General features: G+C 43.2%; 2 protein-coding genes and 95 non-coding genes across 97 annotated transcripts in view; 48 read left to right on the forward strand and 49 right to left on the reverse strand.

Moving 5' to 3' along the window:
- zgc:113307 (uncharacterized protein LOC553753 homolog) overlaps window positions 1-3159 on the forward strand; it is a 7451-nt gene extending 4292 nt beyond the window's left edge. The window contains exon 6 of the mRNA XM_055899633.1: window positions 2395-3159. Coding sequence (XP_055755608.1) covers window positions 2395-2546 — 152 coding nt within the window. The 3' untranslated portion in view covers window positions 2547-3159. The remainder of the gene's footprint in view (window positions 1-2394) is intronic.
- A 27957-nt stretch (window positions 3160-31116) lies between these two features.
- Window positions 31117-36967, forward strand: LOC129843472 (prolargin-like). Its single transcript, XM_055912209.1, has 7 exons — window positions 31117-31259; window positions 34326-34761; window positions 34877-35062; window positions 35230-35387; window positions 35649-35845; window positions 36122-36200; window positions 36357-36967. Exons 2-7 carry the CDS (start codon window positions 34330-34332, stop codon window positions 36445-36447), a joined length of 1143 nt encoding a protein of 380 aa, XP_055768184.1. The 5' UTR covers window positions 31117-31259; window positions 34326-34329; the 3' UTR covers window positions 36448-36967.
- Window positions 36968-47453: 10486 nt separating this feature from the next.
- Window positions 47454-47525, reverse strand: trnac-aca (transfer RNA cysteine (anticodon ACA)). The gene has a single exon. It is a non-coding gene; the product is annotated as a tRNA-Cys (tRNA).
- A 148-nt stretch (window positions 47526-47673) lies between these two features.
- On the forward strand, window positions 47674-47746 carry trnak-uuu (transfer RNA lysine (anticodon UUU)). Its single transcript has one exon. It is a non-coding gene; the product is annotated as a tRNA-Lys (tRNA).
- A 598-nt stretch (window positions 47747-48344) lies between these two features.
- On the forward strand, window positions 48345-48417 carry trnak-uuu (transfer RNA lysine (anticodon UUU)). The gene has a single exon. It is a non-coding gene; the product is annotated as a tRNA-Lys (tRNA).
- A 380-nt stretch (window positions 48418-48797) lies between these two features.
- On the reverse strand, window positions 48798-48869 carry trnaw-cca (transfer RNA tryptophan (anticodon CCA)). Its single transcript has one exon. It is a non-coding gene; the product is annotated as a tRNA-Trp (tRNA).
- Window positions 48870-49017: 148 nt separating this feature from the next.
- Window positions 49018-49090, forward strand: trnak-uuu (transfer RNA lysine (anticodon UUU)). The gene has a single exon. It is a non-coding gene; the product is annotated as a tRNA-Lys (tRNA).
- A 380-nt stretch (window positions 49091-49470) lies between these two features.
- On the reverse strand, window positions 49471-49542 carry trnaw-cca (transfer RNA tryptophan (anticodon CCA)). Its single transcript has one exon. It is a non-coding gene; the product is annotated as a tRNA-Trp (tRNA).
- An 820-nt stretch (window positions 49543-50362) lies between these two features.
- trnak-uuu (transfer RNA lysine (anticodon UUU)) lies at window positions 50363-50435 on the forward strand. The gene has a single exon. It is a non-coding gene; the product is annotated as a tRNA-Lys (tRNA).
- A 600-nt stretch (window positions 50436-51035) lies between these two features.
- Window positions 51036-51108, forward strand: trnak-uuu (transfer RNA lysine (anticodon UUU)). The gene has a single exon. It is a non-coding gene; the product is annotated as a tRNA-Lys (tRNA).
- Window positions 51109-51706: 598 nt separating this feature from the next.
- Window positions 51707-51779, forward strand: trnak-uuu (transfer RNA lysine (anticodon UUU)). Its single transcript has one exon. It is a non-coding gene; the product is annotated as a tRNA-Lys (tRNA).
- Window positions 51780-52377: 598 nt separating this feature from the next.
- trnak-uuu (transfer RNA lysine (anticodon UUU)) lies at window positions 52378-52450 on the forward strand. The gene has a single exon. It is a non-coding gene; the product is annotated as a tRNA-Lys (tRNA).
- Window positions 52451-53048: 598 nt separating this feature from the next.
- On the forward strand, window positions 53049-53121 carry trnak-uuu (transfer RNA lysine (anticodon UUU)). The gene has a single exon. It is a non-coding gene; the product is annotated as a tRNA-Lys (tRNA).
- Window positions 53122-53501: 380 nt separating this feature from the next.
- Window positions 53502-53573, reverse strand: trnaw-cca (transfer RNA tryptophan (anticodon CCA)). Its single transcript has one exon. It is a non-coding gene; the product is annotated as a tRNA-Trp (tRNA).
- A 601-nt stretch (window positions 53574-54174) lies between these two features.
- Window positions 54175-54246, reverse strand: trnaw-cca (transfer RNA tryptophan (anticodon CCA)). Its single transcript has one exon. It is a non-coding gene; the product is annotated as a tRNA-Trp (tRNA).
- Window positions 54247-54394: 148 nt separating this feature from the next.
- Window positions 54395-54467, forward strand: trnak-uuu (transfer RNA lysine (anticodon UUU)). Its single transcript has one exon. It is a non-coding gene; the product is annotated as a tRNA-Lys (tRNA).
- Window positions 54468-54845: 378 nt separating this feature from the next.
- trnaw-cca (transfer RNA tryptophan (anticodon CCA)) lies at window positions 54846-54917 on the reverse strand. The gene has a single exon. It is a non-coding gene; the product is annotated as a tRNA-Trp (tRNA).
- A 148-nt stretch (window positions 54918-55065) lies between these two features.
- On the forward strand, window positions 55066-55138 carry trnak-uuu (transfer RNA lysine (anticodon UUU)). The gene has a single exon. It is a non-coding gene; the product is annotated as a tRNA-Lys (tRNA).
- Window positions 55139-55518: 380 nt separating this feature from the next.
- Window positions 55519-55590, reverse strand: trnaw-cca (transfer RNA tryptophan (anticodon CCA)). Its single transcript has one exon. It is a non-coding gene; the product is annotated as a tRNA-Trp (tRNA).
- Window positions 55591-56191: 601 nt separating this feature from the next.
- trnaw-cca (transfer RNA tryptophan (anticodon CCA)) lies at window positions 56192-56263 on the reverse strand. Its single transcript has one exon. It is a non-coding gene; the product is annotated as a tRNA-Trp (tRNA).
- Window positions 56264-56411: 148 nt separating this feature from the next.
- On the forward strand, window positions 56412-56484 carry trnak-uuu (transfer RNA lysine (anticodon UUU)). The gene has a single exon. It is a non-coding gene; the product is annotated as a tRNA-Lys (tRNA).
- A 380-nt stretch (window positions 56485-56864) lies between these two features.
- On the reverse strand, window positions 56865-56936 carry trnaw-cca (transfer RNA tryptophan (anticodon CCA)). Its single transcript has one exon. It is a non-coding gene; the product is annotated as a tRNA-Trp (tRNA).
- A 601-nt stretch (window positions 56937-57537) lies between these two features.
- trnaw-cca (transfer RNA tryptophan (anticodon CCA)) lies at window positions 57538-57609 on the reverse strand. Its single transcript has one exon. It is a non-coding gene; the product is annotated as a tRNA-Trp (tRNA).
- Window positions 57610-58210: 601 nt separating this feature from the next.
- On the reverse strand, window positions 58211-58282 carry trnaw-cca (transfer RNA tryptophan (anticodon CCA)). The gene has a single exon. It is a non-coding gene; the product is annotated as a tRNA-Trp (tRNA).
- A 148-nt stretch (window positions 58283-58430) lies between these two features.
- Window positions 58431-58503, forward strand: trnak-uuu (transfer RNA lysine (anticodon UUU)). Its single transcript has one exon. It is a non-coding gene; the product is annotated as a tRNA-Lys (tRNA).
- Window positions 58504-58881: 378 nt separating this feature from the next.
- Window positions 58882-58953, reverse strand: trnaw-cca (transfer RNA tryptophan (anticodon CCA)). The gene has a single exon. It is a non-coding gene; the product is annotated as a tRNA-Trp (tRNA).
- Window positions 58954-59101: 148 nt separating this feature from the next.
- On the forward strand, window positions 59102-59174 carry trnak-uuu (transfer RNA lysine (anticodon UUU)). Its single transcript has one exon. It is a non-coding gene; the product is annotated as a tRNA-Lys (tRNA).
- Window positions 59175-60227: 1053 nt separating this feature from the next.
- trnaw-cca (transfer RNA tryptophan (anticodon CCA)) lies at window positions 60228-60299 on the reverse strand. Its single transcript has one exon. It is a non-coding gene; the product is annotated as a tRNA-Trp (tRNA).
- A 148-nt stretch (window positions 60300-60447) lies between these two features.
- Window positions 60448-60520, forward strand: trnak-uuu (transfer RNA lysine (anticodon UUU)). Its single transcript has one exon. It is a non-coding gene; the product is annotated as a tRNA-Lys (tRNA).
- A 380-nt stretch (window positions 60521-60900) lies between these two features.
- On the reverse strand, window positions 60901-60972 carry trnaw-cca (transfer RNA tryptophan (anticodon CCA)). The gene has a single exon. It is a non-coding gene; the product is annotated as a tRNA-Trp (tRNA).
- A 601-nt stretch (window positions 60973-61573) lies between these two features.
- Window positions 61574-61645, reverse strand: trnaw-cca (transfer RNA tryptophan (anticodon CCA)). Its single transcript has one exon. It is a non-coding gene; the product is annotated as a tRNA-Trp (tRNA).
- A 148-nt stretch (window positions 61646-61793) lies between these two features.
- Window positions 61794-61866, forward strand: trnak-uuu (transfer RNA lysine (anticodon UUU)). The gene has a single exon. It is a non-coding gene; the product is annotated as a tRNA-Lys (tRNA).
- A 380-nt stretch (window positions 61867-62246) lies between these two features.
- trnaw-cca (transfer RNA tryptophan (anticodon CCA)) lies at window positions 62247-62318 on the reverse strand. Its single transcript has one exon. It is a non-coding gene; the product is annotated as a tRNA-Trp (tRNA).
- A 1275-nt stretch (window positions 62319-63593) lies between these two features.
- On the reverse strand, window positions 63594-63665 carry trnaw-cca (transfer RNA tryptophan (anticodon CCA)). Its single transcript has one exon. It is a non-coding gene; the product is annotated as a tRNA-Trp (tRNA).
- Window positions 63666-63813: 148 nt separating this feature from the next.
- On the forward strand, window positions 63814-63886 carry trnak-uuu (transfer RNA lysine (anticodon UUU)). Its single transcript has one exon. It is a non-coding gene; the product is annotated as a tRNA-Lys (tRNA).
- Window positions 63887-64245: 359 nt separating this feature from the next.
- trnaw-cca (transfer RNA tryptophan (anticodon CCA)) lies at window positions 64246-64317 on the reverse strand. The gene has a single exon. It is a non-coding gene; the product is annotated as a tRNA-Trp (tRNA).
- A 148-nt stretch (window positions 64318-64465) lies between these two features.
- trnak-uuu (transfer RNA lysine (anticodon UUU)) lies at window positions 64466-64538 on the forward strand. The gene has a single exon. It is a non-coding gene; the product is annotated as a tRNA-Lys (tRNA).
- Window positions 64539-65287: 749 nt separating this feature from the next.
- Window positions 65288-65359, reverse strand: trnaw-cca (transfer RNA tryptophan (anticodon CCA)). Its single transcript has one exon. It is a non-coding gene; the product is annotated as a tRNA-Trp (tRNA).
- A 580-nt stretch (window positions 65360-65939) lies between these two features.
- On the reverse strand, window positions 65940-66011 carry trnaw-cca (transfer RNA tryptophan (anticodon CCA)). The gene has a single exon. It is a non-coding gene; the product is annotated as a tRNA-Trp (tRNA).
- Window positions 66012-66159: 148 nt separating this feature from the next.
- trnak-uuu (transfer RNA lysine (anticodon UUU)) lies at window positions 66160-66232 on the forward strand. Its single transcript has one exon. It is a non-coding gene; the product is annotated as a tRNA-Lys (tRNA).
- Window positions 66233-66981: 749 nt separating this feature from the next.
- trnaw-cca (transfer RNA tryptophan (anticodon CCA)) lies at window positions 66982-67053 on the reverse strand. Its single transcript has one exon. It is a non-coding gene; the product is annotated as a tRNA-Trp (tRNA).
- A 148-nt stretch (window positions 67054-67201) lies between these two features.
- trnak-uuu (transfer RNA lysine (anticodon UUU)) lies at window positions 67202-67274 on the forward strand. Its single transcript has one exon. It is a non-coding gene; the product is annotated as a tRNA-Lys (tRNA).
- A 378-nt stretch (window positions 67275-67652) lies between these two features.
- On the reverse strand, window positions 67653-67724 carry trnaw-cca (transfer RNA tryptophan (anticodon CCA)). Its single transcript has one exon. It is a non-coding gene; the product is annotated as a tRNA-Trp (tRNA).
- A 148-nt stretch (window positions 67725-67872) lies between these two features.
- On the forward strand, window positions 67873-67945 carry trnak-uuu (transfer RNA lysine (anticodon UUU)). Its single transcript has one exon. It is a non-coding gene; the product is annotated as a tRNA-Lys (tRNA).
- Window positions 67946-68323: 378 nt separating this feature from the next.
- On the reverse strand, window positions 68324-68395 carry trnaw-cca (transfer RNA tryptophan (anticodon CCA)). Its single transcript has one exon. It is a non-coding gene; the product is annotated as a tRNA-Trp (tRNA).
- Window positions 68396-68543: 148 nt separating this feature from the next.
- trnak-uuu (transfer RNA lysine (anticodon UUU)) lies at window positions 68544-68616 on the forward strand. Its single transcript has one exon. It is a non-coding gene; the product is annotated as a tRNA-Lys (tRNA).
- A 378-nt stretch (window positions 68617-68994) lies between these two features.
- Window positions 68995-69066, reverse strand: trnaw-cca (transfer RNA tryptophan (anticodon CCA)). Its single transcript has one exon. It is a non-coding gene; the product is annotated as a tRNA-Trp (tRNA).
- Window positions 69067-69214: 148 nt separating this feature from the next.
- Window positions 69215-69287, forward strand: trnak-uuu (transfer RNA lysine (anticodon UUU)). The gene has a single exon. It is a non-coding gene; the product is annotated as a tRNA-Lys (tRNA).
- A 378-nt stretch (window positions 69288-69665) lies between these two features.
- On the reverse strand, window positions 69666-69737 carry trnaw-cca (transfer RNA tryptophan (anticodon CCA)). The gene has a single exon. It is a non-coding gene; the product is annotated as a tRNA-Trp (tRNA).
- Window positions 69738-69885: 148 nt separating this feature from the next.
- trnak-uuu (transfer RNA lysine (anticodon UUU)) lies at window positions 69886-69958 on the forward strand. The gene has a single exon. It is a non-coding gene; the product is annotated as a tRNA-Lys (tRNA).
- A 1051-nt stretch (window positions 69959-71009) lies between these two features.
- On the reverse strand, window positions 71010-71081 carry trnaw-cca (transfer RNA tryptophan (anticodon CCA)). Its single transcript has one exon. It is a non-coding gene; the product is annotated as a tRNA-Trp (tRNA).
- A 148-nt stretch (window positions 71082-71229) lies between these two features.
- On the forward strand, window positions 71230-71302 carry trnak-uuu (transfer RNA lysine (anticodon UUU)). Its single transcript has one exon. It is a non-coding gene; the product is annotated as a tRNA-Lys (tRNA).
- A 378-nt stretch (window positions 71303-71680) lies between these two features.
- Window positions 71681-71752, reverse strand: trnaw-cca (transfer RNA tryptophan (anticodon CCA)). The gene has a single exon. It is a non-coding gene; the product is annotated as a tRNA-Trp (tRNA).
- A 148-nt stretch (window positions 71753-71900) lies between these two features.
- On the forward strand, window positions 71901-71973 carry trnak-uuu (transfer RNA lysine (anticodon UUU)). Its single transcript has one exon. It is a non-coding gene; the product is annotated as a tRNA-Lys (tRNA).
- A 378-nt stretch (window positions 71974-72351) lies between these two features.
- On the reverse strand, window positions 72352-72423 carry trnaw-cca (transfer RNA tryptophan (anticodon CCA)). Its single transcript has one exon. It is a non-coding gene; the product is annotated as a tRNA-Trp (tRNA).
- Window positions 72424-72571: 148 nt separating this feature from the next.
- On the forward strand, window positions 72572-72644 carry trnak-uuu (transfer RNA lysine (anticodon UUU)). Its single transcript has one exon. It is a non-coding gene; the product is annotated as a tRNA-Lys (tRNA).
- A 378-nt stretch (window positions 72645-73022) lies between these two features.
- Window positions 73023-73094, reverse strand: trnaw-cca (transfer RNA tryptophan (anticodon CCA)). Its single transcript has one exon. It is a non-coding gene; the product is annotated as a tRNA-Trp (tRNA).
- A 148-nt stretch (window positions 73095-73242) lies between these two features.
- On the forward strand, window positions 73243-73315 carry trnak-uuu (transfer RNA lysine (anticodon UUU)). The gene has a single exon. It is a non-coding gene; the product is annotated as a tRNA-Lys (tRNA).
- Window positions 73316-74368: 1053 nt separating this feature from the next.
- On the reverse strand, window positions 74369-74440 carry trnaw-cca (transfer RNA tryptophan (anticodon CCA)). The gene has a single exon. It is a non-coding gene; the product is annotated as a tRNA-Trp (tRNA).
- Window positions 74441-74588: 148 nt separating this feature from the next.
- On the forward strand, window positions 74589-74661 carry trnak-uuu (transfer RNA lysine (anticodon UUU)). Its single transcript has one exon. It is a non-coding gene; the product is annotated as a tRNA-Lys (tRNA).
- Window positions 74662-75039: 378 nt separating this feature from the next.
- On the reverse strand, window positions 75040-75111 carry trnaw-cca (transfer RNA tryptophan (anticodon CCA)). The gene has a single exon. It is a non-coding gene; the product is annotated as a tRNA-Trp (tRNA).
- A 148-nt stretch (window positions 75112-75259) lies between these two features.
- Window positions 75260-75332, forward strand: trnak-uuu (transfer RNA lysine (anticodon UUU)). The gene has a single exon. It is a non-coding gene; the product is annotated as a tRNA-Lys (tRNA).
- Window positions 75333-75710: 378 nt separating this feature from the next.
- Window positions 75711-75782, reverse strand: trnaw-cca (transfer RNA tryptophan (anticodon CCA)). The gene has a single exon. It is a non-coding gene; the product is annotated as a tRNA-Trp (tRNA).
- Window positions 75783-75930: 148 nt separating this feature from the next.
- trnak-uuu (transfer RNA lysine (anticodon UUU)) lies at window positions 75931-76003 on the forward strand. The gene has a single exon. It is a non-coding gene; the product is annotated as a tRNA-Lys (tRNA).
- A 378-nt stretch (window positions 76004-76381) lies between these two features.
- trnaw-cca (transfer RNA tryptophan (anticodon CCA)) lies at window positions 76382-76453 on the reverse strand. Its single transcript has one exon. It is a non-coding gene; the product is annotated as a tRNA-Trp (tRNA).
- Window positions 76454-76601: 148 nt separating this feature from the next.
- On the forward strand, window positions 76602-76674 carry trnak-uuu (transfer RNA lysine (anticodon UUU)). The gene has a single exon. It is a non-coding gene; the product is annotated as a tRNA-Lys (tRNA).
- A 378-nt stretch (window positions 76675-77052) lies between these two features.
- Window positions 77053-77124, reverse strand: trnaw-cca (transfer RNA tryptophan (anticodon CCA)). The gene has a single exon. It is a non-coding gene; the product is annotated as a tRNA-Trp (tRNA).
- Window positions 77125-77272: 148 nt separating this feature from the next.
- Window positions 77273-77345, forward strand: trnak-uuu (transfer RNA lysine (anticodon UUU)). Its single transcript has one exon. It is a non-coding gene; the product is annotated as a tRNA-Lys (tRNA).
- A 1053-nt stretch (window positions 77346-78398) lies between these two features.
- Window positions 78399-78470, reverse strand: trnaw-cca (transfer RNA tryptophan (anticodon CCA)). Its single transcript has one exon. It is a non-coding gene; the product is annotated as a tRNA-Trp (tRNA).
- Window positions 78471-78618: 148 nt separating this feature from the next.
- Window positions 78619-78691, forward strand: trnak-uuu (transfer RNA lysine (anticodon UUU)). The gene has a single exon. It is a non-coding gene; the product is annotated as a tRNA-Lys (tRNA).
- Window positions 78692-79069: 378 nt separating this feature from the next.
- trnaw-cca (transfer RNA tryptophan (anticodon CCA)) lies at window positions 79070-79141 on the reverse strand. The gene has a single exon. It is a non-coding gene; the product is annotated as a tRNA-Trp (tRNA).
- A 148-nt stretch (window positions 79142-79289) lies between these two features.
- Window positions 79290-79362, forward strand: trnak-uuu (transfer RNA lysine (anticodon UUU)). Its single transcript has one exon. It is a non-coding gene; the product is annotated as a tRNA-Lys (tRNA).
- A 378-nt stretch (window positions 79363-79740) lies between these two features.
- On the reverse strand, window positions 79741-79812 carry trnaw-cca (transfer RNA tryptophan (anticodon CCA)). The gene has a single exon. It is a non-coding gene; the product is annotated as a tRNA-Trp (tRNA).
- A 148-nt stretch (window positions 79813-79960) lies between these two features.
- On the forward strand, window positions 79961-80033 carry trnak-uuu (transfer RNA lysine (anticodon UUU)). Its single transcript has one exon. It is a non-coding gene; the product is annotated as a tRNA-Lys (tRNA).
- Window positions 80034-81305: 1272 nt separating this feature from the next.
- Window positions 81306-81379, forward strand: trnak-uuu (transfer RNA lysine (anticodon UUU)). Its single transcript has one exon. It is a non-coding gene; the product is annotated as a tRNA-Lys (tRNA).
- Window positions 81380-82652: 1273 nt separating this feature from the next.
- Window positions 82653-82725, forward strand: trnak-uuu (transfer RNA lysine (anticodon UUU)). The gene has a single exon. It is a non-coding gene; the product is annotated as a tRNA-Lys (tRNA).
- Window positions 82726-83778: 1053 nt separating this feature from the next.
- On the reverse strand, window positions 83779-83850 carry trnaw-cca (transfer RNA tryptophan (anticodon CCA)). The gene has a single exon. It is a non-coding gene; the product is annotated as a tRNA-Trp (tRNA).
- Window positions 83851-83998: 148 nt separating this feature from the next.
- Window positions 83999-84071, forward strand: trnak-uuu (transfer RNA lysine (anticodon UUU)). Its single transcript has one exon. It is a non-coding gene; the product is annotated as a tRNA-Lys (tRNA).
- A 2384-nt stretch (window positions 84072-86455) lies between these two features.
- Window positions 86456-86528, forward strand: trnak-uuu (transfer RNA lysine (anticodon UUU)). Its single transcript has one exon. It is a non-coding gene; the product is annotated as a tRNA-Lys (tRNA).
- Window positions 86529-87128: 600 nt separating this feature from the next.
- trnak-uuu (transfer RNA lysine (anticodon UUU)) lies at window positions 87129-87201 on the forward strand. The gene has a single exon. It is a non-coding gene; the product is annotated as a tRNA-Lys (tRNA).
- A 1271-nt stretch (window positions 87202-88472) lies between these two features.
- On the forward strand, window positions 88473-88545 carry trnak-uuu (transfer RNA lysine (anticodon UUU)). Its single transcript has one exon. It is a non-coding gene; the product is annotated as a tRNA-Lys (tRNA).
- Window positions 88546-90339: 1794 nt separating this feature from the next.
- Window positions 90340-90411, reverse strand: trnaw-cca (transfer RNA tryptophan (anticodon CCA)). The gene has a single exon. It is a non-coding gene; the product is annotated as a tRNA-Trp (tRNA).
- A 596-nt stretch (window positions 90412-91007) lies between these two features.
- Window positions 91008-91079, reverse strand: trnaw-cca (transfer RNA tryptophan (anticodon CCA)). Its single transcript has one exon. It is a non-coding gene; the product is annotated as a tRNA-Trp (tRNA).
- Window positions 91080-92051: 972 nt separating this feature from the next.
- trnaw-cca (transfer RNA tryptophan (anticodon CCA)) lies at window positions 92052-92123 on the reverse strand. Its single transcript has one exon. It is a non-coding gene; the product is annotated as a tRNA-Trp (tRNA).
- Window positions 92124-92939: 816 nt separating this feature from the next.
- Window positions 92940-93012, forward strand: trnak-uuu (transfer RNA lysine (anticodon UUU)). Its single transcript has one exon. It is a non-coding gene; the product is annotated as a tRNA-Lys (tRNA).
- Window positions 93013-93762: 750 nt separating this feature from the next.
- On the reverse strand, window positions 93763-93834 carry trnaw-cca (transfer RNA tryptophan (anticodon CCA)). Its single transcript has one exon. It is a non-coding gene; the product is annotated as a tRNA-Trp (tRNA).
- Window positions 93835-94650: 816 nt separating this feature from the next.
- Window positions 94651-94723, forward strand: trnak-uuu (transfer RNA lysine (anticodon UUU)). Its single transcript has one exon. It is a non-coding gene; the product is annotated as a tRNA-Lys (tRNA).
- A 1642-nt stretch (window positions 94724-96365) lies between these two features.
- On the forward strand, window positions 96366-96438 carry trnak-uuu (transfer RNA lysine (anticodon UUU)). The gene has a single exon. It is a non-coding gene; the product is annotated as a tRNA-Lys (tRNA).
- Window positions 96439-97490: 1052 nt separating this feature from the next.
- Window positions 97491-97562, reverse strand: trnaw-cca (transfer RNA tryptophan (anticodon CCA)). The gene has a single exon. It is a non-coding gene; the product is annotated as a tRNA-Trp (tRNA).
- Window positions 97563-98836: 1274 nt separating this feature from the next.
- Window positions 98837-98908, reverse strand: trnaw-cca (transfer RNA tryptophan (anticodon CCA)). The gene has a single exon. It is a non-coding gene; the product is annotated as a tRNA-Trp (tRNA).
- A 148-nt stretch (window positions 98909-99056) lies between these two features.
- Window positions 99057-99129, forward strand: trnak-uuu (transfer RNA lysine (anticodon UUU)). Its single transcript has one exon. It is a non-coding gene; the product is annotated as a tRNA-Lys (tRNA).
- Window positions 99130-100181: 1052 nt separating this feature from the next.
- trnaw-cca (transfer RNA tryptophan (anticodon CCA)) lies at window positions 100182-100253 on the reverse strand. The gene has a single exon. It is a non-coding gene; the product is annotated as a tRNA-Trp (tRNA).
- A 1274-nt stretch (window positions 100254-101527) lies between these two features.
- Window positions 101528-101599, reverse strand: trnaw-cca (transfer RNA tryptophan (anticodon CCA)). Its single transcript has one exon. It is a non-coding gene; the product is annotated as a tRNA-Trp (tRNA).
- Window positions 101600-102200: 601 nt separating this feature from the next.
- On the reverse strand, window positions 102201-102272 carry trnaw-cca (transfer RNA tryptophan (anticodon CCA)). The gene has a single exon. It is a non-coding gene; the product is annotated as a tRNA-Trp (tRNA).
- A 148-nt stretch (window positions 102273-102420) lies between these two features.
- Window positions 102421-102493, forward strand: trnak-uuu (transfer RNA lysine (anticodon UUU)). The gene has a single exon. It is a non-coding gene; the product is annotated as a tRNA-Lys (tRNA).
- A 380-nt stretch (window positions 102494-102873) lies between these two features.
- trnaw-cca (transfer RNA tryptophan (anticodon CCA)) lies at window positions 102874-102945 on the reverse strand. Its single transcript has one exon. It is a non-coding gene; the product is annotated as a tRNA-Trp (tRNA).
- A 598-nt stretch (window positions 102946-103543) lies between these two features.
- trnaw-cca (transfer RNA tryptophan (anticodon CCA)) lies at window positions 103544-103615 on the reverse strand. Its single transcript has one exon. It is a non-coding gene; the product is annotated as a tRNA-Trp (tRNA).
- Between the last annotated feature and the right edge of the window lie 30756 nt (window positions 103616-134371).

The raw sequence follows: 134371 nt of genomic DNA on the forward strand, positions 1-134371 counted from the left end.
AGAAAACTGAGGATAGATCAACAACATTGTATTTACACCACCACACTAATCTAAATGACAGTGAAAAGAAGGAATGCTTGTCATTGGCAAGGACTAGGGAATAGAGCTAAGCACAGGCAAAGTTCTAGAGGAAAACCTGGTTCAGTATGATTTCCAAAAGACACTGGGTGTAACGGTTTTTGTCGTCTGAAGAAGAGGAATCGGACCAAAGCGCAGCGTGGTAAGTGTTCATGGTTTTTTTATTGAAAACTGAACACTATAACAATAACAAAAAATAATAAATGAAACCGAAACAGTCCTGTAAGGTGCAAAACACTAAACAGAAAATAACTACCCACAAAAACCATTTGGGAAAAGCTACCTAAGTATGGTTCTCAATCAGAGACAACTATAGACAGCTGCCTCTGATTGAGAACCACACCCGGCCAAACACAAAGAAATACAAAACATAGAAAATGAACATATAATGCCCACCCAAATCACACCCTGACCAAACCAAAATAGACACTCTCTACGGTCAGGGCGTGACACTGGGAGACAAAGACACCTTTCAGCAGGACAAAACTATACACTGGAGTTACTTACCAAGATGATATTGAATGTTCCCGAGTGGCCTAGTTACAGTTTTGACTTAAATCGGCTTGAAAATCTATGTCAAGACTTGGAAATGTATGTCTAGCAAAGATCAACAACCAACTTGACAGAGCTTGAAGATTTTTTTAAAGATTGTGTGATCCAGGTTTGCAAAGCTCTTAGAGACTTACACAGAACCCAAACCGGCTGCTCGCGTGCGCCATCGTGCATAAATGTATTTTGTCCCAACCACACTAAACACGATCACAACATGCAGGTTAAAATATGAACCAATTACATTAATTTGGGGAAAGGTCAAAAAGCATTAAACATTTATGGCGATTTATCTAGCTAGCTTGCACTTGCTATATAATTTGTCCTATTTAGCTTGCTTGCTGTTGCTATCTAATTTGTAATGGGACATAAACATTGAGTTGTTATTCTACCTGAAATGCACAAGGTCATCTACACCGACAATTAATCCACACATAAAACGGTCAACCGAATCGTTTCTAGTCATCTCTCCTCCTTTCCGGCTTTTTCTTCTCTTGATTTTATATTGATTTTATATTGATTGGCAACTTTCATAAATTAGGTGCATTACTGCCACCGACCTCATTCGTCTTTCAGTCACCCATGTGGGTATAACCAATGAGGAGATGGCACGTGGGTACCTGCTTCTATTAACCAATGAGGATATGTGAGAGGCAGGACTTGTAGCGCGATCTGCATCACAATTAGAACTGACTTCTATTTTAGCCCTTGGCAACGTAGACACTCGTTGGCGCGCATAAGCAGTATGGGTGCAATAATTGAATAATATACATTTCTACATTTATTTTGCAATGCTCTCGCACGCGATGCGGGCGGTGTAGTCAGGGTATTACCCAGAAAGACAGCTTCCAAAGGTGATTCAAACATGTATTCACTCAAGAGGTCGAATACTTCTCTAATTAAGATACTTCAGTGTTTCATTTTCCATTAACAACATTTAAAAAAATGTCTTCAACTTTGACATTACAGAGTATTTTTTTGTCAATCATTGACAAAAAATTGCACTTTGTAACACAACAAAATGTGGAAAAAGTCGACGGGTGTGAATACGTTCTGTAGGCTCTGTAGATGAACAGACAGAGAGGCGGGGTTAGAGACACAGAAATAAAAAGAGAGCGAGAAAGCAAGAAAAATAAAAATGGAGTGCGAGCTTGTTTTCCGCAAGGCTCTCCAGCAGACATGAGTCAGCACTATAACCTGGTATGTGTGTCTGGTCTGGTCTGACAGAGAGCTAAACACAAGCCATTCACTGAGAGAAAAATACTCACCTCACTGTCTAGCATCCTGACAGCTAGCTACTGCTGTCTACCCTCTGCCAAACGTACCCTTCTGCCAATAGCTCTAGGCAGGAACAGGAGGTAGGAGATTATGTTTTCTCTCCTCCTCTTTTTTAAGATAGCTGTAGCCGCTTTTTGGATTGGCATCAACTACTGTAGCATGTTGTGGTTTCTGCTCCTAATAGAATAGGATACTGAAGCTGTATCCAGCTTCTGATCAGGCAAATCCTTCTCATACAGTCTGCTATTTCAGGAACAATGATGGCAGTACACTCAAAATACTGTGACAACACTCAATTGGAGAAACTGGGTTTAAGTTATGTTCACATATGGTGAAAATATACTTTGTGAAGTAAGAGCATATGAGTGGGAATGTCATTGCTGGGTATAGGGCTAGAGTGCATGTAAAAACCATACTGTCCTCTGTTTTCTTTGTCCTCTCTATCCTTTCTATCCTCTCTGTCATTGCTCTGCTCTTTGTCCTCTGCAGAGTTTAACATCTCTAGTTTCTGTCGGGAGGTGGGTCCTCTGTCGTACTCCAGGATGAGGATCCTTCGTCTGGACGGCAACAAGATGTCCTATCATCTACTACCACCTGAATGGGTCTACTGCCTCCGAGTCCTGCACCACATATACATCTAACCCTGACCTCGGACCTCTAACCCCCTGACCCAGCCACAACCCTGCTTTGAAGCTTACCTGGAAAGATTCTGTCAAGATTCCACAGGTCCGAACATTCAGAAATTAACACACACACACATGCACACAAGTACGTCATTCAAACGCACATCCTTCAAACACACCTCACTCATGCCCACTCGGACGCACGTTTGGACACACACAAACGCAAGCAAATGCTTACATGGTCTCAGAACAGGACTCAATACAAGACTCAATACATTTAATTTTTTAAGTCATTTTTTATCCTCCAGGAGTAGAGCTGAGGCTCATTTAACATTGTTTTGCTAGTCTCACTGTAACCACTTCATACTGTGACACATAGTCTGATCAGTGTATGAAGCACGTATTCATTAAAATCATCCACAAACATCACCCACCAAGGCTTGTTAATACATCACAGTACTGTAGTCAGCTTGGAGTTGAAATGATCCAACACAAATGTATAAATGGGCACATTGTATGTGTTTTGTTATTGTAAAGTTTTAGAATATTCTCTATGTTTTGCTAAGGTCAAATGATGTGCTTTATTGGATGTATGACTGTAATGCATCGTTTTTGCATATGAACAGAACAATAAAATATACACCACTATGAATTGTTTTTACTGTCGTTCTTTCTCAACTAATGTTTTAGAATAGACACTAGTGATGTAGACATGAAATAATCTCTGTTTCATATAACACAAAACCTTTGTCAATCCAGAGCATTAGTCTCTATAAGCCTAGATTAGTCTCATTAGTCTAGATCCTGGTCCTGTTGCTCTACGGGTAGCTAGCTCTCTGTATGAGAGACACAAAAACATACCTTCACTATGAACACAGCCCATAATGGCCTGCTGTTATATTCATGGAAACACACGGTTTGTCATTCCTGAATATCAGTTTCATGGACCTAGAAATCACACATAATATAACCCTGTCCCTAGACACACATTAATAATCAAATCAAATTTCAAATCAAATGTATTTATATAGCCCTTCTTACATCAGCTGATATCTCAAAGTGCTGTACAGAAACCCAGCCTAAAACCCCAAACAGCAAGCAATGCAGGTGTAGAAGCACGGTGGCTAGGAAAAACTCCCTAGAAAGGCCAAAACCTAGGAAGAAACCTAGAGAGGAACCAGGCTTTGATGGGTGGCCAGCCCTCTTCTGGCTGTTCCGGGTGGAGATTATAACAGAACATGGCCAAGATGTTCAAATGTTCATAAATGACCAGCATGGTCAAATAATAATAATCACAGTAGTTGTCGAGGGTGCAGCAAGTCAGCACCTCAGGAGTAAATGTCAGTTGGCTTTTCATAGTCGATCATTAAGAGTATCTCTACCGCTCCTGCTGTCTCTAGAGAGTTGAAAACAGCAGGTCTGGGACAGGTAGCACGTACGGTGAACAGGTCAGGGTTCCATAGCCGCAGGCAGAACAGTTGAAACTGGAGCAGCAGCACGGCCAGGTGGACTGGGGACAGCAAGGAGTCAGTGTAACGCTCGTCTTCCTCCTCGTCTGAGGAGGAGCAAGGATCGGACCAAAGCGCAGCGTGGTTTGAATACATATTTTAATTAAAGCAACGAAGACAAAAAACACTAGACAAAAATACAAAACAATAAACGATGTGAACAAACGAATGAAAACAGTACCGTGTGGCAAACAAACACAAACACGGCAACAATCACCCACAAACAAACATTGAAAACAGCCTAACTTAATATGGTTCCCAATCAGAGACAATGACAAACACCTGCCTCTGATTGAGAACCATATTAGGCCAAACGAACAAACCTAAACATAGAAACAAATAACATAGACTGCCCACCCCAACTCATGCCCTGACCATACTAAATAAAGACAAAACAAGGGAAATAAGGTCAGGAACGTGACAGTCAGGTAGTCCTGAGGCATGGTCCTAGGGCTCAGGTCCTCCGAGAGAGAGAAAGAAAGAGAGAAAGAGAGAATTAGAGAGAGCATGCTTAAATTCACACAGGACACCGGATAAGACAGGAGAAGTACTCCAGATATAACAAACTGACCCTAGCCCCCCGACACATAAACTACTGCAGCATAAATACTGGAGGCTGAGACAAGAGGGGTCAGGAGACACTGTGGCCCCATCCGATGATACCCCCGGACAGGGCCAAACAGGAAGGATATAACCCCACCCACTTTGCCAAAGCACAGCCCCCACAGCACTAGAGGGATATCTTCAACCACCAACTTACCATCCTGAGACAAGGCCGAGTATAGCCCACAAAGATCTCCACCACGGCACAACCCAAGGGGGGGGGGGGGGGGCGCCAACCCAGACAGGAAGATCACGTCAGTGACTCAACCAACTCAAGTGACGCACCCCTCCTAGGGACGGCATGAAAGAGCACCAGTAAGCCAGTGACTCAGCCCCTGTAATAGGGTTAGAGGCAGTGAATCCCAGTGGAGAGAGGGGTACCGGCCAGGCAGAGACAGCAAGGGCGGTTCGTTGCTCCAGAGCCTTTCCATTCACCGTTCCGTTCACTCCTGGGCCAGACTACAATCAATCATATGACTCACTGAAGAGATGAGTCTTCAGTAAAGACTTAAAAGTTGAGACCGAGTCTGCGTCTCTCACATGGGTAGGCAGACCATTCCATAAAAATTGAGATCTATAGGAGAAAGCCCAGCCTCCAGCTGTTTGCTTAGAAATTCTAGGGAAAATTAGGAGGCCTGCGTCTTGTGACCAATGACCAATGACTTTTCCATACCTCTAAACCTTTTGGGGAAAGTGTGTGTGCGTGTGCATGTGCACGTGTGTGTACATATGTCAATACTTACATTTTACCGGTGACATTGCACATTGTAGACCCAGCCGTTCAGGGGGTACTAAATCTCGACCAACAGCATACATGCAATGGAAACTGTGGCTGAATGTGTGTCTGTGTGACTGTGTGTGTATGTCTGTGTCTCTAAGTGTGTTTATGGAAAACCTGTGATAAATGGCTAGATTGATTTTTTAGGGCAGATGCCAATACCAATTTTTGAGGTTACATTTTCAGATCAAACAATACATTTGACTTTGTTTTTACCAATCTAACTACATACCAAAATAATAGTAATACTTGTATTTGAATGGTAAATATCTTAATAAACTGGGTAAATCAAGATGGCATAGGCCTACTCACAATACAGGTGAATGCATATTCAATAGGAGTGTGTGCATGCATTGAGTTCTTGAGCATTTCTCCTGGTCAGTGGAGTCTATGGTGCTACAGATGACAAGCAATCAGTTGCCCTTCCATTTGGGACTTATATTAGCCTACTGATCAACAACATTTGCATAGCAGGATCTATCATGGTCCACACACCAATGCAATCATGAAGAGGACACGACATCCCCTCTTCCCCCTCAGGAGAATGAAAAGATTTGTCATGGGCCCTCAGATCCTCAAAAGGTTCTACGGCTGCATCATTGAGAGCATCTTGACTGGCTGCATCATTGCTTGGTATGGCTACTGCTTGGCATCCGACCGCAAGGCGCTACAAAGTGTAGTGTTTACAGCCCAGTACATCACTGGGGCCAAGCTGCCTGCCTTCCAGGACCTCTGTATCAGGCCATGTCAGAGTAAGGCCGTAAAAATGGTTAAAGACTCCAGCCACCCAAGTCACAGACTGTTCTCTCAGCTACCGCATGGCCATGAACAGCTTCTACACCCAAGCCATAAGACTGCTAAATAGTTAGTTAAATAGTTAACCAAATAGCTAGCCGGACTATCTGCATTGACCATTTTGCACTAACGTTTTTGTCTCATCACATACACTGCTGCTACGCTTTATTATCTGTCACTTTATTCCTAGTTATATGTATATATCTACCTCAATTACCTCGTACCCTTGTACATCGACTCGGTACTGGTACCCAAGTTATTGCTGCTATTGTGTATTTATTACTACGTGTTTAACTTTTCTATTATCTCTCTATTTTCTTTCTCTCGGCATTGTTGGGGAAGGGCCATCAGTAAGCATTTCACTGTTAGTCTACACCTGTCCTTTACGAAGTACAGTATATCATGAATACAAATATATTTTATTTGAAGCAACCTAATATGTTCTTTCATAAAAAAATGTGCGCTGTCTCTTTAACACTTTAATAATGGTGCAGATCCGGACACTCCTCTATCACATACAACAGTTCGACAAGAAAGAGAAAGTCATTTAACACATTGAACATTTTGGGAGAAAATCAGCTTGCTTTGGGTTATGGTTTGCATATTATAACAAATAAAGTTTTAGGGTAGTAAACTGACATTAGCTTTAGCTGTAAGCTAGCTAGCTAGCTAGCAAAGTTAGCTTTCTGTGACTGAATGTAACATATTTTGCTAGCTAACTAGCAAGCTACCAGTATATTGTTTTGTAAAATGGTGTAACCTGTATAAGGACATTGTTTTGCCAAACAGTAAATGAATGAACATTTTCAATATGTCTACATGCCGTGTGTCATTATACAAGTGTGCTTATTAAACTAAATAACAGTGCCTTCAGAAAGTATTCATACCCCTTGACTTATTCCACATTTTGCCGTGTTACAGCCTGAATTCAAAATGGATTAAATAGATTATTTTTCACCCATCTACACACTTTACCCCATAATGACAAAGTGAAAACATGTTTTAAGAAATATTTAGAGTTGTATTGAAAATGAAATACAGAAATATCTATTTTACATAAGTATTCAACCCCATGAGTCAATACATGTTAGAATCACCTTTGGCAGAGCTTACAACTGTGTTTTTGTTATAGTCTCTAAGAGCTTTCCACACCTAAATTGTGCAACATTTGCCCATTACTCTTTTTTTAAATTATTCAAGATCTGTCAAATTGGTTGTTTATCATTGCTAGACAACCATTTTCAGGTCTTGCCATAGATTATCAAGTAGATTTAAGTCAAAATTGTAACTCGGCCATTCAGAAACATTCATTGTCTTCTTGGTAAGCAACTCCAGTGTAGATTTTGCCTTGTGTTTTACGTTATTGTCCTACTGAAAGGTGAATTCATCTCCCAGTGTCAGGTGGAAAGCAGACTGATCCAGGTTTTCCTCTAGGATTTTGCCTGTGCTTAGCTTCATTCCACTTGTTTTTTATTCTAAAAAACTCTCCAGTCCTTAACAATTACAAGCATACCCAAAACATGATGAAGCCACCACTATGCTTGAACACATGGAGAGTGGTACTCAAGACCAAAAAGTTAATTGCTTTGTCAGATTTTTGCAGTATTACTTTAGGGCCTTGTTGCAAACAGTTTTGGAATATTTTTATTCAGTAGAAGCTTCCTTCTTTTCACTCTGTCAATTAGGTTAGTTTTGTGGAGTAACTACAACGTTGATCCGTCCTCAGTTTTCTCCTGTCACAGCCACTACACTGTAACTGTTTTAAACTCACCATTGGCCTCAGGGTGAAATCCTTGAGCTGTTTACTTCCTCACCAGCAACTGAGTTAGAAAAGACGCCTGTATATTAGTAGTAACTGGGTGTATTGATACACCATCCAAAGTGTAATTAATAACTTCACCATACAGAGAGGGATATTCAATGTCTGCTTTTGTTTTTTTTACCCATCTACCAATAGGTGCCCTTCTTTGCAAAGCATTGGAAACCCTCCCTGGTCTTTGGGGTTGAATCTGTGTTTGAAAATGACTACTCGACAGATGGACCTTACAGAGCATTTAATGTGTGGGGTACAGAGATGAGGTAGTCAAAAATTCAAAAATCATATTGAACACTATTAATGCACACAGAGTCCATGCAATTTACTCCTGAACTTATTTAAGCTTGCCATAAGAAAGGGGTTGAATACTTTTTGACTCAAGACATTCAACACATCACACAAGCCACCGGCCATAAAAGCCTGTGGCTCCATCCCAAATGCCATGCAGTTTTCTACATAGATCACCACTTTTGAGCAGAGCCCTATAAAATGTCGTGCCAGCGGTGACTGCACTCTAGCAGGGATTAAGTCATGGTGAGGAGGGAGGAAGGCTGTGTAAGGAAACTCTCTGATTCCATCATGGTCCTGGACACATTTTTGTACACACTCCCTAAAACACAACATCACCACAGTTACATTACACTGACTTTCCACATCTCAACTCTCCTGTTGTTCGCGTCAGGACGCAGGCATATTTCCATCAAGTTTATGACCTGGTGATGTTGGAGTGTATTGAGGCCTTGCTTTGCTGTCCTATGTGTTGTAGAGTTACTTAATGTTAAGATACTGGCCGTGTCTGAAATCTGGCTTGCCTACTACTTACATAAACTGCATACTGTGTATTAATGGTACTACAAACTATTTAGAACGTACTGTTTAGTAAAAATGAGCAACAAATCACAGCATTTCATCCTACTGAGAATACGTCATATCATTGCGCAATTGTATGGATTTCCTGCCATTCTTTTGTTTTGGTACAGCACGTCCCCTCAACTGATTATCAACTGTTGTCAGACACACGGGTGCAGCGAACTCTACTAGATGAAAAGCTGAAATCAGTATGACAATCTGGCATTGAAAGGATACTGATTTTTTTAAAATTTACAACGCACGTACGGGTATTCGAACACTGGACCTATACCAGGGACCGGTTTGCAGCCTCCTCTGTTTTCTGGTTCAGAGCGGAGGTATATTCCACACAGCCTGTATCTGCATTCCCTGGCCCTGTAGTGTTAGAGTGTTCAGAGCCCTGGCTTATATTTAGCTGTTCTCTGGGTTGCAGTTAGTGAATGGTAAGCCCCTGTCTCCCTGGCCTGGAACCATCTCTGTCTGTTCTTCTATTTGCAGCGCTACTCCCTCCCTCTGTTGTGTGAGTCAGTTTATGGCTCTGGCCTGTAGTGTTGGTCTATTTAGTATCCTGTGTTAGCTGTTCTCTCTGTTGTACTGTTGGTGTATAAGCCCCAGCAGCTCACTCTCTACCGCCGCTTTGCTCACCTCCCCACCTTCCTTACCCCAGACACCTGAGCCCTCCCTCACCCCAATCCCACTTTTTTCCCTTCTCCAAGCCCTCCCTTCATCCTCTCACCCCGTCCCTCCATCCTCCTAGCCTTGCCTGGCCTCTGCATTTCCCATCCTCTGAGCCCTTAAGGCAGCAGGGCGGATCCCTTGTGGACACTTAAGACAGGGGAAGGAGTGTACCAATAGGAAATTAATGAACCAGGGGGAGGGGGGATGGACAAAGCACATGACTTTAGAATCAATTACAGTTATGCTGTTACTCTTCAGAACCAAACACAGCTCTACCATTCCCAAATTCAGCTTTGGAAAACTTAGACACTCAGCTCTGACTTGCCTCTCAATAAACCAGCTCCCCAGTGTTGAACATTTTCGAAAAGTGAACACGGGGATGTAGTGGAGAGCCAACACGCATAAACGTTAGCATTTATGCCACTTGCCACATGTAATTTTCGACCAGTGTTCAATGCTGACCTGCTTTATTTTACCACTGCTTGTAACACACTGTACCTGTTAACAACCTGCTTTACACTGGGCGGGAAGTGAGCTTTATTTGCCACTTAATGAGCTCTTAATGATACTGTCTGCTCGTGTTTCAGGCCTCCCTGCTAGACACTGCTGTGTGTGTGTATACAGATTTATAGGCTTGTTTACAAGGCTGGGATCTCATCTCATTTGTAAGACAGAGGAATGCTGACTCGGATCGCAGGGTTCCTTTAATGTGTGCTTTTGATGATTATATGAGCATTATTTGGGTTTACAGCACCCCAAACATCTGCTTCCTTTGATTGACTTGATGGACTTTCGTTGTTACTTCACAGCACGGACAACATACTAGTTAATCAGATTGTCCTCAACACCACACAATACTTCATGACGCCGGAAGTGTTTATATCATAACACTATCATAAAGTCTGAGTGGTAAGGGAAAACATTCTGGCTGTCAACGCAAGAACAGGGATATCTATCAAAATTTTGCTAGTTCAACAAAAACAATGTTGTGTAATTGAAAACCCACACCATCTGGAGAATTATGTCAACATAAAATATATTAACCTCGATCGTACCCTTTTTTTTTTTTAAATGATCACCTAAAATGACACCCAAATTTAATTGCCTGTAGCTCAGATGCTGAAGCCAGGATATGCACTTTCTTTGTACCACTTGAAAGGAAACACTTTGAAGTTTAGGGAAATGTAAAAGGAAATTTGGCGAAAATAACACATTAGATCTGATCTTTTTTTGTATTTTTTGTGTACCATCACCTTCGAAATGCAAGAGAAAGGCCATAATGTATTATTCCAGCCTAGGTGGAATTTAGATACGGTCCAATAGATGGCAGCAATATATGTTCAAAGTTTTAGTCTGATCCATAGACCCATTGCATTTCTGGTCAAAATGTAGTATCAAGACTGCCCAAGTGTGCCTAATTTGTTTATTAATAACTTTTCATGTATAAAACTGTGCACTCTCCTCAAACAATAGCATGGTATTATTTCACTGTAATAGCTGCTATAAATTCGACAGTGCAGTTGGATTAACAAGAATTTAATCTTTCTGCCAATGTCAGATATGTCTATGTCCTGGTAAATTTTGTTGTTACTTACAACCTCATGCTAATCGCATTAGCCTACGTTAGCTCAACCGTCCCACAGGGGACCCTTGGCCAATGCAGCTATTTTTATTTCAATATCAAATCATTTCTGGGTAACAATTAAGTACCTTACTGTGATTGTTTTGAATTAAAATGGCCAATAAGATACAAAAATAGCTTCTTAGCAAAAGAAGCTTAGCAATATCTCAAGCAAGATTTTTGCTAGGACTGTCTGGGAGTGGTCTGAGTGGGGAGGGGACAACTGAAAATTAGCTGTTATTGGCAGAGAGCTTTGGAACTCTCGTTCCTATTGGTCAATTAACTAATTTATCACATGGTGATGTCATCATGGAAGGCCAGTATACCTGCACATTGTAAATATGGTATTGGAGCTGACCCGGAATATACTGTAGCTGACTTACTTTCTCGTGTTCTTATTTCGTATTTGTATATCCCATTTGTTTTTGTTCTACCTCATGTTTTATAGGACTACATTGATATTGGTTACTGCATTGTTGGGTTTAAGAGCTTGCAAGAAAGGTATTTCACTGTACTTGTGCACGTGACATTAAAACTTGAAACAGGCTGAGATTTCAGGCAGTCTACAATCAGCTCTTACACTAAAAGGGCATTAGCATAATGTTTTTGACAGCACTTGGCCTTTAATAGTTATAATATAAAATAATATTGTATTTATAATATATCATAATTATATCAACATAAAACTAGTCTAATATATTAAACAAAAAGTCAATTAAATTTATTCACAACATTGGTATACTACATTGGGAGTGATGCATAAGAGGAAGGAAAATAGATTTAAATCACTAGTTTCAGCTGGAGCCTCAGAGGAGTCTCTCTGCCTGAGAATAAACACTCAAATCATCTTGGATTCATTATCAACTGATCTTCTCATTTTCCTTTCCTTCCTCGCCCTACTGGAGTCACAAAGGCTTTCTTTGTTTCTCTGTTTCTGCTGAGCTCTCTGTGTCCTGCGCAACTTCATTTGTTTGTGTGTTTCGTTTTTTCTTTCTCTCTTTTCTCAATGTATTGCTGGTCTAAAATGATCTCATCTTCCCACACAATCTCATACGTTGACCACATGTGGCTTACAGTAACACACCCACGCGTGCATACTCACACTCACACTTACACACAGAAGAAGACAGTTCATGCTGCGCAAGAGACAGGTCAGCACACAACTACCTTCCAATGCGTCCATGCATGTATGTTTTTGTGTCGACCACGCGTCTGTGCATCTAAAATAAAGGTTAAATAAAATACAAAAATCTGTGTAACAACTCTAGGGAGTGAGAAGATTTGTGTAATGTTCCCCTAATGTTGTCCAGTTTTCCCTCAGTTAGGGGAACATTCTTAGGGAACATGCCCTCAGAACATGAACTAATTTCTACATTTTGTTGTGCTAAATTAATTAAATCCAGAGTTTGTGTCACTGGCCTACACACAATTCCACATAATGTTAAAGTGGAACTATGTTTTCAGAATTGTTGTCAAATGAATACAAAATGAAAAGCTGAAATGTCTTGAGTCAATAAGTATTCAACCCATTTGTAATGGCAAGCCTAAATAAGTTCAAGAGTAAAATGTGCTAAACAAGTCAACTAATAAGTTACATGGACTCACTCTGTGATCAATAATAGTTTAAAAAATTAATTCACTACCTCATCTCTGTACCCCACACATACAATTATCTGTAAGGTCCCCCAATCAAGCAGTGAATTTCAAACACACATTCAGTCACAAAGACCAAGGAGTTTTCCAATGCCTCACAAAGAAGGGCACCTATTGGTAGATGGGTAAAAACAAATACACTGCTCAAAAAAATAAAGGGAACACTAAAATAACACATCCTAGATCTGAATGAATGAAATATTCTTATTAAATACTTTTTTCTTTACATAGTTGAATGTGCTGACAACAAAATCACACAAAAATTATCAATGGAAATCAAATTTATCAACCCATGGAGGTCTGGATTTGGAGTCACACTCAAAATTAAAGTGGAAAACCACACTATAGGCTGATCCAACTTTGATGTAATGTCCTTAAAACAAGTCAAAATGAGGCTCAGTAGTGTGTGTGGCCTCCACGTGCCTGTATGACCTCCTTACAACGCCTGGGCATGCTCCTGATGAGGTGGCGGATGGTCTCCTGAGGGATCTCCTCCCAGACCTGGACTAAAGCATCCGCCAACTCCTGGACAGTCTGTGGTGCAACGTGGCATTGGTGGATAGAGCGAGACATGATGTCCCAGATGTGCTCAATTGGATTCAGGTCTGGGGAACGGGCGGGCCAGTCCATAGCATCAATGCCTTCCTCTTGCAGGAACTGCTGACACACTTCAGCCACATGAGGTCTAGCATTGTCTTGCATTAGGAGGAACCCAGGGCCAACCGCACCTGCATATGGTCTCACAAGGGGTCTGAGGATCTCATCTCGGTACCTAATGGTAGTCAGGCTACCTCTGGCGAGCACATGGAGGGCTGTGCGGCCCCCCAAAGAAATGCCACCTCACACCATGACTGACCCACCGCCAAACCAGTCATGCTGGAGGATGTTGCAGGCAGCAGAATGTTCTCCACGGCGTCTCCAGACTCTGTCACGTCTGTCACGTGCTCAGTGTGAACCTGCTTTCATCTGTGAAGAGCACAGGGCGCCAGTGGCGAATTTGCCAATCTTGGTGTTCTCTGGCAAATGCCAAACGTCCTGCACAGTGTTGGGCTGTAAGCACAACCCCCACCTGTGGACGTCGGGCCCTCATACCACCCTCATGGAGTCTGTTTCTGACCGTTTGAGCAGACACATGCACATTTGTGGCCTGCTGGAGGTCATTTTGCAGGGCTCTGGCAGTGCTCCTCCTTGCACAAAGGCGGAGGTAGCGGTCCTGCTGCTGGGTTGTTGCTCTCCTACGGCCTCCTCCTCCTTTCTCCTGGTAGTGCCTCCATGCTCTGGACACTACGCTGACAGACACAGCAAACCTTCTTGCCACAGCTCGCATTGATGTGCCATCCTGGATGAGCTGCACTACCTGAGCCACGTGTGTGGGTTGTAGACTCCGTCTCATGCTACCACTAGAGTGAAAGCACCGCCAGCATTCAAAAGTGACCAAAACATCAGCCAGGAAGCATAGGAACTGAGAAGTGGTCTGTGGTCACCACCTGCAGAACCACTCCTTTATTGGAGGTGTCTTGCTAATTCCCTATTATTTCCACCTGTTGTCTATTCCATTTGCACAACAGCATGTGAAATGTATTGTCAATCAGTGTTGCTTCCTAAGTGGACAGTTTGATTTCACAGAAGTGTGATTGACTTGGAGTTACAATGTGTTGTTTAAGTGTTCCCTTTATTTTTTTGAGCAGTGTATATCCCTTTGAGCATGGTGAAGTTATTAATTATACTTTGGATGGTGCATCAATACACCCAGTCACTACAAAGATACAGGTGTCCTTCCTAAGATTTGCCGGAAAGGAAGGATACCGCTCAAGGATTTAAACTGCAAAGAATGTGGCGAAGAAATTAACTTTTTGTCCTGAATACAAAGTGTTATGTTTGGATTAAATCCAACACAACACATCACTGAGTACCACTCGTCATATTTTCAAGCATGGTGGTGGCTGTATCATATTATTGGTAGTCTTGTAATTGTTAAGGACTGGATAAAAAAAAGCTAAGCACAGGCAATATCCTAGAGGACAACCTGCTTCAGCCTGCTTTCCAACAGACTCTGGTAGACAAATTCACCTTTCAGCAGGACAATAACCTAAAACACAAGGCCAAATATACACTGGAGTTGCTTACCAAGACGACATTGAATGTTCCTGAGTGACCTAGGTACATTTTTGACTTAAATCGGCTTGAAAATCTATGGCAAGACTTGAAAATGGCTGTCGAGCAATAATCAAAAATACATTTGACAGAGTTTGAAAAAAAAGTTAATATTGCACTATCCAGTTGTTCAAATATCACAGAGACTTACCCAGAAAGACCCACAGCTTAATCGCTGCCAAATGTGATTCTAGAGTATATTGACTAAGCGGTGTGAATACGTATGTAAATTAGATATTTCTGTATGTCATTTGCAATATATTTGCTAAAATAATTAAAAACATGTTTTCACTTTGTCATTATGGGCTATTGTGTGTAGATGGGTGAGAAAAACATACATTTAATCCATTTTGAATTCAGACTGTAACACAACAAAATAAGTCAAGGGGTATGCATACTTTCTGAAGGCACTGTATGTTAGCAAAAACCTTCTGAGAACCGTTTTAGGATGATGTTTTAGTGTTAAAGTTAGGAGAACAGTATCTTAAGGTATTGTAGCGTTGAGAGATGACGCACAACAACGGTTTCCACCACGAAACCACAAATCCAATAACCATCGCGGTCAAAATAACTGTAAAGTATGTCGCCATCGAAACGACTACCGCTACAATCGACCGTTCCGCTACGTTTCTGCACCCAACTCACACGAAGTGTCAGAGTACAAAGGTAACAAAGGGTTAAAGGATGATCAAAACGTAGACCAATGTTCTCTAGAAGTTCCACTACGTGAAGAACTAAAGTGAGAAACATTTGAGAAAAAGGTAAATGATAAGTCAGAAGGCCTCGATCCGCAGGAATTAACACCCTTATCAAGGATGTTAAAAATCGAATTTCTCCCGCTCTCACTCGAGACCCTATCCAGGGCCGGCTTGATCAAGAAACAAGCCCACAGGCTTTGTCTGTAGACTCTGATCCAAAGGTTGCGATGAAATAGGTCAAAGCTTCATTTAAGCCAAGCCCACTCAAAGCAAGCACTGCGGCCATCTCAGCAAGAAAAACAGTGATGCGCAGAGTGCACTCTGCTTCCGATGATACATCTTCGCTTTGTAGGGGACTGTCACCCCTTTCAATGACACTATTGGCGTCAGTCCAGCAACTTACCCAAAGACTCCCACTGATGAAATACTTTGCTATATCACAGACAGATATCCTTGTCTCAGTTCGCAGATACTGAACTTCCCCAGACAAACATCAGTTAGTGCCACAACGCCGCTCATTTGGGAGGAAATGTAGTTATATATTTCATGAGTGTGTGTGTGTTGTTAACATCTGCCTAAGTTACTGCCCAGATCTTCCAGTCTGCATGACCAGACGACAGGTCCAGAACGGCGATCCTCAACCCGGACATCCCCTGGCCATTCGTGTATTCAGCTGCAGCTGTAAACGTACATGGCCTAGGAACGGACAGACAATCTCCTAAGAATGACAGGGTATTTCAATGTATCCGCTCTACAACAGTAAGACCAAAAATATTATTCAAAGGACAATGGCGATCTCTGCTGGGCAAACCAGTCTTCCATCTTCGACCCATCTATCGAAGCGCAGCTCCGACTAAATATGTATCTTGCATTTTCCTTTTCCGAATGGGTGGTTATCAGAATGCATAAGATTCTGTATTTACAGTAGCATAGCTTCTCAAGGTCCGATAGAGACCCAATCCTTTTGTTCCTCAGTCTTCCCGCGTTTTCATTCAAACCCAACCCCCTTTCTTTGTGTAACCAGACGTCATATCAGTTTCGTCCGCTAGGGACATTTTCTTTTTTGACATAATTAATCATCAGTGTATGATCCATCCTGTGTATATGTAATTCTGTGTGATTATTTAGGTATTTAGTAAATAAATAATCAAACCAAATGTTTTATTGCTGATTCAACTTGTTAGCCAGGGTTCTTGAAGATAACCAATAATTTTACGACATTTAGATGAGACTGAATAAGGTGAAGATTAATAATTGATTGCTATGGATATAAAATATTACCAGGTCTTTAAGAGTTTATCCAGAAGACAACAGTTCTATAAACATTCTTCCGTGGTGCCCCGACTTCCTAGTTAATTACATTTACACGATTAGTTTAATCAGGTATTACAGTGAATTGATTTAATAAAATAGCATGTCATATCATTTAATCCATAGTAAAGACACTACAGCGCAGTCAGATGGAATAGAGTAAATAGGCATTTTAACGTCATAGATTTTGCCGGTGGTAACTGTGGAATAGACACCGGTTGGAATGCGGTTTTGACTAATCAGCATTCAGGATTAGACCCACCCGTTGTATAATAAGGGATATCTCTAGGGCATGTGCTTATTTGGCCAGTAGTGTTAGGCCCAGTCATAGCCATGAGAAGTAGGGGTGCTGAGGGTGCTGCAGCACCCCCTAAAAAATCTGAATAAAAAATATAAATAACAAAAAATATTTTGCCAAATATTTTTTATAAAAGTAGTGCACTGGGCCTTTAATAGTGCTGTATTAGCAGACCGATAAAGCATCTGTAGTGCCACCCCAAAACATTTTTTTTAGCACCCCCCTTGAAAAGTAATTAATACAAAAAATAAAAAACACAGTGCCCCCACCCCCAAACTACTTCCCGCGTCTATGGATCCTGTCCAGAAGAAACTCTTACTCATCCTACCAAGACACTTGAGTAGATCTGAAACAACTTGATAGATGTAAGCAATAGGGTGAATTCACCGTAGAGAATGATAAAGACCTCTAGTGGCCAAAATGTCATTTTAGCATGGGCAGCGCCATTGATGGCTACCACAACTTTAATGTAGTCAAATGTGTGGGACTTCCAATTTCATTGGCTTATCCCTCGTGAACACCTTGTTGTAGTCAGGTCCAACTGGGTAATCAGAAGGGATCAGTCCGTTGTGAAGAAGAAAAGGTACTACGTCAAAATGGATATTGCTTCAATGGCGCTGCCATAATGGGAACTAAATAGGGATGCTCTCTCTATCATTCTCAATGGAATGCACTTTGAAGTAAATCTCAGCTCTGTTAAAATCACAATCAAGAACATATTTTATTGATCATAGTGATTCCGGAGTATAATTTAAACAGGTTACTATTCCCCACCAACATTAGGCAACTATACAGAAAGTCCTTAATTGCTTTTTTTCATCAATAAATATGGTATGGGCAGGGCTCGGGTATCACTAAATTGATCACTAACATTTTATAGCTGAGCCATTTGCTTGTGCTCTGCTGCACAGTACAGCCGTGGACAAAGGTTTTGAGAATGACACAAATATACATTTTTGCAAAGTTTGCTGCTTCAGTGTCTTTAGATATTTTTGTCATATGTTACTATGGAAAACTGAAGTATAATTACAAGCATTTCATAAGTGTCAAAGGCTTTTATTGACAATTACATGAAGTTAATGCAAAGAGTCAATATTTGCAGTGTTGACCCTTCTTTTTCAAGACCTCTGCAATCCGCCCTGGCATGCTGTTAGTTAACTTCTGGGCCACAGCCTGACTGATGGCAGCCCATTCTTGTATAATCAATGTGTGGAGTTGATCAGAATTTGTGGGTTTTTGTTTGTCCACCCGCCTCTTGAGGATTGACCACAAGTTCTCAATGGGATTAAGGTCTGGGGAGTTTCCTGGCCATGGACCCAAAATATCAATGTTTTGTTCCCCGAGCCACTTAGTTATCACTTTTGCCTTATGGCAAGGTGCTCCATCATGCTGGAAAAGGCATTGTTCCTCACCAATCTGTTCCTGGATGGTTGGGAGAAGTTGCTCTCGGGGGATGTGTTGGAACCGTTCTTTATTCATGGCTGTGATCATAGGCAAAATTGTGAGTGAGCCCACTCCCTCCCTTGTCTGAGAAGCTACCCCACATATGAATGGTCTCTGGATGCTTTACTGTTGGCATGACACAGGACTGATGGTAGCGCTCACCTTGTCTTCTCCGGACAAGCTTTTTTCGGATGTCCCAAGCAATCGGAAAAGGGGATTCATCAGAGAAAATGACTTTACCCCAGTCCTCAGCAGTCCAATCCCTGTACCTTTTGCAAAATATCAGTCTGTCCCTGATGTTTTTCCTGGAGAGAAGTGGCTTCTTTGCTGCCCTTCTTAACACCATGCTATCCTCCAAAAGTCTTTGCCTCACTGTGAGTGCAGATGCACTCACACCTGCCTGCTGCCATTCCTGAGCAAGCTCTGTACTGGTGGTGCCCCGGTCCCGCAGCTGAATCAACTTTAGGAGACGGTTCTGGCGCTTGCTGGACTTTCTTGGGCGCCCTAAAACCTTCTTCACAACAATTGAACCGCTCTCCTTGAAGTTCTTGATGATCCGATAAATGGTTGATTTAGGTGCAATCTTACTGGCAGCAATATCCTTGCCTGCGAAGCCCTTTTTGTGCAAAGCAATGATGACAGCACGTGTTTCCTTGCAAGTAACCATGATTGACAGAGGAAGAACAATGATTCCAAGAACCACCCTCCTTTTGAAGCTTCCAGTCTGTTATTCGAACTCAATCAGCATGACAGAGTGATCTTCAGCCTTGTCCTCGTCAACACTCACACCTGTGTTAATGAGAGAATCACTGACATGATGTCAGCTGGTCCTTTTGTGGCAGGGCTGAAATGCAGTGGAAATGTTTTTAGGGGATTTACTTCATTTGCATGGCAAAGAGGGACTTTGCAATTAATTGCAATTCATCTGATCACTCTTCATAACATTATGGAGTATATGCAAATTGCCATCATGCAAACTGATCAGCAGACTTTGTGAAAATTAATATTTGTGTCATTCTCAAAACTTTTGGCCACGATTGTACAGTCATATCTGACTAAGATCATAACATGGTGTCAGAAGTGCTTCAAACTCATGAAATATAAGACAGGAAAGAGAATTTCACAGAAAATAATAATGTTCTTTGAGTTTTGTCTGAGTTTAGAGTGACGAAAGTAGCTAACAGCTAACTACTCTCTTATGCCTCTTCAATGAGCAGAGCAGCCCAAGCGGAGCCATTGCTATGAATACTTACAGACAGAAGAGCTGCCATAAGCAGAACACATGCAGAGCGAGCTGGGTGCAGGGAGGGAGTGACAGACAGGAGCAGCTAATGGATTTACTAACGGAGGAAGTTATTTCGGGTTACGGGCAGGGCCAAAAGCAATCGGGCCTGGGTAGTGTAGGGCCTGAATATCCCGGGCATGGCTAGGGCTCAGGCTTAAAATTCATGCATGTGCAGGGCTCTAATCAGTGGTTCACCAATCGGGGCCTTGATTGGCTCTGCAACAGTAACAATATGTGATGTGTAATGACATATTTTGGGAGGGAGACATAAATGTTCTTGCAATGTTCCCATAAAAATTTTCTAGAACAATATTCTGAGAAGATTGCAACATGTTTTGTGTATGTTTGGTGGGACATTGATGGAATATTCTCCTAACCAACAGAAAACTGGTGACATTCATGTTTTTGCCACTTTCCCATGAAAAGTGTCTAGAGCATTAATACCCTATATTCTGAGAACATGGCAACCACCTTTTTGGATAAGTTCTAGTTGACATTAAGGGAATGGTCTCTTGGAAATATTCCTTCCACATCATGGGAACATTCTTATGAAAAAGTTAGTTAATGACCTAATGAGAATCTTAAGGGAACGTTATCTAAAGTTGTGGGAATGTTTGTTGTTAGATGGGTAGTTTGAACTGTATACATGTATGGTGTGTGTGAGAGAGCGCAGTTGTAGCAATTTTGAGAAACCCCTTCTTTCTCCAGATCAGCACATCTGTCAGGTGGATGGCAGTCTTATGTAAGAGTCAGCTGAAGATAAGAGCCTTGGGGAAGTGAAATGGAGCGTGACCCTGTGCAGTCTGGGCTTCATTTTTATCGGAGATCCGCCAGCGTAGCTCTAACTTTCATGTAAATCATACATTCAATATTAATGAAACACTTGCATGGAAATGTATCTACTATCGTATGTCACTGCTCTAAGTCTGTCCATCTATCTCTATGATCTACAGGTAACTTCCAAAATAAAGGAAAGACTTGAGTAAATGAGGAATACAAAGTATATTGAAAGCAAGTGTGGTTCCTGAGGTAATTAAGCAATTAATATACCATCAGGCTTAGTGTCATGCTGCTTAGTGCCCAGTTGCCCATTATTTTGAGTGCCATGGCTAGAAGAAGAGATCTCAGTGAGTATGAAAGAGAGATCATAAGGGGTTGAAAAGGATCAAAGGATCATAAGGGGTTGAAAGGGGGTGTGTGCGCGCGTCTCAGTCACCAGATCTCAACCTAATTTAACACTTATGGGAGATTCTGAAGCACCCCTGAGACAGCGTTTCCCACCACTATCAACAACCCAGCTACCAATGAGGAATCGGCCCAGAAACGGCCCTCTTTCGGGGGGCCGGAACTGATTGAATCGGCCCGGAGTCGGGTGTCGGACTTGGCCCGGAATCAAAATGAATGACTGCCGAGAATCGGCCCAAGTACATCGGGCCATTTCCGTGAATCGGAATTCAGTCGACTTCGCCGGCATCTTACCAGAATCCCCCCAGAAGTGGCCTGATGCAAGTTTAAATAAATGTATACAAAATTACCCCGATTTAGTAAATTTAAATATAACAATTATACATTTTATACATGCAAATTATACTCATTCACAAAAAAGCATTTTGTGTCGGAGGAAACACCATACACCTGGTGACCGTGTCAGCGTGCATTTTATTTATTTCAAAAAATATATATTTCACCTTTATTTAACCAGGTAGGCAAGTTGAGAACAAGTTCTCATTTACAACTGCAACCTGGCCAAGATAAAGCATAGCAGTTCGACGCATATAACAACACAGAGTTACACATGGAGTAAAACAAACATACAGTAATACAGTAGAAAAATAAGTCTATATACAATGTGAGCAAATGAGGTGAGATAAGGGAGGTTAAGGCAATAAATAGGCCATGGTGGCGAAGTAAATACAATATAGCAATTAAAACACTGGAATGGTAGATTTACAGTAGGTGAAGAGGTAGTTGTTTGGGCTATTTATAGATGGGCTATGTACAGTTGTAGTGATCTGTGAGCTGCTCTGACAGATGGTGCTTAAAGCTAGTGAGGGAGATAAGTGTTTCCAGTTTCAGAGATTTTGTAGTTCGTTCCAGTCAATGGCAGCAGAGAACTGGAAGGAGAGGCGGCCAAAGTAGGAATTGGCTTTAGAAAGCGTGCTACGGTTGGGTGATGCTATGGTGACCAGCGAGCTGAGATAAGGCAGGACTTTACCTAGCAGGGTCTTGTAGATGACCTGGAGCCAGTGGGTTTGGCGACGAGTATGAAGCGAGGGCCAACGAGAGCGTACAGGTCGCAGTGGTGGGCAGTATATGGGGCTTTGGTGACAAAACGCATGGCACTGTGATAAACTGCATCCAATTTGTTGAGTAGAGTGTTGGAGGCTGTTTTGTAAATGACATCGCCGAAGTCAAGGATCGGTAAGATGGTCAGTTTTACGACGGTATGTTTGGCAGCATGGGTGAAGGATGCTTTGTTGCGAAATAGGAAGCCAATTCTAGATTTAACTTTGGATTGGAGATGTTTTTTGTGAGTCTGGAAGGAGAGTTTACAGTCTAACCAGACATCTAGGTATTTGTAGTTGTTCACATATTCTAAGTCAGAACCGTCCAGGGTAGTGATGCTGGATGGGCGGGCAGGTGCAGGCAGCGATCGGTTGAAGAGCATGCATTTAGTTTTACTTGTATTTAAAAGCAGTTGGAGGCCAAGGAGAGTTGTATGGACAAGGAGAGTTGTATGGCATTGAAGCTTGTCTGGACGGTTGTTAACACAGTGTCCAAAGAAGGGCCAGAAGTATACAGAATGGTGTCGTCTGCGTAGAGGTGGATCAGAGACTCACCAGCAGCAAGAGCGACATCATTGATGTATACAGAGAAGAGAGTCGGCCCAAGAATTGAACCTTGTGGCACCCCCATAGAGACTGCCAGAGTCCCGGACAACAGGCCCTCAGATTTGACACACTGAACTCTGTTGGAGAAGTAGTTGGTGAACCAGGCGAGGCAATCATTTGAGAAACCAAGGCTGTTGAGTCTGCCGATGAGGATGTGGTGATTGACGAGTCGAAAGCATTGGCCAGGTCAATGAATATGGCTGCACAGTATTGTTTCTTAATAATGGCGGTTAAGATATGACCAGCTCTGAATACAGATTGCATAGTGGAGAAGGTACGGTGGGATTCGAAATGGTAGGTGATCTGTTTGTTAAATTGGCTTTCGGAGACCTTAGAAAGGCAGGGTAGGATAGAAATAGTTCTGTAGCTGTTTCGGTCAAGTGTGTCCCCCCCTTTGAAGAGAGGGATGAACGCAGATGCTTTCCAATCTTTGGGAATCTCAGACGACATGAAAGAGAGGTAGAACAGGCTAGTAATAGGGATTGCAACAATTTCGGCAGCTCATTTTAGAAAGAAAGAGTCCAGATTGTTTAGCCCGGCTGATTTGTGGGGATTCCAGATTTTGCAGCTCTTTCAGAACATCAGCTGACTGGATTTGGGAGAAGGAGAAATGGGGAAGGCTTGGGTGAGTTGCTGTGGGGAGGCAGTGTTGTTGACCGGGGTATGGGGTAGTCAGGTGGAAAGCATGGACAGCCGTAGAAAAATGCTTATTGAAATTCTCAATTATAGTGGATTTATCGGTGGTGACAGAGATTCCTATCCTCAGTGCAATGGGCAGCTGGGAAGAGGTGCTCTTATTCTCCATGGACTTTACAATGTCCCAGAACTTTTTTGAGTTTGTGTCGCAGGAAGCAAATTTCTGCTTGAAGAAGCTAGCCTTTGCTTTTCTAACTACCTGTGTATATTGGTTTCTAACTTCCCTGAAAAGTTGCATTTCACAAGGGCTGTTCGATGCTAATGCAGAACGCCACAGGATTTTTTTGTGTTGGTTAAGGGCAGTCAGGTCTGAAGAGAACCAAGGACTGTATCTGTTCCTGGTTCTACAATTCTTGAATGGGACGTGCTTATTTAAGATGGCGAGGTAGGCCTTTTTAAAGAATAACCAGGCATCCTCTACTGACGGGATGAGGTCAATATCCTTCCAGGATACCCGGGCCAGGTCGATTAGAAAGGCCTGCTCGCTGAAGTGTTTCAGGGAGTGTTTGATAGTGATGAGTGGAGGTCGTTTGAGCACAGCTGGGGGCAGAGGGTGGTCTATAGCAGGTGGCAACGGTGAGAGACTTGTTTTTAGAGAGGTGGATTTTTAAAAGTACAAGTTCAAAACTCTGCAGGCTATCTCTGCAGTAGATTGCAACACCGCCCCCTTTGGCAGTTCTATCTTGTCGGAAAATGTTGTAGTTGTGGATGGAGATTTCAGAGTTATTGGTGGTCTTCCTAAGCCATGATACAGACACGGCTAAGACATCCGGGTTGGCAGAGTATGCTAAAGCAGTGAATAAAACAAACTTAGGGAGGAGGCTTCTAATATTAACATGCATGAAACCAAGGCTTTTACGGTTACAGAAGTCATCAAAAGAGAGCGCCTGGGGAATAGGAGTGGAGCTAGGCACTGCAGGGCCTGGATTCACCACTACATCGCCAGAGGAACAGAGGAGGAGTAGGATAAGGGTACGACTAAAAACTATGAGAATTGGACGTCCAGGACGTCCGGAACAGAGAGTAAAAGGAGCAGGTTTCTGGGGGCGATAAAATAGATTCAAGGTATAGTGTACAGACAAAGGTATGGTAGGATGTGAATACAGTGGAGCTAAACCTAGGCATTGAGTGATGATGAAAGAGATATTGTCTCTAGAAACATGATTGAAACCAGGTTATGTCATCACATAGGTGATGGAACTGAAGGGTTGGATAAGGTATAAGGTATAATGAGCAGGGCTAGAGGCTCTACAGTGAAATAAGCCAATAAACACTAACCAGAACTGCAATGGACAAGGCATATTGACATTAAGGAGTGGCATGCTTAGCCAAGTGATCATAAGGGTCCAGTGAGTAGTGAGGTTGGTTGGGGTCACGGCGATTCAGACAGCTAGCCGAGCCATGGGTAGCAAGCTAGCAGAAGATGGAGGTCTGTTTTTAACCACCCCATGCGTTTCCGTCGGTAGATTAGTGGGGATCCGTGTGGTAGAGGGGACCAATCCAATTGTCAAAATAGTTATAGTTATAGTGGCCCAAGAAGATTGTTCGATAGACCTGTTCAGATAGCAGCCGATATGCTCAAGACAGCTAACGATTAGCGGGTCGCAGTTAGCAGATGGGCGTTCAGGTTACGTCGCGATCGAGGGGCCAGTTGAATAACTCCCTCGGGCAGATAACATCGGTATTCCAGTTGTGAAGGCCCGGTGGGGCTCCGCATCGGCAGTATAACGGGTCCGGATAGGTGATTGTAGCCCAGGAGTGGCTGATCGAACTCTTCAGCTGGCTAGCTCCGGGATAATTGGTGTTTGCTCCAGAATCGACGTTAGCCAATAGTCACTCGGATAGCAGCTAGTTAGCTGCAAGATCCAGGTGTAAATGTCCAGAGCTTGCGGTAGAAATCCGGGGATATGGAGAGAAAATAGGTCAGGTATGCTCTGGTCTGAGTCGCGTTGCACAAAACTGGCGCTAGCTTTCCGAGCTAAAGGATAGCTGATGACCGCTAGCCGTGGTTAGCTGAATACTAACGTTACCTAGTGAGCTGGCTAACTTCTGGCTAGTTTCTGTTGTGGATTTCGGATATGAGGTGCATTATATATATTTTTTTTAACGATCCGCACCACATTTGGTGAGGCAGGTTGCAGGAGAGTGTTTTGAATTTGAGTTTTTAGAAAAAAATATATTAAAAGATATGAGAAGAAAAATATAAAAATATATAAAATATATATACACGGGACAAGACGAGGACAAACGATGTCTGACTGCTACGCCATCTTGGGAAAATTCCATGCCATAGACATGCCATAGACATATTTGTGCCTAGCCCGCCACGGGAGTCGCTACAGCACGATGGGAGAAGGACATCCCGGCCGGCCAAACTCTCCCCTAACTGTGCGTCATCTTATGGGTCTCCCGGTCGCAGCCGGCACGGGTCTCAAACCAGCATCAGTAGCAACACAGTTTGCACTGCGACCCAGTGTCTTAGACCGCTGTGCCACTCAGGAGGCTCCATCCACCAAGTTTTTAATGCTTATCATTGCCTTGCACAAAGTATCAAAATACAAAAATACCATACAGGACTCTTCAAGAATTTTATTTAATGAGAAAATATGGAAAAATAAATAATGAGATGTTAATTATATAAAGCAGCCCATGTATTCATCTGCCAGAGAGTAGCCCCAATCGGCCCGAGCCCCGATTAGAGTTTGACTCTCAGCCAAGTGCCCAGACTCTCAGCCAAGTGCCCAGTTTGACTCTCAGCCAAGTGCCCAGACTCTCAGCCAGAATCGGCCCAGATCCATTGTGCTAGCTGGGAACTCACCAAATTATGCAATTTATCGTGGAAGAATGGTGTTGCATCCCTCCAATAGAGTTACAAACACATGTAGAATATATGCCAAGACACATTGAAGCTCTTCTGGCTGCTTGTGGTGGCCCAACACTTTATGTTGGTGCTTCCTTTATTTTAGCAGTTACCTGTATTATCATGTTACTGTTCTAGTTCTGTCTGTCTATCTGTCTGACCTATTATCTTGTGTTACTGCTCTCCGTCTGTCTGATTATGTGTCTGATCTTTTATCTCGTGTTACGGCTCTAGGTCATGGTCTGGTTGTGTCTAATATGAAGGATGATTGATTGGCTGTGGTGAGCTCCTGACACACGAAGCACATGATGAGTTCTCTTCTGTCTTACAGCCTTCAGCAGAAGACCTGGCCCAGATGTCTGAATGTAGAACTCAATAAGATCCACTTGTCATGGGCAGAAGCAAAGGAAGCAGTCAGAAAGTCCTGCAGAGTTGGGAAACATTAGGACAAGCCCCGTGTTCCTCCATAAATTAAGTGAATTAAGTGAGTAAGTCAGTTAAAGGCTTTAGTTGTCCTCCTACGTGGCAGGCTCGCCCCTCTGTCTGGCTGTGGTATAGATGGATGAGCTGTAGTGGGAGGTCTGTCAGCAGGCTCAGCAAAGAATCACCCATCTTGCATGCGTATGGACTTTGATGTTGGTTCCAAACTTTTGGTTACCCTTTACCATGCTTTGACTGCTTTTGAATGGATTTACTCAGGGTCGTGTACAGACTTTTCGAGCGTCTGTGCACCAAAAAAGGGTACCCCTCCCCCCAAAAACGTTGACTTTCATTTCGTAGATTCATAACATATTATCTAATGTTCCTGTTGCCAAATTTCAATATATATTTTTCTCCATAGGCCTTAATGTTCTGCAAAATCACACTCATCCAACCTTAAGCAAGCTTAAAGCCTACTGCTCAAAGAGAGGGCAAAGAGGGATGGGCTATCAGTTGATCATGGCGAATACAGAATCAGCTAATTAGCTAGCTAGCTAGCAGCGGTGTAAAGTACCTAAGTAAAAATACTTGAAAGTACATAAGTCGTTTTTTGGGGTATCTGTACTTTACTATTCATATTTTTGGCAACTTTTACTTTTACTTCTTTACATCCCTAAAGAAAATAATGTGCTTTTACTCCATACATTTTCCCTGACACCCAAAAGTACATTTTGACAGGAAAATGTTCCAAATTCACAAACTTATCAAAAGAACATCCCTGGTCCTCCGTAGTGCCTCTGAGCTGGCAAACTCACTAAACACAAATGCTTAATTTGTAAATTATGTCTGAGTGTTGGAGTGGGCCCCTGGCTATCGTTCAATAAAAAAAATTGCGCAATCTGGTTTGCTTAATATAAGGAATTTGAAATGATTGACACTTTTACTTTTGATTCTTAAGTATATGTGAAACCAAATACTTTTAGACTTTTACTCTAGTCGTATTTTACTGGGTGACTTTCACTTTCACTTTTACTTTTCGATTAAGGTATCTTTACTTTTACTCAAGTATGACAATTAAGTACCTTTTCCAACCCCCTGCTAGCTAGTTAGCTGTTCTGTTGAAACAATCTACCTAGTCTTTACCTGTGATTCTAGTTTGTTCTGCCGCTGACGTCTGCCTCTTAGGCCTACTAACAAACAATCTACCTAGTCTTTACCTGTGATTCTAGTTTGTTCTGCCGCTGACATCTGCCTCTTCGGACTACTAACAAACAATCTACCTAGTCTTTACCTGTGATTCTAGTTTGTTCTGCCGCTGACATCTGCCTCTTAGGCCTACTAACAAACAATCTACCTAGTCTTTACCTGTGATTCTAGTTTGTTCTGCCGCTGACATCTGCCTCTTAGGCCTACTAACAAACAATCTACCTAGTCTTTACCTGTGATTCTAGTTTGTTCTGCCGCTGACATCTGCCTCTTAGGCCTACTAACAAACAATCTACCTAGTCTTTACCTGTGATTCTAGTTTGTTCTGCCGCTGACATCTGCCTCTTAGGCCTACTAACAAACAATCTACCTAGTCTTTACCTGTGATTCTAGTTTGTTCTGCCGCTGACGTCTGCCTCTTCGGCCTACTAACAAACAATCGAATTGAAGCCTTCCCTGTTGCAGACAGTAAGATGACAGATGCAACTCAAAAGGTAGCAACTACGACACTGCTGTTTGGTGACGGTAGCTTCTGCCTGCAGGACGAGTGCAATGCACGCTCACATGGGGGCAGAGGGGCAGGTGAGGGGGACTGTTCCAAGATCAAACAATGAGAGATTAGCTTGTTTTTTGGGGCAATTCGTTTAAACAACAACAGAGAAAATGTAGAAAAAGTGAAATAAAAATGTAATAATACAAAATGCCACCTCTCTGGAAGGGCACTTCTCTCATAGGAGGTCAAAAGGGCAGGAGCTCAGGCAAGCTTAGACCTCTATCTGTGCACGTGTCTGGCATCACTAGGGAGCCTTTCGTTTTGTTTTCTTTCAGTTTATATTTTAATGATTCAGGTCCAGGGTTTTGATGAACATTAAATTATAAATGACTTTGTAAAACGTTGTGATGTAGAAATACAATTTGATTGATTGAGATAACTAACGTCTCCAGTGCTTAAACACTGCGACTGCCAACAGCATGCGTACTTACCTGTTCAGCAGTAAATCTGATGGCTGTTCTGACTTAGACTGTCAACTAGCCCTTTAAAGATGTCAGTTCTGTGTCTTTGGGAGTGACGATGGGGAGTGTTTACACTTTATTAACATATAATTACCATCAACATAATTGATGATACTTTGGTAATAAACATTAAGCACTCGCCTATGTTCTTGTAAAGCTGTATCCAGTGTGCAGGCACATTATTGTGTACTGCAGTCACAGTGGGAATATTGCAGTGTTGGCTGTAGGTCAATCAGTGTGTTTTTCCATAGACAAGCATCTCTAAGGTCTCTGGCTCTAACCCACCAGACTCGAAGGTCTGAGTCCCAAATGACCACATGGGCCCTGGTCAAAAGTAGTGCACTATATAGGGAATAGGGTGCCATTTGGGACTCAGCCTAAGTTCCTCAGCTCTGAGCTCTGAGGTCTAAACAGTGGAATCATCCCAGTCATCTTCTAAATGACGGAACAGGACGTTCCTGCAGCACTTTTACCCAGACTACCCCTCCTGCCTGGCCTGATTATGACTGGCCTATGGTTGGAAAACAGCTGCTGTAGTGTTCACCACTCTAATAGTGGGGATATAGTGGGTATAGGATGCAGAGACAGTAACAGTGGTGGTTATAGTTGGAATATAGGTGTAGGGTACAGTAAAAGTAGGTATGGGGAAATGAAGGGGTGATGAAGAGAGGGAAGGAGGTGGAAATGGAGGGGTGAAAGAAAGAAGGAAAAGGGAGGGAGTAAGAGAGAGGGAGAAGCAAAGGGATACGAGAGTGAGGGAGAGGAAAGGGTGAGATGGATGGAATAAGGGAGCAAGGGAGTGAGACAGTGAGGGAGAGGAAGAGGTGTGTGAAACAGTTCTCCACATGTGTTCCCCTCGTTACCCTGAGCTGCATGCTGCTCATTCTGCAGGAATGTATTGTTAACGTGTCTTATAACCTCAGCCTGACACACACATACGCATGACTGCACGCATGTGAACACACACACACACACACTTAATAAGACTCCCCATTGCACTAACCGCACAGCTGCTCTGTGCAATAAACTACCTCACAAAATACAAAGCTCAACAGCACTCAGCATAACACACAACACTCAATGAGTAATACACGTGCTGCTTCTGTCTTTCTATGTGTTGATGCAGAATCACAGGACTCAGTGGGGCGGTTTCCCGAACACAGAGTAAACCAAATCCTGGACAAAATATTAGGCAAGTCAGTTAAGAACAAATTCTTACTTACAATGACAACCTAGAAACAGTGGGTTAACTGCCTTGTTCAGAGGCAGAACAACAGATTTTTACCTTGACAGCTCAGGGATTCAATCTAGAAACCTTTTGGTTACTGGCCCAATGCTCTAACCACTAGGATACCTGCCACCCTGTGTGTGTGTGTGTGTGTGTGTGTGTGTGTGTGTGTGTGTGTGTGTGTGTGTGTGTGTGTGTGTGTGTGTGTGTGTGTGTGTGTGTGTGTGTGTGTGTGTGTGTGTGTGTGTGTGTGTGTGTGTGTGCGTGCGCGTGTGCATGTGCGTGTGCGTGTGCGTGTGCCATTTGGGAATGATCCAGAGCGCTACACAAATACATAGCATCATACCACAATCAGCAGAGAAAACTCTAATGGAAGACACATGAGAAAGCAGTATGCTGATACATCATATAAACAAACAATAGAGAGTGGGTGGGTGGGAGGGAGACTAGGATACTGGGAGAGAGACCAAATGGGAGAGGGCTTTTATGGGGGTCAGAACAAATGTTTATATTATCACAGACACCTGCCCAAAACCCCACCCAACCACATGCCTGGGTCACAAGTACACTTACACACAAACACACACACACACACACATACACTGAGTCTGGTGAGAATACATCCTCGTTCAACAGGATAGGAGTGGAGATTAAATGTGCTGTGGAGGGCCAGAGAGAGAGGGAAGGAGGGAGAGAGTGTAGACGAGAGGATTGGAGAGAGGGAGGGAGTGGAGGAGAGGGGGAAACACTATGACCTTCAGAGGGAAAGATAGCCAGGGAACCAACCCAATAGGAGGTTTGTCCACTGAGAAGAAGAGGAGGGAGAGAGGGGGAGAGAGAGGGAGGCGTAAGAGAAGGGTGGGAGAGACAAAAAGCAGAGAGTCAGAAAACTCGATTTGATAAAAGAGGGCAGGTACCATTGGCAGGTAAGACAATGTTTGTTGTTTCTTTTCTCCAGGGGGGGCGCTTATAGATGTGACACGGTTGATAACAGAATGTAAACAAAGTGAGGCCAGGAGAGAGTGTGTGTCTCTCAGAATATGTGCGGTGTATGTGGGGACGAGGAGTGTGTGTGTACGTGTGTACGTGCGTGCATGTCTTGGCAGAGAGGCGGACGTGAACAGAGCCTGGCAGTGTGTGTTTCTACAGAGGCGCTGAATGAGAGCGGTACGGAAAACTCTACCCAGAGAGAGAGCTTGTTCTAGAACGCTTGTTGCTTCTGGAATGCCTGTTGCTTCGGCTAACGTTCTCTCACAAAGCAGATTCTAGAATGCTGCTGCTCTGTGACATTCAGACAAATAGTGACACACCTATCCATTTCACCTTTGTTCAGCTAATCATGTTGATTTCCTGTTTCAAGTTGATGGAAGGGTTGTACTGGGTGGCTAATGAACAGAAAGCAGAGTTGATCTTTTTCACAGTCTGCCTTATGAAAACACTGCTGTGCTGTGTTTGGCCGGGGCAGGCGAGACTGTGTCACTCTACCCTCTACAACTCTATGCTTTACATTACATAGGGCTAGACAACTGTCCTGGTGTCTGTCAAGGCGTATGTCTGTCTCTCTGTCCAACTGTCAGTTCTGCCACATGTCACATGTCTACACTATGTAAAGCTTCTCGGATTGGCAGGTCACAATAATATGCAGATTTTTGTTGATCATAGTCTTCGAAAATAGAGAAGAAGCTTTCTGAAATCTCCAGAAACATCTCAGGAACATTCATTCCTTCATAATGGGCTGTGGTCTGGTCTGGTTTGGTTGGATTGGATCTCTGTTTTTTTACACAGCGATAAAACACTGTCAATGGAATTCATTATTGACAAGAATCCAGGCTGCATTGGGAACATTGTGAAAATTGATCATTGTGGTTCGAACAACACATATTTGCTGTCTAATACTTGCTATAAAGCATCTACATCATTCTGCCAAAAGAACTGAACGTTTTCTATTTGACAGTTGGCAAAATTTCCTTAAAAATATGGGTCACCCAGAAGTTTAGACAGCCAGGCTATATATCTGCCTGTCATCTCAAGCAGTTTTAACAGTGCAGACAGTCCAATGTTGTTCCTTGCTTGTCTGCAGACCCTGCTCTGTCTTTCTCAGTTTTTTCCAAATGGGGCATCACATCCTCGGGATGGAGATAAATCCGGCTGGGTTGTTGTGGTTAGAAAACATGACTTTAAAATGCTTTAGGTGAGTCAAAGCCCAGCAAAGTTGACGTGTTACCAGTCACATTTCTGACTCGTCTTTAGATCTCGTCTCAGTAGAGTTTCCAACCCTGCTGTCCGGGAGAGCAGTAAAGCGTTTCCGAGATATATTATGGTGCATCAATTAAATCAACAGTGGAAAAGTTAATAAAGTTGAAGGATTCTTCTAATCTTTCCTGGATGAACATGGAGCAAGTGGGCAACTCTAACACAGTTGTGACCCAGGTGTGCTGATCCCTGAGTATTGGAGTCTTGTCTCTACATATATCTCCTGTTGATTTACAACCCTAACTCGCAGATTAGCTGTGACTATGGTATAAGTGAACTCCAGACTGTCATCTCTCTCGTTGTCTAACAACAGCCCTAACTCTGTACTGAAATCCTGACATCTTGATGACGGCTGTTGGGGTTCTGGACTACTGAGAGAAGAAAAGTGAAATCACACTCTGGCCTGAGTGGCCTTGCCAGAGAGCACGATTAGTTTGAAAGGAAGGGAAGTTCAGAGATGTTTATCCTGGCCTGGACATACTTAGGCTGGAAGAATAGTTGTCTAATGACTCATGATAATCTCAGATATTTATGGAACTGGCCAGAAGGCTTTCTCACGACAAACAAAGGACAGAAACACACAGTCAATCCCACACTGTTGTAAGATGCTGACCCATAACACCTTGTCTTTTTGCCAGTAGTCAGTAGAAAGCTTGACATAATAATGCCTGGATCAGAGTCACAGTAACCATATGTTTCATGAGAACTCGGTCAATAGCTACAAACTAATGACCCACGACTGTTTTCCTCTGATCTGCAGTAGGCTTCTGGGTGTTCAACTGCTAGAGAGAAGTAAGAAAAAGATAGAGGGGGGAGAGAAAGAGAGAGAGAGAAAGAGAGAGAGAAAGAGATGTATATGGAGATTCCTAGTGAGGATCTCTCTATGCTGTTAGAAAACCAACCCTCCGCCCGTCTCAGAGCTCCAGCCACTCTGGAGCTACAGCCCATCCCATACAGCCCCCTCTGTTCCCCCTCGTCAGGAAGAAACTCTCTCTGGACCAACACACACAATGGAGGCTTTATCCTTCAGCTTCCTCTATACCTCTCTCTGTCTCTCCCACTCTCTAACTTACCCCCCTCTCATCCTCTCTCCCTCCCCATTCTCTCTCACCCTATCACTCCCTTATCCCTCTCTCCCTCTTCCCCCCTCCCTCTCTAACTTCTCTCTCTGTACCCCTCTCTCTCCTTCTCTCATCCTCTCTCCTTACCCTTCCCTCCCTCTTTAACTCCTCTCTCCTCTCTATACCTCTCTCGATCCCCACCTTTCTCTCTTTCTCTCACCCTCCCCTCTCTCCTTCTCCCTCTTATTTTTAACAGCTGTAAAGGAATAGCTAATGCTTTACCCAGACATGAATGAGAACCATGTCTGCGTCCTTCGCCTGCACAGGTCACTTTACCCAACTCAACCTTTATATAAGCTGCTTACAAAATCCCTGCTAAAGGCTAGAGGAAAATATGACTGTACTGGTTACTAGCAAGCAAACCACCACTTGGTAAAATTTAGGGCATAATGATGCCTTCATAACTTAGAAGACCTACCGGTAGATGCATCACAAATCATTTAGAATCACAGTCATACTGCATAAAGGATTATCTCCTGAAATCTGGTGCTTTACCAAATGTCAAAATGTGGTATAACCCTTTTCTTACCCCTTTAGTTTTACATTTTCTTACATACAGTATGTATATCTCTCCTCCACCCCCTCTTTCTCTCCTCCTCATCCGCTCTTTCCATCCAGGACAATGAAGACAGGTGTGGGACTCTACACTGCCCTGGTGCTCTGTCTCCTGATGGGGACAGTGTTTTTACAGAGACCACGGCCTAAGAAACCTCCTAAGCCTCCAAAGCCCACCAAGCGCCCCTCCTTCAAGCCTGCCCCGCCACCTAAGGAACCAGAACCCCAGGAGCCCACAGACTTCCCCCCTCCCATCATTGGCCCCCCTTCCATGTTCCCTGACTGTCCCCGGGAGTGTTTCTGCCCCCCTTCCTTCCCCAATGCCCTCTATTGCGAGAACCGGAACCTCCGTACGGTCCCTTTGATCCCGTCCAGAGTACACTACCTGTACCTGCAGAACAACTACATCTCCGAGGTAACAGCGGAACCCTTCAACAATGCCACAGAGCTGAGATGGGTCAACATGGCCAACAATCGCATCAAAAAAGTGGACAAGAAGGTGAGAGCTTTATTTGATTTATTTCTTTAGTATTTGATATATTTAGTCATGTATTCAGTTATATTCATTCATATTTTTTTTCCTCGCTATATGTCTGTCTGTCCGTCTCTCTCAGGTGTTTGAGAAGGTACCTGGTCTGTTGTTTCTCTACATGGAGAGGAACCAGCTAAAGGAGGTTCCTGATGACCTGCCAGCTGGGTTGGAGCAGCTCAGACTCAGCCACAACCAGATCTCCAAGATCCCCTCTGGAGCCTTTGGCAAGATGGAGCACCTCGCTCTGCTCGACCTGCACCACAACAAGGTACACACACACATCCATGCAAGCAAGCACAAACACACATGTGCAATCAATCAACCACACTCACAAATGTGCAAATACACACACGCGCATGCATGCACGTAGAAACATACACACTAAATCATATAAACACACACTCCCACACTTCGTGTATTCTCTGTTGTGTTTAGTTGAGTGACAGTGACATGGGGAAGAACACGTTTAAAGACCTAAAGACCCTGGTTCAGCTGAACTTGGCCCACAACATCCTGAAGAAGATGCCAGCTAATATCCCCAATGGCATCGCACAGCTATTCCTGGACAGGAACAACATTGACAACATCCCTAAGTAAGCACACTCAGGCACGCGAGCACGAGGCAGGCATGCAAGCACGTATGCACACACACACGCTCACACAGATGCACACACGCATGATCTATTGACCGAAACATTGGTGTGAGATACAGCAAATCATGAATGGCATTGCGCTCAAATTCTCTATCCCCGATGCACCTTGATTACAAACGTTTTTTTTTCAAGAATGTTGATAATACATGAGCGTGCTAAAGTAAGAACCCTCTAATGAACCCGCTTGTCTTCTCCATACAGGGACTACTTCCAAGGCTTCTCCAACCTGGCGTTTGTGAGACTCAACTACAACCAGCTGAGTGATAAGGGAGTCCCTAAGGCTGTGTTCAACGTCTCCACTCTGCTAGACCTTCACCTGGCCCACAACCAGCTCACCTCCGTCCCCCTGTTCAACCCCCAGCTGGAGCAGTTGCACCTCAACCACAACAGCATCGAGAGTGAGTAGCCTAACATAAGACTGTAATAAGTCCGTAGCATGACAACATCACCTCAGAGAGTGAGTAACACAACACATACCATGACTCCAACCACATCACAATCATAACAGCATCGCGAGTGAGTAACACACAATGGCAGTACAACCATAAGTAGCTAACATAACCACGACAGCATTGAGAGTGAGTAACTTGTGTGTGTGTGTGTGTGTGTGTGTGTGTGTGTGTGTGTGTGTGTGTGTGTGTGTGTGTGTGTGTGTGTGTGTGTTCCTGTGTCAGGTATTAATGGGACCCAGTTGTGTCCATTTAGTCTGTCCTCTGAGAGTCTGACTGATGAGGCTCTGATGCCCAGGCTCAGGTAATACAACTTTGTATACAGTACATAACACAATAGGCATGGTCGATTGATTGATTAATTGTGTATTTGATTTTTTGATTTTTTGATTGATCGATCAATTCATTGCTTGATTGTTTGCTTGCTTGATTGATTTATTGATTGATTGACACCCACCAGGTACCTGCGTCTGGATGGGAACCACCTGAGTCCTCCTGTCCCTCTGGATGTCATCATGTGTTTCAGACACCTCAAGTCCATCGTTATCTAGAACCAGGCCTGGAGTCAGGGGCTGCTTCAGGACACAAACACAAACACACACACATACATGCACACACGCGCACTCACACAGTCAGCAAATGGCAGCAAACCTACGCAGATGTACGCAAGGCCACGCACGGACACGCACACACACGCTGCCTCGGACACAAACAGACATGCTTGCCCATACGCAGTCACACGCACATACACTCACACACGCACACACACACACATTACTATTTCAGATGGGTGAAATGGTGCCAAATGACCTGAGTTAAATGCTAGCTGTACAGCTTTGACAACTTCAGGAATATTTCACTCGTCTAAACAAATATTTATAAAACTAAGAACCAACCCGGCGCATTGACTACGTCTTTGCAGCATGGATGTATCTGCAGTTACTACCATGTAGTTTCAAATGCCCTTGGGGAATCTGTGTTTTTGAGGTACTTTGTTTATAAAAAAATATACAATTATATCCTTGTTTTTTGTATAAAGCAGTTGTGTACAAATAAAATAAATCAAATCTACTCTTGGCCAAATCATGCATCCTTTCCTATCCACATCCTTCTTATCCATCTGTCACGATCGTGTGGCGGATTGACGGACCAAAAAGCAGCTTTTTGGAAAATAAGCCATCTTCTTTTATTAGAACAAGAAGATGAACACGACACAAAAACACTTTAACAAAACAACAAAAACAACAAAACGACCGTGAAGCTACAAACGTTGTGCACAAACAGACAGGCTACTAACGTTCTTACATAGACAATTACCCACAACCAATGAGAGCCTATGGCTACCCTAAATAAGGCTCCCAATCAGAGACAACCGAAATCAGCTGTCTCTAATTGGGAACTCATTCAGGTAACCATAGACTCTCCTAGATAACTAACCACCATAGACAATGCTAAACATCTACACTCAACACAAAACCATATACTACACCCATTAACCCCTTTACCAAATAAACACCCAAAACAACAAAATATAAACATTCCCCATGTCACACCCTGACCTAACTAAAATAATAAAGAAAACAAAGAATAATAAGGCCAGGGCGTGACATAACCCCCCCCTTGAGGCGCGAACTCCGGGCGCACCATACACAGTCTAGGGGAGGGTCTGGGTGGGCTCCCCTCCACGGTGGCAGCTCCGGCTCTGGTCGTAGTCCCCTCGTCACCACAGTACCTAACCACCTCCTAGGCTTTCTCCAAACGACCCCCCTCCACATTAACCCCATTGCATTAAGGGGCAGTTCCGGACTAAAGGACAGTACCAGGGTAAGGGACAGTACCAGGATAAGGGGCAGTACCAGGATAAGGGGCAGTACCAGGGTAAGGGGCAGCACCAGGGTAAGGGGCAGCACCAGGGTAAGGGGCAGCACCAGGGTAAGGGGCAGCACCAGGGTAAGGGGCAGCTCCAGGGTAAGGGGCAGCTCCGGACTGAGGAATGGCAGCTCCGGACTGAGGGACTGCAGCTCCGGACTGAGGGACTGCAGCTCCGGACTGAGGGACGGCCCATGGCTGGCTGACAGATCTGGCTGCTCATGGCTGGCTAACGGATCTGGCTGCTCATGGCTGGCTAACTGATCTGGCTGCTCATGGCTGGCTGACGGATCTGGCTGCTCATGGCTGGCTGACGGATCTGGCTGCTCATGGCTGGCTGACGGATCTGGCTGCTCATGGCTGGCTGACGGATCTGGCTGCTCATGGCTAGCTGACGGATCTGGCTGCTCATGGCTAGCTGACGGATCTGGCTGCTCATGGCTAGCTGACGGATCTGGCTGCTCATGGGTAGCTGACGGATCTGGCTGCTCATGGCTAGCTGACGGATCTGGCTGCTCATGGCTAGCTGACGGATCTGGCTGCTCATGGCTAACTGACGGATCTGGCTGCTCATGGCTAGCTGACGGATCTGGCTGCTCATGGCTAGCTGACGGATCTGGCTGCTCATGGCTAGCTGACGGATCTGGCTGCTCATGGCTGGCTGACTGATCTGGCTGCTCCTGTCTGGTTGGCGGCTCTGGCAGATCCTGTCTGGTTGGCGGCTCTGGCAGATCCTGTCTGGTTGGCGGCTCTGGCAGATCCTGTCTGACGGACGGCTCTAGCGGCTCCTGTCTGGCTGGCGGCTCTAGCGGCTCCTGTCTGGCGGACGGCTCAGTGGGCTCATGGCAGACGGGCGGCTTTGCAGGCTCATGGCAGACGGGCGGCTTTGCAGGCTCATTGCAGACGGATGGCTCAGATGGCGCTGGGGAGACGGATGGCTCAGATGGCGCTGGGGAGACGGATGGCTCAGATGGCGCTTGGCAGACGGGCAGTTCAGTCATTGCAGTGCAGACGGCAGAGTCCTGCCGGCTGAGGCGCACTGTAGGCCTGGTGCGTGGTGCCGGGACTGGTGGCACCGGGCTGGGGACACGCATCTCAGGGCTAGTGCGGGGAGCAGCAACAGGACGCACAGGACTCTGGGGACACACAGGAGGCTTGGTGCGTGGTTTAGACACTGGTGGTAAAGGGCTGGAGACACGCACCATATAGCTAGTGCGCGGAGGAGGCACTGGTGGTACTGGATTGGGGCGGGGAGGTGGCGCCGGAAATACCGGACCGTGCAGGCGTACTGGCTCCCTTGAACACCGAGCCTGCCCAACCTTACCTGGTTCTATGCTCCCCGTCGCCTGACCAGTGCGGGGAGGTGGAATAACCCGCACCGGCCTATGTAGGCGAACCGGGGACACCATGCGTAAGGCTGGTGCCATGTACGCCGGCCCGAGGAGACGCACTGGTGACCAGATGCGTTGGGCCGGCTTCATGACATATGGCTCAACGCTCAGTCTAGCCCGGCCGATACGTGGAGCTGCAATGTACCGAACCGGGCTATGCACGCGTACAGGAGACACCGTGCGCTCTACTGCGTAACACGGTGTCTGCCCGTACTCTCGCTCTCCACGGTAAGTACAGGGAGTAGGCGCAGGTTTCCTACCTGACTTCGCCACACTCCCTTTAAGGCCCCCCCCAAGAAATTTTTGGGTTGTACTCACGGGCTTCCAGCCTTGTCTCCGTGCTGCCTCCTCATATCGCCTCCTCTCGGCTTTCGCTGCCTCCAGCTCTTCACGAGGGAGGCGATATTCTCCAGGTTGATCCCAAGGCCCCTTACCATCCAGTATCTCCTCCCATGTCCAGAAATCCTTTGTGGTTAGGTCCTGTTGCCGCCTTCCATGCCGCTTGGTCCTATGGTGGGTAATTCTGTCACGATCGTGTGGCGGATTGACGGACCAAAAAGCAGCTTTTGGAAAATAAGCCATCTTCTTTTATTAGAACAAGAAGATGAACACGACACAAAAACACTTTAACAAAACAACAAAAACAACAAAACGACCGTGAAGCTACAAACGTTGTGCACAAACAGACAGGCTACTAACGTTCTTACATAGACAATTACCCACAACCAATGAGAGCCTATGGCTACCCTAAATAAGGCTCCCAATCAGAGACAACCGAAATCAGCTGTCTCTAATTGGGAACTCATTCAGGTAACCATAGACTCTCCTAGATAACTAACCACCATAGACAATGCTAAACATCTACACTCAACACAAAACCATATACTACACCCATTAACCCCTTTACCAAATAAACACCCAAAACAACAAAACATAAACATTCCCCATGTCACACCCTGACCTAACTAAAATAATAAAGAAAACAAAGAATAATAAGGCCAGGGCGTGACACCATCTGAGTTCCTGGTTTAGCTAGTTGAATCATGCATCCTTTCCTATCCACATCCTTCCTATCCATCTGAGTTCCTGGTTCAGCTAGTTAAGGTCTTGGTGAGCAGCTAAAAAGTAGAATCAGGTGTGCAAAATTGGGCAGCCCTGCTATAATCCCTGTCATCCCTGTTCCTAGCAGACCCATTCCTGCCACACGAAGTAGATTATTACCTCCATATCCGCCTGTCTGTCTGTCGAAGCATACGGTATGTACAGAATATATAAACATACAGGCGCGCACACACACACACACACACACACACACACACACACACACACACACACACACACACACACACACACACACACACACACACACACACACACACACACACACACACACACACACACACACAGGATGATGACACAGTTGATCTTTTAGAAAGAGCCATTTTGAGAAGAACACGCATACGCAGTCATGAGAGGTTCAGTTTACATCAGAAAATAAACATTGGATGAAAGGGCGAGTCCTTGTTGACGATCCATATGTGTATCATAAAAGTTGTACATTCATACCGGACCATTCATTGTGCTGAAAAGGGTGCAGTCAAAATGACTGGCGAAATTGGATGGTCTTCATGCCCCTCCCTGCTTACCTGAAACGTAGGTCAGACTACATTACAAGGACAGGAGAAAAATAGCATTTCTATAAGTTTGCAAATGTTAACCACCACAAACACCTTTCACAAACGGTAAGCACAGACACACACCTATCCACGTACTGTGTGCAATAGGTGACCTTCCTCAAGACATGCCAGCGAAAGTAAATTGAACTCACACCATTTCTTACTCAACAGTCAGAAGTAGAGACTACTTTTCTCCTCTCTTGTTGTGTCATAGCCATAATGTTTTGCCAAGTTCTATAACATTCTATTAAAATGCCAAGAAATACCAGACAATCCAGCAGGAGTCCTGGAAATAACGCGCTCAGCAACAGCTACTGTAAACATCTCGTTCACTCCAGGAAACTTAGGGCTTAAATACCATCGGCCCAACAGCCAAACAGTGTTTGGAACAATCAAAATCTACAGCGAGAAAGTGGTTCTGAGAGGAAGACTTGTTGAGTTAGAGGGACACATTACGGTACATGTATGAGTGTTGGTTACACTTCATTTGACGGTGTCACTAAGACGTGCACCTTCGTGTTCATGTTGCAGTGACACTGTCAAATAAAGTGTAACCAACGTGCTTTATAGTCCAGGAGTCTGAATGAATCTGGGTTCTGCAAAACTGACCTAGAGAGTTCTAATCAGAAGATTTCAATCTCTCCCAGCTGCAATGGGGTACAGGTTCACGGTGGGGCCTAGGACCTTTTATCCAGGGGGACCAAAACTCGCTCGAATGAACACTGTAATGCTGACCTCTTATGGTTAGGAAATGTATTACATCACTGAAAAATAATTGAAAGACCGCACACCCTCAAAGGGAGGTGCCCACTGATGGAAGAACAACTATGCAATGAAAAAGAAAGGTGCATAATCTTCTCTCCTTGCTTGTGGATTTACAATGGGATCAAGGCTATTGAGCCGAACCGTTGGTAATAAATCCACAAAGTCAGAGATGAGTGTGCGACTTTCTTTTTTTATTGCAAAGGACATGTATTACATTAAACATGCCTTCTGCCCTACATTTCCTAGAAGAAAGCTGATTGGAGACACTTCTTTGTAGTCAGAGAGGAAAGCTGTGCTTTTTTCTGTTTTCCACGTTGACTCAACGTCATCAGATACATTATTTTTGGTTGAAATGACGTGAAACATTGATTCAAGCAGTTTGTGCCCAGTGGGGACTGTTGGATTTACCTTAGTTCCTTTGTTTTGTCTTGTGTTTTAGTTGTTCAGGGCGTGAGTTGGGTGGGTAATCTATGTTTTCTATTTCTGTGTTGGTTTTCTGTGTTTGGCCTGATATGGTTCTCAATCAGAGGCAGCTGTCAATCGTTGTCCCTGATTGGGAACCATATTTAGGTAGCCTGTTTTCTGTTGGGTTTTGGTGGGTGTTTGTTTTCAGTCTTTGTGTGTCTGCACCAGATAGAACTGTTTCGGTTTTCACTTTGTTGTTTTTGTATTTTGAGTTGTTCACTTTCATTAATAAGATGAACAATTACCAGGCTGCGCATTGGTCCTCCGATCCTTCAAACTTCTCCTCCTTAGACGAGGAGGAAGACGACAGCCGTTACAGAGGTCTCAAAAAAATAGACGTTTGAGAGAACCAATCAAAGGTCAGACAGAAATAAGCACAACTCTGTGTGAATACTACAACTTCCAACAGCCTCTACCTCGCTGTGAGTCACGTGAACCAGGCTAGAAACCGAGTAAAATAAAATCACTGAAAAGCCTTCAAATTATGCGTAGGATTGTTCTGAGTAACATTAAACAATCTGACATAAAGATTTAACAGAATGCCAGCTAGATAAAGATACAATAGCTTCATTGTAATGTAATAACATATATTACTAATGGAGAACAGCATGTAATGCCATAGCCAAGCAGACTCAAATCTCCAGCTGTCAAGTAATAAACTGACCAATGTCCACTTGGCTCCAAGTGTGTCCCAAAGATATGCCAATCTAAAACACAGAAAAGGTTATCCAGTATTTTCATATATCTTACATCTCTACCTGATGCATTTAGTCTAATAATAAATAAAGGTTGAGAAACTACATTTTTTGAGCTCATTTGAGCCCTGTTGTCACGTTCCTGACCTATTTATGTTAGTTTTGTGTGTTAGTTGGTCAGGACGTGAGGTTGGGTGGGCATTCTATGTTATCTGTTTCTATGTTGGTTTTGGTTTGCCTGGTATGGCTCTTGATTAGAGGCAGGTGGTTTGCGTTTTCCTCTAATCAAGAGTCATATTTAGGTAGGGCATTCTCACTGTTTGTTTGTGGGTGATTGTCTCCTGTGATGTCTCTCGTGTTGTCGATGTTTTTTCACATATGGGACTGTTTGGCTGTTCGTGCGTTTTGATGTACGTTCCTGTTCGTGAGTTTACGTTTGTTGATGTGAGTTTATGTTCAGGTTCCGTTGTACGTCGTTTTGTTATTTTGTAGTTTTGAAAGTGTTTTGTTTTGTTACGTGACCATCGTATTTATAATAAAGATGGCATATTTCCCTGAACCCGCATTTTGGTCAGAAGATCCTTCTCTCCTCACCTCATCTGAGGATGAGGAAAGCGACAGCTATTACAGAATCACCCACCAACACGCTAAGACCAAGCGGCAAGGGAAAACGAAACGGAGTAGGGGACAGGAGAGAAAGGATTTCTGGACATGGGAGCAAATAATGAATGGAGAAGGTCCCTGGGCTAAGGCAGGAGAAAATCGCCGTCCCAAAGCTGAGCTGGAGGCACGGAGGAGAGCAGAGGCTACCGAGGAGAGGAACCGGAGCTATGAGGGAACGCGTCTGGCACGGAAGCCAAAAAAGCCCGTGAGTAATTCCCAAAAATTTCTTGGGGGGGGGCTAGGAGATAGTGGGCCAAGGGCAGGTAGGAGACCTGCGCCCACTTCCCAGGCTTACCGTGGAGAGCGGGAGTACGGGCAGGCGCCGTGTTACGCAGTAGAGCGCACGGTGTCTCCTGTACGAGTGCATAGCCCAGTGCGGGTTATTCCACCTCCCCGCACTGGTAGGGCTAGATTGAGGATTGAGCCAGGTGTCATGAGGCCGGCTCAACGCGTCTGGTCTCCAGTGCGTCTCCTCGGGCCGGCATACATGGCACCTGCCTTACGCATGGTTTCCCCGGTTCGCCTACATAGCCCGGTGCGGGTTATTCCACCTCCCCGCACTGGTCGGGCAACCGGGAGTATTCAACCAGGTAAGGTTGGGCAAGCTCAATGCTCAAGAGTGCCAGTACGCCTCCACGGTCCGGTATTTCCGGCACCACCTCCCCGCCCCAGCCTAGTACCTACAGTGTCTACACTACGCACTAGGCTACCAGTGCGTATCCTGAGCCCTGTTCCTCCTCCACGCACTCTCCCTGTAGTGCGTGTATCTAGCCCGGTGCCTCCAGTTCCGGCCCCACGCACTAAGCTACCAGTGCGTCTCCAGAGCCCTGTACACACTGTATATTCTCCCCCTACTAATCCTGATGTGCTTGTCCTCAGCCCGGCGTCACCAGTGCCGGTACCACGCATCAGGGATAGAGTAGGCTTTGAGAATACAGTGTGCCCTGTCCCTGCTCCCCGCACTAGTAGGAAGGTGCTTATCATTAGCACGGTGCCTCCAGTTCCGGCACCACGCACCAGGTCTACAGTGCGCCATATCCGGCCAGAGCCATCCGTCTCACCAGCGCCATCTGAGCCATCCGTCTCCCCAGCGCCATCTGAGACATCCGTCTCCCCAGCGCCATCTGAGCCATCCGTCTCCCCAGCGCCATCTGAGCCATCCGTCTCCCCAGCGCCGTCTGAGCCATCCGTCTGCCAGGAGCCTGCAAAGCCGCCCGTCTGCCATGAGCCTGCAAAGCCGCCCGTCTGCCATGAGCATACAGAGCCGTCAGCCAGACAGGAGCCGCTAGAGCCATCAGCTAGACAGGAGCCGCTAGAGCCGTCAGCCAGACAGGATCTGCCAGAGCCGCCAACCAGACAGGATCTGCCAGAGCCGCCAACCAGACAGGATCTGCCAGAGCCGCCAACCAGACAGGATCTGCCAGAGCCGCCAACCAGACAGGATCTGCCAGAGCCGCCAACCAGACAGGATCTGCCAGAGCCGCCAGCGAGCCATGAGCAGCCAGAGCCGTCAGAGAGCCATGAGCAGCCAGAGCCGTCAGAGAGCCATGAGCAGCCAGAGCCGTCAGAGAGCCATGAGCAGCCAGAGCCGTCAGAGAGCCATGAGCAGCCAGAGCCGTCAGAGCGCCATGAGCGTCGAGAGCCGTCAGAGCGCCATGAGCGTCGAGAGCCGTCAGCCTGCCATGAGCGTCGAGAGCCGTCAGCCTGCCATGAGCGTCGAGAGCCGTCAGCCTGCCATGAGCGTCGAGAGCCGTCAGCCAGCCATGAGCGTCGAGATTCGTCAGTCAGCCATGAGCTGCCCTTCAGCCTGAAAAGGCTAAATACCCAGAACTGCCCATCAGTCCAGAGCTGTCTCTCTGTCCGGAGCTGCCTTTCAGTCCGGAGTTGCCCCTCTATCCTGATCTCCCTCTCTATCTTCATCTACCTCTATATTCTTATCTATCCCTCTATCTTGATTTATCTCTCTGTCCCGGTGTTATCCTTATTAGGTATATTATTAAGAGAATTGTGTGGGGGAAAAAAGAGGGTGGACATTCTTGGAGGGAGGAAGTTAGGATGGATTATGGTGGGGTGGGAACCGCGCCCGGAGCCTGAGCCACCACCGTGGTTAGATGCCCACCCAGACCCTCCCCTAGACTTTGTGCTGGTGCGTCCGGAGTTCGCACCTTGTGGGGGGGGTACTGTCACGTTCCTGACCTATTTATGTTAGTTTTGTGTGTTAGTTGGTCAGGACGTGAGGTTGGGTGGGCATTCTATGTTATCTGTTTCTATGTTGGTTTTGGTTTGCCTGGTATGGCTCTTGATTAGAGGCAGGTGGTTTGCGTTTTCCTCTAATCAAGAGTCATATTTAGGTAGGGCATTCTCACTGTTTGTTTGTGGGTGATTGTCTCCTGTGATGTCTCTCGTGTTGTCGATGTTTTTTCACATATGGGACTGTTTGGCTGTTCGTGCGTTTTGATGTACGTTCCTGTTCGTGAGTTTACGTTTGTTGATGTGAGTTTATGTTCAGGTTCCGTTGTACGTCGTTTTGTTATTTTGTAGTTTTGAAAGTGTTTTGTTTTGTTACGTGACCATCGTATTTATAATAAAGATGGCATATTTCCCTGAACCCGCATTTTGGTCAGAAGATCCTTCTCTCCTCACCTCATCTGAGGATGAGGAAAGCGACAGCTATTACACCTGTCCTAATTCATCTAAAAAAGGATTTATTCAAATGAAGCATATAATAATATTATGATATATCCCATGTGCATAATATACCATACCAATCCACTCCATGATGCTCACAACAACATAGCATGGCATTACACAGACTGGGACTATGTCAGGTTTATTAGAAAGAGCATCATGCAGTGATGTCAAACCCAATTCACAAGCATAAGAGGTGACTCAAACTAGAGCTGGTGAGGTGACAGCAATATATATGTGCTGCGTTATGTCAGTTAGAAGACAGGCACTGAAATGTACGCTGTATCATTTTAATTCAAATAAGAAAGTAGCTACACATGCTAAAAAATACATGGTTCTCTTGTTGTGCATGTTTATTTCTCAAAACATTCCCAATATATTCCATTAAGATCAGCGACCGGATGGGTTTGTTAATCCTCCTACTACTATCTTCAAATCTGAAGGACTGGAGCCCTTTCACCTTAAAGTGTAAAAAATTTTGATCAAAGGATATAATACCAATGAATTAATACTCCAAGTGGGGGAGAGACTCACATGTTAGAAAAAACTTTAAAATGTTTACTGTGGAAACAAAAAAAGACAACTAAATTCTACAAAACATAGTATCCACTTTTGTGCCATGTTCAAAGGGGTTATTACGAAACCTCAGCTTTCTACTATGGAAGGATCCTTCTACTGCATACGTGAGTTACATTTTGCCCCAAACAGCACTGTCATGTTTCTCCCGCTGTGATCATACTCATATGTTTAGTTAAACAATTATTACAAGTAAAGCATTTACCAAAAAGAAGTTAACAATGTGGTTGTTCTCCTTGGTGACAGCTGGTGCAGTTCTAGATGTTTTACTGCCCTGAAGCATTTACACACAAGGGGCAAACATGGTCTCTTACCTGTCTGAAAACAAATATGTTCTTTCAGGGTTTTCTTTTCATCTGAGCGTCCAGGGTTGAAGTCCCTGTTCGGGCATTCTTTTAAATGTTCAACTTCCTTCAGAAGCAAGTTTTTCAATAATTGCAATTTCTGTCACTTTCCATGGCATGTTCACCTGTGGACAATACAATCCCATAGCCAAAACAGCTTAGTCTGAAAGCTTTAGGATTTTTAATCTGAAACTCCAGGTATAAACTCCCTGTTGAAAGACTGTTTTCAGTGTGTCAATCAGACAGCATCATCTGATTTAGGAATTTGCAGTGTGCCATACTTTTGTGAGAGACAACTGTCATCTGAAGCAGCATTGGATTGGTCGTTTTCTTGCAAGATTTGTACTGTAAAGCCACATTGGTACTTGGCCTGATTCTTTGAGTTCGCTGTGTAAAGATGGCAGAGATTGCACACGTCCAAATTCTGACCACGACGTAATTTGAACACGCAACCTTCTGATCTGTAGTCAGACGCGCTACCGTTGCGCCACGAGGTCTTGGAAGAATCGCATATTTGGAGGTGATGCCTAGTTCATATTTCGTTGACTGTATCATTTGGAATGGAGGCCTGTGTCTCTGGGGAAATGTACGAACTAATGTGCATCTACCCGGCAGGTTAGGTGTATGAAAACAAGTAAAATCAGAGCCTGGATAGCTCAGTCGGTAGAGCATCAGACTTTTAATCTGAGGGTCCAGGGTTTAAGTCCCTGTTCAGGCGTACTTTTAATATTCACCTTCCTTCAGAAGCAAGTCTTTCTATAATTGCAATTTCTGTCACTTTCCATGACACGTTCACCTGTGGACAATACAATCCCATAGCCAAAACTCCTTAGTCTGAAAGCTTTAGGATTTTTAATCTGAAACTCCAGGTATCAACACCCTGTTGAAAGACTGATTTCAGTGTGTCAATCAGACAGCATCATCTGATTTAGGAATTTGCAGTGTGCCATGCTTTTGTGAGAGACAACTGTCATCTGAAGCAGCATTGGATTGGGCGTTTTCTTGCAAGATTTGTACTGTAAAGCCACATTGGTACTTGGCCTGATTCTTTGAGTTCGCTGTGTAAAGATGGCAGAGATTGCACACGTCCAAATTCTGACCACGACGTAATTTGAACACGCAACCTTCTGATCTGGAGTCAGACGCGCTACCGTTGCGCCACGAGGTCTTGGAAGAATCGCATATTTGGAGGTGATGCCTAGTTCATATTTCGTTGACTGTATCACTTGGAATGGAGGCCTGTGTCTCTGGGGAAATGTACGAACTAATGTGCATCTGAAAGGCAGGTTAGGTGTATGAAAACATGGAAAAACAGAGCCCGGATAGCTCAGTCGGTAGAGCATCAGACTTTTAATCTGAGGGTCCAGGGTTCAAGTCCCTGTTCGGGCGTTCTTTTAATGTTCACCTTCCTTCAGAAGCAAGTCTATCTATAATTGCAATTTCTGTTACTTTTCTTGACATGTTCACCTGTGGACAATACAATCCCATAGCCAAAACAGCTTAGTCTGAAAGCTTTAGGATTTTTAATCTGAAACTCCAGGTATAAACACCCTGTTGAAAGACTGATTTCAGTCTGTCAATCACACAGCATCATCTGAATTAGGAATTTGCAGTGTGCCATGCTTTTGTAAAAGAGACAACTGTCATCTGAAGCAGCATTGGATTGGTCGCTTTCTTGCAAGATTTGTACTGTAAAGCCACATTGGTACTTGTGCTGATTCTTTGAGTTCGCTGTGTAAAGAAGGCAGAGATTGCACACATCAATATTCTGACCACGACGTGATTTGAACACGCAACCTTCTGATCTGGAGTCAGACGCGCTACCGTTGCGCCACGAGGTCTTGGAAGAATCGCAAATTTGGAGGTCATGCCTAGTTCATATTTCGTTGACTGTATCATTTGGAATGGAGGCCTGTGTCTCTGGGGAAATGTACGAACTAATGTGCATCTGCCCGGCAGGTTAGGTGTATGAAAACAAGTAAAATCAGAGCCTGGTTAGCTCAGTCGGTAGAGCATCAGACTTTTAATCTGAGGGTCCAGGGTTCAAGTCCCTGTTTGGGCATTCTTTTAATGTTCACCTTCCTTCAGAAGCAAGTCTTTCTATAATTACAATTTCTGTCACTTTCCATGACATGTTCACCTGTGGACAATACAATCCCATAGCCAAAACAGCTTAGTCTGAAAGCTTTAGGATTTTTTATCTGAAACTCCAGGTATAAACACCCTGTTGAAAGACTGATTTCAGTCTGTAAATCAGACAGCATCATCTGAATTAGGAATTTGCAGGGTGCCATGCTTTTGTAAAAGAGACAAATGTCATCTGAAGCAGCATTGCATTGGTCGTTTTCTTGCAAGATTTGTACTGTAAAGCCACATTGGTACTTGTGCTGATTCTTTGAGTTCGCTGTGTAAAGAAGGCAGAGATTGCACACATCCAAATTCTGACCACGACGTGATTTGAACACGCAACCTTCTGATCTGGAGTCAGACGCGCTACCGTTGCGCCACGAGGTCTTGGAAGAATTGCATATTTGGAGGTGAAGCCTAGTTCATATTTCGTTGACTGTATCATTTGGAATGGAGGCCTGTGTCTCTGGGGAAATGTACGAACTAATGTGCATCTACCCGGCAGGTTAGGTGTATGAAAACAAGTAAAATCAAAGCCTGGATAGCTCAGTCGGTAGAGCATCAGTCTTTTAATCTGAGGGTCCAGGGTTCAAGTCCCTGTTCGGGAGTTCTTTTAATATTCACCTTCCTTCAGAAGCAAGTCTTTCTATAATTGCAATTTCTGTTACTTTCCATGACTTGTTCACCTGTGGACAATACAATCCCATAGCCAAAACAGCTTAGTCTAAAAGCTTTAGGATTTTTAATCTGAAACTCCAGGTATAAACACCCTGTTGAAAGACTGATTTCAGTCTGTAAATCACACAGCATCATCTGAATTAGGAATTTGCAGGGTGCCATGCTTTTGTAAAAGAGACAACTGTCATCTGAAGCAGCATTGGATTGGTCGTTTCTTGCAAGATTTCTACTGTAAAGCCACATTGGTACTTGGCCTGATTCTTTGAGTTCGCTGTGTAAAGAAGGCAGAGAATGCACACATCCAAATTCTGACCACGACGTAATTTGAACACGCAACCTTCTGATCTGGAGTCAGACGCGCTACCGTTGCGCCACGAGGTCTTGGAAGAATTGCATATTTGGAGGTGATGCCTAGTTCATATTTCGTTGACTGTATCATTTGGAATGGAGGCCTGTGTCTCTGGGGAAATGTACGAACTAATGTGCATCTGCCCGGCAGGTTAGGTGTATGAAAACAAGTAAAATCAGAGCCTGGATAGCTCAGTCGGTAGAGCATCAGACTTTTAATCTGAGGGTCCAGGTTTCAAGTCCCTGTTTGGGCGTTCTTTTAATGTTCACCTTCCTTCAGAAGCAAGTCTTTCTATAATTACAATTTCTGTCACTTTCCATGACATGTTCACCTGTGGACAATACAATCCCATAGCCAAAACAGCTTAGTCTGAAAGCTTTAGGATTTTTAATCTGAAACTCCAGGTATAAACACCCTGTTGAAAGACTGATTTCAGTCTGTAAATCATACAGCATCATCTGAATTAGGAATTTGCAGGGTGCCATGCTTTTGTAAAAGAGACAAATGTCATCTGAAGCAGCATTGGATTGGTCGTTTTCTTGCAAGATTTGTACTGTAAAGCCACATTGGTACTTGTGCTGATTCTTTGAGTTCGCTGTGTAAAGAAGGCAGAGACTGCACACATCCAAATTCTGACAACGACGTGATTTGAACATGCAACCTTCTGATCTGGAGTCAGACGCGCTACCGTTGCGCCACGAGGTCTTGGAAGAATCGCATATTTGGAGGTGATGCCTAGTTCAGATTTCGTTGACTGTATCATTTGGAATGGAGGCCTGTGTCTCTGGGGAAATGTACGAACTAATGTGCATCTGCCCGGCAGGTTAGGTGTATGAAAACATGTAAAATCACAGCCCGGATAGCTCAGTCGGTAGAGCATCAGACTTTTAATCTAAGGGTCCAGGGTTCAAGTCCCTGTTTGGGCGTTCTTTTAATGTTCACCGTCCTTCAGAAGCAAGTCTTTCTATAATTGCAATTTCTGTCACTTTCCATGACATGTTCACCTGTGGACAATACAATCCCATAGCCAAAACAGCTTAGTCTGAAAGCTTTACGATTTTTAATCTGAAACTCCAGGTATAAACTCCCTGTTGAAAGACTGTTTTCAGTGTGTCAATCAGACAGCATCATCTGATTTAGGAATTTGCAGTGTGCCATACTTTTGTGAGAGACAACTGTCATCTGAAGCAGCATTGGATTGGTCGTTTTCTTGCAAGATTTGTACTGTAAAGCCACATTGGTACTTGGCCTGATTCTTTGAGTTCGCTGTGTAAAGATGGCAGAGATTGCACACGTCCAAATTCTGACCACGACGTAATTTGAACACGCAACCTTCTGATCTGGAGTCAGACGCGCTACCGTTGCGCCACGAGGTCTTGGAAGAATCGCATATTTGGAGGTGATGCCTAGTTCATATTTCGTTGACTGTATCATTTGGAATGGAGGCCTGTGTCTCTGGGGAAATGTACGAACTAATGTGCATCTACGCGGCAGGTTAGGTGTATGAAAACATGGAAAAACAGAGCCCGGATAGCTCAGTCGGTAGAGCATCAGACTTTTAATCTGAGGGTCCAGGGTTCAAGTCCCTGTTCAGGCGTCCTTTTAATATTCACCTTCCTTCAGAAGCAAGTCTTTCTATAATTGCAATTTCTGTCACTTTCCATGACATGTTCACCTTTGGACAATACAATCCCATAGCCAAAACTGCTTAGTCTGAAAGCTTTAGGATTTTTAATGTGAAACTCCAGGTATCAACACCCTGTTGAAAGACTGATTTCAGTGTGTCAATCAGACAGCATCATCTGATTTAGGAATTTGCAGTGTGCCATACTTTTGTGAGAGACAACTGTCATCTGAAGCAGCATTGGATTGGTCGTTTTCTTGCAAGATTTGTACTGTAAAGCCACATTGGTACTTGTGCTGATTCTTTGAGTTCGCTGTGTAAAGAAGGCAGAGATTGCACACATCCAAATTCTGACCACGATGTAATTTGAACACGCAACCTTCTGATCTGGAGTCAGACGCGCTACCATTGCGCCACGAGGTCTTGGAAGAATTGCATATTTGGAGGTCATGCCTAGTTCATATTTCGTTGACTGTATCATTTGGAATGGAGGCCTGTGTCTCTGTGGAAATGTACGAACTAATGTGCATCTACCCGGCAGGTTAGGTGTATGAAAACAAGTAAAATCAGAGCCTGGATAGCTCAGTCGGTAGAGCATCAGACTTTTAATCTGAGGGTCCAGGGTTCAAGTCCCTGTTTGGGCGTTCTTTTAATATTCACCTTCCTTCAGAAGCAAGTCTTTCTATAATTGCAATTTCTGTTACTTTCCATGACACGTTCACCTGTGGACAATACAATCCCATAGCCAAAACTCCTTAGTCTGAAAGCTTTAGGATTTTTAATCTGAAACTCCAGGTATCAACACCCTGTTGAAAGACTGATTTCAGTGTGTCAATCAGACAGCATCATCTGATTTAGGAATTTGCAGTGTGCCATGCTTTTGTGAGAGACAACTGTCATCTGAAGCAGCATTGGATTGGGCGTTTTCTTGCAAGATTTGTACTGTAAAGCCACATTGGTACTTGGCCTGATTCTTTGAGTTCGCTGTGTAAAGATGGCAGAGATTGCACACGTCCAAATTCTGACCACGACGTAATTTGAACACGCAACCTTCTGATCTGGAGTCAGACGCGCTACCGTTGCGCCACGAGGTCTTGGAAGAATCGCATATTTGGAGGTGATGCCTAGTTCATATTTCGTTGACTGTATCACTTGGAATGGAGGCCTGTGTCTCTGGGGAAATGTACGAACTAATGTGCATCTGAAAGGCAGGTTAGGTGTATGAAAACATGGAAAAACAGAACCCGGATAGCTCAGTCGGTAGAGCATCAGACTTTTAATCTGAGGGTCCAGGGTTCAAGTCCCTGTTCGGGCGTTCTTTTAATGTTCACCTTCCTTCAGAAGCAAGTCTATCTATAATTGCAATTTCTGTTACTTTTCTTGACATGTTCACCTGTGGACAATACAATCCCATAGCCAAAACAGCTTAGTCTGAAAGCTTTAGGATTTTTAATCTGAAACTCCAGGTATAAACACCCTGTTGAAAGACTGATTTCAGTCTGTAAATCACACAGCATCATCTGAATTAGGAATTTGCAGTGTGCCATGCTTTTGTAAAAGAGACAACTGTCATCTGAAGCAGCATTGGATTGGTCGCTTTCTTGCAAGATTTGTACTGTAAAGCCACATTGGTACTTGTGCTGATTCTTTGAGTTCGCTGTGTAAAGAAGGCAGAGATTGCACACATCAATATTCTGACCACGACGTGATTTGAACACGCAACCTTCTGATCTGGAGTCAGACGCGCTACCGTTGCGCCACGAGGTCTTGGAAGAATCGCAAATTTGGAGGTCATGCCTAGTTCAGATTTCGTTGACTGTATCATTTGGAATGGAGGCCTGTGTCTCTGGGGAAATGTACGAACTAATGTGCATCTGCCCGGCAGGTTAGGTGTATGAAAACATGTAAAAACAGAGCCTGGATAGCTCAGTCGATAGAGCATCAGTCGTTTAATCTGAGGGTCCAGGGTTCAAGTCCCTGTTCAGGCATTCTTTTAATATTCACCTTCCTTCAGAAGCAAGTCTTTCTATAATTGCAATTTCTGTTACTTTCCATGACATGTTCACCTGTGGACAATACAATCCCATAGCCAAAACAGCTAAGTCTGAAAGCTTTAGGATTTTTAATCTGAAACTCCAGGTAAAAACACCCTGTTGAAAGACTGATTTCAGTCTGTAAATCACACAGCATCATCTGAATTAGGAATTTGCAGTGTGCCATGCTTTTGTAAAAGAGACAACTGTCATCTGAAGCAGCATTGGATTGGTCGTTTTCTTGCAAGATTTGTACTGTAAAGCCACATTGGTACTTGTGCTGATTCTTTGAGTTCGCTGTGTAAAGAAGGCAGAGATTGCACACATCAAAATTCTGACCACGACGTGATTTGAACACGCAACCTTCTGATCTGGAGTCAGACGCGCTACCGTTGCGCCACGAGGTCTTGGAAGAATCACATATTTGGAGGTGATGCCTAGTTCAGATTTCGTTGACTGTATCATTTGGAATGGAGGCCTGTGTCTCTGGGGAAATGTACGAACTAATGTGCATCTACCCGGCAGGTTAGGTGTATGAAAACAAGCAAATTCAGAGCCTGGATAGCTCAGTCGGTAGAGCATCAGACTTTTAATCTGAGGGTCCAGGGTTCAAGTCCCTGTTCAGGCGTCCTTTTAATATTCACCTTCCTTCAGAAGCAAGTCTTTCTATAATTGCAATTTCTGTCACTTTCCATGACATGTTCACCTGTGGACAATACAATCCCATAGCCAAAACTGCTTAGTCTGAAAGCTTTAGGATTTTTAATCTGAAACTCCAGGTATCAACACCCTGTTGAAAGACTGATTTCAGTGTGTCAATCAGACAGCATCATCTGATTTAGGAATTTGCAGTGTGCCATACTTTTGTGAGAGACAACTGTCATCTGAAGCAGCATTGGATTGGTCGTTTTCTTGCTAGATTTGTACTGTAAAGCCACATTGGTACTTGTGCTGATTCTTTGAGTTCGCTGTGTAAAGAAGGCAGAGATTGCACACATCCAAATTCTGACCACGACGTGATTTGAACACGCAACCTTCTGATCTGGAGTCAGACGCGCTACCGTTGCGCCACGAGGTCTTGGAAGAATCGCATATTTGGAGGTGATGCCTAGTTCATATTTCGTTGACTGTATCATTTGGAATGGAGGCCTGTGTCTCTGGGGAAATGTACGAACTAATGTGCATCTACCCGGCAGGTTAGGTGTATGAAAACATGGAAAAACGGAGCCCAGATAGCTCAGTCGGTAGAGCATCAGACTTTTAATCTGAGGGTCCAGGGTTCAAGTCCCTGTTCGGGCGTTCTTTTAATGTTCACCTTCCTTCAGAAGCAAGTCTTTCTATAATTGCAATTTCTGTCACTTTCCATGACATGTTCACCTGTGGACAATACAATCACATAGCCAAAACAGCTTAGTCTGAAAGCTTTAGGATTTTTAATCTGAAACTCCAGGTATAAACACCCTGTTGAAAGACTGATTTCAGTCTGTAAATCACACAGCATCATCTGAATTAGGAATTTGCAGGGTGCCATGCTTTTGTAAAAGAGACAACTGTCATCTGAAGCAGCATTGGATTGGTCGTTTTCTTGCAAGATTTGTACTGTAAAGCCACATTGGTACTTGTGCTGATTCTTTGAGTTCACTGTGTAAAGAAGGCAGAGATTGCACACATCAATATTCTGACCACGACGTGATTTGAACACGCAACCTTCTGATCTGGAGTCAGACGCGCTACCGTTGCGCCACGAGGTCTTGGAAGAATTGCATATTTGGAGGTGATGCCTAGTTCAGATTTCGTTGACTGTATCACTTGGAATGGAGGCCTGTGTCTCTGGGGAAATGTACGAACTAATGTGCATCTGCCCGGCAGGTTAGGTGTATGAAAACAATTAAAATCAGTGACTGGATAGCTCAGTCGGCAGAGCATCAGACTTTTAATCTGAGGGTCCAGGGTTCAAGTCCCTGTTCGAGTGTTCTTTTAATGTTCACCTTCCTTCAGAAGCAAGTCTTTCTATAATTGCAATTTCTGTTACTTTTCTTGACATGTTCACCTGTGGACAATACAATCCCATAGCCAAAACAGCTTAGTCTGAAAGCTTTAGGATTTTTAATCTGAAACTCCAGGTATAAACACCCTGTTGAAAGACTGATTTCAGTCTGTCAATCACACAGCATCATCTGAATTAGGAATTTGCAGTGTGCCATGCTTTTGTAAAAGAGACAACTGTCATCTGAAGCAGCATTGGATTGGTCGTTTTCTTGCAAGATTTGTAATGTAAAGCCACATTGGTACTTGTGCTGATTCTTTGAGTTCGCTGTGTAAAGAAGGCAGAGATTGCACACATCAAAATTCTGACCACGACGTGATTTGAACACGCAACCTTCTGATTTGGAGTCAGACGCGCTACCGTTGCGCCACGAGGTCTTGGAAGAATCGCATATTTGGAGGTGATGCCTAGTTCATATTTCGTTGACTGTATCATTTGGAATGGAGGCCTGTGTCTCTGGGGAAATGTACGAACTAATGTGCATCTGCCCGGCAGGTTAGGTGTATGAAAACATGGAAAAACAGAGCCCGCATAGCTCAGTCGGTAGAGCATCAGACTTTTAATCTGAGGGTCCAGGGTTCAAGTCCCTGTTCGGGCGTTCTTTTAATGTTCACCTTCCTTCAGAAGCAAGTCTTTCTATAATTGCAATTTCTGTCACTTTCCATGACATGTTCACCTGTGGACAATACAATCACATAGCCAAAACAGCTTAGTCTGAAAGCTTTAGGATTTTTAATCTGAAACTCCAGGTATAAACACCCTGTTGAAAGACTGATTTCAGTCTGTAAATCACACAGCATCATCTGAATTAGGAATTTGCAGGGTGCCATGCTTTTGTAAAAGAGACAACTGTCATCTGAAGCAGCATTGGATTGGTCGTTTTCTTGCAAGATTTGTACTGTAAAGCCACATTGGTACTTGTGCTGATTCTTTGAGTTCACTGTGTAAAGAAGGCAGAGATTGCACACATCAATATTCAGACCACGACGTGATTTGAACACGCAACCTTCTGATCTGGAGTCAGACGCGCTACCGTTGCGCCACGAGGTCTTGGAAGAATTGCATATTTGGAGGTGATGCCTAGTTCAGATTTCGTTGACTGTATCACTTGGAATGGAGGCCTGTGTCTCTGGGGAAATGTACGAACTAATGTGCATCTGCCCGGCAGGTTAGGTGTATGAAAACAATTAAAATCAGTGCCTGGATAGCTCAGTCGGCAGAGCATCAGACTTTTAATCTGAGGGTCCAGGGTTCAAGTCCCTGTTCGAGTGTTCTTTTAATGTTCACCTTCCTTCAGAAGCAAGTCTTTCTATAATTGCAATTTCTGTTACTTTTCTTGACATGTTCACCTGTGGACAATACAATCCCATAGCCAAAACAGCTTAGTCTGAAAGCTTTAGGATTTTTAATCTGAAACTCCAGGTATAAACACCCTGTTGAAAGACTGATTTCAGTCTGTCAATCACACAGCATCATCTGAATTAGGAATTTGCAGTGTGCCATGCTTTTGTAAAAGAGACAACTGTCATCTGAAGCAGCATTGGATTGGTCGTTTTCTTGCAAGATTTGTACTGTAAAGCCACATTGGTACTTGTGCTGATTCTTTGAGTTCGCTGTGTAAAGAATGCAGAGATTGCACACATCAAAATTCTGACCACGACGTGATTTGAACACGCAACCTTCTGATCTGGAGTCAGACGCGCTACCGTTGCGCCACGAGGTCTTGGAAGAATCGCATATTTGGAGGTGATGCCTAGTTCATATTTCGTTGACTGTATCATTTGGAATGGAGGCCTGTGTCTCTGGGGAAATGTACGAACTAATGTGCATCTACCCGGCAGGTTAGGTGTATGAAAACAAGGAAAAACAGAGCCTGGATAGCTCAGTCGGTAGAGCATCAGTCGTTTAATCTGAGGGTCCAGGGTTCAAGTCCCTGTTCAGGCATTCTTTTAATATTCACCTTCCTTCAGAAGCAAGTCTTTCTATAATTGCAATTTCTGTTACTTTCCATGACATGTTCACCTGTGGACAATACAATCCCATAGCCAAAACAGCTAAGTCTGAAAGCTTTAGGATTTTTAATCTGAAACTCCAGGTATAAACACCCTGTTGAAAGACTGATTTCAGTCTGTAAATCACACAGCATCATCTGAATTAGGAATTTGCAGGGTGCCATGCTTTTGTAAAAGAGACAACTCTCATCTGAAGCAGCATTGGATTCGTCGTTTTCTTGCAAGATTTGTACTGTAAAGCCACATTGGTACTTGTGCTGATTCTTTGAGTTCGCTGTGTAAAGAAGGCAGAGATTGCACACATCAATATTCTGACCACGACGTGATTTGAACACGCAACCTTCTGATCTGGAGTCAGACGCGCTACCGTTGCGCCACGAGGTCTTGGAAGAATCGCATATTTGGAGGTCATGCCTAGTTCAGATTTCGTTGACTGTATCACTTGGAATGGAGGCCTGTGTCTCTGGGGAAATGTACGAACTAATGTGCATCTGCCCGGCAGGTTAGGTGTATGAAAACAATTAAAATCAGTGCCTGGATAGCTCAGTCGGCAGAGCATCAGACTTTTAATCTGAGGGTCCAGGGTTCAAGTCCCTGTTCGGGCGTTCTTTTAATGTTCACCTTCCTTCAGAAGCAAGTCTTTCTATAATTGCATTTTCTTTTACTTTTCTTGACATGTTCACCTGTGGACAATACAATCCCATAGCCAAAACAGCTTAGTCTGAAAGCTTTAGGATTTTTAATCTGAAACTCCAGGTATAAACTCCCTGTTGAAAGACTAATTTCAGTCTGTCAATCAGACAGCATCATCTGATTTAGGAATTTGCAGTGTGCCATGCTTTTGTGAGAGACAACTGTCATCTGAAGCAGCATTGGATTGGTCGTTTTCTTGCAAGATTTGTACTGTAAAGCCACATTGGTACTTGTGCTGATTCTTTGAGTTCGCTGTGTAAAGAAGGCAGAGATTGCACACATCAAAATTCTGACCACGACGTGATTTGAACACGCAACCTTCTGATTTGGAGTCAGACGCGCTACCGTTGCGCCACGAGGTCTTGGAAGAATCGCATATTTGGAGGTGATGCCTAGTTCATATTTCGTTGACTGTATCATTTGGAATGGAGGCCTGTGTCTCTGGGGAAATGTACGAACTAATGTGCATCTGCCCGGCAGGTTAGGTGTATGAAAACATGGAAAAACAGAGCCCGGATAGCTCAGTCGGTAGAGCATCAGACTTTTAATCTGAGGGTCCAGGGTTCAAGTCCCTGTTCGGGCGTTCTTTTAATGTTCACCTTCCTTCAGAAGCAAGTCTTTCTATAATTGCAATTTCTGTCACTTTCCATGACATGTTCACCTGTGGACAATACAATCACATAGCCAAAACAGCTTAGTCTGAAAGCTTTAGGATTTTTAATCTGAAACTCCAGGTATAAACACCCTGTTGAAAGACTGATTTCAGTCTGTAAATCACACAGCATCATCTGAATTAGGAATTTGCAGGGTGCCATGCTTTTGTAAAAGAGACAACTGTCATCTGAAGCAGCATTGGATTGGTCGTTTTCTTGCAAGATTTGTACTGTAAAGCCACATTGGTACTTGTGCTGATTCTTTGAGTTCGCTGTGTAAAGAAGGCAGAGATTGCACACATCAATATTCTGACCACGACGTGATTTGAACACGCAACCTTCTGATCTGGAGTCAGACGCGCTACCGTTGAGCCACGAGGTCTTGGAAGAATTGCATATTTGGAGGTGATGCCTAGTTCAGATTTCGTTGACTGTATCACTTGGAATGGAGGCCTGTGTCTCTGGGGAAATGTACGAACTAATGTGCATCTGCCCGGCAGGTTAGGTGTATGAAAACAATTAAAATCAGTGCCTGGATAGCTCAGTCGGCAGAGCATCAGACTTTTAATCTGAGGGTCCAGGGTTCAAGTCCCTGTTCGAGTGTTCTTTTAATGTTCACCTTCCTTCAGAAGCAAGTCTTTCTATAATTGCAATTTCTGTTACTTTTCTTGACATGTTCACCTGTGGACAATACAATCCCATAGCCAAAACAGCTTAGTCTGAAAGCTTTAGGATTTTTAATCTGAAACTCCAGGTATAAACACCCTGTTGAAAGACTGATTTCAGTCTGTCAATCACACAGCATCATCTGAATTAGGAATTTGCAGTGTGCCATGCTTTTGTAAAAGAGACAACTGTCATCTGAAGCAGCATTGGATTGGTCGTTTTCTTGCAAGATTTGTAATGTAAAGCCACATTGGTACTTGTGCTGATTCTTTGAGTTCGCTGTGTAAAGAAGGCAGAGATTGCACACATCAAAATTCTGACCACGACGTGATTTGAACACGTAACCTTCTGATTTGGAGTCAGACGCGCTACCGTTGCGCCACGAGGTCTTGGAAGAATCGCAAATTTGGAGGTGATGCCTAGTTCATATTTCGTTGACTGTATCATTTGGAATGGAGGCCTGTGTCTCTGGGGAAATGTACGAACTAATGTGCATCTGCCCGGCAGGTTAGGTGTATGAAAACATGGAAAAACAGAGCCCGGATAGCTCAGTCGGTAGAGCATCAGACTTTTAATCTGAGGGTCCAGGGTTCAAGTCCCTGTTCGGGCGTTCTTTTAATGTTCACCTTCCTTCAGAAGCAAGTCTTTCTATAATTGCAATTTCTGTCACTTTCCATGACATGTTCACCTGTGGACAATACAATCACATAGCCAAAACAGCTTAGTCTGAAAGCTTTAGGATTTTTAATCTGAAACTCCAGGTATAAACACCCTGTTGAAAGACTGATTTCAGTCTGTAAATCACACAGCATCATCTGAATTAGGAATTTGCAGGGTGCCATGCTTTTGTAAAAGAGACAACTGTCATCTGAAGCAGCATTGGATTGGTCGTTTTCTTGCAAGATTTGTACTGTAAAGCCACATTGGTACTTGTGCTGATTCTTTGAGTTCGCTGTGTAAAGAAGGCAGAGATTGCACACATCAATATTCTGACCACGACGTGATTTGAACACGCAACCTTCTGATCTGGAGTCAGACGCGCTACCGTTGCGCCACGAGGTCTTGGAAGAATCACATATTTGGAGGTGATGCCTAGTTCATATTTCGTTGACTGTATCATTTGGAATGGAGGCCTGTGTCTCTGGGGAAATGTACGAACTAATGTGCATCTGCCCGGCAGGTTAGGTGTATGAAAACATGGAAAAACAGAGCCTGGCTAGCTCAGTCGGTAGAGCATCAGTCGTTTAATCTGAGGGTCCAGGGTTCAAGTCCCTCTTCAGGCATTCTTTTAATATTCACCTTCCTTCAGAAGCAAGTCTTTCTATAATTGCAATTTCTGTTACTTTTCTTGACATGTTCACCTGTGGACAATACAATCCCATAGCCAAAACAGCTTAGTCTGAAAGCTTTAGGATTTTTAATCTGAAACTCCAGGTATAAACACCCTGTTGAAAGACTGATTTCAGTCTGTCAATCACACAGCATCATCTGAATTAGGAATTTGCAGTGTGCCATGCTTTTGTAAAAGAGACAACTGTCATCTGAAGCAGCATTGGATTGGTCGTTTTCTTGCAAGATTTGTAATGTAAAGCCACATTGGTACTTGTGCTGATTCTTTGAGTTCGCTGTGTAAAGAAGGCAGAGATTGCACACATCAAAATTCTGACCACGACGTGATTTGAACACGTAACCTTCTGATTTGGAGTCAGACGCGCTACCGTTGCGCCACGAGGTCTTGGAAGAATCGCAAATTTGGAGGTGATGCCTAGTTCATATTTCGTTGACTGTATCATTTGGAATGGAGGCCTGTGTCTCTGGGGAAATGTACGAACTAATGTGCATCTGCCCGGCAGGTTAGGTGTATGAAAACATGGAAAAACAGAGCCCGGATAGCTCAGTCGGTAGAGCATCAGACTTTTAATCTGAGGGTCCAGGGTTCAAGTCCCTGTTCGGGCGTTCTTTTAATGTTCACCTTCCTTCAGAAGCAAGTCTTTCTATAATTGCAATTTCTGTCACTTTCCATGACATGTTCACCTGTGGACAATACAATCACATAGCCAAAACAGCTTAGTCTGAAAGCTTTAGGATTTTTAATCTGAAACTCCAGGTATAAACACCCTGTTGAAAGACTGATTTCAGTCTGTAAATCACACAGCATCATCTGAATTAGGAATTTGCAGGGTGCCATGCTTTTGTAAAAGAGACAACTGTCATCTGAAGCAGCATTGGATTGGTCGTTTTCTTGCAAGATTTGTACTGTAAAGCCACATTGGTACTTGTGCTGATTCTTTGAGTTCGCTGTGTAAAGAAGGCAGAGATTGCACACATCAATATTCTGACCACGACGTGATTTGAACACGCAACCTTCTGATCTGGAGTCAGACGCGCTACCGTTGCGCCACGAGGTCTTGGAAGAATCGCATATTTGGAGGTGATGCCTAGTTCATATTTCGTTGACTGTATCATTTGGAATGGAGGCCTGTGTCTCTGGGGAAATGTACGAACTAATGTGCATCTGCCCGGCAGGTTAGGTGTATGAAAACATGGAAAAACAGAGCCTGGCTAGCTCAGTCGGTAGAGCATCAGTCGTTTAATCTGAGGGTCCAGGGTTCAAGTCCCTCTTCAGGCATTCTTTTAATATTCACCTTCCTTCAGAAGCAAGTCTTTCTATAATTGCAATTTCTGTTACTTTCCATGACATGTTCACCTGTGGACAATACAATCCCATAGCCAAAACAGCTTAGTCTGAAAGCTTTAGGATTTTTAATCTGAAAGTCCAGGTATAAACACCCTGTTGAAAGACTGATTTCAGTCTGTCAATCAGACAGCATCATCTGAATTAGGAATTTGCAGGGTGCCATGCTTTTGTAAAAGAGACAACTGTCATCTGAAGCAGCATTGGATTGGTCATTTTCTTACAAGATTTGTACTGTAAAGCCACATTGGTACTTGTGCTGATTCTTTGAGTTCGCTGTGTAAAGAAGGCAGAGATTGCACACATCAATATTCTGACCACGACGTGATTTGAACATGCAACCTTCTGATCTGGAGTCAGACGCGCTACCGTTGCGCCACGAGGTCTTGAAAGAATTGCATATTTTGGAGGTGATGCCTAGTTCAGATTTCGTTGACTGTATCATTTGGAATGGAGGCCTGTGTCTCTGGGGAAATGTACGAACTAATGTGCATCTGCCCGGCAGGTTAGTTGTATGAAAACATGTAAAAACAGAGCCTGGATAGCTCAGTCGGTAGAGCATCAGTCGTTTAATCTGAGGGTCCAGGGTTCAAGTCCCTGTTCAGGCATTCTTTTAATATTCACCTTCCTTCAGAAGCAAGTCTTTCTATAATTGCAATTTCTGTTACTTTCCATGACATGTTCACCTGTGGACAATACAATCCCATAGCCAAAACAGCTTAGTCTGAAAGCTTTATGATTTTTAATCTGAAACTCCAGGTATAAACACCCTGTTGAAAGACTGATTTCAGTCTGTAAATCACACAGCATCATCTGAATTAGGAATTTGCAGGGTGCCATGCTTTTGTAAAAGAGACAACTGTCATCTGAAGCAGCATTGGATTGGTCTTTTTCTTGCAAGATTTGTACTGTAAAGCCACATTGGTACTTGTGCTGATTCTTTGAGTTCGCTGTGTAAAGAAGGCAGAGATTGCACACATCAATATTCTGACCACGACGTGATTTGAACACGCAACCTTCTGATCTGGAGTCAGACGCGCTACCGTTGCGCCACGAGGTCTTGGAAGAATCGCATATTTGGAGGTGATGCCTAGTTCATATTTCTTTGACTGTATCACTTGGAATGGATGCCTGTGTCTCTGGGGAAATGTACGAACTAATGTGCATCTGCCCGGCAGGTTAGGTGTATGAAAACAAGGAAAAATAGAGCCCGGATAGCTCAGTCGGTAGAGCATCAGACTTTTAATCTGAGGGTCCAGGGTTCAAGTCCCTGTTCGGGCGTTCTTTTAATGTTCACCTTCCTTCAGAAGCAAGTCTTTCTATAATTGCATTTTCTGTTACTTTTCTTGACATGTTCACCTGTGGACAATACAATCCCATAGCCAAAACAGCTTAGTCTGAAAGCTTTAGGATTTTTAATCTGAAACTCCAGGTATAAACTCCCTGTTGAAAGACTAATTTCAGTCTGTCAATCAGACAGCATCATCTGATTTAGGAATTTGCAGTGTGCCATGTCATTTGAAGCAGCATTGGATTGGTTGTTTTCTTGCAAGATTTGTACTGTAAAGCCACATTGGTACTTGTGCTGATTCTTTGAGTTCGCTGTGTAAAGAAGGCAGAGATTGCACACATCAAAATTCTGACCACGACGTGATTTGAACACGCAACCTTCTGATCTGGAGTCAGACGCGCTACCGTTGCGCCACGAGGTCTTGGAAGAATTGCATATTTGGAGGTCATGCCTAGTTCAGATTTCGTTGACTGTATCATTTGGAATGGAGGCCTGTGTCTCTGGGGAAATGTACGAACTAATGTGCATCTGCCCGGCAGGTTAGGTGTATGAAAACATGGAAAAACAGAGCCCGGATAGCTCAGTCGGTAGAGCATCAGACTTTTAATCTGAGGGTCCAGGGTTCAAGTCCCTGTTTGGGCGTTCTTTTAATGTTCACCTTCCTTCAGAAGCAAGTCTTTCTATAATTGCAATTTCTGTCACTTTCCATGACATGTTCACCTGTGGACAATACAATCACATAGCCAAAACAGCGTAGTCTGAAAGCTTTAGGATTTTTAATCTGAAACTCCAGGTATAAACACCCTGTTGAAAGACTGATTTCAGTCTGTAAATCACACAGCATCATCTGAATTAGGAATTTGCAGGGTGCCATGCTTTTGTAAAAGAGACAACTGTCATCTGAAGCAGCATTGGATTGGTCGTTTTCTTGCAAGATTTGTACTGTAAAGCCACATTGGTACTTGTGCTGATTCTTTGAGTTCGCTGTGTAAAGAAGGCAGAGATTGCACACATCAATATTGACTGTACCTTCCTTCAGAAGCAAGTCTTTCTATAATTGCAATTTCTGTTACTTTCCATGACATGTTCACCTGTGGACAATACAATCCCATAGCCAAAACAGCTTAGTCTGAAAGCTTTAGGATTTTTAATCTGAAACTCCAGGTATAAACACCCTGTTGAAAGACTGATTTCAGTCTGTCAATCACACAGCATCATCTGAATTAGGAATTTGCAGTGTGCCATACTTTTGTGAGAGACAACTGTCATCTGAAGCAGCATTGGATTGGTCGTTTTCTTGCAAGATTTGTACTGTAAAGCCACATTGGTACTTGTGCTGATTCCTTGAGTTCGCTGTGTAAAGAATGCAGAGATTGCACACATCAAAATTCTGACCACGACGTGATTTGAACACGCAACCTTCTGATCTGGAGTCAGACGCGCTACCGTTGCGCCACGAGGTCTTGGAAGAATCGCGTATTTGGAGGTGATGCCTAGTTCATATTTCGTTGACTGTATCATTTGGAATGGAGGCCTGTGTCTCTGGGGAAATGTACGTACTAATGTGCATCTCCCCGGCAGGTTAGGTGTATGAAAACATGGAAAAACAGATCCTGGATAGCTCAGTCGGTAGAGCATCAGTCGTTTAATCTGAGGGTCCAGGGTTCAAGTCCCTGTTCAGGCATTCTTTTAATATTCACCTTCCTTCAGAAGCAAGTCTTTCTATAATTGCAATTTCTGTTACTTTCCATGACATGTTCACCTGTGGACAATACAATCCCATAGCCAAAACAGCTTAGTCTGAAAGCTTTAGGATTTTTAATCTGAAACTCCAGGTATAAACTCCCTGTTGAAAGACTAATTTCAGTCTGTCAATCAGACAGCATCATCTGATTTAGGAATTTGCAGTGTGCCATGTCATTTGAAGCAGCATTGGATTGGTCGTTTTCTTGCAAGATTTGTACTGTAAAGCCACATTGGTACTTGTGCTGATTCTTTGAGTTCGCTGTGTAAAGAAGGCAGAGATTGCACACATCAAAATTCTGACCACGACGTGATTTGAACACGCAACCTTCTGATCTGGAGTCAGACGCGCTACCGTTGCGCCACGAGGTCTTGGAAGAATCTCATATTTGGAGGTCATGCCTAGTTCAGATTTCGTTGACTGTATCATTTGGAATGGAGGCCTGTGTCTCTGGGGAAATGTACGAACTAATGTGCATCTGCCCGGCAGGTTAGGTGTATGAAAACATGGAAAAACAGAGCCCGGATAGCTCAGTCGGTAGAGCATCAGACTTTTAATCTGAGGGTCCAGGGTTCAAGTCCCTGTTTGGGCGTTCTTTTAATGTTCACCTTCCTTCAGAAGCAAGTCTTTCTATAATTGCAATTTCTGTCACTTTCCATGACATGTTCACCTGTGGACAATACAATCACATAGCCAAAACAGCTTAGTCTGAAAGCTTTAGGATTTTTAATCTGAAACTCCAGGTATAAACACCCTGTTGAAAGACTGATTTCAGTCTGTAAATCACACAGCATCATCTGAATTAGGAATTTGCAGGGTGCCATGCTTTTGTAAAAGAGACAACTGTCATCTGAAGCAGCATTGGATTGGTCGTTTTCTTGCAAGATTTGTACTGTAAAGCCACATTGGTACTTGTGCTGATTCTTTGAGTTCGCTGTGTAAAGAAGGCAGAGATTGCACACATCAATATTGACTGTACCTTCCTTCAGAAGCAAGTCTTTCTATAATTGCAATTTCTGTTACTTTCCATGACATGTTCACCTGTGGACAATACAATCCCATAGCCAAAACAGCTTAGTCTGAAAGCTTTAGGATTTTTAATCTGAATCTCCAGGTATAAACACCCTGTTGAAAGACTGATTTCAGTCTGTAAATCACACAGCATCATCTGAATTAGGAATTTGCAGTGTGCCATACTTTTGTGAGAGACAACTCTCATCTGAAGCAGCATTGGATTGGTCGTTTTCTTGCAAGATTTGTACTGTAAAGCCACATTGGTACTTGTGCTGATTCCTTGAGTTCGCTGTGTAAAGAATGCAGAGATTGCACACATCAAATTTCTGACCACGACGTGATTTGAACACGCAACCTTCTGATCTGGAGTCAGACGCGCTACCGTTGCGCCACGAGGTCTTGGAAGAATCGCATATTTGGAGGTGATGCCTAGTTCATATTTCGTTGACTGTATCATTTGGAATGGAGGCCTGTGTCTCTGGGGAAATGTACGAACTAATGTGCATCTACCCGGCAGGTTAGGTGTATGAAAACAAGGAAAAACAGAGCCCGGATAGCTCAGTCGGTAGAGCATCAGACTTTTAATCTGAGGGTCCAGGGTTCAAGTCCCTGTTCGGGCGTTCTTTTAATGTTCACCTTCCTTCAGAAGCAAGTCTTTCTATAATTGCATTTTCTGTTACTTTTCTTGACATGTTCACCTGTGGACAATACAATCCCATAGCCAAAACAGCTTAGTCTGAAAGCTTTAGGATTTTTAATCTGAAACTCCAGGTATAAACTCCCTGTTGAAAGACTAATTTCAGTCTGTCAATCCGACAGCATCATCTGATTTAGGAATTTGCAGTGTGCCATGCTTTTGTGAGAGACAACTGTCATCTGAAGCAGCATTGGATTGGTCGTTTTCTTGCAAGATTTGTACAGTAAAGCCACATTGGTACTTGTGCTGATTCTTTGAGTTCGCTGTGTAAAGAAGGCAGAGTTTGCACACATCAAAATTCTGACCACGACGTGATTTGAACACGCAACCTTCTGATCTGGAGTCAGACGCGCTACCGTTGCGCCACGAGGTCTTGGAAGAATCGCATATTTGGAGGTGATGCCTAGTTCATATTTCGTTGACTGTATCATTTGGAATGGAGGCCTGTGTCTCTGGGGAAATGTACGAACTAATTTGCATCTGCCCGGCAGGTTAGGTGTATGAAAACATGGACAAACAGAGCCCGGATAGCTCAGTCGGTAGAGCATCAGACTTTTAATCTGAGGGTCCAGGGTTCAAGTCCCTGTTCGGGTGTTCTTTTAATGTTCACCTTCCTTCAGAAGCAAGTCTTTCTATAATTGCATTTTCTGTTACTTTTCTTGACATGTTCACCTGTGGACAATACAATCCCATAGCCAAAACAGCTTAGTCTGAAAGCTTTAGGATTTTTAATCTGAAACTCCAGGTATAAACTCCCTGTTGAAAGACTAATTTCAGTCTGTCAATCCGACAGCATCATCTGATTTAGGAATTTGCAGTGTGCCATGCTTTTGTGAGAGACAACTGTCATCTGAAGCAGCATTGGATTGGTCGTTTTCTTGCAAGATTTGTACTGTAAAGCCACATTGGTACTTGTGCTGATTCTTTGAGTTCGCTGTGTAAAGAAGGCAGAGTTTGCACACATCAAAATTCTGACCACGACGTGATTTGAACACGCAACCTTCTGATCTGGAGTCAGACGCGCTACCGTTGCGCCACGAGGTCTTGGAAGAATCGCATATTTGGAGGTGATGCCTAGTTCATATTTCGTTGACTGTATCATTTGGAATGGAGGCCTGTGTCTCTGGGGAAATGTACGAACTAATTTGCATCTGCCCGGCAGGTTAGGTGTATGAAAACATGGACAAACAGAGCCCGGATAGCTCAGTCGGTAGAGCATCAGACTTTTAATCTGAGGGTCCAGGGTTCAAGTCCCTGTTCGGGTGTTCTTTTAATGTTCACCTTCCTTCAGAAGCAAGTCTTTCTATAATTGCATTTTCTGTTACTTTTCTTGACATGTTCACCTGTGGACAATACAATCCCATAGCCAAAACAGCTTAGTCTGAAAGCTTTAGGATTTTTAATCTGAAACTCCAGGTATAAACTCCCTGTTGAAAGACTAATTTCAGTCTGTCAATCCGACAGCATCATCTGATTTAGGAATTTGCAGTGTGCCATGCTTTTGTGAGAGACAACTGTCATCTGAAGCAGCATTGGATTGGTCGTTTTCTTGCAAGATTTGTACTGTAAAGCCACATTGGTACTTGTGCTGATTCTTTGAGTTCGCTGTGTAAAGAAGGCAGAGTTTGCACACATCAAAATTCTGACCACGACGTGATTTGAACACGCAACCTTCTGATCTGGAGTCAGACGCGCTACCGTTGCGCCACGAGGTCTTGGAAGAATCGCATATTTGGAGGTGATGCCTAGTTCATATTTCGTTGACTGTATCATTTCGAATGGAGGCCTGTGTCTCTGGGGAAATGTACGAACTAATTTGCATCTGCCCGGCAGGTTAGGTGTATGAAAACATGGACAAACAGAGCCCGGATAGCTCAGTCGGTAGAGCATCAGACTTTTAATCTGAGGGTCCAGGGTTCAAGTCCCTGTTCGGGCGTTCTTTTAATGTTCACCTTCCTTCAGAAGCAAGTCTTTCTATAATTGCATTTTCTGTTACTTTTCTTGACATGTTCACCTTTGGACAATACAATCCCATAGCCAAAACAGCTTAGTCTGAAAGCTTTAGGATTTTTAATCTGAAACTCCAGGTATAAACTCCCTGTTGAAAGACTAATTTCAGTCTGTCAATCAGACAGCATCATCTGATTTAGGAATTTGCAGTGTGCCATGCTTTTGTGAGAGACAACTGTCATCTGAAGCAGCATTGGATTGGTCGTTTTCTTGCAAGATTTGTACTGTAAAGCCACATTGGTACTTGTGCTGATTCTTTGAGTTCGCTGTGTAAAGAAGGCAGAGTTTGCACACATCAAAATTCTGACCACGACGTGATTTGAACACGCAACCTTCTGATCTGGAGTCAGACGCGCTACCGTTGCGCCACGAGGTCTTGGAAGAATCGCATATTTGGAGGTGATGCCTAGTTCATATTTCGTTGACTGTATCATTTGGAATGGAGGCCTGTGTCTCTGGGGAAATGTACGAACTAATTTGCATCTGCCCGGCAGGTTAGGTGTATGAAAACATGGACAAACAGAGCCCGGATAGCTCAGTCGGTAGAGCATCAGACTTTTAATCTGAGGGTCCAGGGTTCAAGTCCCTGTTCGGGTGTTCTTTTAATGTTCACCTTCCTTCAGAAGCAAGTCTTTCTATAATTGCAATTTCTGTCACTTTCCATGACATGTTCACCTGTGGACAATACAATCACATAGCCAAAACAGCTTAGTCTGAAAGCTTTAGGATTTTTAATCTGAAACTCCAGGTATCAACACCCTGTTGAAAGACTGATTTCAGTCTGTAAATCACACAGCATCATCTGAATTAGGAATTTGCAGGGTGCCATGCTTTTGTAAAAGAGACAACTGTCATCTGAAGCAGCATTGGATTGGTCGTTTTCTTGCAAGATCTGTACTGTAAAGCCACATTGGTACTTGTGCTGATTCTTTGAGTTCGCTGTGTAAAGAAGGCAGAGATTGCACACATCAATATTCTGACCACGACGTGATTTGAACATGCAACCTTCTGATCTGGAGTCAGACGCGCTACCGTTGCACCACGAGGTCTTGAAAGAATTGCATATTTGGAGGTGATGCCTAGTTCAGATTTCGTTGACTGTATCATAAGGAATGGAGGCCTGTGTCTCTGGGGAAATGTACGAACTAATGTGCATCTGCCCGGCAGGTTAGGTGTATGAAAACATGGAAAAACAGAGCCTGGATAGCTCAGTCGGTAGAGCATCAGTCGTTTAATCTGAGGGTCCAGGGTTCAAGTCCCTGTTCAGGCATTCTTTTAATATTCACCTTCCTTCAGAAGCAAGTCTTTCTATAATTGCATTTTCTGTTACTTTTCTTGACATGTTCACCTGTGGACAATACAATCCCATAGCCAAAACAGCTTAGTCTGAAAGCTTTAGGATTTTTAATCTGAAACTCCAGGTATAAACTCCCTGTTGAAAGACTAATTTCAGTCTGTCAATCCGACAGCATCATCTGATTTAGGAATTTGCAGTGTGCCATGCTTTTGTGAGAGACAACTGTCATCTGAAGCAGCATTGGATTGGTCGTTTTCTTGCAAGATTTGTACTGTAAAGCCACATTGGTACTTGTGCTGATTCTTTGAGTTCGCTGTGTAAAGAAGGCAGAGTTTGCACACATCAAAATTCTGACCACGACGTGATTTGAACACGCAACCTTCTGATCTGGAGTCAGACGCGCTACCGTTGCGCCACGAGGTCTTGGAAGAATCGCATATTTGGAGGTGATGCCTAGTTCATATTTCGTTGACTGTATCATTTGGAATGGAGGCCTGTGTCTCTGGGGAAATGTACGAACTAATTTGCATCTGCCCGGCAGGTTAGGTGTATGAAAACATGGACAAACAGAGCCCGGATAGCTCAGTCGGTAGAGCATCAGACTTTTAATCTGAGGGTCCAGGGTTCAAGTCCCTGTTCGGGTGTTCTTTTAATGTTCACCTTCCTTCAGAAGCAAGTCTTTCTATAATTGCATTTTCTGTTACTTTTCTTGACATGTTCACCTGTGGACAATACAATCCCATAGCCAAAACAGCTTAGTCTGAAAGCTTTAGGATTTTTAATCTGAAACTCCAGGTATAAACTCCCTGTTGAAAGACTAATTTCAGTCTGTCAATCCGACAGCATCATCTGATTTAGGAATTTGCAGTGTGCCATGCTTTTGTGAGAGACAACTGTCATCTGAAGCAGCATTGGATTGGTCGTTTTCTTGCAAGATTTGTACTGTAAAGCCACATTGGTACTTGTGCTGATTCTTTGAGTTCGCTGTGTAAAGAAGGCAGAGTTTGCACACATCAAAATTCTGACCACGACGTGATTTGAACACGCAACCTTCTGATCTGGAGTCAGACGCGCTACCGTTGCGCCACGAGGTCTTGGAAGAATCGCATATTTGGAGGTGATGCCTAGTTCATATTTCGTTGACTGTATCATTTCGAATGGAGGCCTGTGTCTCTGGGGAAATGTACGAACTAATTTGCATCTGCCCGGCAGGTTAGGTGTATGAAAACATGGACAAACAGAGCCCGGATAGCTCAGTCGGTAGAGCATCAGACTTTTAATCTGAGGGTCCAGGGTTCAAGTCCCTGTTCGGGCGTTCTTTTAATGTTCACCTTCCTTCAGAAGCAAGTCTTTCTATAATTGCATTTTCTGTTACTTTTCTTGACATGTTCACCTGTGGACAATACAATCCCATAGCCAAAACAGCTTAGTCTGAAAGCTTTAGGATTTTTAATCTGAAACTCCAGGTATAAACTCCCTGTTGAAAGACTAATTTCAGTCTGTCAATCCGACAGCATCATCTGATTTAGGAATTTGCAGTGTGCCATGCTTTTGTAAGAGACAACTGTCATCTGAAGCAGCATTGGATTGGTCGTTTTCTTGCAAGATTTGTACTGTAAAGCCACATTGGTACTTGTGCTGATTCTTTGAGTTCGCTGTGTAAAGAAGGCAGAGTTTGCACACATCAAAATTCTGACCACGACGTGATTTGAACACGCAACCTTCTGATCTGGAGTCAGACGCGCTACCGTTGCGCCACGAGGTCTTGGAAGAATCGCATATTTGGAGGTGATGCCTAGTTCATATTTCGTTGACTGTATCATTTCGAATGGAGGCCTGTGTCTCTGGGGAAATGTACGAACTAATTTGCATCTGCCCGGCAGGTTAGGTGTATGAAAACATGGACAAACAGAGCCCGGATAGCTCAGTCGGTAGAGCATCAGACTTTTAATCTGAGGGTCCAGGGTTCAAGTCCCTGTTCGGGCGTTCTTTTAATGTTCACCTTCCTTCAGAAGCAAGTCTTTCTATAATTGCATTTTCTGTTACTTTTCTTGACATGTTCACCTTTGGACAATACAATCCCATAGCCAAAACAGCTTAGTCTGAAAGCTTTAGGATTTTTAATCTGAAACTCCAGGTATAAACTCCCTGTTGAAAGACTAATTTCAGTCTGTCAATCAGACAGCATCATCTGATTTAGGAATTTGCAGTGTGCCATGCTTTTGTGAGAGACAACTGTCATCTGAAGCAGCATTGGATTGGTCGTTTTCTTGCAAGATTTGTACTGTAAAGCCACATTGGTACTTGTGCTGATTCTTTGAGTTCGCTGTGTAAAGAAGGCAGAGTTTGCACACATCAAAATTCTGACCACGACGTGATTTGAACACGCAACCTTCTGATCTGGAGTCAGACGCGCTACCGTTGCGCCACGAGGTCTTGGAAGAATCGCATATTTGGAGGTGATGCCTAGTTCATATTTCGTTGACTGTATCATTTGGAATGGAGGCCTGTGTCTCTGGGGAAATGTACGAACTAATTTGCATCTGCCCGGCAGGTTAGGTGTATGAAAACATGGACAAACAGAGCCCGGATAGCTCAGTCGGTAGAGCATCAGACTTTTAATCTGAGGGTCCAGGGTTCAAGTCCCTGTTCGGGTGTTCTTTTAATGTTCACCTTCCTTCAGAAGCAAGTCTTTCTATAATTGCAATTTCTGTCACTTTCCATGACATGTTCACCTGTGGACAATACAATCACATAGCCAAAACAGCTTAGTCTGAAAGCTTTAGGATTTTTAATCTGAAACTCCAGGTATCAACACCCTGTTGAAAGACTGATTTCAGTCTGTAAATCACACAGCATCATCTGAATTAGGAATTTGCAGGGTGCCATGCTTTTGTAAAAGAGACAACTGTCATCTGAAGCAGCATTGGATTGGTCGTTTTCTTGCAAGATCTGTACTGTAAAGCCACATTGGTACTTGTGCTGATTCTTTGAGTTCGCTGTGTAAAGAAGGCAGAGATTGCACACATCAATATTCTGACCACGACGTGATTTGAACATGCAACCTTCTGATCTGGAGTCAGACGCGCTACCGTTGCACCACGAGGTCTTGAAAGAATTGCATATTTGGAGGTGATGCCTAGTTCAGATTTCGTTGACTGTATCATAAGGAATGGAGGCCTGTGTCTCTGGGGAAATGTACGAACTAATGTGCATCTGCCCGGCAGGTTAGGTGTATGAAAACATGGAAAAACAGAGCCTGGATAGCTCAGTCGGTAGAGCATCAGTCGTTTAATCTGAGGGTCCAGGGTTCAAGTCCCTGTTCAGGCATTCTTTTAATATTCACCTTCCTTCAGAAGCAAGTCTTTCTATAATTGCAATTTCTGTTACTTTCCATGACATGTTCACCTGTGGACAATACAATCCCATAGCCAAAACAGCTTAGTCTGAAAGCTTTAGGATTTTTAATCTGAAACTCCAGGTATAAACACCCTGTTGAAAGACTGATTTCAGTCTGTAAATCACACAGCATCATCTGAATTAGGAATTTGCAGGGTGCCATGCTTTTGTAAAAGAGACAACTGTCATCTGAAGCAGCATTGGATTGGTCGTTTTCTTGCAAGATTTGTACTGTAAAGCCACATTGGTACTTGTGCTGATTCTTTGAGTTCGCTGTGTAAAGAAGGCAGAGATTGCACACATCAATATTCTGACCACGACGTGATTTGAACACGCAACCTTCTGATCTGGAGTCAGACGCGCTACCGTTGCGCCACGAGGTCTTGGAAGAATCGCATATTTGGAGGTCATGCCTAGTTCAGATTTCTTTGACTGTATCACTTGGAATGGATGCCTGTGTCTCTGGGGAAATGTACGAACTAATGTGCATCTGCCCGGCAGGTTAGGTGTATGAAAACATGGAAAAACAGACCCCGGATAGCTCAGTCGGTAGAGCATCAGACTTTTAATCTGAGGGTCCAGGGTTCAAGTCCCTGTTCGGGCGTTTTTTTAATGTTCACCTTCCTTCAGAAGCAAGTCTTTCTATAATTGCATTTTCTGTTACTTTTCTTGACATGTTCACCTGTGGACAATACAATCCCATAGCCAAAACAGCTTAGTCTGAAAGCTTTAGGATTTTTAATCTGAAACTCCAGGTATAAACTCCCTGTTGAAAGACTAATTTCAGTCTGTCAATCACACAGCATCATCTGAATTAGGAATTTGCAGGGTGCCATGCTTTTGTGAGAGACAACTGTCATCTGAAGCAGCATTGGATTGGTCGTTTTCTTGCAAGATTTGTACTGTAAAGCCACATTGGTACTTGTGCTGATTCTTTGAGTTCGCTGTGTAAAGAAGGCAGAGATTGCACACATCAAAATTCTGACCACGACGTGATTTGAACACGCAACCTTCTGATCTGGAGTCAGACGCGCTCCCGTTGCGCCACGAGGTCTTGGAAGAATCGCATATTTGGAGGTGATGCCTAGTTCATATTTCGTTGACTGTATCATTTGGAATGGAGGCCTGTGTCTCTGGGGAAATGTACGAACTAATGTGCATCTACCCGGCAGGTTAGGTGTATGAAAACAAGGAAAAACAGAGCCCGGATAGCTCAGTCGGTAGAGCATCAGACTTTTAATCTGAGGGTCCAGGGTTCAAGTCCCTGTTCGGGTGTTCTTTTAATGTTCACCTTCCTTCAGAAGCAAGTCTTTCTATAATTGCATTTTCTGTTACTTTTCTTGACATGTTCACCTGTGGACAATACAATCCCATAGCCAAAACAGCTTAGTCTGAAAGCTTTAGGATTTTTAATCTGAAACTCCAGGTATAAACTCCCTGTTGAAAGACTAATTTCAGTCTGTCAATCCGACAGCATCATCTGATTTAGGAATTTGCAGTGTGCCATGCTTTTGTGAGAGACAACTGTCATCTGAAGCAGCATTGGATTGGTCGTTTTCTTGCAAGATTTGTACTGTAAAGCCACATTGGTACTTGTGCTGATTCTTTGAGTTCGCTGTGTAAAGAAGGCAGAGTTTGCACACATCAAAATTCTGACCACGACGTGATTTGAACACGCAACCTTCTGATCTGGAGTCAGACGCGCTACCGTTGCGCCACGAGGTCTTGGAAGAATCGCATATTTGGAGGTGATGCCTAGTTCATATTTCGTTGACTGTATCATTTCGAATGGAGGCCTGTGTCTCTGGGGAAATGTACGAACTAATTTGCATCTGCCCGGCAGGTTAGGTGTATGAAAACATGGACAAACAGAGCCCGGATAGCTCAGTCGGTAGAGCATCAGACTTTTAATCTGAGGGTCCAGGGTTCAAGTCCCTGTTCGGGCGTTCTTTTAATGTTCACCTTCCTTCAGAAGCAAGTCTTTCTATAATTGCATTTTCTGTTACTTTTCTTGACATGTTCACCTGTGGACAATACAATCCCATAGCCAAAACAGCTTAGTCTGAAAGCTTTAGGATTTTTAATCTGAAACTCCAGGTATAAACTCCCTGTTGAAAGACTAATTTCAGTCTGTCAATCCGACAGCATCATCTGATTTAGGAATTTGCAGTGTGCCATGCTTTTGTGAGAGACAACTGTCATCTGAAGCAGCATTGGATTGGTCGTTTTCTTGCAAGATTTGTACTGTAAAGCCACATTGGTACTTGTGCTGATTCTTTGAGTTCGCTGTGTAAAGAAGGCAGAGTTTGCACACATCAAAATTCTGACCACGACGTGATTTGAACACGCAACCTTCTGATCTGGAGTCAGACGCGCTACCGTTGCGCCACGAGGTCTTGGAAGAATCGCATATTTGGAGGTGATGCCTAGTTCATATTTCGTTGACTGTATCATTTCGAATGGAGGCCTGTGTCTCTGGGGAAATGTACGAACTAATTTGCATCTGCCCGGCAGGTTAGGTGTATGAAAACATGGACAAACAGAGCCCGGATAGCTCAGTCGGTAGAGCATCAGACTTTTAATCTGAGGGTCCAGGGTTCAAGTCCCTGTTCGGGCGTTCTTTTAATGTTCACCTTCCTTCAGAAGCAAGTCTTTCTATAATTGCATTTTCTGTTACTTTTCTTGACATGTTCACCTTTGGACAATACAATCCCATAGCCAAAACAGCTTAGTCTGAAAGCTTTAGGATTTTTAATCTGAAACTCCAGGTATAAACTCCCTGTTGAAAGACTAATTTCAGTCTGTCAATCAGACAGCATCATCTGATTTAGGAATTTGCAGTGTGCCATGCTTTTGTGAGAGACAACTGTCATCTGAAGCAGCATTGGATTGGTCGTTTTCTTGCAAGATTTGTACTGTAAAGCCACATTGGTACTTGTGCTGATTCTTTGAGTTCGCTGTGTAAAGAAGGCAGAGTTTGCACACATCAAAATTCTGACCACGACGTGATTTGAACACGCAACCTTCTGATCTGGAGTCAGACGCGCTACCGTTGCGCCACGAGGTCTTGGAAGAATCGCATATTTGGAGGTGATGCCTAGTTCATATTTCGTTGACTGTATCATTTGGAATGGAGGCCTGTGTCTCTGGGGAAATGTACGAACTAATTTGCATCTGCCCGGCAGGTTAGGTGTATGAAAACATGGACAAACAGAGCCCGGATAGCTCAGTCGGTAGAGCATCAGACTTTTAATCTGAGGGTCCAGGGTTCAAGTCCCTGTTCGGGTGTTCTTTTAATGTTCACCTTCCTTCAGAAGCAAGTCTTTCTATAATTGCAATTTCTGTCACTTTCCATGACATGTTCACCTGTGGACAATACAATCACATAGCCAAAACAGCTTAGTCTGAAAGCTTTAGGATTTTTAATCTGAAACTCCAGGTATCAACACCCTGTTGAAAGACTGATTTCAGTCTGTAAATCACACAGCATCATCTGAATTAGGAATTTGCAGGGTGCCATGCTTTTGTAAAAGAGACAACTGTCATCTGAAGCAGCATTGGATTGGTCGTTTTCTTGCAAGATCTGTACTGTAAAGCCACATTGGTACTTGTGCTGATTCTTTGAGTTCGCTGTGTAAAGAAGGCAGAGATTGCACACATCAATATTCTGACCACGACGTGATTTGAACATGCAACCTTCTGATCTGGAGTCAGACGCGCTACCGTTGCACCACGAGGTCTTGAAAGAATTGCATATTTGGAGGTGATGCCTAGTTCAGATTTCGTTGACTGTATCATAAGGAATGGAGGCCTGTGTCTCTGGGGAAATGTACGAACTAATGTGCATCTGCCCGGCAGGTTAGGTGTATGAAAACATGGAAAAACAGAGCCTGGATAGCTCAGTCGGTAGAGCATCAGTCGTTTAATCTGAGGGTCCAGGGTTCAAGTCCCTGTTCAGGCATTCTTTTAATATTCACCTTCCTTCAGAAGCAAGTCTTTCTATAATTGCAATTTCTGTTACTTTCCATGACATGTTCACCTGTGGACAATACAATCCCATAGCCAAAACAGCTTAGTCTGAAAGCTTTAGGATTTTTAATCTGAAACTCCAGGTATAAACACCCTGTTGAAAGACTGATTTCAGTCTGTAAATCACACAGCATCATCTGAATTAGGAATTTGCAGGGTGCCATGCTTTTGTAAAAGAGACAACTGTCATCTGAAGCAGCATTGGATTGGTCGTTTTCTTGCAAGATTTGTACTGTAAAGCCACATTGGTACTTGTGCTGATTCTTTGAGTTCGCTGTGTAAAGAAGGCAGAGATTGCACACATCAATATTCTGACCACGACGTGATTTGAACACGCAACCTTCTGATCTGGAGTCAGACGCGCTACCGTTGCGCCACGAGGTCTTGGAAGAATCGCATATTTGGAGGTCATGCCTAGTTCAGATTTCTTTGACTGTATCACTTGGAATGGATGCCTGTGTCTCTGGGGAAATGTACGAACTAATGTGCATCTGCCCGGCAGGTTAGGTGTATGAAAACATGGAAAAACAGACCCCGGATAGCTCAGTCGGTAGAGCATCAGACTTTTAATCTGAGGGTCCAGGGTTCAAGTCCCTGTTCGGGCGTTTTTTTAATGTTCACCTTCCTTCAGAAGCAAGTCTTTCTATAATTGCATTTTCTGTTACTTTTCTTGACATGTTCACCTGTGGACAATACAATCCCATAGCCAAAACAGCTTAGTCTGAAAGCTTTAGGATTTTTAATCTGAAACTCCAGGTATAAACTCCCTGTTGAAAGACTAATTTCAGTCTGTCAATCACACAGCATCATCTGAATTAGGAATTTGCAGGGTGCCATGCTTTTGTGAGAGACAACTGTCATCTGAAGCAGCATTGGATTGGTCGTTTTCTTGCAAGATTTGTACTGTAAAGCCACATTGGTACTTGTGCTGATTCTTTGAGTTCGCTGTGTAAAGAAGGCAGAGATTGCACACATCAAAATTCTGACCACGACGTGATTTGAACACGCAACCTTCTGATCTGGAGTCAGACGCGCTCCCGTTGCGCCACGAGGTCTTGGAAGAATCGCATATTTGGAGGTGATGCCTAGTTCATATTTCGTTGACTGTATCATTTGGAATGGAGGCCTGTGTCTCTGGGGAAATGTACGAACTAATGTGCATCTACCCGGCAGGTTAGGTGTATGAAAACAAGGAAAAACAGAGCCCGGATAGCTCAGTCGGTAGAGCATCAGACTTTTAATCTGAGGGTCCAGGGTTCAAGTCCCTGTTCGGGTGTTCTTTTAATGTTCACCTTCCTTCAGAAGCAAGTCTTTCTATAATTGCATTTTCTGTTACTTTTCTTGACATGTTCACCTGTGGACAATACAATCCCATAGCCAAAACAGCTTAGTCTGAAAGCTTTAGGATTTTTAATCTGAAACTCCAGGTATAAACTCCCTGTTGAAAGACTAATTTCAGTCTGTCAATCCGACAGCATCATCTGATTTAGGAATTTGCAGTGTGCCATGCTTTTGTGAGAGACAACTGTCATCTGAAGCAGCATTGGATTGGTCGTTTTCTTGCAAGATTTGTACTGTAAAGCCACATTGGTACTTGTGCTGATTCTTTGAGTTCGCTGTGTAAAGAAGGCAGAGTTTGCACACATCAAAATTCTGACCACGACGTGATTTGAACACGCAACCTTCTGATCTGGAGTCAGACGCGCTACCGTTGCGCCACGAGGTCTTGGAAGAATCGCATATTTGGAGGTGATGCCTAGTTCATATTTCGTTGACTGTATCATTTGGAATGGAGGCCTGTGTCTCTGGGGAAATGTACGAACTAATTTGCATCTGCCCGGCAGGTTAGGTGTATGAAAACATGGACAAACAGAGCCCGGATAGCTCAGTCGGTAGAGCATCAGACTTTTAATCTGAGGGTCCAGGGTTCAAGTCCCTGTTCGGGTGTTCTTTTAATGTTCACCTTCCTTCAGAAGCAAGTCTTTCTATAATTGCAATTTCTGTCACTTTCCTTGACATGTTCACCTTTGGACAATACAATCCCATAGCCAAAACAGCTTAGTCTGAAAGCTTTAGGATTTTTAATCTGAAACTCCAGGTATAAACTCCCTGTTGAAAGACTAATTTCAGTCTGTCAATCAGACAGCATCATCTGAATTAGGAATTTGCAGGGTGCCATGCTTTTGTAAAAGAGACAACTGTCATCTGAAGCAGCATTGGATTGGTCGTTTTCTTGCAAGATTTGTACTGTAAAGCCACATTGGTACTTGTGCTGATTCTTTGAGTTCGCTGTGTAAAGAAGGCAGAGATTGCACACATCAATATTCTGACCACGACGTGATTTGAACATGCAACCTTCTGATCTGGAGTCAGACGCGCTACCGTTGCACCACGAGGTCTTGAAAGAATTGCATATTTGGAGGTGATGCCTAGTTCAGATTTCGTTGACTGTATCATTTGGAATGGAGGCCTGTGTCTCTGGGGAAATGTACGAACTAATGTGCATCTGCCCGGCAGGTTAGGTGTATGAAAACATGGAAAAACAGAGCCTGGATAGCTCAGTCGGTAGAGCATCAGTCGTTTAATCTGAGGGTCCAGGGTTCAAGTCCCTGTTCAGGCATTCTTTTAATATTCACCTTCCTTCAGAAGCAAGTCTTTCTATAATTGCAATTTCTGTTACTTTCCATGACATGTTCACCTGTGGACAATACAATCCCATAGCCTAAACAGCTTAGTCTGAAAGCTTTAGGATTTTTTATCTGAAACTCCAGGTATAAACACCCTGTTGAAAGACTGATTTCAGTCTGTAAATCACACAGCATCATCTGAATTAGGAATTTGCAGGGTGCCATGCTTTTGTAAAAGAGACAACTGTCATCTGAAGCAGCATTGGATTGGTCGTTTTCTTGCAAGATTTGTACTGTAAAGCCACATTGGTACTTGTGCTGATTCTTTGAGTTCGCTGTGTAAAGAAGGCAGAGATTGCACACATCAATATTCTGACCACGACGTGATTTGAACACGCAACCTTCTGATCTGGAGTCAGACGCGCTACAGCTGCGCCACGAGGTCTTGGAAGAATCGCATATTTGGAGGTCATGCCTAGTTCAGATTTCTTTGACTGTATCACTTGGAATGGATGCCTGTGTCTCTGGGGAAATGTACGAACTAATGTGCATCTGCCCGGCAGGTTAGGTGTATGAAAACATGGAAAAACAGACCCCGGATAGCTCAGTCGGTAGAGCATCAGACTTTTAATCTGAGGGTCCAGGGTTCAAGTCCCTGTTCGGGTGTTCTTTTAATGTTCACCTTCCTTCAGAAGCAAGTCTTTCTATAATTGCAATTTCTGTCACTTTCCTTGACATGTTCACCTTTGGACAATACAATCCCATAGCCAAAACAGCTTAGTCTGAAAGCTTTAGGATTTTTAATCTGAAACTCCAGGTATAAACTCCCTGTTGAAAGACTAATTTCAGTCTGTCAATCAGACAGCATCATCTGAATTAGGAATTTGCAGGGTGCCATGCTTTTGTAAAAGAGACAACTGTCATCTGAAGCAGCATTGGATTGGTCGTTTTCTTGCAAGATTTGTACTGTAAAGCCACATTGGTACTTGTGCTGATTCTTTGAGTTCGCTGTGTAAAGAAGGCAGAGATTGCACACATCAATATTCTGACCACGACGTGATTTGAACATGCAACCTTCTGATCTGGAGTCAGACGCGCTACCGTTGCACCACGAGGTCTTGAAAGAATTGCATATTTGGAGGTGATGCCTAGTTCAGATTTCGTTGACTGTATCATTTGGAATGGAGGCCTGTGTCTCTGGGGAAATGTACGAACTAATGTGCATCTGCCCGGCAGGTTAGGTGTATGAAAACATGGAAAAACAGAGCCTGGATAGCTCAGTCGGTAGAGCATCAGTCGTTTAATCTGAGGGTCCAGGGTTCAAGTCCCTGTTCAGGCATTCTTTTAATATTCACCTTCCTTCAGAAGCAAGTCTTTCTATAATTGCAATTTCTGTTACTTTCCATGACATGTTCACCTGTGGACAATACAATCCCATAGCCTAAACAGCTTAGTCTGAAAGCTTTAGGATTTTTAATCTGAAACTCCAGGTATAAACACCCTGTTGAAAGACTGATTTCAGTCTGTAAATCACACAGCATCATCTGAATTAGGAATTTGCAGGGTGCCATGCTTTTGTAAAAGAGACAACTGTCATCTGAAGCAGCATTGGATTGGTCGTTTTCTTGCAAGATTTGTACTGTAAAGCCACATTGGTACTTGTGCTGATTCTTTGAGTTCGCTGTGTAAAGAAGGCAGAGATTGCACACATCAATATTCTGACCACGACGTGATTTGAACACGCAACCTTCTGATCTGGAGTCAGACGCGCTACAGCTGCGCCACGAGGTCTTGGAAGAATCGCATATTTGGAGGTCATGCCTAGTTCAGATTTCTTTGACTGTATCACTTGGAATGGATGCCTGTGTCTCTGGGGAAATGTACGAACTAATGTGCATCTGCCCGGCAGGTTAGGTGTATGAAAACATGGAAAAACAGACCCCGGATAGCTCAGTCGGTAGAGCATCAGACTTTTAATCTGAGGGTCCAGGGTTCAAGTCCCTGTTCGGGCGTTTTTTTAATGTTCACCTTCCTTCAGAAGCAAGTCTTTCTATAATTGCATTTTCTGTTACTTTTCTTGACATGTTCACCTGTGGACAATACAATCACATAGCCAAAACAGCTTAGTCTGAAAGCTTTAGGATTTTTAATCTGAAACTCCAGGTATAAACACCCTGTTGAAAGACTGATTTCAGTCTGTAAATCACACAGCATCATCTGAATTAGGAATTTGCAGGGTGCCATGCTTTTGTAAAAGAGACAACTGTCATCTGAAGCAGCATTGGATTGGTCGTTTTCTTGCAAGATCTGTACTGTAAAGCCACATTGGTACTTGTGCTGATTCTTTGAGTTCGCTGTGTAAAGAAGGCAGAGATTGCTCACATCAATATTCTGACCACGACGTGATTTGAACATGCAACCTTCTGATCTGGAGTCAGACGCGCTACCGTTGCACCACGAGGTCTTGAAAGAATTGCATATTTGGAGGTGATGCCTAGTTCAGATTTCGTTGACTGTATCATTTGGAATGGAGGCCTGTGTCTCTGGGGAAATGTACGAACTAATGTGCATCTGCCCGGCAGGTTAGGTGTATGAAAACATGGAAAAACAGAGCCTGGATAGCTCAGTCGGTAGAGCATCAGTCGTTTAATCTGAGGGTCCAGGGTTCAAGTCCCTGTTCAGGCATTCTTTTAATATTCACCTTCCTTCAGAAGCAAGTCTTTCTATAATTGCAATTTCTGTTACTTTCCATGACATGTTCACCTGTGGACAATACAATCCCATAGCCAAAACAGCTTAGTCTGAAAGCTTTAGGATTTTTAATCTGAAACTCCAGGTATAAACACCCTGTTGAAAGACTGATTTCAGTCTGTAAATCACACAGCATCATCTGAATTAGGAATTTGCAGGGTGCCATGCTTTTGTAAAAGAGACAACTGTCATCTGAAGCAGCATTGGATTGGTCGTTTTCTTGCAAGATTTGTACTGTAAAGCCACATTGGTACTTGTGCTGATTCTTTGAGTTCGCTGTGTAAAGAAGGCAGAGATTGCACACATCAATATTCTGACCACGACGTGATTTGAACACGCAACCTTCTGATCTGGAGTCAGACGCGCTACCGTTGCGCCACGAGGTCTTGGAAGAATCGCATATTTGGAGGTCATGCCTAGTTCAGATTTCTTTGACTGTATCACTTGGAATGGATGCCTGTGTCTCTGGGGAAATGTACGAACTAATGTGCATCTGCCCGGCAGGTTAGGTGTATGAAAACATGGAAAAACAGACCCCGGATAGCTCAGTCGGTAGAGCATCAGACTTTTAATCTGAGGGTCCAGGGTTCAAGTCCCTGTTCGGGCGTTTTTTTAATGTTCACCTTCCTTCAGAAGCAAGTCTTTCTATAATTGCATTTTCTGTTACTTTTCTTGACATGTTCACCTGTGGACAATACAATCCCATAGCCAAAACAGCTTAGTCTGAAAGCTTTAGGATTTTTAATCTGAAACTCCAGGTATAAACTCCCTGTTGAAAGACTAATTTCAGTCTGTCAATCACACAGCATCATCTGAATTAGGAATTTGCAGGGAGCCATGCTTTTGTGAGAGACAACTGTCATCTGAAGCAGCATTGGATTGGTCGTTTTCTTGCAAGATTTGTACTGTAAAGCCACATTGGTACTTGTGCTGATTCTTTGAGTTCGCTGTGTAAAGAAGGCAGAGATTGCACACATCAATATTGACTGTACCTTCCTTCAGAAGCAAGTCTTTCTATAATTGCAATTTCTGTTACTTTCCATGACATGTTCACCTGTGGACAATACAATCCCATAGCCAAAACAGCTTAGTCTGAAAGCTTTAGGATTTTTAATCTGAAACTCCAGGTATAAACTCCCTGTTGAAAGACTGATTTCAGTCTGTAAATCACACAGCATCATCTGAATTAAGAATTTGCAGGGTGCCATGCTTTTGTAAAAGAGACAACTGTCATCTGAAGCAGCATTGGATTGGTCGTTTTCTTGCAAGATTTGTACTGTAAAGCCACATTGGTACTTGTGCTGATTCTTTGAGTTCGCTGTGTAAAGAAGGCAGAGATTGCACACATCAATATTCTGACCACGACGTGATTTGAACACGCAACCTTCTGATCTGGAGTCAGAAGCGCTACCGTTGTACCACGAGGTCTTGGAAGAATAGCATATTTGGAGGTCATGCCTAGTTCAGATTTCGTTGACTGTATCACTTGGAATGGAGGCCTGTGTCTCTGGGGAAATGTACGAACTAATGTGCATCTGCCCGGCAGGTTAGGTGTATGAAAACAATTAAAATCAGTGCCTGGATAGCTCAGTCGGCAGAGCATCAGTCGTTTAATCTGAGGGTCCAGGGTTCAAGTCCCTGTTCAGGCATTCTTTTAATATTCACCTTCCTTCAGAAGCAAGTCTTTCTATAATTGCAATTTCTGTTACTTTCCATGACATGTTCACCTGTGGACAATACAATCACATAGCCAAAACAGCTTAGTCTGAAAGCTTTAGGATTTTTAATCTGAAACTCCAGGTATAAACACCCTGTTGAAAGACTGATTTCAGTCTGTAAATCACACAGCATCATCTGAATTAGGAATTTGCAGGGTGCCATTTTTTTGTAAAAGAGACAACTGTCATCTGAAGCAGCATTGGATTGGTCGTTTTCTTGCAAGATTTGTACTGTAAAGCCACATTGGTACTTGTGCTGATTCTTTGAGTTCGCTGTGTAAAGAAGGCAGAGATTGCACACATCAATATTGACTGTACCTTCCTTCAGAAGCAAGTCTTTCTATAATTGCAATTTCTGTTACTTTCCATGACATGTTCACCTGTGGACAATACAATCCCATAGCCAAAACAGCTTAGTCTGAAAGCTTTAGGATTTTTAATCTGAAACTCCAGGTATAAACACCCTGTTGAAAGACTGATTTCAGTCTGTAAATCACACAGCATCATCTGAATTAGGAATTTGCAGGGTGCCATGCTTTTGTAAAAGAGACAACTGTCATCTGAAGCAGCATTGGATTGGTCGTTTTCTTGCAAGATTTGTACTGTAAAGCCACATTGGTACTTGTGCTGATTCTTTGAGTTCGCTGTGTAAAGAAGGCAGAGATTGCACACATCAATATTGACTGTACCTTCCTTCAGAAGCAAGTCTTTCTATAATTGCAATTTCTGTTACTTTCCATGACATGTTCACCTGTGGACAATACAATCACATAGCCAAAACAGCTTAGTCTGAAAGCTTTAGGATTTTTAATCTGAAACTCCAGGTATAAACACCCTGTTGAAAGACTGATTTCAGTCTGTAAATCACACAGCATCATCTGAATTAGGAATTTGCAGGGTGCCATGCTTTTGTAAAAGAGACAACTGTCATCTGAAGCAGCATTGGATTGGTCGTTTTCTTGCAAGATTTGTACTGTAAAGCCACATTGGTACTTGTGCTGATTCTTTGAGTTCGCTGTGTAAAGAAGGCAGAGATTGCACACATCAATATTCTGACCACTACGTGATTTGAACACGCAACCTTCTGATCTGGAGTCAGACGCGCTACCGTTGCGCCACGAGGTCTTGGAAGAATTGCATATTTGGAGGTCATGCCTAGTTCAGATTTCGTTGACTGTATCACTTGGAATGGAGGCCTGTGTCTCTGGGGAAATGTACGTACTAATGTGCATCTGCCCGGCAGGTTAGGTGTATGAAAACATGGAAAAACAGACCCCGGATAGCTCAGTCGGTAGAGCATCAGACTTTTAATCTGAGGGTCCAGGGTTCAAGTCCCTGTTCGGGCGTTCTTTTAATGTTCACCTTCCTTCAGAAGCAAGTCTTTCTATAATTGCAATTTCTGTCACTTTCCATGACATGTTCACCTGTGGACAATACAATCACATAGCCAAAACAGCTTAGTCTGAAAGCTTTAGGATTTTTAATCTGAAACTCCAGGTATAAACACCCTGTTGAAAGACTGATTTCAGTCTGTAAATCACACAGCATCATCTGAATTAAGAATTTGCAGGGTGCCATGCTTTTGTAAAAGAGACAACTGTCATCTGAAGCAGCATTGGATTGGTCGTTTTCTTGCAAGATTTGTACTGTAAAGCCACATTGGTACTTGTGCTGATTCTTTGAGTTCGCTGTGTAAAGAAGGCAGAGATTGCACACATCAATATTCTGACCACTACGTGATTTGAACACGCAACCTTCTGATCTGGAGTCAGACGCGCTACCGTTGCGCCACGAGGTCTTGGAAGAATTGCATATTTGGAGGTCATGCCTAGTTCAGATTTCGTTGACTGTATCACTTGGAATGGAGGCCTGTGTCTCTGGGGAAATGTACGAACTAATGTGCATCTGCCCGGCAGGTTAGGTGTATGAAAACATGGAAAAACAGACCCCGGATAGCTCAGTCGGTAGAGCATCAGACTTTTAATCTGAGGGTCCAGGGTTCAAGTCCCTGTTCGGGCGTTCTTTTAATGTTCACCTTCCTTCAGAAGCAAGTCTTTCTATAATTGCAATTTCTGTCACTTTCCATGACATGTTCACCTGTGGACAATACAATCCCACAGCCAAAACAGCTTAGTCTGAAAGCTTTAGGATTTTTAATCTGAAACTCCAGGTATAAACACCCTGTTGAAAGACTGATTTCAGTCTGTAAATCACACAGCATCATCTGAATTAAGAATTTGCAGGGTGCCATGCTTTTGTAAAAGAGACAACTGTCATCTGAAGCAGCATTGGATTGGTCGTTTTCTTGCAAGATTTGTACTGTAAAGCCACATTGGTACTTGTGCTGATTCTTTGAGTTCGCTGTGTAAAGAAGGCAGAGATTGCACACATCAATATTCTGACCACTATGTGATTTGAACACGCAACCTTCTGCTCTGGAGTCAGACGCGCTACCGTTGCGCCACGAGGTCTTGGAAGAATCGCATATTTGGAGGTCATGCCTAGTTCAGATTTCGTTGACTGTATCACTTGGAATGGAGGCCTGTGTCTCTGGGGAAATGTACGAACTAATATGCATCTGCCCGGCAGGTTAGGTGTATGAAAACAATTAAAATCAGTGCCTGGATAGCTCAGTCGGCAGAGCATCAGACTTTTAATCTGAGGGTCCAGGGTTCAAGTCCCTGTTCGAGTGTTCTTTTAATGTTCACCTTCCTTCAGAAGCAAGTCTTTCTATAATTGCAATTTCTGTTACTTTTATTGACATGTTCACCTGTGGACAATACAATCCCATAGCCAAAACAGCTTAGTCTGAAAGCTTTAGGATTTTTAATCTGAAACTCCAGGTATAAACTCCCTGTTGAAAGACTAATTTCAGTCTGTCAATCACACAGCATCAGCTGAATTAGGAATTTGCAGGGTGCCATGCTTTTGTGAGAGACAACTGTCATCTGAAGCAGCATTGGATTGGTCGTTTTCTTGCAAGATTTGTACTGTAAAGCCACATTGGTACTTGTGCTGATCCTTTGAGTTCGCTGTGTAAAGAAGGCAGAGATTGCACACATCAAAATTCTGACCACGACGTGATTTGAACACGCAACCTTCTGCTCTGGAGTCAGACGCGCTACCGTTGCGCCACGAGGTCTTGGAAGAATTGCATATTTGGAGGTGATGCCTAGTTCATATTTCGTTGACTGTATCATTTGGAATGGAGGCCTGTGTCTCTGGGGAAATGTACGAACTAATGTGCATCTACCCGGCAGGTTAGGTGTATGAAAACATGAAAAAACAGATCCCGGATAGCTCAGTCGGTAGAGCATCAGACTTTTAATCTGAGGGTCCAGGGTTCAAGTCCCTGTTCGGGCGTTCTTTTAATGTTCACCTTCCTTCAGAAGCAAGTCTTTCTATAATTGCATTTTCTGTAACTTTTCTTGACATGTTCACCTGTGGACAATACAATCCCATAGCCAAAACAGCTTAGTCTGAAAGCTTTAGGATTTTTAATCTGAAACTCCAGGTATAAACACCCTGTTGAAAGACTGATTTCAGTCTGTAAATCACACAGCATCATCTGAATTAGGAATTTGCAGGGTGCCATGCTTTAGTAAAAGAGACAACTGTCATCTGAAGCAGCATTGGATTGGTCGTTTTCTTGCAAGATTTGTACTGTAAAGCCACATTGGTACTTGTGCTGATTCTTTGAGTTCGCTGTGTAAAGAAGGCAGAGATTGCACACATCAATATTGACTGTACCTTCCTTCAGAAGCAAGTCTTTCTATAATTGCAATTTCTGTTACTTTCCATGACATGTTCACCTGTGGACAATACAATCCCATAGCCAAAACAGCTTAGTCTGAAAGCTTTAGGATTTTTAATCTGAAACTCCAGGTATAAACACCCTGTTGAAAGACTGATTTCAGTCTGTAAATCAGACAGCATCATCTGAATTAGGAATTTGCAGGGTGCCATGCTTTTGTAAAAGACACAACTGTCATCTGAAGCAGCATTGGATTGGTCGTTTTCTTGCAAGATTTGTACTGTAAAGCCACATTGGTACTTGTGCTGATTCTTTGAGTTCGCTGTGTAAAGAAGGCAGAGATTGCACACATCAAAATTCTGACCATGACGTGATTTGAACACGCAACCTTCTGATCTGGAGTCAGACGCGCTACCGTTGCGCCACGAGGTCTTGGAAGAATCGCAAATTTGGAGGTGATGCCTAGTTCATATTTCGTTGACTGTATCATTTGGAATGGAGGCCTGTGTCTCTGGGGAAATGTACGAACTAATGTGCATCTGCCCGGCAGGTTAGGTGTATGAAAACATGGAAAAACAGAGCCCGGATAGCTCAGTCGGTAGAGCATCAGACTTTAAATCTGAGGGTCCAGGGTTCAAGTCCCTGTTCGGGCCTTCTTTTAATGTTCACCTTCCTTCAGAAGCAAGTCTTTCTATAATTGCAATTTCTGTCACTTTCCATGACATGTTCACCTGTGGACAATACAATCACATAGCCAAAACAGCTTAGTCTGAAAGCTTTAGGATTTTTAATCTGAAACTCCAGGTATAAACACCCTGTTGAAAGACTGATTTCAGTCTGTAAATCACCAGCATCATCTGAATTAGGAATTTGCAGGGTGCCATGCTTTTGTAAAAGAGACAACTGTCATCTGAAGCAGCATTGGATTGGTCGTTTTCTTGCAAGATTTGTACTGTAAAGCCACATTGGTACTTGTGCTGATTCTTTGAGTTCGCTGTGTAAAGAAGGCAGAGATTGCACACATCAATATTGACTGTACCTTCCTTCAGAAGCAAGTCTTTCTATAATTGCAATTTCTGTTACTTTCCATGACATGTTCACCTGTGGACAATACAATCCCATAGCCAAAGCAGCTTAGTCTGAAAGCTTTAGGATTTTTAATCTGAAACTCCAGGTATAAACACCCTGTTGAAAGACTGATTTCAGTCTGTAAATCAGACAGCATCATCTGAATTAGGAATTTGCAGGGTGCCATGCTTTTGTAAAAGAGACAACTGTCATCTGAAGCAGCATTGGATTGGTTGTTTTCTTGCAAGATTTGTACTGTAAAGCCACATTGGTACTTGTGCTGATTCTTTGAGTTCGCTGTGTAAAGAAGGCAGAGATTGCACACATCAATATTCTGACCACGACGTGATTTGAACACGCAACCTTCTGATCTGGAGTCAGACGCGCTACCGTTGTGCCACGAGGTCTTGGAAGAATCGCATATTTGGAGGTCATGCCTAGTTCAGATTTCGTTGACTGTATCACTTGGAATGGAGGCCTGTGTCTCTGGGGAAATGTACGAACTAATGTGCATCTGCCCGGCAGGTTAGGTGTATGAAAACAATTAAAATCAGTGCCTGGATAGCTCAGTCGGCAGAGCATCAGACTTTTAATCTGAGGGTCCAAGGTTCAAGTCCCTGTTCGAGTGTTCTTTTAATGTTCACCTTCCTTCAGAAGCAAGTCTTTCTATAATTGCAATTTCTGTTACTTTTCTTGACATGTTCACCTGTGGACAATACAATCCCATAGCCAAAACAGCTTAGTCTGAAAGCTTTAGGATTTTTAATCTGAAACTCCAGGTATAAACACCCTGTTGAAAGACTGATTTCAGTCTGTCAATCACACAGCATCATCTGAATTAGGAATTTGCAGTGTGCCATGCTTTTGTGAGAGACAACTGTCATCTGAAGCAGCATTGGATTGGTCGTTTTCTTGCAAGATTTGTACTGTAAAGCCACGTTGGTACTTGTGCTGATTCTTTGACTTCGCTGTGTAAAGGCAGCGATTGCACACATCAAAATTCTGACCACGACGTGATTTGAACACGCAATCTTCTGATCTGGAGTCAGACGCGCTACCGTTGCGCCACGAGGTCTTGGAAGAATCGCATATTTGGAGGTGATGCCTAGTTCATATTTCGTTGACTGTATCATTTGGAATGGAGGCCTGTGTCTCTGGGGAAATGTACGAACTAATGTGCATCTGCCCGGCAGGTTAGGTGTATGCAAACATGGAAAACCAGAGCCCGGATAGCTCAGTCGGTAGAGCATCAGACTTTAAATCTGAGGGTCCAGGGTTCAAGTCCCTGTTCGGGCCTTCTTTTAATGTTCACCTTCCTTCAGAAGCAAGTCTTTCTATAATTGCAATTTCTGTCACTTTCCATGACATGTTCACCTGTGGACAATACAATCACATAGCCAAAACAGCTTAGTCTGAAAGCTTTAGGATTTTTAATCTGAAACTCCAGGTATAAACACCCTGTTGAAAGACTGATTTCAGTCTGTAAATCACACAGCATCATCTGAATTAGGAATTTGCAGGGTGCCATGCTTTTGTAAAAGAGACAACTGTCATCTGAAGCAGCATTGGATTGGTCGTTTTCTTGCAAGATTTGTACTGTAAAGCCACATTGGTACTTGTGCTGATTCTTTGAGTTCGCTGTGTAAAGAAGGCAGAGATTGCACACATCAATATTGACTGTACCTTCCTTCAGAAGCAAGTCTTTCTATAATTGCAATTTCTGTTACTTTCCATGACATGTTCACCTGTGGACAATACAATCCCATAGCCAAAACAGCTTAGTCTGAAAGCTTTAGGATTTTTAATCTGAAACTCCAGGTATAAACACCCTGTTGAAAGACTGATTTCAGTCTGTAAATCAGACAGCATCATCTGAATTAGGAATTTGCAGGGTGCCATGCTTTTGTAAAAGAGACAACTGTCATCTGAAGCAGCATTGGATTGGCCGTTTTCTTGCAAGATTTGTACTGTAAAGCCACATTGGTACTTGTGCTGATTCTTTGAGTTCGCTGTGTAAAGAAGGCAGAGATTGCACACATCAATATTCTGACCACGACGTGATTTGAACACGCAACCTTCTGATCTGGAGTCAGACGCGCTACCGTTGCGCCACGAGGTCTTGGAAGAATCGCATATTTGGAGGTCATGCCTAGTTCAGATTTCGTTGACTGTATCACTTGGAATGGAGGCCTGTGTCTCTGGGGAAATGTACGAACTAATGTGCATCTGCCCGGCAGGTTAGGTGTATGAAAACAATTAAAATCAGTGCCTGGATAGCTCAGTCGGCAGAGCATCAGACTTTTAATCTGAGGGTCCAGGGTTCAAGTCCCTGTTCGAGTGTTCTTTTAATGTTCACCTTCCTTCAGAAGCAAGTCTTTCTATAATTGCAATTTCTGTTACTTTTCTTGACATGTTCACCTGTGGACAATACAATCCCATAGCCAAAACAGCTTAGTCTGAAAGCTTTAGGATTTTTAATCTGAAACTCCAGGTATAAACACCCTGTTGAAAGACTGATTTCAGTCTGTCAATCACACAGCATCATCTGAATTAGGAATTTGCAGTGTGCCATGCTTTTGTGAGAGACAACTGTCATCTGAAGCAGCATTGGATTGGTCGTTTTCTTGCAAGATTTGTACTGTAAAGCCACGTTGGTACTTGTGCTGATTCTTTGACTTCGCTGTGTAAAGGCAGCGATTGCACACATCAAAATTCTGACCACGACGTGATTTGAACACGCAATATTCTGATCTGGAGTCAGACGCGCTACCGTTGCGCCACGAGGTCTTGGAAGAATCGCATATTTGGAGGTGATGCCTAGTTCATATTTCGTTGACTGTATCATTTGGAATGGAGGCCTGTGTCTCTGGGGAAATGTACGAACTAATGTGCATCTGCCCGGCAGGTTAGGTGTATGCAAACATGGAAAACCAGAGCCCGGATAGCTCAGTCGGTAGAGCATCAGACTTTTAATCTGAGGGTCCAGGGTTCAAGTCCCTGTTCGGGGTTTCTTTTAATGTTCACCTTCCTTCAGAAGCAAGTCTTTCTATAATTGCAATTTCTGTCACTTTCCATGACATGTTCACCTGTGGACAATACAATCACATAGCCAAAACAGCTTAGTCTGAAATCTTTACGATTTTTAATCTGAAACTCCAGGTATAAACACCCTGTTGAAAGACTGATTTCAGTCTGTAAATCACACAGCATCATCTGAATTAGGAATTTGCAGGGTGCCATGCTTTGTAAAAGAGACAACTGTCATCTGAAGCAGCATTGGATTGGTCGTTTTCTTGCAAGATTTGTACTGTAAAGCCACATTGGTACTTGTGCTGATTCTTTGAGTTCGCTGTGTAAAGAAGGCAGAGATTGCACACATCAATATTGACTGTACCTTCCTTCAGAAGCAAGTCTTTCTATAATTGCAATTTCTGTTACTTTCCATGACATGTTCACCTGTGGACAATACAATCCCATAGCCAAAACAGCTTAGTCTGAAAGCTTTAGGATTTTTAATCTGAAACTCCAGGTATAAACACCCTGTTGAAAGACTGATTTCAGTCTGTAAATCAGACAGCATCATCTGAATTAGGAATTTGCAGGGTGCCATGCTTTTGTAAAAGAGACAACTGTCATCTGAAGCAGCATTGGATTGGCCGTTTTCTTGCAAGATTTGTACTGTAAAGCCACATTGGTACTTGTGCTGATTCTTTGAGTTCGCTGTGTAAAGAAGGCAGAGATTGCACACATCAATATTCTGACCACGACGTGATTTGAACACGCAACCTTCTGATCTGGAGTCAGACGCGCTACCGTTGCGCCACGAGGTCTTGGAAGAATCGCATATTTGGAGGTCATGCCTAGTTCAGATTTCGTTGACTGTATCACTTGGAATGGAGGCCTGTGTCTCTGGGGAAATGTACGAACTAATGTGCATCTGCCCGGCAGGTTAGGTGTATGAAAACAATTAAAATCAGTGCCTGGATAGCTCAGTCGGCAGAGCATCAGACTTTTAATCTGAGGGTCCAGGGTTCAAGTCCCTGTTCGAGTGTTCTTTTAATGTTCACCTTCCTTCAGAAGCAAGTCTTTCTATAATTGCAATTTCTGTTACTTTTCTTGACATGTTCACCTGTGGACAATACAATCCCATAGCCAAAACAGCTTAGTCTGAAAGCTTTAGGATTTTTAATCTGAAACTCCAGGTATAAACACCCTGTTGAAAGACTGATTTCAGTCTGTCAATCACACAGCATCATCTGAATTAGGAATTTGCAGTGTGCCATGCTTTTGTGAGAGACAACTGTCATCTGAAGCAGCATTGGATTGGTCGTTTTCTTGCAAGATTTGTACTGTAAAGCCACGTTGGTACTTGTGCTGATTCTTTGACTTCGCTGTGTAAAGGCAGCGATTGCACACATCAAAATTCTGACCACGACGTGATTTGAACACGCAATATTCTGATCTGGAGTCAGACGCGCTACCGTTGCGCCACGAGGTCTTGGAAGAATCGCATATTTGGAGGTGATGCCTAGTTCATATTTCGTTGACTGTATCATTTGGAATGGAGGCCTGTGTCTCTGGGGAAATGTACGAACTAATGTGCATCTGCCCGGCAGGTTAGGTGTATGCAAACATGGAAAACCAGAGCCCGGATAGCTCAGTCGGTAGAGCATCAGACTTTTAATCTGAGGGTCCAGGGTTCAAGTCCCTGTTCGGGGTTTCTTTTAATGTTCACCTTCCTTCAGAAGCAAGTCTTTCTATAATTGCAAATTCTGTCACTTTCCATGACATGTTCACCTGTGGACAATACAATCACATAGCCAAAACAGCTTAGTCTGAAATCTTTACGATTTTTAATCTGAAACTCCAGGTATAAACACCCTGTTGAAAGACTGATTTCAGTCTGTAAATCACACAGCATCATCTGAATTAGGAATTTGCAGGGTGCCATGCTTTGTAAAAGAGACAACTGTCATCTGAAGCAGCATTGGATTGGTCGTTTTCTTGCAAGATTTGTACTGTAAAGCCACATTGGTACTTGTGCTGATTCTTTGAGTTCGCTGTGTAAAGAAGGCAGAGATTGCACACATCAATATTGACTGTACCTTCCTTCAGAAGCAAGTCTTTCTATAATTGCAATTTCTGTTACTTTCCATGACATGTTCACCTGTGGACAATACAATCCCATAGCCAAAACAGCTTAGTCTGAAAGCTTTAGGATTTTTAATCTGAAACTCCAGGTATAAACACCCTGTTGAAAGACTGATTTCAGTCTGTCAATCACACAGCATCATCTGAATTAGGAATTTGCAGTGTGCCATGCTTTTGTAAAAGAGACAACTGTCATCTGAAGCAGCATTGGATTGGTCGTTTTCTTGCAAGATTTGTACTGTAGAGCCACATTGGTACTTGTGCTGATTCTTTGAGTTCGCTGTGTAAAGAATGCAGAGATTGCACACATCAAAATTCTGACCACGATGTGATTTGAACACTCAACCTTCTGATCTGGAGTCAGACGCGCTACCGTTGCGCCATGAGGTCTTGGAAGAATCGCATATTTGGAGGTGATGCCTAGTTCATATTTCGTTGACTGTATCATTTGGACTGGAGGCCTGTGTCTCTGGGGAAATGTACGAACTAATGTGCATCTGCCCGGCAGGTTAGGTGTATGAAAACAATTAAAATCAGTCCCTGGATAGCTCAGTCGGTAGAACATCAGACTTTTAATCTGAGGGTCCAGGGTTCAAGTCCCTGTTCGAGTGTTCTTTTAATGTTCACCTTCCTTCAGAAGCAAGTCTTTCTATAATTGCAATTTCTGTCACTTTCCATGACATGTTCACCTGTGGACAATACAATCACATAGCCAAAACAGCTTAGTCTGAAATCTTTAGGATTTTTAATCTGAAACTCCAGGTATAAACACCCTGTTGAAAGACTGATTTCAGTCTGTAAATCACTAAGCATCATCTGAATTAGGAATTTGCAGGGTGCCATGCTTTGTAAAAGAGACAACTGTCATCTGAAGCAACATTGGATTGGTCGTTTTCTTGCAAGATTTGTACTGTAAAGCCACATTGCTACTTGTGCTGATTCTTTGAGTTCGCTGTGTAAAGAAGGCAGAGATTGCACACATCAAAATTCTGACCACGACTTGATTTGAACACGCAACCTTCTGATCTGGAGTCAGACGCGCTACCGTTGCGCCACGAGGTCTTGGAAGAATTGCATATTTGGAGGTGATGCCTGGTTCAGATTTCGTTGACTGTATCATTTGGAATGGAGGCCTGTGTCTCTGGGGAAATGTACGAACTAATGTGCATCTGCCCGGCAGGTTAGGTGTATGCAAACATGGAAAACCAGAGCCCGGATAGCTCAGTCGGTAGAGCATCAGACTTTTAATCTGAGGGTCCAGGGTTCAAGTCCCTGTTCGGGGTTTCTTTTAATGTTCACCTTCTTTCAGAAGCAAGTCTTTCTATAATTGCAATTTCTGTCACTTTCCATGACATGTTCACCTGTGGACAATACAATCACATAGCCAAAACAGCTTAGTCTGAAATCTTTACGATTTTTAATCTGAAACTCCAGGTATAAACACCCTGTTGAAAGACTGATTTCAGTCTGTAAATCACACAGCATCATCTGAATTAGGAATTTGCAGGGTGCCATGCTTTGTAAAAGAGACAACTGTCATCTGAAGCAGCATTGGATTGGTCGTTTTCTTGCAAGATTTGTACTGTAAAGCCACATTGGTACTTGTGCTGATTCTTTGAGTTCGCTGTGTAAAGAAGGCAGAGATTGCACACATCAAAATTCTGACCACGACGTGATTTGAACACGCAACCTTCTGATCTGGAGTCAGACGCGCTACCGTTGCGCCACAAGGTGTTGGAAGAATCATATTTATGGAGTTGATGCCTGGTTCAGATTTCGTTGACTGTATCACTTGGAATGGAGGCCTGTGTCTCTGGGGAAATGTACGAACTAATGTGCATCTGCCCGGCAGGTTAGGTGTATGAAAACAATTAAAATCAGTCCCTGGATAGCTCAGTCGGTAGAGCAGCAGACTTTTAATCTGAGGGTGCAGGGTTCAAGTCCCTGTTCGAGTGTTCTTTTAATGTTCACCTTCCTTCAGAAGCAAGTCTTTCTATAATTGCAATTTCTGTTACTTTTCTTGACATGTTCACCTGTGGACAATACAATCCCATAGCCAAAACAGCTTAGTCTGAAAGCTTTAGGATTTTTAATCTGAAACTCCAGGTATAAACTCCCTGTTGAAAGACTGTTTTTAGTGTGTCAATCAGACAGCATCATCTGATTTAGGAATTTGCAGGGTGCCATGCTTTTGTAAAAGAGACAACTGTCATCTGAAGCAGCATTGGATTGGTCGTTTTCTTGCAAGATTTGTACTGTAAAGCCACATTGGTACTTGTGCTGATTCTTTGAGTTCGCTGTGTAAAGAAGGCAGAGATTGCACACATCAATATTCTGACCACGACGTGATTTGAACACGCAACCTTCTGATCTGGAGTCAGACGCGCTACCGTTGCGCCACGAGGTCTTGGAAGAATTGCATATTTGGAGGTGATGCCTAGTTGATATTTCGTTGACTGTATCATTTGGAATGGAGGCCTGTGTCTCTGGGGAAATGTACGAACTAATGTGCATCTGCCCGGCAGGTTAGGTGTATGCAAACATGGAAAAACAGAGCCCGGATAGCTCAGTCGGTAGAGCATCAGACTTTTAATCTGAGGATCCAGGGTTCAAGTCCCTTTTCGGGGGTTCTTTTAATGTTCACCTTCCTTCAGAAGCAAGTCTTTCTATAATTGCAATTTCTGTCACTTTCCATGACATGTTCACCTGTGGACAATACAATCACATAGCCAAAACAGCTTAGTCTGAAATCTTTACGATTTTTAATCTGAAACTCCAGGTATAAACACCCTGTTGAAAGACTGATTTCAGTCTGTAAATCACACAGCATCATCTGAATTAGGAATTTGCAGGGTGCCATGCTTTGTAAAAGAGACAACTGTCATCTGAAGCAGCATTGGATTGGTCGTTTTCTTGCAAGATTTGTACTGTAAAGCCACATTGCTACTTGTGCTGATTCTTTGAGTTCGCTGTGTAAAGAAGGCAGAGATTGCACACATCAAAATTCTGACCACGACGTGATTTGAACACGCAACCTTCTGATCTGGAGTCAGACGCGCTACCGTTGCGCCACAAGGTGTTGGAAGAATCATATTTATGGAGTTGATGCCTGGTTCAGATTTAGTTGACTGTATCACTTGGAATGGAGGCCTGTGTCTCTGGGGAAATGTACGAACTAATGTGCATCTGCCCGGCAGGTTAGGTGTATGAAAACAATTAAAATCAGTCCCTGGATAGCTCAGTCGGTAGAGCATCAGACTTTTAATCTGAGGGTCCAGGGTTCAAGTCCCTGTTCGAGTGTTCTTTTAATGTTCACCTTCCTTCAGAAGCAAGTCTTTCTATAATTGCAATTTCTGTTACTTTTCTTGACATGTTCACCTGTGGACAATACAATCCCATAGCCAAAACAGCTTAGTCTGAAAGCTTTAGGATTTTTAAATCTGAAACTCCAGGTATAAACTCCCTGTTGAAAGACTGTTTTCAGTGTGTCAATCAGACAGCATCATCTGATTTAGGAATTTGCAGGGTGCCATGCTTTTGTAAAAGAGACAACTGTCATCTGAAGCAGCATTGGATTGGTCGTTTTCTTGCAAGATTTGTACTGTAAAGCCACATTGGTACTTGTGCTGATTCTTTGAGTTCGCTGTGTAAAGAAGGCAGAGATTGCACACATCAAAATTCTGACCACGACGTGATTTGAACACGCAACCTTCTGATCTGGAGTCAGACGCGCTACCGTTGCGCCACGAGGTCTTGGAAGAATCGCATATTTGGAGGTGATGCCTAGTTCATATTTCGTTGACTGTATCATTTGGAATGGAGGCCTGTGTCTCTGGGGAAATGTACGAACTAATGTGCATCTACCCGGCAGGTTAGGTGTATGAAAACATGGAAAAACAGAGCCCGGATAGCTCAGTCGGTAGAGCATCAGACTTTTAATCTGAGGGTCCAGGGTTCAAGTCCCTGTTCGAGTGTTCTTTTAATGTTCACCTTCCTTCAGAAGCAAGTCTTTCTATAATTGCAATTTCTGTCACTTTCCATGACATGTTCACCTGTGGACAATACAATCACATAGCCAAAACAGCTTAGTCTGAAATCTTTACGATTTTTAATCTGAAACTCCAGGTATAAACACCCTGTTGAAAGACTGATTTCAGTCTGTAAATCACACAGCATCATCTGAATTAGGAATTTGCAGGGTGCCATGCTTTGTAAAAGAGACAACTGTCATCTGAAGCAGCATTGGATTGGTCGTTTTCTTGCAAGATTTGTACTGTAAAGCCACATTGCTACTTGTGCTGATTCTTTGAGTTCGCTGTGTAAAGAAGGCAGAGATTGCACACATCAAAATTCTGACCACGACGTGATTTGAACACGCAACCTTCTGATCTGGAGTCAGACGCGCTACCGTTGCGCCACAAGGTGTTGGAAGAATCATATTTATGGAGTTGATGCCTGGTTCAGATTTCGTTGACTGTATCACTTGGAATGGAGGCCTGTGTCTCTGGGGAAATGTACGAACTAATGTGCATCTGCCCGGCAGGTTAGGTGTATGAAAACAATTAAAATCAGTCCCTGGATAGCTCAGTCGGTAGAGCATCAGACTTTTAATCTGAGGGTCCAGGGTTCAAGTCCCTGTTCGAGTGTTCTTTTAATGTTCACCTTCCTTCAGAAGCAAGTCTTTCTATAATTGCAATTTCTGTTACTTTTCTTGACATGTTCACCTGTGGACAATACAATCCCATAGCCAAAACAGCTTAGTCTGAAAGCTTTAGGATTTTTAATCTGAAACTCCAGGTATAAACTCCCTGTTGAAAGACTGTTTTCAGTGTGTCAATCAGACAGCATCATCTGATTTAGGAATTTGCAGGGTGCCATGCTTTTGTAAAAGAGACAACTGTCATCTGAAGCAGCATTGGATTGGTCGTTTTCTTGCAAGATTTGTACTGTAAAGCCACATTGGTACTTGTGCTGATTCTTTGAGTTCGCTGTGTAAAGAAGGCAGAGATTGCACACATCAATATTCTGACCACGACGTGATTTGAACACGCAACCTTCTGATCTGGAGTCAGACGCGCTACCGTTGCGCCACGAGGTCTTGGAAGAATTGCATATTTGGAGGTGATGCCTAGTTCATATTTCGTTGACTGTATCATTTGGAATGGAGGCCTGTGTCTCTGGGGAAATGTACGAACTAATGTGCATCTGCCCGGCAGGTTAGGTGTATGCAAACATGGAAAAACAGAGCCCGGATAGCTCAGTCGGTAGAGCATCAGACTTTTAATCTGAGGGTCCAGGGTTCAAGTCCCTTTTCGGGGGTTCTTTTAATGTTCACCTTCCTTCAGAAGCAAGTCTTTCTATAATTGCAATTTCTGTCACTTTCCATGACATGTTCACCTGTGGACAATACAATCACATAGCCAAAACAGCTTAGTCTGAAATCTTTACGATTTTTAATCTGAAACTCCAGGTATAAACACCCTGTTGAAAGACTGATTTCAGTCTGTAAATCACACAGCATCATCTGAATTAGGAATTTGCAGGGTGCCATGCTTTGTAAAAGAGACAACTGTCATCTGAAGCAGCATTGGATTGATCGTTTTCTTGCAAGATTTGTACTGTAAAGCCACATTGCTACTTGTGCTGATTCTTTGAGTTCGCTGTGTAAAGAAGGCAGAGATTGCACACATCAAAATTCTGACCACGACGTGATTTGAACACGGAACCTTCTGATCTGGAGTCAGACGCGCTACCGTTGCGCCACAAGGTGTTGGAAGAATCGTATTTATGGAGTTGAAGCCTGGTTCAGATTTCGTTGACTGTATCATTTGGAATGGAGGCCTGTGTCACTGGGGAAATGTACGAACTAATGTGCATCTGCCCGGCAGGTTAGGTGTATGAAAACAATTAAAATCAGTCCCTGGATAGCTCAGTCGGTAGAGCATCAGACTTTTAATCTGAGGGTCCAGGGTTCAAGTCCCTGTTCGAGTGTTCTTTTAATGTTCACCTTCCTTCAGAAGCAAGTCTTTCTATAATTGCAATTTCTGTTACTTTTCTTGACATGTTCACCTGTGGACAATACAATCCCATAGCCAAAACAGCTTAGTCTGAAAGCTTTAGGATTTTTAAATCTGAAACTCCAGGTATAAACTCCCTGTTGAAAGACTGTTTTCAGTGTGTCAATCAGACAGCATCATCTGATTTAGGAATTTGCAGGGTGCCATGCTTTTGTAAAAGAGACAACTGTCATCTGAAGCAGCATTGGATTGGTCGTTTTCTTGCAAGATTTGTACTGTAAAGCCACATTGGTACTTGTGCTGATTCTTTGAGTTCGCTGTGTAAAGAAGGCAGAGATTGCACACATCAATATTCTGACCACGACGTGATTTGAACACGCAACCTTCTGATCTGGAGTCAGACGCGCTACCGTTGCGCCACGAGGTCTTGGAAGAATTGCATATTTGGAGGTGATGCCTAGTTCATATTTCGTTGACTGTATCATTTGGAATGGAGGCCTGTGTCTCTGGGGAAATGTACGAACTAATGTGCATCTACCCGGCAGGTTAGGTGTATGAAAACAAGTAAAATCAAAGCCTGGATAGCCCAGTCGGTACAGCATCAGTCTTTTAATCTGAGGGTCCAGGGTTCAAGTCCCTGTTCGGGCGTTCTTTTAATATTCACCTTCCTTCAGAAGCAAGTCTTTCTATAATTGCAATTTCTGTTAATTTCCATGACATGTTCACCTGTGGACAATACAATCCCATAGCCAAAACAGCTTAGTCTGAAATCTTTACGATTTTTAATCTGAAACTCCAGGTATAAACACCCTGTTGAAAGACTGATTTCAGTCTGTAAATCACACAGCATCATCTGAATTAGGAATTTGCAGTGTGCCATGCTTTTGTAAAAGAGACAACTGTCATCTGAAGCAGCATTGGATTGGTCGTTTTCTTGCAAGATTTGTACTGTAAAGCCACATTGGTACTTGTGCTGATTCTTTGAGTTCGCTGTGTAAAGAATGCAGAGATTGCACACATCAAAATTCTGACCACGACGTGATTTGAACACGCAACCTTCTGATCTGGAGTCAGACGCGCTACCGTTGCGCCACGCGGTCTTGGAAGAATCGCATATTTGGAGGTGATGCCTAGTTCATATTTCGTTGACTGTATCATTTGGAATGGAGGCCTGTGTCTCTGGGGAAATGTACGAACTAATGTGCATCTACCCGGCAGGTTAGGTGTATGAAAACATGGAAAAACAGAGCCCGGATAGCTCAGTCGGTAGAGCATCAGACTTTTAATCTGAGGGTCCAGGGTTCAAGTCCCTGTTCGAGTGTTCTTTTAATGTTCACCTTCCTTCAGAAGCAAGTCTTTCTATGATTGCAATTTCTGTCACTTTCCATGACATGTTCACCTGTGGACAATACAATCACATAGCCAAAACAGCTTAGTCTGAAAGCTTTAGGATTTTTAATCTGAAACTCCAGGTATAAACACCCTGTTGAAAGACTGATTTCAGTCTGTAAATCACACAGCATCATCTGAATTAGGAATTTGCAGGGTGCCATGCTTTTGTAAAAGAGACAACTGTCATCTGAAGCAGCATTGGATTGGTCGTTTTCTTGCAAGATTTGTACTGTAAAGCCACATTGGTACTTGTGCTGATTCTTTGAGTTCGCTGTGTAAAGAAGGCAGAGATTGCACACATCAATATTCTGACCACGACGTGATTTGAACACGCAACCTTCTGATCTGGAGTCAGACGCGCTACCGTTGCGCCACGAGGTCTTGGAAGAATTGCATATTGAAGGTGATGCCTAGTTCAGATTTCTTTGACTGTATCATTTGGAATGGAGGCCTGTGTCTCTGGGGAAATGTACGAACTAATGTGCATCTGCCCGGCAGGTTAGGTGTATGAAAACAATTAAAATCAGTGCCTGGATAGCTCAGTCGGTAGAGCATCAGACTTTTAATCTGAGGGTCCAGGGTTCAAGTCCCTGTTCGAGTGTTCTTTTAATGTTCAGCTTCCTTCAGAAGCAAGTCTTTCTATAATTGCAATTTCTGTCACTTTCCATGACATGTTCACCTGTGGACAATACAATCCCATAGCCAAAACAGCTTAGTCTGAAAGCTTTAGGATTTTTAATCTGAAACTCCAGGTATAAACACCCTGTTGAAAGACTGATTTCAGTCTGTCAATCAGACAGCATCATCTGATTTAGGAATTTGCAGTGTGCCATGCTTTTGTGAGAGACAACTGTCATCTGAAGCAGCATTGGATTGGTCGTTTTCTTGCAAGATTTGTACAGTAAAGCCACATTGGTACTTGGCCTGATTCTTTGAGTTCGCTGTGTAAAGAAGTCAGAGATTGCACACATCAAAATGCTGACCACGACGTGATTTGAACACGCAACCTTCTGATCTGGAGTCAGACGCGCTACCGTTGCGCCACGAGGTCTTGGAAGAATCGCATATTTGGAGGTGATGCCTAGTTCAGATTTCGTTGACTGTATCCTTTGGAATGGAGGCCTGTGTCTCTGGGGAAATGTACGAACTAATGTGCATCTGCCCGGCAGGTTAGGTGTATGAAAACATGGAAAAACAGACCCCGGATAGCTCAGTCGGTAGAGCATCATACTTTTAATCTGAGGGTCCAGGGTTCAAGGCCCTGTTTGGGCGTTCTTTTAATGTTCACCTTCCTTCAGAAGCAAGTTTTTCTATAATTGCAATTTCTGTTACTTTTCTTGACATGTTCACCTGTGGACAATACAATCCCATAGCCAAAACAGCTTAGTCTGAAAGCTTTAGGATTTTTAATCTGAAACTCCAGGTATAAACACCCTGTTGAAAGACTGATTTCAGTCTGTAAATCACACAGCATCATCTGAATTAGGAATTTGCAGGGTGCCATGATTTGTAAAAGAGACAACTGTCATCTGAAGCAGCATTGGATTGGTCGTTTTCTTGCAAGATTTGTACAGTAAAGCCACATTGGTACTTGGCCTGAATCTTTGAGTTCACTGTGTAAAGAAGTCAGAGATTGCACACATCAAAATGCTTACCACGACGTGATTTGAACACACAACCTTCTGATCTGGAGTCAGACGCGCTACCGTTGCGCCACAAGGTCTTTGATAAATTTCATTTTTGGAGGGGATCCCTAGTTCAGATTTTGTTGATTGGATTATTTGAAATGGAGGCATGTTTCTCTGGGGAAATGTACCATCTGACAATTCCCCCTCGTCAGCACGTGCCTCTGCCTGGCAGGTTAGGTGTATTGAATTACACAAAAACAGTTCCTGGATAGCTCAGTCGGTAGAGCATCAGACTTTTAATCTGAGGGTCCAGGGTTCAAGTCCCTGTTTAGAACAACACGAAACAGTTCTGTCTGGTGCAGACACAAAAACAGAAAACAGCTACCCACAACAACCATGTGGGAAAAAGCTGCCAAAGTATGGTTCTCAATCAGAGACAACGATAGACAGCTGCCTCTGATTGAGATCCACACCTGGCCAAAGAAATACAAAGTATAGAAAATGAACATAGAATGCCCACCCAAATCATACCCTGACCAAACCAAAATAGAGACATAAGAAGCTCTCTATGGTCAGGGCATGACAAGACCCCACTTTCCAGGAGTTTTATTTGTATTTAGCTTATGAACTGTGTTTGTCCCCTATTAATTGATAAATCCAACATCATAGTAATATTTCCTGCATCATATCCCTCCATGAAACCTTCCCCCATTTCTACCCCCCATGTACTCAAAATCATCAAAGGATTAAGGCGTTATTTATAGCTCTGTTAAATGTACTTTTGTTTGTTTTAATTTATTTTTGCCTGTTTTTGCCTAAGGTATGTGCGTGTTTGCCTTTAGTTCAACTACTGTTGCACATACATCTCCATATAAACTCAGATTTTTTTTAACTTCCTTTTACTGTCAACTGCGTTTCTTTTAAGCAAACTTAACATGTGTAAATATTTGTATGAACATAACAGGATTCCACAACTGAGACATAAACTGAACAAGTTCTACAGACATGTGACTAATGAATCCTGAACAAAGGGGGAGTCCAAATCAAAAGTAAAAGTCAGTATCTGGTGTGGCCACCAGCTGCATTAAGTACTGCAGTGCATATCCTTCTCATGGACTGCACCAGATTTGCCAGCTCTTGCTGTGAGATGTTACCCCTCTCTTCCACCAAGGCACCTGCAAGACCCCAGATAGGTGAAACGGGGAGGAACGGACCAAGCCCTCACCCTCCGTTCCAACAGGTCCCAGACGTGCTCAATGGGATTGAGATCCGGGCTCTTCGCTGGCCATGGCAGAACACTGACATTCCGGTCTTGCAGGAAATAAAGCACAGAACGAGCAGAATGGCTGGTGGCATTGTCATGCTGGAGGGTCATGTCAGCATGAGCCTGCAGGCAGGGTACCACATGAGGGAGGAGGATGTCTTCCCTGTAACACAGTATTGAGATTGTCTGCAATGACAACAAGCTCAGTCCGATGATGCTGTGACACACCGCCCCAGACCATGACGGACCCTCCAACTCCAAATCGATTCCGCTCCAGAGTACAGGCCTCGGTGTAACGTTCATTCCTTCAACGATAAACGCGAATCCGACCATCAACCCTGGTGAGACAAAACCGCGACTCGTCAGAGAAGAGCACTTTTTGCCAGTCCTGTCTGGTCCAGCGATGGTGGGTTTGTGCCCATAGGCGACGTTGTTGCCGGTGATGTCTGGTGAGGACCTGCCTTACAACAAGCCTACAAGCTCTCAGTCCAGCCTCTTTCAGCCTATTGAGGACAGTCTGAGCACTGATGGCGGGATTGTGCATTCCTGGTGTAACTTGGGCAGTTGTTGTTGCTATCCTGTACCTGATCCACAGGTGTGATGTTCGGATGTACCGATCCTGTGCAGGTGTTGGTACACATGGTCTGCCACTCCGAGGACGATCAGTTGTCCGTCCTGTCTCCCTTTAGTGCTATCTTCGGCGTCTCACAGTACGGACATTGCAATTTATTGCCCTGGCCACATCTGCAGTCCTCATATCTCCTTGCAGCATGCCTAAGGCATGTTCACGCAGATGAGCAGGGACCAAAGTGCTAAAAGTGCTGTAACTTCTAAACGGTTCACCCTACATGGAAGAAAATACCCTTTTTAAGCTGACAGTCTGCACTTTGACCTCATAGTCAATCTATCATTTGAAATCCAAAGTGCTGGAGTACAGAGCCAGAAAAACAACACATTTGTCACTGTCCCAGTACTTTTGGAGCTCACTGTACATGCTCACCTCATTGCTGGTTCTGCCCACTGTGTTAATTTGCTCCCATTGTGAACAACGCATATGACCTATCTTGGGTTAGTTATAAGTACGAAGCTTTGCTACCAGGGTGTATTTCCAGATTGGATTTGCAATTTACTTCATTATCCACAAGATGGCGATAATGGTATGTAAGCTAAGGCCTACATCACAGTGCCATAAAGCTAGTATGGCTCTGGTCCATCAGAAAGAACACAGACCTCTTTGGAAATGAGTGTGTGGAATATGTTAGCATGAACATAACTTCCAGGAAGAATTACCACATCTGATATTGTTTCCTCTTGTTTGCATATAATCAGCTAATCTTGAGTTACAAAAGATGCAAATGGTCAATTTCCCTGGGTATCCATTCCATACCCAAGCATGCAGAGCAAAGCCAGAAACATGGACTATAGCTCTACTACCTTGACCCAAATGTCAGCCTATTGTGTTAATGTGCACGTTGTACTCAGACTCAGAAGTTGATAGTGTTGGTCATTTGAAGTGATTTTACCTTTGCACATATAGATGACCATAATTTGAGCTTGTTTACCCTTTTAAATGCCTCATATGGGGTCAGCCATTAAGTGTGATGATATGTCAGTCTCACACGAAGCTCCAGAATACCAGAGAACATCTGCAAAGGGGTGTTGTGGTAATATGTGTTTTTGTCAGGAGGTATCAATGTCTATGTTAACACAGCTTCTGTCCCCTATGGTTTTGAGCGATGTATTGTATCACATGTAAACATGGCTTCCACTCTCTGGTCATGTGATGAGGGAAGCCCATTGTAGTCCTGCTTGTTACTCCTCGGTCCACCCCGCTGCCCCTTCTCCATTCCTCCTCTTCCCACCCTGCTGCAGTGTCAACACCATCCACTAACCTGCTGGGTGTCTCTGTGTCTCCTTCTCCAGCCTCCTGCTGGTCCCTGTATGAAGCCTGTGAACCTCTGTTAACCCCTCTCTCTCTCTCTCTCTCTCTCTCTCTCTCTCTCTCTCTCTCTCTCTCTCTCTCTCTCTCTCTCTCTCTCTCTCTCTCTCTCTCTCTCTCTCTCTCTCTCTGTCTCTCTCTCTCTCTCTTTCTCTCTCTCTCTCTCTCTCTCTCTCTCTCTCTCTCTCTCTCTCTCTCTCTCTCTCTCTGTCTCTCTCCGTGTCTCTTCCCCCCACCCTCTCTTTTTCTCTCTCTCACTCTCCCTCCCCCTCTCTCTCTCCGCCCAAATTATTGTTATCTCTCTGTTAGCAGCACAGGGTCCTCAAACTCCCTGTTTGATCAGTCCTGTTTCCTGACACCCAATCCTCCTACCTAGCACCTACCCTCCCGGGTGTCACCCAGGACACGCAGTGAAGTTGATTTCAATCCCCATAAAGAGGGGACTTGGTGGCTTGGTGTTGTTATTTTTTTTCGGGTTATCTTGGCTCCACCTGAAAGAGGTGAGGAGTGGAATAGGGAAAGGCCACTTGAGACAGATGTGCTGCCTCTGTTTTCAATTGACTGGTACGGAGGGAGATTGGTAAAGTTCCTCTGCTCTAGAGTCCACAGCAGAGTGGCAATGGCAGCCCCTTACTGCTCAGCTTACTGTTCTTCTGTCCATTCCAACTACTTTCAGATTACATCATTCATTTGTTCACCTTTGTTCAAGGACTGCTATTTGGTGTCATGCCTCTCCTCCATCTCATTGGCTTATACCAAGAGCTGGACAACAACAATAGCTGTACCCTTCTCACTATCTGTGCCCGATTCTTACCCACAGCAACCTGATGGAATGTTAGCTGCCAGAGTTGAGTGACTCTTCTCAGCCCTGCTTCCAAACCCCCTTTGTGACGCAGGTTGAAGTTTATTGTCATGAGTCCTGGAGGCAGAACTGAGCGATTTCCCCTTAGATAGGCCAGGCACAAAGTAAAAATGGACTAGATTGTACTATATATTTTGCAGAGCTGCCTCCAGAACAAGATTCATGATGAAAAACGGTAACTTGCCTTTGTGACACCGACAACCATCGGCTTTTTCCAAAGCCTGCATTTACCAAAGGACCCTAAAGGCTATCCCCTGTACACAGTTACAGCCAGGTCCTGGTGTAAGTTTAACTAGGCCTAATTTACATAATGATCTCAGGTTGTTAGTGTTAAAACCCTAGGATTTGACCCGTTCCCAAGGTCAGAGGCCCCCAGAGAATTCTTTGGGCCCCCTTGAGGAAGGGTAGGGGGGCAGACAGAAGAACAGTGCCTGCATCTGGAATGACTCCCTGTTTCCTATGTAGGGCACTACTTTGACCAGGGCTCATAGGGCTCTGGTCAACAGAAATACAATAAATAAGGAAGAGGGTGCCGTTTCAGACACAGCCAGAGTTGGAATAGTGTTTGAAACTCAGAGAACGCCCGTTGATTTTGTATGGAAGGGGAATTTACATTTCCAAAAGCATAACTTTCAGAAGAGAGGATAAACTAAAGGTTGGTTTTCAGTTCAGTGAAGCATCTTCTTTCCTCCATCGTTTATACTTAGATTCTCTTTTCAATCACTTCCTATGTGGAAACAAAATACTTAAGAGAAAAAGGGTGCTCCTGAGATGGTTGCTATAGATACAGGATGTGCAGCAACTGTTCTGTTCCCTCCCTCCCTTCAAACAGCTGACACCAACAGGTGTAAAGACCCTCTCATCCCTCTCTCCTCTCCTCCACAACCTGAGCATCTCATCATAGGACAAAGGCTGGGGATTTCCCTCTTTGTCCCAGTCTGCCCACCCCTATTCCTCCACCCAGGGGATTTTCAAGTGGGGTGCACTCTGATGGAGATGACTAGGGCTGTTATGGTCATGGAATTTTGGATGACGGTTATTGGTCAGACAAATGATCGTGGTCATCGTTATAATCGTTTGAAAGATGCACATTGTCTCCTCTCCTCCGCTTCTAACTACAGGGAGGGGGGCGTTGCCTTGGCAACCAAAGACTTGTTCGCTATAATACCTTGCTTTTTTCAGCAAGGAGCAACAACGTTTCATCACTTTGTAAAGAGTCCATGTTACCGCTACAACGGACTCAACTGCACGAATGCCCGGCTTTCCAGTATTCAGTCAGCTGTTCGTTCTACAAAATGAACAGCTTTTTAAAAAACGGGTATGGTTATTTTAATTTCATGACGGTCTTCATCCATAATTGTCGGTTAAGACGATTGTACAGTAATTGTGCCAGCACAAGAGATGACGAATATATCTCTTCATTTGTGAGTGATGTGCATATTATGGTCCTCAAAGTCACCCATTAACAACAGGTTGTCAGTACACTACAGGATGTGGGTATGATTGTGATTGTGGGTATGATTGATTGTTTCTCATTGTGCCAAAACCTCTAGAGAAGGGACCTTCTTGGTGGGATTCAATATGCTTGTTTTTCTTACTGTAGGATGAGACTGCCCCAGCCACAGCCCCACCCCCCAACCACCCTACTCCACTACCCACCCTACTCCCACTCCTCGATCACCCCACTCCCACTCGTCAGTCTCAGAATGTCCCCATGCATCCTGATGCCACAATTCAAAAACAGCCCTCACAGAACACAATCCCTATTGGCTCCGTGAGACCAATTTATTAGTATTTTAGCACCAGACTTGATGTCTGAGCATGGACTGAAGATGAAAAGGCTAGCTCACCATTAGGGGTGGGCTGAAGAAGAAAAAGAGAGGAGATGAGAGGGGAAGAGAAGGGGAGAGGAGAGAAAAGAGTGGGAGAGAAGAAAACAGAACAGAGGAAGAGGAGAGGGAGGAGAGAGGGAAAGACGGTAGAGGAGAGGGAGAGAAGAGAGGGAAAGAGGAGAGGAGAGAAAAGAGGGGAGAAGAGGAGAGAGTGTGAGGTGCATCTTAAGTAGATGTGAAATTATTAAGAAATGGGACCGCGTTCAAAGTTGTTTTTGAAGTCCATCGATCTCCCAGAGGGCAGAGTGGCCTGGGTTTGTAGTTGCGTCTCTTTGTCCGGCATGCCCCGCTGTGAACCTTGTGACGGCTAAAAGATCCACTCCACAGGGGCCTCCCTTTGCAACCAAAAACTAAATTGCTACAAAAATCCCATTAAATGTCCAGGCCACACTAAAGTTTGATTTTACAATCTTTATAGGATATTTCCTCAGTCCTACACTATTTTGAGAATACTAGAGTGCGCTCTCTACCCAGAATCCAAAGAGGGCTTCTTGTACTCAGTTTTATAATGTCCAGGAAATGTCTTACGCTTCATTACCTTACAATTTATATAGTATCTATATCCTTTCAAACTCTGTCAAGTTGGATGGGGTGCGTCGCTGTACAGCTATTTTCAGATATCTCCAGAAATGTTAGATCAGGTTAAAGTCCGGGCTCTGGCTGGGCCACTCAAGGACATTCAGAGACTTGTCCCAAACCCACTCATGCATTGTGTTGGCTGTGTGCTTGGGGTCGTTGTCCTGTTGGAAGGTGAACCTTCATCCAAGTCTGAAGTCCTGAACACTCTGGAGCAGGTTTTCATCAAGGATCTCTCTCTACTTTGCCGCTGAAAAACATCCCCACTGCATGATGCTGCCACCAACATGCTTCACCGTAGGGATGGTGCCAGGTTTCCTTCAGACGTGACGCTTGGCATTCAGGCCAGAGTTTAATCTTGGTTTCATCAGACCAGAGAATCTTGTTTCTCATGGTCTGAGAGTCTTTAGGTGCCTTTTGGCAAACTCCAAGCGGGCTGTCATGTGCCTTTTTACTGAGGAGTGGCTTCCGTCGGGCCACTCTACCATAAAGGCCTGATTGGTGGAGTGCTGCAGAGATGGTTGTCTTTCTGGAAGGTTCTCCCATCTCCACAGAGGAACTCTGGAGCTCTGTCAGAGTGACCATCAGGTTCTTGGTCACCTCCCTGACCAAGGCCCTTCTCCCCAATTGCTCAGTTTGGCCGGGCGGCCAGCTCTATGAAGACTTTGGAGGTTCCAAACGTCATCCATTTATGAATGATGGAGGCCACTGTGGTCTTGGTGACCTTCAATGTGGCAGAAATGTTTTGGTACCCTTCCCCAGATCTGTGCCTCGACACAATCCTGTCTCAGTCCTTTACGGACAATTTCTTCGACCTCATGGCTTGTATTTTGCTCTGACATGCACTGTCAACTGTGGGACCTTATATAGACAGGTGTGTGCCTTTCCAAATCCTATTCAATCAATTGAATTTACCACAGGTCTACCCTAATCAAGTTGTAGAAACATCTCAAGGATGATCATTGGAAACATGATGCGCCTGAGCTCAATTTCGAGTCTCATAGAAAATGGTCTGAATACTTATGTAAATAAGTTATTTCATTTTTTTTATTTGTAATGAATTTACCACAATTTCTAAAAAACTGTTTTCACTTTGTCATTATGGGTTCTTGTGTGTAGATTGCTGAGGATTTGTATTTATTTAATCCAGTTTAGAATAAGTCTGTAATGTAACATAATGTGGAATAAGTCAAGGGGTCCAAATACTTTCCGAAGGCACTGTACATCACAGAAGACTGAAATATAACAAAACCGTTATGAAGAATATTAATAGCATTCCAACCACGAGGCCACTAGAGGGCGATTTGGTCATTTGACTGCAGGAAAGGGCTACCAACAAATTTTTCTCAGCTTCAAAAGCATCTGCATTCACCTAACGTTTTGTGGTTATCCTTAGAAATATTCCCCAGACTTTCCCAGAGGGAAATGTTGATATGTGGTCAAATATTTATTTTAGATAACATGCCAAAAAGAGTATTTTACAGATAGAAAGATTAAAAAAGTATTCATCCACAATCTGATCGGTCCTGGAGTGTCTTAAGAAAATGAAACCAAAATATTTAGGCTGACTTCATCCAGTGTCCCAAAAAATTTATTGGTATACAGTGATATACAAATATGTGCATATTTAATGAGATATCTACTCATTTGTATATTTTAATAAAATATTTCAGAAAAATTGTAATACAAAAAAGTGTTATATTTGTGTGTACATTCAACTGGTAAAAGTTGATTGTGACAAGGTTAAGGGAGATAAATTACCGAATGAGGGTGTGGTGCCTGGCCTTAAGAAATACTTGATATTGTCGGTATGAAAAGAGGTATGAAATTACAGATTAATTCTGATTGATATGTTTAAAATTCTTGAACTTATATCAGTATTGAAATTACTGAATATGAATTCCTGTTATTATTATCTGGTTATGTAACTGTTTATTATTCAAAAATGTGTTAATATTTATTTGCCGTTATTGGAATGTGAATACTTTTATTATGATTTCCTTTACGACATATAGCATATTATTGATTATTGTTTTCAGGTGTCACCTTCCGGAGACACCTGAAACCCCACCTCTTTAAGGAATACCTAGGATAGGATAAAGTAATCCTTCTGACCCGCTGTTCCACTGGATCTCATAAGGTGAATGCACCAATTTGTAAGTCGCTCTGGATAAGAGCGTCTGCTAAATGACTTAAATGTAATGTAAATGTTTTAGCTTCTGATTTCAAGTACACATGCTGAAGAGTGAGACAAAGGAATATCCAATTCTCAGTGTCCTTTCATTCCCTTCCACCAGACCATCTAATCGTGGTTCACCTGCTCACGAGTCCTCCTGGCCTAACCAGTCACCTGAGTGCCCACACTCATTTTCAATGGTCCTTCAATGGTCAATGGTCCTTCGAACCAGAAGGAGGAAGATAATATAGCAGATGGTGGAATGGAAACATAGCCACAATAGCAACTCGAGGACAAATCTACCCATTCCCTGGGGGCTAGACCCAAGGATATGTCCATGTCCATTCCAGGAGGACTATCAAGGCCTCCAACGTGGGAAACGCCTTCCTCCCCCTTACCAAATAATTTTTTTTTCAACATTGCCAAGAGCTGGCAGAGGCCTAGACGTCCCAGGCTATGGATATGAGGCAGTATATGCGCTGACTGCTGATCTCTAACCCACCTCTGGGGAACGTTTGAGGAGGACACACAAGGACAAGTGGATGTGACAGCGGGTCACATCTCAGGACAGATTATGTGGGAGCCCGCACAGGGTCAATGGAAGGCGAGTTCCCTTGCCCTTGTCCAACCCCAGTCAATTAGTCCTTTAACCAATTCCATTGAAGCGTAGCCACTGGTAACACAGGCCAATACCACACCACAAGGAGTAGTCCCAAGCTCAAGGCCGCTCTCCTTTAGGTCCAGTTCCACAGAACACTCAGGATCTAGGCACTCAGGTCAGAGCTCCAAGTCCAAATCCAGACACTTCAAGAGTGGGAGCTCCACATCTGATTCCACATATTGTAGTGGCACCTCTGAGAGCGTTGCCAGCCGGCAGCATTCAGTGGGCCTCGGTGACTCTCAGACAGCAGCTTCAAAGGAGAAGGTAAAATGGATGGATTTGGAAGAGATACAGCATCAGATTGAGGACATGATATCTGTAAGCAGATGGATGAACAGTCACATGCAGCTTTACCTGAACAAAAGATAGAATGGGCAAGACAGTGATATGGCCGCTACTCCTATTGCCTCTATCACACCTGCGTCTACCCCACAGCAGGTGCCAAACTCACATCCTGACACACAGTTTCTTGGCTTTCAGGTGAATGAAGCACGTGCCATACCTGCCAGTCCAATTAGTGACAGAACCCTCTCATTCTGTGCCAGATTCCCATCAGAGGAATACACCACGGTCCTCCCAATTGTCATCTTCTTCACCTTTTCACCCTCAACGCGGTACAGGGGCGCACCTACACCGCCAGGAACAGGCACAATCCCTTCCGGAGTGGAGAAGGCCTCAGCCATTGCTAGGAGCCAGTGGAGGCTGCTGAGGGGAGGACGGCTCATAATAATGTCTTGAACGGAGCTAATGGAATGGCTTCAAAGGACCATCTGGCAGAACGCCCAGAATATGTTCTATAAGTTAAGATAGGAGACAGTGCCAGACACATGCCAATACCTCCTGTTCCTCTTCATCAACAGGCAGAGATTAATGCGCAGAAGAAATCTGCCCAATTTACAGCGTTACAGCGTAACGACTTCAAAAAGACTTTACGACGAAAGCACACCAAACGATTATGTTAGGTCAGTACCTAGTCACAGAAAAACAAAGCCATTTTTCCAGCCAAAGAGAGGAGTCAAAAAAGCAGAAATAGAGATAAAATTAATCACTAACCTTTGATGATCTTCATCAGATGACACTCATAGGACTTCATGTTCATATTTATATCCAAAAATCTTAGTTTACATTGGCGAGTTACGTTCAGTAGTTCCAAAACATCCGTTGATTTTGCAGAGAGCCACATCAATATACAGAAATACTCATAATAAACATTGTTAAAAGATACAAGTGTTGTGCATGGAATTTTAGATCCACTTCTCCTTAACCTGTTGGGGATGGGGGCGCTGTTTAGACTACTTATGCTAATGTGGCTAATTTTTTAAACGGCTTCCCACAAAATCCTTGATCGTACAATATGCATATTATTATTATTATTGGATAGAAAACAGTCTATAGTTTCTATAGGAGTTGAAATTTTGTCTCTAAGTGGAACAGAGCCCATTCTACAGCAATTTCCCTGACATGGAGTCAGATTTGAGAAATGTTGGCCACTCTTCTGAAGTCATTTAAAAGGGCACTGTCGTTGCTATGACTATACGGACACTTCTTACGTCTTCCCCTGGATGCCTTTACGTGATGACGATTCCAACGGGGTCGATTGCACGTTCACAGGCCCTACAAATGAAAAAACCCTGAAGCTAGTCATTCTTTGGGAGCTGCGTCATGAGCAAAGTGGACACCGGCGCGCACCTGTTCCAAGCGTTAGTTTAGCCTGTTATATTTCTCCGGTCATCTTTTCACTCGTTATAGGAGTTAAAAACATCATAAGGTAGTTAATTTAAAGCGTTTTATAGCAATTTATATCCGTTTAGTGCGATTTTGGGACATTAATTTTTGCAACGATGTGAAAAGTTGGGCACGCTTTTCAGTTCATCCCGAACGCAGTTGACTTTTCCACATGGCAAGAGGACAGCTTTCCACCAAAAGACGATTTCTCCCAAGAAAGGATCCTTTGCCCAAGATACTGATGGAAGAACAGCTCAAGGTAGGACATTTTTATTATGATAAATCGTGTTTCTGTCGAAACATTTTAGTGGCTTAGGACGCCATGTTTTTTGACGTAGCTTCGCTTGGCGCAAACTGTATTGAAAAGTAAGGATAAATTAAAAAATGTAATAACGCAATTGTATTAAGAATTAAATTGTCTATCAATCCCTGTCCACCCTATATTTTTTAGTCACGTTTATGAGTATTTATGTATAAGAGTAGATCACTGTCTAAGTGGCGCAAGGACAAATTCTGACCAGCTGAGTTACATTTCACATTGTCTAACCATGATTTTGGTGGCTAAATATAAACATTTTCGATCAAACTCTATATGGATTGTGTAATATGATGTTACAGGAGTGTCATCTGAAGAATTCTGAGAAGGTTAGTGAAAAAATTAATATATTTTTGGCGATGTTGACGTTATCGCCCACTTTGGCTAGAATCAATGCTGGGCTGCTATGTGCTATGTGCTATGCTAATATAACGATTTATTGTGTTTTCGCTGTAAGACACTTAGAAAATCTGAAATATTGTCTGTATTCACAGGATCTGTGTCTTTCGATTCGTGTATGCTGTGTATTTTTACGAAATGTTTGATGATTAGTAGTTAGGTAAACACGTTGCTCATTGTAATTATTCTAGTCCATTTGTGATGGTGGGTGCAATTGTAAACTATGCCATATACCTGAAATATGCACTTTTTTCTAACAAAACCTATCCCATACCATAAATATGTTATCAGACTGTCATCTAATGAGTTTTTTTGTTGGTTAGGGGCTATAAATATCTTAGTTTAGCCGAATTGGTGATGGCTACTGGTGTTGGTGGACAAATAAAAGATGGTGGATTATGCTAATGTGTTTTTAGGTAATAGATGTACATCTTTACATATTGTGTCTTCCCTGTAAAACATTTTAAAAATCGGAAATGTTGACTGGATTCACAAGATCTGTGTCTTTCATTAGCTGTATTGGACTTTAATGTGTGAAAGTTAAATATTTTAAAAAAATATTTTTTTTTAATTTCGCGGCACTGGTTTTTCAGTGGGGGGGGGGGGGGGGGGTGCCGCTAGCGCCACGCTGATCCTAGACAGGTTAATTCAACCGCTGTGTCAGATTTCAAAAAAGCTTTACCGAAAAAGCACACTATGCAATAATCTGAGTACAGCGCTCAGACAACAAATCAAGCCATACAGATGTCCGCCATGTTGTGGAGTCAACAAAGTCAGAAATAGCATTATAAATATTCACTTACCTTTGATGATCTTCATCAGAATGCACTCCCAGGAATCCCAGTTCCACAATAAATGTTTGATTTGTTTGATAAAGTCCATCATTTATGTACAAATACCTCCTTTTTGTTTGCATGTTTAGTACACAATCCAAACTCATGACGCGCGGGCAAATCCAGGCAAAATTTCTGACGAAAAGTCATATTACAGTTGGTAAAAAAATGTAAAACGAAGTATAGAATCAATCTTTAGGATGTTTTTAACATAAATCTTTAATAATGTTTCAACCGGAGAATTCCTTTGTCTGTAGAAATGCGATGGAACGCAGCTAACTCTCACGTGAGCACGCATGACCAGCTCATGCCACTCTGGCAGACCTCTGACTCATTCAGCTCCCATTCCCCCCTCCTTCACAGTAGAAGCATCAAATAAGGTTCTAAAGACTTTTGACATCTATTGGAAGCCTTAGGAAGTGCAATATGACCCCATTTTCACTGTATCTTGGATAGGCAAAGAGTTGAAAAACTACAAACCTCAGATTTCCCACTTCCTGGTGGATTTTTTTCTCAGGTTTTTGCCTGCCATTTGAGTTCTGTTATACTCACAGACATCATTCAAACTGTTTTAGAGACTTCAGGGTATCTATCCAAATCTACTATTATATGCATATTCTAGCTTTTAGGACTGAGTAGCAGACAGTTTACTCTGGGCACCTTTTTATCCAAGCTACTCAATACTGTCCCCCTGTCCGAAAGAAGTTAAGAGCATACCGAAGAGCACTCGTCTCCATGCCCTCTCTCCAATGTTCGACCAGAATCCAGGCCTGATCATAGGACTTAGGACTTGGCACAATCCACATTATAGTTCTGGATGCCAACCATCCTCTCACCAAGCTCATCATTAATTAATTAATTAATCATTAATTAAGTGTTGTGTTGAAACCCTACTACACCCTGGCCCGGAGAGGATCTAGGGTGAGATGAGGTGAAATTATTGGGTGTTGAGGAGCCAATGGGACATTCTGAAACATCAGTTCTCCTGCACAGACTGCCACAAATGGTGAGAAGTCAAAAGGTTTTCAAAATTGCAGATTTGCCCTCTGCTCGCCTACGCTTGTTCAAGCCACCTTTCTGGTCCACGGATGTGGATCGCTTTGACCCTTTCTCCATCAAGATAGGCATCCGAGTGGAAAAGCATTGGGGCATAATGTTCAAATGTCTTACCACTCGATGTGTCCGCCTGGATTTACTTGACACTGATGCATTCCTCGTGTCACTCCATTGCTTCATTTCTTGCCAAGGAAAACCATTTTAGGTTCTGTCAGACAGGAGGACAAATTTCAGAGAGGAGATGTTGAGCTGCAGGGTACATACTGAGCTATGGAGCCTTCTCTCAAGTAACTGCTGGCTGACCAACAGGCGGTTTTCAAGTTTAACACCCCTAATGCTCTTCATTTATGCAGCAAGTCCATCAAAACCACTCTCTGGGTGGTCCTGGGGAGCCGAACAGTATCTGGAGCGTATTTCGCACTGTATTAATTGAAGTGGACTGGATGCCGAACTCCAAGATCCTGGGCTCCATCTCTGCAGATGCCGCAGACCCGGATCCTATCGCCCCTAACATTCTCCTGATGGAGCGGCAAGACTCTTCTTTCCCCCAGGCCATGTTCGCCAACAATAACCTTATCTGCAGATGCAGTTGGCGCCATAGCCAGATCCTGGCTGATCATTTATGGGCCAGTTTTATCAGGGACTACCTGCTGGGCCTGCAACAATGTGGGAAACGGCAGGGTGAAGTGGAAAACATGAATGTTGGACAAGTAGTCATGGTGGTTGACCCTCAATCACCTTGTGCCTTGTTGCCTGTTGGGTAAGCGAGTCAAGATATTGGAAGTCGAGGTTCAGGACTGCACCTACATAAGTCCTGTTGCTCAACTGGTTCCTCTACTAGAGATGGAGAACAAAGGGGACAGTATATGAGCTGAGCCTTCATGGGTTAAAGAATTGTACCCAATTCCGAGGTGGCTGTACAAAAGGCTCAGCGGAGTCTGTGCTGTAAAGGCCAAAATGGTGTACTGACACTTTAAGAACTGCTAGTGCCTCTGGGAGTTAAAAAGTCTGCCAGGAAAGACTGGCATTATACTCTACCTTCACTGTTGTTTGATCTCTGCCATTTTCTCCAGCAACCTAATCCTTTAGATTAGGTGTGCGTCCAAGACATAATGTGAGGAATTAGACATGTATTTTGGTTTGACTGTTTTCCTTGATGCGGGTGATTGTTTAAGTTGACTCACGTTTGTTTATAATCTTAAATGCAGCCCCCGGACCACATTTCCCTTTGCCATTTTTGGAGGTAAATTTGTTTGTAGTATTCTATGATGCATAGAGTCTGTGCTCTATTTTAGTAGCGCTTTCATTAATGACTGTTAATTAGTACTTGATATTGCCAGTCTGAGTTATGAAATTACTCAGATGAATTCTGATTGTTATATTTGAAATGATTTAACTTATATTAGTGCTGAAATGAGTGATTTTCTGAATTCATGTTATTATCATCTGTTTAGAGAAATTATTGTTATTCATAAATGTGTGAATATTTATTTTCCATTATTAAAATGTGAAAATGTTTAGGATAATTTGGCTTTTGCATTATGGCATACTATTGTTTTTGCTTCTGATTTCCAACACACACGCTGAATGTTTTGTTTAGTGTTGTGTTGTAGCATTGCTGGCATGCATCTAAAAAAACTAAAACATTTACATGCTAAAGTCGCCCATGAAAAGGCTATTTTGGACTCAAGGGTTAGGGTTACAACAAGGGAAATAGGATTTTGAATGGGAATCAATTGTTTGGTCCACACAAGGATAGTAAAACAAACCTGTATCTTTGTCTGTGTGTCCGCATGTGTGTGGGCTTGGGTGTTTGTGTGTATTTGTGTAGTGGATTTCAGCTACGAAAAATGACTGTGTAACCGTCAACCTTCTTCTTGCTTCACGTAGTGGTCTGTTGGTAGGCCTTGAACAATGGGGATCGCAAGGAAACAGGGAATTCCCAGAGGCCTTTGCTCTTTCTAGCTGCAAAGTAGTGTCGATAGCATACGTACGAAGAGGGAGAGAAGTGAGAGCAAGACAGAGAGAGAAAGAGAGTCCTCCTCCTTACGTGTGTCTTAATTAGTAAGCACCACACTGGACTAACCTGGCCTCTTTACTGCATCAGCCCTCTGTTGTCAAACAGAGCAAAAACAAAATCTAATCAAATCAAATTGTATTGGTCACATACACATAGTTAATCAGCGGCAGGTAGCCTAGTGGTTAGAGTGTTGGGCCAGTAATCGAAATGTTGCTGGATCAAATCCCTGAGCTAACAAGGTAAATATCTGTCGTTCTACCCCTGAACAAGGCAGTTAACCCACTGTTCCCTGGTGGGCTGTCATTGTAAATAAGAGTTTATTCTTAACTGACTTGCCTAGTTAAAATATATATATATATTACAAGTGTAGCGAAATGCTTGTGTTCCTAGCTCAAACACTGCAGTAGTATCTAACAATACACACAAATCTAAAAAAAATGTAATTAAGAAATATATAAATATATTAATAAGGTTCTGTGTGGAGAATCACTCTTTCTGGATATAACCCCTATCCTCTCTGTCCACCTGGGACATAGGATATGGAAATGTGTTTCTACCCACAATCTGGCGGCCATCTTGAATGTCCCATGACTCTTCATTTGTATTAAGTGGGTCCTCTTATACCCTTTAATGGATGATTCGATTTGGTCCCCAGATTGGAGAGAGAACCAGCAGGAGCAACTGAGCAGCCAAACATAGCAATTAGTGTCTTAGAGCTTAACGAGAGCCTTGCTCATCTTTAGTGTATTATTATATATATATTTTTTTGTTTCTTAGTAGCAGTTCACATGTTTTTTTTTTAACCTTTTCATACGTGAGTTTCAAATATCTCTAATGGTCGCCCAGCGTGAGTTGTTTTATGCACGTGATGTCAGAATGCACTCAGTGTGATTGTTATGCAACATGACAGTTAACACACGCTGCTAGCTAATTATAGGCTATGTTTTAACTTGTCAATTCAAATTATTTTCTAACAAGTTAAATTATCTAACAACAGTTTGAATTGAGGTGTGTTCTGCCTCCTCATAATTTCACATAGAAGTAGCCCATTTCAGTGTTTTGTTTGAGGCTTTACTGAGCCGGACAAACTTTTCCCTTCGAGGAGAGCCCTTCCCCGTTTTATCCACACATCAGGTATGCAGACATTTGTGCAGTCTTGCACAAACTGTCACATTTTCTGTCTGGTGCTTGCATTGCCTCCATTGTTATTTTCCTTACAAATAATAACTTTGTGCGTTCCTATCAAAGTTAGTGCCTTATTTTCTCTATATCGTGTTGTTGTTTCTAATGTAGCATGACTTATGTATGGAGCATAATGTATTTACTGTTTTAGTCGCATGTTGTACTGGTGACAAATAATGTATTCCAATTATTTCATAGATTGTAATGGACATATATGAAGTGTGTAAAATACTTTTTTGACGGTTGCACTGATTATAATGAGCTAATGCTAAGCTATTTGTGTCACGTTCCTGACCTTATTTCCTTTGTTTTGTCTTTGTTTAGTATGGTCAGGGCGTGAGTTGGGGTGGGCAGTCTATGTTATTTGTTTCTATGTTTAGGGTTGTTAACTAGCCTGATATGGTTCTCAATCAGGGGCAGGTGTTTTACATTTCCTCTGATTGAGAACCATATTTAGGTAGGCTGTTCACACTGTTTGTTGGTGGGTGATTGTTCCTGTGTCAGTGTTTGTGTCACACGGGACTGTTTCGTTCGTTCGTACGTGTTGTCTTTCCTGTTCGTGCGTTCTTGTTATATGTTCTCAAGTTCAGGTCTGTTAACGTTGTTTATTGTTTTGTAGTTTATCAAGTGTTTGTTCGTCTTTCACAAATAAATATCGTTATGAATTCAACCCACGCTGCGTTTTGGTCCGATCCATGCTCCTCTTCAGACGAGGAGGAGGACGAGCGTTACAATTTGCCAGCGATGTGTGTCACCATGTTTGTTGACATCATACAATGCATTCTGGGTGTCACGTAAATGTCTGTCAGATCAAAGATGTTGTAATGTGGTAAAGGAATGGTTCGCTCATCTTTCGAGTAAACTTCCTGAAGTGAATGAAGGAAGTGAATGTTTGTAGACGACACACCCCCTTCAACATGCATACTGCAAAAATACAAAACTCATCTTGTCTCCTCTTACTATCTTTGGTAGACGCGAAAAACAAACATGGCGGCACGCACAAACTACCCATCATTGGATTACTTTAGATTTCTAGTAAGTGTTTTATGCAATTATTTCGATCAATGTTGAGCTTACCCGTGATGTGATGAATTCTAAATAGCAATTGCTATTAGCTAATTCATATTGTTGTTTCTGTCAGCCGAGAGTTATCTAAATATGACCGCTTGTGTTTTAGCAATCTTACCTCAGTTAGCGCTAGGACTAATGTAGCTTAAATTTTCCAGTTTGGATGATTGTGTATGATGTTGCTACTTCTGTGAATGTCTGAACATTGCATCCAAAAATAAACTTGTCATATTCAGGACATAACTTTGTAAGGACTGTTTGTGCAAAATGGCTAGCTCAAGTGCTGACTGTTGCGTCAATCAAAACTAGATGTTCTAAATAAGCATTCTAATCAATCCGTTTTGAGCGTACACTGCAGGAACCACTGTAGAATGATCACACCCGTTTGTTGGTACGTGTGAAAATATTAAGGCAGACGATTTTTTGCCATTTTTTTTCATTTTTTTCTGGACGTAAGTAAAGGCAGTGTTCACAAAGATAGTGTTTTTGCAGTCCTTAATTGCTCCAGCAGGCTCCAGGGGTGTGTTGTGAAAGGGGGACAGAGAGAAGAGAGAATGACGGTAGAGCTTTGCATGTATTAAAGCCCACTGGGCACACACTGGTTGAATCAATGTTGTTTCCTCGTTATTTCAATTAAATTGCAGAAACGTGGTGATGGTGAAACATGGTGATGGAGAGAGTCGGAAGAGTGAGAGAAATATTTGTTTTTATTGTTCCACGGTTGAGGCTGAGGAGGACAAACATATTGACACATTTTCTGATTGTTTTCAGAATAATCTGATGTGAAGGAATTCTAAGATCATGAAACAACATGATTACTGTTTCATTATGTTAGCATTCATTCTGTCCCTACATAATTGCGCCGGAGGGGATGGCTGACGTTTTATGGGCTCTTAACCAACCGTGCTATTTTGTTTGTAACTTATTTTGTACACAATGTTGCTGCTACCGTCTCTGATGACCGAAAAGAGCTTCTGGACATCAGAACAGTGATTATTCACCTTGAACTGGACAAATAATTTTTCTTTAATGAGTCGGACGAGAGGGATTTACTCCAGACACCAGACGAGGCCCTCATCCCCGTCATTCACAGGAGAAAAAGACAGATATATTGCTGAAGGAGATCAGCATGCCTTGTAAGGATTCGGCGACGTGTGGCTAATCTGCCTTTGCCATCGGTACTTTTGGCCAATGTACAACGCTGGATAATAAAGTGGACGAACTGCAAGCACGTATATCCTACCAGCGGGACATTAAAAACTGTAATATCTTATGTTTCACCGAGTCGTGGCTGAATGACGACATCAATAACATGGTAAGACACGGTCTATGTATATTTGTAAACAACAGCTGGTGCACGATATCTAACGAAGTCTCGAGGTTTTGCTCGTCTGAGGTAGAGTATCTCATGAGAAGCTGTAGACCACACTATCTACCAAAAGAGTTCTCATCTATATTCTTCGTAGCTGTCTATTTACCACCACAAATGGATGATGGCACTAAGACCACACTCAATGAACTGTATACAGACATAAGCAAACAGGAAAACGCTCATCCAGAGGTGGCGCTCCTCGTGGCCGGGGACTTTAATGCAGGGAAACGTAAATCCGTTTTACCTCATTTCTACCAACATGTTAAATCTGCAACTAGAGGGAAAAACCTCTAGACCACCTTTACTCCACACACAGAGACGCTTACAAAACTCTCCCTCGCCCTCCACTTGTGAAATGTGACCATAATTCTATACTCCGGATTCCTGCTCACAAGCCAAAACTAAAGCAGGAAGCACCAGTGACTCGGTCAATAAAACAGTGGTCAGAAAAGTGGATGCTAAACTACAGGACTGTTTTGCTAGCACATAGTGGAATATGTTCCGGGATTCTTCCGATGGCATTGAGGAGTACACCACATCAGTCACTGGCTTCATCAATAAGTGCATCGATGACATCATCCCCACAGTGACTGCACGCACATACCCCAACCAGAAGCCATGGATTACAGGCAAAAGGGGAAAGCTGCCGCTTTCAAGGAGCGGGACTCTAACCCGGAAGCTTATAAGAAGTCCTGCTATGCCCTCTGACGAACCATCAAACAAGTAAAGCACCAATACAGAACTAAGATCGAATCGTACTACACCGGCAGGGTTTGCAAACTATTACAGACAACAAAGGGAAGCACAGCCGTGAGCTGCCCAGTGACACGAGCCTACCAGACAAGCTAAATTACTGCTTTGCTCGTTTCGAGACAAGTACAGTTGAAGTCGGAAGTTTACATACACCTTAGCAAAATACCTTTAACCTGTTTGGGCTGAAGGGGCAGTATTGAGTAGCCAGATAAAAGGTGCCCATTTCAAACGGCCTCGTACTCAATTCTTGCTCGTACAATATGCATATTGTTATTACTATTGGATAGAAAACACTCTCTAGTTTCTAAAACCATTTGAATTAGAGTCAAACAGAACTCATTTGGCACAAACTTCCTGACCAGGAAGTGCAAAGTCTGAAATTGGGGGTCTGTTCTACTTCCTGCCTATAAATGGGCATGATACGTAAGAGTATACGTGCACTTCATAGACCTTCCCCTGGATGTCAAGAGGCAGTGAGAGAAGAAATGTAGTGTTTATCTTGGTCTGAAGTGGAATACAGGCTCTTTGTATGACGTGTTCGCCCATTTCCTGTTTTCTGGAGGTGCGAAAGGAGACTTGGATTTGCCTTCTGTTTAGCTGCCGTTATAGGCGACTAATATCTCCGGCTTTGATTTTATTTGATACATGTGACCATATCATCGTATGTTTTTTCAATATAGTTTCATCAGATTATTGAACATTTTTCGGGAGTTTTGCCATGTTCCGTTCTCTTCCGTTTGTTGACATGGAGAGATTCGAGCCACTTGGCTAGCGCGCTTGCTAAATCAAGAGGGAAAATGAACGTTCTAAATCCAAACAACGATTGTTCTTGACAAAGGACACCTTGTCCAACATTCTGATGGAAGATCACCAAAAGTAAGAAACATTTTATGATGCTATTTCATATATCTGTCATGCATGTGAACTAGTCGTCGGCGCCCAACGTTTGGGTACTCAGCTATACCGAAGCTGGATGTCGTAATGAAGTTATTTTTTAGAATTCTAACACTGCGATTTCATTAAGAACTAATGGATCTGTCATTTCCTATACAACATGTATTTTTTAGTTATGTTTATGAATAGCTATTTGGTCAGAATATGTGTGTCAGAAAACGTGTCAGAAAAATATCGTTGCTGTTTAGACGTTGTGGAAAAAGTAGCTAAGTTAGCACAATGTGTAACCACTGATTTCAGCTCTGAATATGCACATTTTCGAACAAAACATAAGTGTATGTATAACCTGATCTTATAGGACTGTCATCTGATGAAGAATATCAAGGTTAGTCAAAAAAAATATATATTTTACTGGTTTGTTACGATCGCTAACTTTTGCTACTGGGAAATGGCTTGTCTTTCTGGCTATTGTGGTAAGCTAATATAACGCTATATTGTGTTTTCGCTGTAAAACACTTAATAAATCAGAAATATTGGCTGGAATCACAAGAGGCCTGTCTTTCATTTGCTGTACACTATGTATTTTTCAGAAATGTTTTATGATGAGTAATTAGGTATTTGACGTTGGTGTCTGTAATTATTATGGCTGCTTTCGGTGCAATTTCTGATTGTAGCTGCAATGTAAACTATGATTTATACCTGAAATATGCACATTTTTCGAACAAAACATAGATTTATTGTATAACATGTTATAAGACTGTCATCTGATGAAGTTGTTTGTTGGTTAGTTTGGTTGGTTCTTGGTTAGTTAGGTTGGCTTTGTGCATGCTACCTGTGCTGTGAAAAATGTCTGTCCTTTTTTGTATTTGGTGGTGAGCTAACATAAATATACGTGCTGTTTTCGCTGTAAAACATTTTAAAAATCGGACATGTTGGCTGCATTCACAAGATGTGTACCTTTCATTTGCTGTATTGGACTTGTTAATGTGTGAAAGTTAAATATAAAAAAAAAAAAATCTTTTGAATTTCGCGCCCTGCACTTGAAGTGGCTGTTGTCATAAGTGTACCGGCACCGCCCTGCAGCCATAAGAAGTTAAACTCAGTTTTTCACAATTGCTGACATTTAATCATAGTAGAAATTCCCTGTCTTGGGTCAGTTAGGATCACCACTTTGTTTTAAGAATGTGAAATGTCAGAATAATAGTAGAGAGAATGATTTATTTCAGATTGTATTTCTTTCACCACATTCCCAGTGGGTCAGAAGTTTACATACACTCAATTAGCATTTGGTAGTATTGCGTTTAAATTGTTTAACATGGGTAAAATGTTTCGGATAGCCTTCCACAAGCTTCCCACAATAAGTTGGGTGAATTGTGGCCCATTCCTCTTGACAGAGCTTGTGTAAGAGCTTGAGTCAGGTTTGTAGTCCTCCTTGCTCGCACACGCTTTTTCAGTTCTGCCAACAATTTGTCTATGGGATTGAGGTCAGGGCTTTCTGATGGCCACTCCAATACCTTGACTTTGTTTCTCCTTCAGCCATTTTGCCACAACTTTGGAAGTATGCTTGGGATCATTGTCCATTTGGAAGACCAATTTGAGACCAAGCTTTAAAGCGCCATGTCTAGGTCCAAGAAGCTTCTAAACAGCTTCAACGTTCAAGCCATAAAACCCCTGAACCTCTAATCAAATGGCTACCCAGACTACTTGCATTGCCTCTCTCTTTTATGCTACCGCTATCTCTGTTTATTATCTATGCATAGTAACTTTAATAACTCTACCTACATGTACATATTACCTCAATTAACTCGATTAACCGGTGTCCCCGCACATTGACTCTTAACTGGTACCCCCAGCCATGCTATTGTTATTTTACTGCTGCTTTTAATTGTTTGTTCCTTTTATTTTTCTAGAAACTATATTGTTGGTTAAAGGCTTGTAAGTAAGCATTTCACTGTAACAAACAAAATAATATTTGATTTGATTTTAAATTTGATTTGATTATTCAGAAAGCAAACACCACCAATAGGCAACAGCCTAATAGAAACTAACTGCAATCACATCAAATGCAAACAGACTGTCCCACTGGGCAAAGATGTCAATTCAACGTCTATTCCACATTGGTTCAACATAATTTGAATGAAATTATGTATAGCTATGCGGTGGGCTGTATCCTGAGTGAGGGTGACGCCAGGCCCAGTGAGGAGGTCCTACAGCTCTATGAGAAGTTTGGTTTCCGGGTCTTCAGCTTCCAAGAGGTCACTCAGGTGGTTAGGGCCTCTTTCCCCACAGGACGCCCCTGTCAATCTTCATCGGGGTATCGATGCGTCTAACACCATCTGGACAGCTACATCAAGGTAATGCACAGTGTCACTGACTGCCTTCTGTTTTCTCCTCTGCTTCGCACCCCTTTGTACATGCTTTTCTCTATTCGTCCCTATCCATCCTTATCTATGCTGTCCTCTACCCCAAGAATCCAAGTCCTTCTCCATGTTTAGTCCAGCCCTCAGCCCACAGCTCCCCAGTCCTCCCACGATAAGAGAACTTATATCCACTCACTCCGTACAGGAAAGTGAGTCATTGCGGAGTTTGAGCCAAGGGTTTCTCAAGGTTTAATCATGCAGCATTCTGGTACAGGTGGCATCACTATGGGCAGCCAGCCAGCCACTGTAGCAGCACTGAACTCCTGGTAATGTGTGTGTGTGTGTGTGTGTGTGTGTGCGAGAGAGAGTCTGCATCCCCTGGCTGGCACTGACATCTGCCCTGGGCCTGGCGCTGCTAATGCCTGGCCATCTTTACATCTGAGGAACATAAGTTCTGTATGTCTTTCTTTCATTAACTGTCTGATATAGTCTTCTGACAGTTGTCTCTCCACTTCTTAGGCCTATACCATCTGCCTTTGGTCTTGGGGATTTACAAACTAGTGTTCCACTTTAGCTCCTTGCATTAATACTTTATGATTGTGAAAATATGATAACCATCTGTCAATGAGTCATGGTATAGTTCCCAGTTTCAGGGCTAAACCAGTCTTTACTGATACTCCCCTGCCTGTGTCATATATCATTTTGCAGCACCCTTCGTGATGTTATTATTGGGTGAATTCAACATTGGAAATTGGTTTACACATTTCAAGACCCAGTACTGCCAACAAACATTATTTATTTCCTGTGTTTTATATACATTTCCACACTATGAGGTTGGAATAATACTGTGAAATTCTGAAAGCTATGACAATGTATCACATTTCAGGTAAGACCCAGATGCAGACAATGTCGAAGTAGCAACAGTTTATTAATCCAACAGGGGCAGGAAAAAGAAAGGTTAAGGGCAGGCAGGGGTCAATAATCCAGAAAGGTGGGGCAAAGGTACAGGACGGCAGGTAGGCTCAGGATCAGGGTAGGCAGAGGTCAGTAATCCAGATCAGTTTGGCAAAGGTACAGGACGGCAGGAAGGCTCAGGATCAGGGTAGGCAGAGGTCAGTAATCCAGATCGGTGGGGCAAAGGTACAGGACGGCAGGTAGGCTCGGGATCAGGGTAGGCAGAGGTCAGTAATCCAGATCAGTTTGGCAAAGGTACAGGACGGCAGGTAGGATCAGGATCAGGGTAGGCAGAGGTCAGTAATCCAGATCGGTGGGGCAAAGGTACAGGACGGCAGGTAGGCTCAGGGTCAGGGCAGGCAGCAAAGGTCATCACCGGGAAAACTAGAAAACAGTAATAATCGAGAGACAGGAACAGAGGGAAAAACGCTGGTAGGCTTGACGGATCAAAACAGACAACAGACAACCAGAGAAGGTATAAATACACAGAGGATAATGGGGAAGATGGGCGACACCTGGAGGGGGGTGGAGACAATCACAAAGACAGGTGAAACAGATCAGGGTGTAACAATGCAATTTTAGTGTAAGAGCTGTTTGAAAAGAACGCCTGAAACATCAGCCTGTTTAGGTGGGAAGAGCATTGCCCTATCCATGGTGACATCACCATGCGATAAATTTGTTAATTCACCAATAAGAAAGAGTTCCCTAACTCTCTGCCAATAACAAGTAATTTTCAGTTTTCTCCTCCCCACTCAGACCACTCCCAGACAGTCTTGATTGAAGAATGACATTTTGGTAAGAAGCGATTTTTGACATAAGGTATTCATACTTCATTGTTACCCACACATTATTTGATATTGAGATCAAAACGGCTGCATTGTACATGTAATAACTTCTTAAGTATAGGGGGCAGTATTTTCATTTTTGGCTAAAAAACGTACCCCAGCCCCCGAAACTAGAATATGCATATAATTGTCAGATTAGGATAGAAAACACTCTAAAGTTTTCAAAACTGTCAAAATATTGTCTGTGAGTTTAACAGAACTGATATTGCAAGCGAAAACCTGAGGAAAATCCAACCGGGAAGTGCCTCTTTTTTTGAAACCTCTCTGTTCTTATGCATCCCTATCACCCATTCAAAGGGATATCAACCAGATTCCTTTTTCTATGGCTTCCCTAAGGTGTCAACAGCATTTAGACATAGTTTCAGGCTTTTATTTTGAAAAATGAGCGAGAACGATCACATTGCGTAAGTGGATACGTGGGGGCTCTCAGAGTGAGTTTTGCGCAACAGAGAAAGGCGGCCATTGTTTCTCCCGGTCCTTTTGAAAAACCAACACTCCCGGTTGATATATTATCGAATATATATTTGAAAAACAACCTGAGGATTGATTATAAAAAACGTTTGATATGTTTCTGTGGACATTATGGATATTATCTGGAATTTTCGTCTGCGTTGTCGTGACCGCTTTTTCCTGTGGATTTTTGAGAATAACGCGCCAAACGAACGGAGGTATTTGGATATAAAAATAATCTTTATGGAACAAAAGGAACATTTGTTGTCTAACTGGGAGTCTCGTGAGTGAAAACATCCGAAGATTATCAAAGGTAAACGATTAATTTGATTGCTTTTCTGATTTTCGTGACCAAGTTACCTGATGCTAAGTGTACTTAAGGTTTTGTCGAGCGATCGATAAACTTACACAAATGCTTGTATTGCTTTCGCTGTAAAGCATAATTTCAAAATCTGAGACGACAGGTGGATTAACAAAAGGCTAAGCTGTGTTTTGCGATATTGCACTTGTGATTTCATGAATATGAATATTTTTTAGTAATATTATTTAACTGTGGCGCTATGCTATTCAGCGTTGCTGATGACAATTATCCCGATACCAGGATGGGTGGTTCAGAAACATGGTTAAAACTATACTTTCTATATCATGGATGGTCAGTCCTTGCAAGAATTTGAGAGTGGTTACATTTCTCCATTCTCATCGCTTTTTACCAAAACTCTGACCAGATTATATTTCAAAACTCAAGCTTTGATAACAAAATAGATCAGTTGGTGTGTCACTTGTGAGACACAGCTGAGCATAAATTGAAATAATTTGCTTTTTTATTTTACTGAACTGATGGTACCTGCATCTGATGGTCAGTCTCAGCGAAGGAAGTGAGCAGCAGAAGGTCCACCTCTCACGGTCCCTGCTCTCTCCTTTCCTCTGGTGAGACTGAACAGAGAGAGGGGACACCGTTTTCCACCTGATGGCGAAAATTACGTTACTTATGCCTCATGCACACATTCATGTTGTTCCTATGACCAGAGAAATTGAGGGCTTCTGAATCAAGTGTACTTACCACCAACAGCGGAAGACGAATGTCTTGTGAAATATAATCGATTTGATTGTATTTGTAAGATACATTTTATTACAAACAAGAAGCACTTTTCAATGAGAACAGAAATCCACGTTGGGTATAAAAAAAAGGACATCACCAAAAACAGTACAAAATGAGTAAATTAATAGCTATAAATCAAATGCATACAAAATACATAAAACGACTTCTTAGTCATGGCCTCTAAAAGGGCAATAAGGTGTGCCTCCCAGGCAGTGACCTCCTTCTCCCGCTCCTTTTCCAGAGGAGCTCACAGCCCACAGAGATGATGAGGAGATGATGAACAGTGGGATGATGGAGTGGCAGCCCCCCAGCGCCTCATCCATCACTGCATACCACTTCCAGGATGCGGCTGTGGCCTCCCCTCCGTCTGTGCTGACTCCAATGGGGGGAGCTTTCAACTCCGGAAAATTATGGAAAAGGATGGCTTTCAGGATCAAACATACTACATGTAAAGCCCTGTAAATTATATTATGCAGTACATTTCTCTGGAATATTTGCACCTTTCTAACATGTATATCTTCACACTTACAGTACATGAATATGCCGGTGAAGAATAGGAAATAGATGGGAAAGTGTTGTTGCTCTTCGAGAAAAGGGGAACTTTATTAACCAAGCACAGTACAGCAATAAATGTGAAGGTAACATATCGTGTATGTTTTGCTTATGGTTTTCCAACTTCTTTCTCACCCATGCAGGTGACAGCTGCCCCTCCAGCTCACAATCCTTTATGTAGATCTTGAAAATACACAGGATGAAGAACAACATTAACCAAAACATGAGCAAAGTATAGTAGTGTGAACTTTATGTAGATAGCTAAACCGCAACATACTTTGTCAAATTGGAGTGCCAAGGTGGATTGAGGCGTCACTACAGACCTGGGTTCAATCCCAGGCTGTGTCACAGCCGGCTGTGACCGGGAGACCCATGAAGTGGCGCACAATTGGTCCAGCTTCTTCCGGGTTAGGTAAGGGTTAACCCGACCGGGATTTCCTTGTCCCATCGCGCTCTAGCGACTCCTTGTGGATGGCTGGGCACCTGCAAGCTGACCTCTGTCCCCAGCTGGACTGTGTTTCCTCTGACACATTGGTGCGGCTGGCTTCCGGGTTAAGTGAGCAGTGTGTCAAGAAGCAGTGCGGCTTTGCAGGGTCATGTTTCAGAGGACGCATGGCCCTCGGCCTTCGCCTCTCCCGAGTCCGTAGGGGGGTTGCAGAGATGCGACAAGACTGTAACTACCAATTGGATATCACGAAAAAGGGGTAGAAGTACAACAGAAAAGAAGTAGGCCATTACCTCTTTAAGAATAATGAATATTTTAGGCCTTGCCAATGCATTGATATTCAAATTATTATTACATTCTAAAATATGTGAGATTAATGTGGACTTGCCAGACTAAATAAATTGGATGCATGCATGATGATTTTTCTATAGCCTATGTGGCCGACGCAAGCACACATAATAAAACCATGTTCTGTCTGCGGTTATGGAACCCCTACCTGTCCCAGACCTGCTGCTTTCAACTCTTAATGATCGGCTATGAAAAGCCAACTGACATTTATTCCTGATTATTATTTGACCATGCTTGTCATTTATGAACATTTTGAAAATCTTGGCTCTCTCTAATTCTCTCCTTCTCTCTTTCTTTCTCTCTCTCGGAGGACCTGAACCCTAGGACCATACGTCAGGACTACCGGGCATGATGACTCCTTGCTGTCCCCAGTCCACCTGGCCTTGCTGCTATTCCAGTTTCAACTGTTCTGCCTGCGGTTATGGAACCCCTACCTGTCCCAGACCTGCTGTTTTCAACTCTTCATGATCGGCTATGAAAAGCCAACTGACATTTATTCCTGATTATTATTTGACCATGCTTGTCACTTATGAACATTTTGAACATCTTGGCCATGTTCTGTTATAATCTCCACCCGGCACAGCCAGAAGAGGACTGGCCACCCCTCATAGCTTGGTTCCTCTCTAGGTCTCTTCCTAGGTTTTGGCCTTTCTAGGGAGTTTTTCCTAGCCACCGTGCTTCTACACCTGCATTGCTTGCTGTTTGGGGTTTTAGGCTGGGTTTCTGTACAACACTTCGAGATATTAGCTGATGTACGAAGGGCTATATAAAATAAACTTGATTTGATTTGATCAATAGTGGTACCATTAATCTCCCCATTTGAATCACCATCGCTGTTTTTATGATAAAGCGACCAAAACTAGGTTCCTTTTGTAATGGAAGGATTTTTATGGAAGGCCAAGCTGAAGCCAGCATTCGATGTTGTCGTCTTCATAATACCTGCATGTGATTTTACCACAAAAGAGTATCGCAACACCCTTCAATTGACGCGGCATGAAACAAACTAACGTAGCCACACTTCTCACAAATACTGAGAAAAAAAGAAATCACATATAATTATAAAGGAGCAGGAGAACTTATGAATTGGATACAATAATTTGGACTTTTCAAGCACCAAATTGAGGAAATTACAGTTTTTCAAGGTATTCCCGTTTTCAAGGTAGACCTATTCCAGTAGGCTACTTGTCACGTGTTCTCCCTCTCCGGCCTTTAGGTCACCAAGCTGCTGATTACTGCACAAACCTGTCACCATCGTCATGCACATCAGCGCCTCAAGACACTCACATGGACTCCATCACCTCCTTGATTACCTGTCCTATTTATGTTTCTGTTTCAGTTTCATGTCTGCGTTGTTCGTGTTTCTTGTTTTGTATTACGTTTCGTTCATTCATTAAATGTATTCACTCCCTGAACTTGCTTCCCGACTCCCAGCACACACGTTACAGAATAACGCCTCTCCAATGGGAAGCATAAGGGAGTGTTTATTATTTTTGTGTGTGTTGGAGGTGATGTCGGGTCCGGGTGTCAGTACCGGAGCTACCGGTTCGTCGGACTCTCATGACTCAGCTGGCTTGACAGGTTCCCAAGCCTCGGCGGGTTTGACCGGCTCCCATGCCTCAGCTGGCTCGACAGGCTCCCATGCATCAGCTGGGTGAACAGGTTCCCGTGCCTCGGACAAAGCAACCGAGGAGTTTCAGCTGGCTCGTCAGGCTCTCACGCCTCAGCCGGTTCATCAGGTTTCTGAGCCTCAGCGGAGGCGACTGGTCCGCTCCTGATCCCCGGGATCGTCCCTTTGGTTGGCGTCCTGCAGCTGGACCCGCGCACCAGGGAGGGGGTACTGCCATGTTTGCTCTCTCTGCCGCTCTAGGTCGCCATGCTCCCGCACCTCAGCCAGATCGACAGGTTCCCGCGCCTCAGCAGAGGTGACCAGTCCGCTCCTGATCACAGGGATCGTCATTTTGGTCGGCGTCTTACGGCTGCAGCCCTATATCAGGGAGGGTGTACTGTCACGGGTGCGCCCTCTCCGGCCTTTAGGTCACCAGACTGCTGATTATTGCGCACACCTGTCACCATCGTTATGCGCATCAGTGCCTCATGACACTCACCCGGACTCCATCACCTCCTTAATTACCTGTCCT

This window comes from Salvelinus fontinalis, chromosome 3 (assembly GCF_029448725.1).
Source record: "Salvelinus fontinalis isolate EN_2023a chromosome 3, ASM2944872v1, whole genome shotgun sequence".
Lineage (NCBI taxonomy): Eukaryota > Metazoa > Chordata > Actinopteri > Salmoniformes > Salmonidae > Salvelinus > Salvelinus fontinalis.

What these genes read in the sequence shown, in the direction of transcription:
- LOC129843472 (XM_055912209.1), top strand. Translation starts at nt 34,330, where the DNA reads ATGAAGACAGGTGTGGGACTCTACACTGCCCTGGTGCTCTGTCTCCTG. An exon ending in TCGACCTGCACCACAACAAG is followed by an intron (nt 35,063 to 35,229) that starts GTACACACACAC and finishes TGTTGTGTTTAG; the next exon opens with TTGAGTGACAGTGACATGGG. An exon ending in AACATTGACAACATCCCTAA is followed by an intron (nt 35,388 to 35,648) that starts GTAAGCACACTC and finishes TTCTCCATACAG; the next exon opens with GGACTACTTCCAAGGCTTCT.